The 144,179-nt window shown below is 45.1% G+C and overlaps 2 protein-coding genes across 3 annotated transcripts; both read right to left on the reverse strand.

Annotated features, from left to right (window-relative positions):
- Positions 1–6,719: 6,719 nt before the first annotated feature.
- Positions 6,720–38,676, reverse strand: LOC129380718 (uncharacterized). Of its 2 annotated transcripts, XM_072284947.1 has the most exons (8): positions 38,502–38,676; positions 27,600–27,736; positions 23,940–24,002; positions 21,917–22,053; positions 18,591–18,643; positions 15,542–15,653; positions 13,429–13,503; positions 6,720–6,901 (listed from the first exon to the last, which is right to left on the reverse strand). In XM_072284947.1, exons 1-8 carry the CDS (start codon positions 38,572–38,574, stop codon positions 6,793–6,795), a joined length of 759 nt encoding a protein of 252 aa, XP_072141048.1. In that variant the 5' UTR covers positions 38,575–38,676; the 3' UTR covers positions 6,720–6,792. The 2 variants fall into 2 exon arrangements, with proteins under 2 accessions (XP_072141048.1, XP_072141049.1); XM_072284948.1 differs by lacking the exon at positions 15,542–15,653 and having other exon boundaries at positions 6,889–6,901.
- Positions 38,677–61,141: 22,465 nt separating this feature from the next.
- LOC126527510 (uncharacterized) lies at positions 61,142–113,011 on the reverse strand. Its single transcript, XM_072284949.1, has 9 exons — positions 112,883–113,011; positions 100,699–100,746; positions 94,640–94,761; positions 93,609–93,671; positions 93,215–93,342; positions 74,819–74,895; positions 73,172–73,280; positions 72,045–72,110; positions 61,142–61,310 (listed from the first exon to the last, which is right to left on the reverse strand). Exons 1-9 carry the CDS (start codon positions 112,965–112,967, stop codon positions 61,265–61,267), a joined length of 744 nt encoding a protein of 247 aa, XP_072141050.1. The 5' UTR covers positions 112,968–113,011; the 3' UTR covers positions 61,142–61,264.
- Positions 113,012–144,179: the final 31,168 nt, after the last annotated feature.

The following is a 144,179-nucleotide window of genomic DNA, read 5'->3' on the forward strand; positions in this document are numbered from 1 at the left end:
GAATGGCGATCGAGTGTCTATATTTCTATGGAATGTACAGAAGTTTATGGCAAGGCGCTGGAGACACCGTAGAAATCAAATCAAGGCGCGAGAATGACTCCGCGAATTGAAATGGTGACACATCGTATTACAGAGTAATTAAATAATAAATTTATTGTACAGTCAGTGATGCTACGTTTCTTCATTCAAAATTTTGAATCACCCACTCGAATTACATGCACATGTTAGTTATGGTTGCAAACAATAAAAAGGGCAAAAAAAGTATCCCGTAATTACATACAAAACGCCCCACTTCAAACGTCTCTGCAAACATGGTAGTGCCTTCACCGAAGCGTTCCGCTGCAGTGATATATTTCTCAGAAGTGAAATAGGTGTACTTTAGGAAAGCAGAATGGTCAATTTACTCAAAGCTTAATGTTCGTTGTCTATTTCTTGCAACCGCGGCACAGAAATTTCAAAAATAGGTCGCGTCTATAATTGCGTACGCCTTGAGTAAAGGGGTTAACAAGATGTATTTTAGCCATCTGTCGCAGGTCATCTTCTAGGTTTGCAAAGGAATGTTTATTAGCTGTAATGTTACTCGGCCCAGAACCGCCATTCGACACCAACGCAGTCCTAGGTTTTCTGCAAGAAGTTCTGTTTTATGTTATTAGCCCCACACGTTCGTAGCGTCTCCTCCCTTCAGAGGATGCCGCTGTGAGAGCTCTTTCGTATAGGACATGCCTCTAGGCCCTTGTGTTTCAAGGGCTCTGGTGAGGCAGTAGTGACCCAGGTAATTTTACCATCTGATATATTTACTAGTTCGCGTCATTCTTTCACGATGGATTTTAATGCTCATAGAGCACGTCATTTGTCATCGACATAATCTTATTACAGGTAGATTTTACGCACTCTAGAGCGACTATTTTAAGGCCCATTTACAGCCACGCCACATCAACTTCAGTGAACTCATAACTACACTGCGAACTAATCACCACGGACCTGGCACTCCTTGGCCATACCTGCCCCTTGCGCCAATAAAAACCACACATTCATTCATTATAGCTGTCGTAATAAGCCGTAGACGTTGTATCCGTCTTATACTACAGCTCCTAGGCGCCCGTTCTGCGGCGAGCGTCGGCGTCGTACCTCGTAATCTAACGAACGAGCATATTGAAACAGGCAAGCGAACGCATGTCGCAGCGGGCTATGAAAGACGGCGAGAACGAGGACGATTGTGGGGGAGCGGGTTATGCGTATCCATGAGGCAGAAAGCAGAGGAAGCGTGTATGACGATAGCGTGGGAGGAGAAATGCGCAGTGCCGCTTAAGGCAGACTATGGCGACAATGGCGCTACAGTAGCACGTGTCGTTAGGGTGCCTCAATGCGTTCGGTCGGCGCCCCTCGGAACTCATGCGCACGCGCATCCAGGCACATTACGCGCCGTCTGTTCACCAAAGCGCTGAAGAAGCGGAGCTATCTCTGGCGTGGCTGCTCTAAATCTCGTCAGCGCGCCAGCCACGAGCCGTCTCTCGAGATCTACTGATTAGCGATGCGGTCATGCCACACTTCGCTCCGTTTGGAACATGTCGCACGAGAATAATTGTCTGCGACAGCGAAAGCATTGCGAGATCAAAAGGCGTATAGAGCTGGGCTGAAGTTTTGCGTTAGCGAGTAGCGTATTCATTGGTGAATCTTTAGCTGCTCTAAGACGACTGAAAAAAAAAAACGTCTTCTGCTGATTGGCAAATTTCATTTACAAGTGAAGTTGTCACATGAAGCGCGCATTTTACCAGATGAATTCGGCGGGTACTGTGCTGTGAAACAACCCCGTTCCTGCCATGCAGGAGTTTCGTGATGCGCATGTTCAGGAATGCAAAACCACGGAGTCATCATTGCCGACGATATGAATAGGCTTCATAACGATAGCCACAGTAAACGCTGATATGTCCTTTCCAGGAAATCAACTCCGTACCAATTTTCCAGCAGTTGGCTGGACCTGGCGAACTCAACACACCTTCTCCGAGCTCCTGAAAGAATGAAGCGCTGCGCCTCTAATGATAGCTAGGAACGAGCACCGAACCATAGTATAAAAATCAGAAGCACGAGGTGCTCACGCGTAAAAATACCTGCCTTGTCTGAATAGCGCAGTTTTAGTGATATTTGAGTACCCTTGCTAATACCTTGTCAATAAAACGACAGGCGAACAGCAATGACATTTTTGATAGGGAGGTATTGGTGAAAATAGCGTGGGAAGGATTGCTTAAGCCGAATTGAAAGAGCCTGGCCAGCTCCTTCTGCTTACTGTATTTGTGCAACAATAATGAACTTGAGGATGAAAGTATAGTAAAATATTGGTATTAGATTTAAGCAATTACTTGAGTGTATTCCCCGGCCAGTAACTGGCAAGTGAAATTAAAAACATATTCTATAATGTAATTGTTATTGTAAGTCGCAATGCTTCATAATTCAAATCCATGCAGATATCATAAGTATAACTGGGCTCAAACTGTGGTTAACTAATGTTGAAGTGACAGACAGGTCAGCCCACTTCAACCCTCCTAATACCGTGTTCATCACATGCGAGAGCGTTGCAGGTGCGTAGCACACTCCGTATGGAATGTCCTTGAACTCGTTCAGGCCGTCCGGCGTGATGAAGGTGGTTTTATCGCGAACCATCTCGTCGACTTCCATTTGCCAGTAGCCAGTCTTGGGTTCCATCGATCGGAAATACCCTTGCAGAGCCGGCCCGATGCGTCGTCTATCAGTGGGAACTTGTATACGTCCTTCCTAACCTTATTCCGCCGACGATAGAGCACGCATACACGCAACAAGACAAGAGAGGCCCTCGGTCACATCGATGGCAGGATGATTTCCTCCGTAGTATTTCACCGACTTCAGCATTTCACCCAAGTGGAAACTCGGTACGTGCTCTCATGGGGCGACCGAGCGTATTCTTCAGTTATAATGCGACGCTTAGCAACTGCTCTTTGTCGAATCATCGATGACTTCGAAAAGCAGTTTTTGTATCGTTTGAGAAAATTTTTGAGCTGTTGCCGCTCGCTCATGGGAAGACTCCGATTAATGTTGAAGGCTGGCTTGGCAACTACGGCCGTCTAGGTAGATGTGCAAGTGTCCGAGGAAAATGCATCGTTGTGTTTCACAATTTACTCGATGTATGCAATGTTTAGTCTTTAGACTATGCGATACCTTAGTTACAAGGTGCCTTGTTATGACTCCTTTGCATAAACTGTCATCTGGACGTGTATATCTTTCTCAAGCCGAATTGCATTAAACGTTGCGAATGCCCGGCCACTCGCTATTTATAAGACGCTTTTGGGGCAGGTCCGTTTAACGTGGATCTAACGTTTTCTTTCTGATAATTATTCGTATTTGCCATCCACCAACTGCGGATACATATCTTGCTCGAAAAAGCCAGCAATGCATAGTGCGTCTTTCACTTTCAGTTCTGTAACACGTTTAACGAAATTTCATATTTCTCGCTCCGTCGAAGCAATATTTTACGAGAACTTATGCGAGAATTTACACCAGTACTCGGTTCAAGCGCGCAATCGTGTTAGATAACGCTGTTTTAGTATTGGATATGTGACAACCTTCTGGATATGAGAGATACATGCACGCGCGTCTTGAGCTGACCGATACCTTTAGAACAGTGGTTAGATGCTAAAGAAAGGTCACCCAAGAGAAAAAAAAATGTTGTACAGTAGCTTGAAATATCAGCTGAAACTTAGTGCTTGTGGTAAAAATGGCCCTCAATACTACAAAATGGTGCCGACATATCAAATAGTCATATGGGGCAAACTTGATATGTTACAAAGTATTGAATATGTACCTAATGCTTGCCCCATGCAGCTGTTTGTATTCCTAATGGCGAACGAAAGACGAGCCTGATGCCAGCAATTCTCAGAATTCTCATCGGAAGAGCGCACAATGTTCTCGCCCACCTTTTGTGATATACCACAGCGCTTAGGTGATTCTTGCATAATCTAGGAGAATTGATTATATAGGCAGAAGTGCACGGTTGGGCACATGCATTTAAGTTCGTGAACTTGAATTGCGCCAAGAAAATGTGTGCAAGCTTTCACACTTGATTTATAACAAACCTACTACGTCAGCAATAGGCCTGCTTTTACCTGTACCAAATAAAACTACTAAACCACTACAATTATTAGTAACATCATTTTATAATTTGATTGTTCAGAGTGGTAACCTCTGGATATGGAGTAAGTTGAGACGTTGTGTAAATAATTAAGGAAGCTACGTTAATTACCTTTTCAGTAATAAATCTTATGTGACTGAAGCAAATGAGTATTTAGGAGCCCATCCTGGAGATTAGCTAGCTGAGCGAAGAAATTTTCATTGAACATCTTCTTTAAGAGCTATTCAAACAAATATTGGGCAATTGGGCGTTCTCTGCAAGCGTAACTGATGCAGAAAAAAGCACAGCTGTAAAGTGAACGTGACCGCGCTAAGCCTTTTGCAATATTGCCATCAATAGTGTGTCTCCGCAAGCATGTTCCCTCCTGCCAGTCCGCTTGCCATCTTTATGTATGTTGTTTTTTTTTGTAGGCAAGCTGTTTAAAGCCTAATGTCTATATACCATGGAACTTGTGCCCTCGAAAGCTTGCTTGGTCACAGAATTGGTAAATGACGCAATGATGGTGCAGATTCAACGCGTCTTGAAGGCATGCTCGAAGCGTACAAACGCCTATATGCCTCCTCTTCTTTCCTGCGGCCTCGAAAAACGTGCGCTTGCAAACAGACTGAATGACATTCGCTCTGCAACTATCGTTCAAACTCTAGCAGTGATAAATCACTCTACGGCTGAAATTTGGCGCTTCTTCAAGTCAGTATGCCCTCTGCTGAGCGGGTCCAGAACTATTTGCTCCTGTCGTGTGACATGACGGCCCATCCCTAAGCAAAACACTGCTTTAACGCACAAACAATGTTTTAATTAGGGGTCATAAGTGCATCTTGTTAGAAGAGACTACCCTGTCGCCGCTGGCAGTTGAAACTTCTTGATGCTCGGCTGATATATCTAAATAAAGTTTTCTGAAAGGTTGCCCGTTCAGTTACGCTGTGTATTCCCGTGAAATTCCACAGAATGGGGAAGGTGCAATCTTCCGAATCCCTGAGTATGTCCATGCAACAAGGCACGATTGTGTTTTTTTTAACGTAACGCAAAAACGTCCGCATACTCATTGTTATGTTGCCCAAGGAATATTATCTGATTATAAAAATGACAGCAAACGAGCAACACATTGGTACTTTTCAGGAAGTAAAAGTTATTTCAAGGGCGCCACTGAAAACCCGAAAGCAAGTTTTCAGTTTTGTATTGCTGCCATCTAGTGGGAGGAGGTTGAACTAAGCCCTATGTGGCTTTAAGTAAATATCGCCCAGCACGGTATTGAACCGCTGCCTGCATGACAAGGGGCGATAGGTGTGTGCTTTTAAACTACTCGGCCGTGGCTTTCAACGTTTGCGGAATGATACGCTTTGGTTCATCAAAGTACCATGTCAATACGCACGACTGTGTTTCAGAAATCGCTACAGTGTTACTCAATATGTAGGGAGTCCAGATAGGCATCAATGGAAAGCTGAGTCGCCGCGCTACACACGCTGTAGCGCCTATTACGATTGCAGTCGTTGTTTTGTCCCCATCGGCTTAACCACGCACCGACATCGTGCGTGTCGTCCACCTGAAGCCCTATTATGTCCCAGACTCCAATTAACCCTTTGTTGTAATGGACACTTTCCATGGCATCGCATTCCGACTGCACCGAGTTGGTTCTTTCACCACCACCGGGTAATATGATGAGCCACCTCTCCTGCGGATGAAGATGTTGCACAGCAGACGAGAAAGGAGACGAGCTGCGCCAAGGCCCGCCTACCTTGTTGTCCCACTCCCTGTCACTGTAAATAGTGTATGCAAAACCTTTTTGACATCTCCCCATGACAATATTGATGAATCCCACTGGGCAGCTTCTTCAGCATTGTTCGAGATGGAAATCTTGAACGTCACTATTGCTGAAAAAATTTTCTATGGTTTCTGACTTCGCGCGATCGTAGAGGCCAAGGAAAGGCACTATTTGCACATGGTGGCATGTTCGTCAACCATTCATCAGTTCCGTAAAATAGTTCACTTGAGCACAGACGGGTAGTATGAGCTAGCGATGGAGCTTGGCCGCTTCTACACCACCTGAAAGTATTACTTGCTGGTGGACAGAAATTGATTGGGAAGAGGTCTAAGTGAAACCTTAATGTGCCTTCCCAGGTTTGATAAAGCTGGCTTTGTAGCGTGGAAATGTTAGATGCTTTGGTCAGTGATATATCCGTGCAGTGTTTCTGCAAGGCCAGCCACCCTGTCTGTGGATAGTTGAGGGGCGCTGTCGTCTCAAAAATGGGTTGGATACCTCTTTTCCAAATGTGCCACTTTGCCTTACCGGGTTTGCTTTCACGGATGAGAGCACATGATGTGCTTGCAATCTGCATAATTGTAGTATATACTAAGCGTTCATGATATCTGCACTTTTTCTTTCTTTCATCACTCACATCTCTAGCGCTCTTAGCTGTTCAAGGTATTTTAATAAATAAATAAATTTATAGTTTTATAACTATTAGGTCAAATGAAAGTTTTCATTCTCAGCGGCTTCAAAGAATACGCAATGAGAAAAGAAATTGAAATTCCGTAATGCAATAAAGACTGCTAGTTTCCCAAGTGTTAATTAAAACTATTTATTTCCTTTTATTTTAAGAAAATTACATATTCAACGCATTCTTATCACTCTGCTGTTAGCATGACGCAACTGTAGCAGCTCCGTTTTCAGCTTCTGTGTATTCCTCCATGCCATGCTTATATCCATTTTCTTTGTTTTCTTCCGGATGAACTCTTAGGCAGCGTCTGCAACGACATCGAATGCGCAATACAAATCATAAAAAGAATATTTGAATTGTATTTCCATTTAGATGCACTTTGCTGCTGGGTTGCACAGAATTTAGAAGAGAGTTTTTCAATCAATTCGTGCGAGTCATCTTAGCAATTTTCGTTTTGCAGCCACAGCTTTGGCGCAAACTCATGGTGATTGTGTGTGACATTTCCAACGTGCTGAAGTGGGTTCATTACCGGGTTCACGTTTACGTTCTAGAGCTATGCTATAAAGCATAGCATGTTTTAAGGGTGATATCTGAAACGGAGCCTATAACTATGAAAGGCCAACAGAGGCAAATTGAGATCACATGTGAATGTTTTGTTCAACTGCTCTGCGACTTAGTCAAAATACAATTGTATGTTTTTTGTCTTTTTGTTGCGTAAAGTCAGGCTACTCTTATTCCTGGTCCGTAAGTTCCATTTTACCTCATTGAGCCCAAAGTATTCTGCCGTAGTTGAACATGAGATTGCTATTGTGCTCTAGTGATCTTGATAGCAGGAGTCTTATTGAATGCAGGTAAAAAAAATATCAAGGTTAGTTGGCCTAATGCAAAGCTCTGTTGTGCTTTATTTTTATGTAGAGTCATCTGGAGGCTTTGCACAAATATTTCCATATGTGTACATGCACTGGGAGCACCCACATTATCGGCAGCAGAATTATCCCATTAGAAATATTAGAAGGCGTTGCCGTGGCCATGGTCATTTACTCAAGGGACAAGGTGTATCGTACCGACAAATGCGACAAAAAGGTGCCGACAATGCTTCACTTTCAGGTTGTCATTGTTGTCGCCGCCATGGTAATGCAGGAGCTATAATAAATAAAAAAAGCGTGGTCCGTCCGCACTCTGTGAAGGCAATTGGACGATGGGAGTAGCTTTTGTCAGGCATTATGCGTCACATAGAATAGGAAGGAACCAGTTTTCAAGAAATTACAGGGCTCGTTCTCCACTGTATACAGAGTTTGTGTGTTTAAGCCCATGTAACCTTCGGATTCCGGAAATTGGCGAGAACGATGGTATTATTTCATTTCTCTACCTAATTGTTCGTGTTTAATGTTGCTGCTTTGTTTATTATCGTTTTTTTTACTTTGAAATCAAGCCGTAACATGACTTGTGGTTCTTGAAAAGCCTAAAAAGAAAGAAAAGAGCTTATAAGGGTAGCAGAAAGAAAATTTGCCTGCTTTCTTCTAGCAGTTAGTTCTGGTCACAGCTGTGTGCTCCTAAAACTACTTGGTATTGGTAAAACTCCCCGCCTCGACAGTACCGAGAAGAGGAGAATATCAATTCTTGTGTGAATCAAATTGATTAAATAGGGAGATTCGTTTCTGTGAAAGGAGAAAGAGAATTGAAGGTTTCTGTAGCTCTGTTGCACCGCAAGCTGTTCTGGGCATGTATATTTGTAAATAAACATGTAAATACGGAGAAGTAGTTGCGAGTCCTGTATGCAATTTGTAGGTCAGAAACGAGCGAGTCGCTATTGGTATTGTGGAAGCATGCAAGGCCCATCACACTCGCCTCATCCAAATTCATCAGCGCAATATCGCAGCTGCAACCTCCAAAGAAAAAGAAAGATTGACGATGTGCGCTCGGGATGTTCAGCTACTACCACGGGTGCAGCTAATCTTGCTCCAAAATGGTGCGTTCGTTAACTGACCTCCTGAACGGGAGTGCTTGAAGTAATAACGTGGAATGGGGACGCTGAAAGTACATTTGGCACATCAAAGAAAGCTCCAACCATGTTACCTCCATTAGTTCATTCAGACATCGGCAGAGAGATTATGCTAAAGACCGCGTCTCAGAAGAGGTATTGCAGAGTGTCTCACACAGATCGAAATTCGTCGCGATATGCTAGTTGTGTTCCTAAGCGAAAGCTCACAGGCCTGTGCGGCACACGCAGCAAAGTCACAGCGTCATCTCGAGGAAGGGCACCACAGGAGCTTCAGCTTCGGCACCACGCACTATAAGGTATTCTCGGCGAAGTCTCTTCGCGTCGTTTTTACGCTACCAATCTGAACTGTCCGCCTGGCGTTGAGGGCAAACTGCAGCTTGCGCTGCGGCTTGTCCTGCTCTCTGCACAGCGGTCTGCTGAGACCAGTGTTGCCTCGTTGCAGCCGCGCGCGCAGCTCTGCAATTCGCTTTTTCAGCAGTGGTTTGTACCTTGTGAGGAGTGGCAATCACGTTTACCAATGGTAAACATGGGCGCCGTGGCCAAATACTGGCGCATACCCTCTGCAGGGGATTGCCAAGAAGCAGGCGGCTTCAAGTATATCCAACCTACGTAGGCACATATCACATCCCTTGAACCGTTGAACGTTAAGTTGCTGCTGCTTCTATTTATGATAATGATGGTTTATTGGCATCCCTGTCAAAACGGGTTGGTGACAATTGAAAACCTAGCCTGCTTGAGTGAACCAGGTCCAGCTACATGCAACATGCAACTGCTGTATGCAACTGCTACATATCAGGACACCTGGTGGAATATAACGAAACTGCAATTTAATGTTTGTACGTATCGGCGCTACGCGGCGCATATGTCATATCACATATCAAATGGCACGATACGATGCTAATGAGGATGATGATTTAATGGCATTTCCTATGAAACGGGAAGGTTGCAAACAGTCACCTAGCATGATTCAGGAATGTCATAGAAGTTTTTTTATTACATCAATATTTATACATCTCTTCCCTGTACCGATATTCTTCTTTTCCTTTCTCAAAACTTCTCTACCTGTTACCACTAACTATGCAACTGCTACATGGCGTGCTACCTTGTGTAATAATGTGTAACTGCATTGCAAAGGTCACACCTATAGACGCTACGTGGCACGCATCCGACATCGCGAGGCAAGTGGCACGATGCGATGATAATGATGATTTATTCACATCCCCTTTGAAACGCAGGGGTGAAGTTGTCACCCAGATAGCTTATTTGACAAGTGGCACGATGTGATGCTAATGATGTTGTTGTTGTAGATGATGATAATTTCTTGGCATCCGCTTTCAAATGCGGCACTGATATAGTCACCTAGTCAGCCTGATTCACTCAGGAACACAATGTGTATTTTTATAGCATTCTTGGACACATCTCCCTTAACTTCTCTTTCTTCCTCAAACCTTCTATAGTTGCCTTGTACCACTACCTCTGCGTCTTCTAGATGGCGTTCTACTTGGTGCAATAATATGCATCAGCATTTGAAAATGTGCCCGTATCGATGCTATGTGGGACGCATGTCACATAGGGTGTTGAGTTACAGTATATGGCTCCCGCAGGGAACCAAAAGTGGCCTCTGTTTTCCACGTTCCATTCCGTTGCCGTTCCGTTGCCATTCGCCGATACCTAACAGTGGCAACATGACAGCGCCCATACAGCACCGACCACCCGCATGAATTCGAATTCGCCTTTGTTACTGGCTCTCTACCCTATCAGCATGAAACAAGCGGCAAAATTCGTCATCACTGTCTAATGTCAAGCTCAGTTCAATCCATCCGGTATATCGTAGTTATTGAGACCGGATGTTTCTTTTCACGCTGCTAGGACAACAGACAAAGCACCAAGCCGTAAAACTGCTTTCCTTTCTGGTTAGTAGATGGCGCCACAGCATTAGCATTCGTGATGCGTTGACGATGCGGAACGCTATAACGGCCTAATTGTTCACTGCATCAATAATTTACTAGCCCGTTCTATCATCGTGCATGATGACAGTAGAGAGCAAATGCCATGTAGACACTAATTAGACGCCGAGCGCACATGTGGCGCAAGTGACCGTTTGTACGGGCATTCGCCCGTACTACTTGCTCTGGAGGCCGCAAGGTAACTGCAGGGAAAGCCTATTAGTAAAGCGAAGCTCTGCTTCCGCATGCAACTAAACGTGCCTGATGGTATCGGCATCAAAACAATTTTTTCCGTCAATTTACCAACCATGCAGCATGTAAAATGATGGCAAGCAGACGCTATGTACAAGACGCGGCGCGGTTGAGCAAAACTCGAGGGGAATTCTACCTTCATGTTCCCTAGGAATACGTGTAGCTTCCACAGTGCTGCAACCAGCTCGTGAGATAGATGCCCTCTGTCATACTTTTGTCGTTTCGAAAGTATTCAATAAATGAATGAAGGAAAAATCAGACATCCACCCGTTCGTAGCAATTGCTACACATTACTTCTCTCCACCTTGCGGGTGTCCGCAGAACTACTACGTCATTCAATAAATGAAATAGCCCCTGCGCGAACGAGAGTAGGCTTCACTGCAAAAATGTTGGATTGTAAGATATGCGGACCTACGCCCAGCTCTGGTGTGAGCCATTTACAGTAACTAGTCGCGTTCTTCCTGGCTCGCTAGGACGTGTTTATAAGGCGCTTTTCCACTGCATCATAGCAAGCGTTTGCGTGTGTCCGTAGTAGAGTAGCTGACTCACTCTCAGGGGCCCCGGGTTCAATGCCAGCGACAAATGGGCATTTCTTTTTTGTTGTTCCTGGCAATAGCTGCTACTGACACAGGACACCCTCCCCGTCGGCGGCAGACACTATCGCCAACAGAAACGGCTATTGGAATGAGCCCATAGGAGCTTAAGCTGCAAAAATTACCGCACAGACAGTTGAATACTTCGCGACAAAGAGAGGAGCGTTAGCAAGTGAGTGAGCACTTGGGCGTCTGGGCTCTTGTACTTTTGGTGGCAGAATTGTGGAGACCAAGGATTCCCATCCCTCGGCGTTCCTACGTAACTGAAATCATATGGTAGCTGACGTGCAACTGTGTGACTTAATGTATCTGACATTAAGGCACTCGAAACAATTATTCGGATTATCTGATCAGAATGAATAGCGAGTAATACATTTACTGAGAGCGTAGTCAGTTGCCTACACGATCAAGCTTATGTGTGCTGAGAGTATAATGGCGCAACCATGCAACTGCTGCCTACCTTCGACGTTCAGGGTGGTGCGTCACTGAAGGTATGGTGACCCACTGGACAACAGAGATGACACTGCGGCTTTGTACAACCTGTACTGAGAACTGTTCATGTGCATTTTCTTTTTTTGTGTGTATACCACTTCTTTCGTTATCCCAGTTAGGAACGTTCTTTTCCTCTTTAATATTCTTGGATTTGGGATGCTGACAATACACCTGTATATTTCTCTTGACTATGTTAAACAGCCTGCATGTTTGCGCGTTATATATGCATTCCCCGCACATACATCAATACTTCTTGAACATTGGTGTCGCCGAATTTGGTGGGCTTGTGTTTACCTTCATGACCTTCTACTTTGATTTTTATTGATGTGCGCAAATATATGGACACCTTCTACAGGCGCTTCCATATGTGTGTAGGCCTATGGAGTAGCCACACTATCGGCTACCAAGACATATCGTTTAGGTGGAGTAGCGGGCGGCGCCAAGGCGATGGTAGTTCACCGCACGTGCAGGGTGTTTCGAATTGATTCACGCGATAAATGGGTGCCAACAAATGCGTCGCTTGCCTGTCGTCACTGTTGTCGCCCTCATGGTGCCAGAGGAGTGGACAATGGATAAGAAGGCCCGCGCCTGTAGCATTCTTCCTGAAGCTTATTAACAGGTGGTAGTCAGCCTTCTCAGGCGGTCATCGTCACATATAGTGGACAGCCACCTGTTTTCAAGCAACTGCACCAGCTGTTCTGCAGTGTGCAGTTCATTTTACTGCATTTACCCGGGTAAAGGGCGGACTTCTAAAATTAAGGCAAATGCACTTACTTCCTTTCATTCGTGTACCTTATTGTTGTGGTTTACCTTTTACTGGTTTGTTTGTATTGGTTCAATTTTCATTGCTTTGTTTGCTGTTTTGTTGCGTAGAGCTTCCCGGCCTTCCGGTGCCGAGGGGCGGAGAAGGCTAATATTGTGAACGAAATTGCTGAAAATGTGAGATTCGTTTTCTAAAAAAATATTACCAGAGAGACAATGCAGTCTGAGTATCCGGAGCTCTGTCACTCCGCAAGCTGATGTTGGCATGTATATTTGTAAATTCACCTATACATAAGGAGTAGTTGCTGAGAGCACTGTTTACAACGTGTAGCCTGACGACGAACGGAAAATTGATAACGAAGAGCCCAGGTCAATGGCGCTACCATAGGAATGAAAGGCCAAGCAACAGCCCTTCCCAGCATCTACTTAAACTCCTACTAATGCGCAGTTACGTGAAATTCTTGGCGAAAATGACTCCACTACTCTTAATATAGTATGATTACCAGCAACGCATTCAGAGCGCAGTCAAGTTAATACAAATACCACATGCGTTGAGGATTTTGAGTTCTCTTGCTTATATCACAATGCCGCCATTGGTCGAGCGCAATGGCCGTAGTCTCTAAAGCAGCGGATCCACGTTGGCGGAATCCGCAGAAAAAGAATATTAGGTGTAAAAGGGAAAATTAATTTTCCGGACATAGAAAATGCACTAGGAATGCGAAGAACAAGTAATTTCTTTATCTTTTCAGAATGTGCGCGAGATATTTAAAGTAGTTCGAATACTTACGACATTGTGTTTTTCACTTCGCTGAGGTTCCCTGGCTTAAGGGATACAAAAAAAGGAATCGGTTTGGCGCCAAGTCTGCAGGAGAAAATAGAGCTCGTGAACATGCTGCGCATTGCCGCACATATGAGGAATGTGTTTCCAGAGTTTATTGTAAGTGCAAAAATCAGCAAAACGCATCTAATGATGACTGGCGATTGTAATGGGTGTAGCAATGAATTAATGTAACCAAGCAGCGCATTGAGGCATTGACTTATGTATGAAGAGTACATTGCAGCGTGATTCCACATTCGTACGCCTCTACCGACACTCAGCGCCATCTTGCGCCGCCGCCGCGAAGCCTGTGAGTGCTCGCTAACAGGAAGGTTTTGTAGGTGCGTACGAACACTGAGAAACGCCTTATGCGCAAAGCAGACCCTTCTCTGGTGCTTTTTCCTGGACATGCTTTTTCCGTCCAGTGCCGTTGCCTTGAAGTTTCCAAATGGCCTCCGAGACAAGGCGGGTGGCATTATGATGCCAGCGATCACTGATAATTCTTCACTCGCATGTTGAACACTCAGTGACACATACTCAGGAGCCAAAGAAGGCGAGAGGTTCATTGAACAGTGGCACACGCCCAGTGCATTGATATAAGTTGTTTAACTAGTTTTAACATTAAACAGTGTAGCTCTCTAAAGCATCAACGTGAAAGACGTTCATTCAAGAGTGTATTTGTGGAGCTGCCTGTTAATGGGGCGAGTTGCTGTTATTAAGGAACCCTTGCGGCGCAGGTTTGGTTCCGCTGAGCAAGCGAGAAACTAAAGGGATATTTTCGTTATGGTAGAGTAGTTTATTCCTAGTGGCACTCACCTAGTTACACTAGTTTTTGTCAAAGATGGTGATTAAAGAGCGACAGACGCCTATTCGCGCCTACCCAGTCACTTGAGATGGCATGAAACAGGTTCATTGAACACTAGACCGCGGCCACACTCCATGAGCTCCAAGTGGGTGTCAAAGAGCTTTTTCGAACAGTGGTACCAAACGACTCCCACATCTACGGGATGACAGGACCAATGTCACCGTGAAAGAAGTTAGTTCACAAGCGGCACTTGTCAACAAATTTAAATATACACCCCGACACAAGTTGGCCCGACTTTGGTTTTCAACCCTGATCACTCATCTGAGCAGCCCGATAAGCTAGCCATTCAATGAAGGAATATTCAGTGGTAAAGGTAAGCGGCTAAACAGTTAGATACAAAGATCTATTGATAGACAGATCGATATACAGATACTTGGCTCCTGGAATGTTAAGTACCCTAAGAATGCTAAAGCATTGATATAAGTTGTTTAACTAGTGCACCAGTTAAGCATAATATTTTTCTCAGAAAATGATATTCAGGCATACTGTCCCCGAAACCTGACCTATACCATGGCCGCTCGATGTAAACATATACTTTAACCACAGGCCTCCATAAAATGTCTCCATGCAGTAGCTGCTAAATCTCACTGGTACATCCTACTCACTTTTCTGTGGTAATACGTGGTGCATTCATGCTTGGTTGCCTGCATTTGCAGTACTAAAGATATCTGCCTTACGCTCACTAGTTGCACAAGAAACCAAAGATAGGCTGCGTTGCACGCTAGTCATTGTAACGAAATAACATGAAATATGTAGGTTTCTTGCGAAACATTTTCATAATGTCGTATTCTATTTCTCAGTCTCAGTATATATTTTCAGCTTTCTATTGAGAAAACCTATCCGCTTTTCGGTCTGTGCCTGAGCACTGCTACGAGCTTTATCTATAAGGTTAGCGCTCCTAGAACGACTACCTCGCCACATGAACTCGCTTTCGACAAAGGAAAACAACGTTGGTCTGAACATACTGTCGGCTTATTTATTGAGGTAGACAGCTGAAGGCTTGCTTTGATGTTTTGTATGGCTTTGTCCTCAGAATTGTGGCACAGCCACGTTATGTTTTTTTCGCCAGCCATGGGAGGTAGGTTGTGCATATGGAGTGGTGACATGCCATTCTTCTTGTGACATCTTTTAATATTTCCAAAATACATATTGTCCAATGCATATCAAAATGACAGCATGTGCGGAGTAAAAAGTAAGCGAGCAAATTCATCTACTTACATATAAGCCGTTGCTATTGCTGCTCTCCAATAAAAATTTCTGTTCATAAACGAATGCCTCACTACAGCTGCATTTGATTCGTTGGTGCAAAACGTTCCATTGGTTGACATCACTGGCGAGAAACAGAGCGGAGGTTGCATTTTTGCCGCACATAAATATGTATTGCAAAGCGGTAATGACTGCTGGGCTACATTATGCAAAGCATGCATGTTTCAGACTATAACTTGTATGTGTGTGTCCCGTACACATATATTGTAAAATCAGGTTAGTCTCTTAACATCAATACCGGTTACGTCTCCGCAAGTTGGTTCATGATTACTAAGCGCACAGCCTTTATTATTCAGTAAGGGAAAAAAAGAGGCACTACGCAGACACACATGGCTAAACTTTCACCCATGGAAGACACTGAAGACTTAGCAAGTCCTTCGCAGCCTCTTGACGAAAAAACACATTTAATGCCACAACTGATACTTGAGAATCTTAATGACTTTGTTTACTTGACCTTGAGATGTGCCAATCAGACAGAACGATCGTGTAATATTTTGAGTGATGCATTCTTTTGCAGGCAGAGGGAAAGCTTCCTCCCTTATATTTAGGCTGTACACTACAAATATCATGAATCAGCTAGTTTATGAAAACCGCTGTTGAAGTACTTTTCAATTTCCTGCGGCGTTTGTCCTGTTCCCCTTCGTCTTGCTTAAAAAAAACATTATCTGCCCGGAAAGAGTAACGGCCAAATGCTGAGCTATATTACTATATAATTTGCCAGGAAACTGAAATCCGTTGGGATGATATTATAGGCTTGTTTGGCTCGTTTAGTCTGCGGTGGCATACTAGGAATAAGCTGCGGCATTTATTGCGGGAGGTGGTGTCGCCTTCCACTCGGGTAACCTGTTCGATTCCTGAGGTGCAGCCAAGATAAGCACTTTCCAGTCCAGCACCGGGCGTGTTCTGTACAGGGTGCAGGGCGTACTTTCTCGCCGTCGCCGCTGGAGCGGCCGCTGTACATGACTATGTACATGACATGCACGCTATTATCAAGCTTCTCAGGGGAGACCTCCTGCACCACGCTTGAATTCTAAAGGATTCCCTACAGATGACTTGCCAAACGCCTACTGACTTTTGGCAGTGCATGGTCAGAAATGGTAAGAAATGGGTTCTGTTGCATCTTTCTTCTGTCCTCCTGTCCACAGTTCTCACCAGATGAACTAACCCAGTCTAATGCTTTTTTTGCTTCGAAGACTAGCCAAATGACGAATAGCGCAAAAGCAAAGATCCTCCCAGCAATAGGAAACTGGCCATATATTTAGACAGAAGGTGGAGACGGTAGAAACTGAAGCTTTGTTGTTCTAGGTGTGGTCCTACTCAAAAGAAAAATATAATTGTTTAAGTTTTTGCTATGCGCTCGGCGAATGCAGCAATATTATTCACAATTTTAGCGCGCAGACGGAGGTATGCAATAGAAGAATTAAGCACCATGGATGAGCACGAAGCTGTAAATATAACCCGTACGGCTTTTTGAGTGACACATTTTTGGGGCAAAAGAAAAATTTGCTGTGGTGAATGGGCAATGCACTTCCGAACAAAGCTTAGCTACAGTAGACGCTCTGCTATTTCAGTTAACTATAAAGTTGCCTATTATACAATCAGGCCTCGTAGTCTGATGTCGAACCGTATTCACACTTGTACTTCTTTATCTTTTTCCGGGTGAACACCCTTCACCACCTAACAAATGTTTTCGCATAACGCAGGATGTGCCTCTATGTACGGAACGTTTCTCGAACGTTAGTGGTTGTTCTATCCGCTGCCTGTTCTCGCCGAACCTTCTTTAATCTTATTTCTAGTATGCGCGGAGCAAATGGTGTAGAACTTTCTGGAAGACACGCGGACACCGGTTACTCTGGAACCTTCATTGAGTGATCTACAAAAGCCGACGCACGTGAGCGGCTGAGCAGAGTTTTGACGATCACCGAATGTGTTCGCCGTTGTCGCCGTTCTTTGAGTGTAGCCTATTTTTAGGGACACGTTCACCCGATAATACGCTAGTTTCTTAATTCCCAGTTTTGCTGCTTTCTTCACCGTCACTACCACGTTACAGTATGGACACTGAATAGGTCAAGTAAGTTTTGGGCGCATCCGTAAAGTTGAGGAAGTTTTACGAAACAATAGAAATATCATGCAACCGGGAACACAATGACAAATGTTTTTCTCGGTGAGTTTTCTTTAGTTTACGCATTTGCTTTGTAAAATAGAGCAACCCTCGATATGACAGTTATTGCTTTTGTGAAGCTTACTCCACTTTGCGGATTTTTGAAGAATTTTTTGTCTGTACTGAGGTGTCCACTTCTTGAAGTGAAGCTTATTTTGAGCTCGTCCTCTAACACGCTAACCTTATGGTCGCCTATGGTATTGGAGCAGCAGCACCGTAAAAGTGTGGGTAATGCGTCCAAATCGCAGAGCTTGCAAACGTTTCATTCAAAAGCGACGCTTTCTTTCGGTGAAGCGCTCATCAGTTACGCTTTTCAGTTAACCCTGCAGTGAGGTCTCTAAAGCAAGCGTTAAAAAACCGTCAATTGACATTCACAAAAAGCAACCTTGAGGGCGTTTTAGTTTGCTGCAGGCTGCTCTGTCGTGGGTAATTATAAAGCGACGAAATGCTGTAGTCACCACGGACACCTTCTAGATTTGTATACCGTTTATGTTGTGCGATATGCAGTTCTTAGTACTAAAATATTCATCCGAATTACGTTATAATACGAGTAATCATGAAGTACATATTATTTCAATATACTTATAAGGTTTGTTGTGCTCCTGCTTTTCTCTTTGAGAGAACAAATCAGCCTTTTCCTTCAATCGGGTACAAAAGGTGAAAGACGTCCCAAAGGCTCCTTTGAAAAGTATAGACAAAAATGTAGTGGTGTTCAGTTGACCAAATACTGAAGTAGATCGTTTAAAAAACAAGTAGAGTCTTACGTTCGAACCACATCCATTTACATTTGACATGCATGTATCTGCTTTTACACAATAATTTGGGCATAGACACGCATACCTGTGGCAGCATCGCTGCTGTAGCGCTCAGAGGGGCTGTCAACCAATGGGTGCCTGCGAAAAATGTATGCAACGCACTCTTATTTCGTTGACACTTTTATAATTGTTTCTAGTCATGAACAAACGAATCTAGGAGGTGAACAATAATCATAAAAATGGGAATTGCCAAGGTAGTGAAAGTTTACTTGGATATCTTTTTATGTGATAATGGCTAATATGTAGCAGAAAACATTTCTACATAACACTCAACAATTATTGAAGCTAACATCTATTTCTAATGCGTTGTACGTACTTGTCGTGTTCTCTATCTTCACATGTATATTTCGGTAAGTTCCCCTCAGCCCTAGCTAGAACGCTTTGTGCTCTTGCCTAATTAATAAGCTTCTTATGTTTGAGCGTACAGTTTTGCAGTACAGTTCCGAATAGCGTCAAAACTAAATCAGTGTCGTCATCAAACTATGACAGCACAAAGGCAAAGTGAATATACTAAACGAGGAACCGAGCTCCTTCTTGCGCATATTTGTGTACAGAAGGCAAGAGCAACCCATTAGTTGCAAAGGTAGCACGGCGCTTTTTTAGCCGAAGTCGAGTTCAGAGCTGCTGCTGAATTGCAACAATACTTATAGATAAATCATAGCACCTTCAAGAGCAGTCACTGATGCTCGTGTGCATTTCACAACACAGAATATTGAACGCCCGCGCATAGTGTGGTTAGACAGGTGACTTTCACCATAAAGTGGTGATAGAGCCGACTAACTTTCAAACAGAGTGATACTTGATTCTGACACTGGTAAAACAGTGAGAAAGTAAAATAAAAAATAACACTCATTGGAGAAAAATTTAAAAATAATAGGACAAAGAAACGCATGATGTATGCGGTTCCTTGTCCCATTATTTCTTCAGTATTTGATGCTGTCAAAAATTTGAAGGAAAGTATTACGCAGATCGACGGAATGCGTAGGCGGACGTCCAGCGACACAATTTATCGAACTTATCGAATTACATTGTCGCCGGAAGCAGGGTGAACATTACCCATTCAGTTGGAGCCCAAACTACAGGCAGTTCTGGTTGGCACGTAACCAGCGACCAATTGGAGGGAAGGCCATGGCTGTTTCTGACAAGGCCTTCACCCATCCGAGGTCATCTGACTGCATGCAAGCTGACGTCATGGATCGCGATGTATAATTTTTGCTTCCACTCGTCGCATCTCAATACGTCTTCATGCTTCAACATGTTATAAATAAATGTTTGAACTTTTTACAGCGCTACGTCGTCATCTCTGCCAGGTAGCACAGTGCAGGGGTACTAATTGCACGTGTAGCTTGGACCACTACGATTTGGCTGACGCTGGTCGGTTAGTAACGAGGATTGAGAGTCCGGCGCCGCTACACTCGGCAACGTCGCGCGCGCACTGATTGTGGTCTGGGTATAGAATCAATTCTATGTGAAAATTAAAATCAATTAGAAGCTATTGTTCCTGTGCCTGTCATTTCGGACATTTCAGTGTTTTCCTTGAAAAATGGTGCACTAAAAACTGAGTTGCCTTAACTTCCTCGCTGGGGTGGTGTACTTGTTTATGCCTATCATAGTTCACAACACGCATAACGCAAGACGAGTAACCTAGTGGGTGAACCTAATTCGCAAGGAATCAGCCAATAGCATTTTCATTGTTAGTCAAGATACCAAATATGTCAGTGTCAAGACTCGAACTATGCAGGAAAAGAAATTGAAGGGACGGGGTACAATGGGTACATTTTATCACCCCATCGCGACCAGTGTTTCCAGCCTCACACGTTGCCTCAAAAACTTGGCGAACCCAACGATAGAGGAGCCGACTGCACTTACTCGTCCAGTGCCACTGTGGTCATCAGCCGTTCACCAAGCCGTTGTCCAGACATTCCACAACTCTCGTCTGTTTACAGCAACCTCGACAAGTTCAATTACCAGGTTAACACTTAATCAGAGACATCGCGAGTAGAGTTCCACTTCACGCCAATCATTGCCTTCTGGTGGCCAGCCTGGTTCATGTGGCCTTATGGCGGCCGCACTGGTTTCTGTTGGCACCGACGTAAATTCGACGAAGTTGACTGCATCTGCATCCGACCATGCTCATAGGTGAAAAACTAGCAGAACGGAGCCTGTAGGTAACAAAGGGCACCTGTCACGTAATCAGCCGTATCCTCTACGTTATAGAGTGCCTTGCCACTCGTCTTTCTGATTGGACACGTGGGCAGAAGCCCTGGTACTTCCAGCTTCCTTGCAGAATCATCACCTAAGGTAATCAACCTCTTTACTCCATTGCGTCAAACATCGGCTACAATTATTTTTGTAGGTTACAGGTAGTAGCAAATTATGCGCACTGGATACTGGTGGCGTCTGTTACTAAGATTGGTGCCATTATGCAATATTTAGTGCTTGAGCCCTCCTCACCGGTGTTTTGGTATCGCTAGTAGCGTATCCACAAAAAATGAACCGAAATACATGTGGGGTGCGTCTGGGAATACTTGTCGGAAATAGATATCTTGAATATACAAAACGCGGCTTCAATTCCTCCAAGCACCAGATAATTTTTGAGAAGTAATTTGTCTTTATCGGGTGCACTACCCTCTCGCACCCGGTCACTCCTGTGGATGATGAACACTTGCGTTTCTTGAGCGTGCAACCAAGACGTTTGCATTAGACATCAACGAAGAACGCAGCGTAGTTGAAGCTGGCAAGATGTTACAGTTGCATATTTCTGCTCTATGGTAGCTGTCCCAATACGTAACACACTTCATCATCTATACCAAACTGAGAAATGTCGCCATCTGTACCGACCTCAGCAACATTACCATCTCCCATTCCCAAGTGTGTCACCTGGACTTCCACGGCGACATACTCTCCCGGGAAGAGCGATGAGGGCGAACCATTTCACGACCAGCGTTTTTCAAAAGGAAGACGCTGGCGCTCAATTTTACCACAGCTTTAATCCTTCTTGCATGAAGGAAGCGCACAGAGCTCAAGTACACTTTTGTTAGAAGACACCTATAATTAAAAAAGTACTCGTTGTTAACGTATTTGCGTTCGTGTCCCAACAGTTCAATTACAGCTAAAAAAAAGGCAACCAGCATACAGAAGAAAACAACGTCCTTTGTAAGTTCGTGGGAGTAACTACTGAATATATTTAAATTGGCGATCAACATGAGCTCATGTAATGTATTACATTGTGTGATTTCCTGTTGGTTTCGAATGCCGAAAAATAGTTGCCCCTGGTTGTTCACAAATGCGAGCCATAATTGATTGCTTCAGTCAAAACACAATGCCAGACAGGAAACCAGTTTCACTCACGAAACGAAATAGTAATAGATTTCCATATTTTTGCCAGTTTTAGGTTGGCCGTAGTCTTTTACTTTTTCCAGTGTCTTTTGGCGATCTAGCAGCACCTTTCGTGTCGATGCCTTTAACCGTACCGACAGATTGTTATTCTGAAAAGCAAACCGAATATTATTCATTTAGACACAAAACTCTCTATATACTTCTAAAGCAAGTTTGCAATAGCTCGCGTGGCGTACACACCAAGTGAACTTTGCTATTACTGCAACGAAGAGAGCAGTTTTTTCCTGTTTAATTCGTGTTTTATTCATTTTACAAAGCGCATGGTGTGAATTATTTGGTGTCTAGGTATTCCATTGATTGCTAGTGAGCAAATATGAGCTCCTGCACCTATTTATATCGCATTCAATCGAAATAACTCGCAACACCTTGTTCACTGTTTCTTTTTTTATTCCTTTCTCTTCGTTTTTCATGCCATTTCCAAATGTCATGGCCCTTTTAGAGCGCAGCTCTTTGGCGTCCGTTCCTGGGTTTCGCGTCGTCGTCGGCGTTGTCGTCGGCCTCGTAACCAGCTCCGCCCCCTTTCATCCCCCCAGCGCTAGCAGCGACCGACTGATACCGCTGGATGCCGCTGACGCCGCTAGAGAGTCAAGATAACGAGACTGCATAGAACACCGTCGCCGCCATGCAGAAAGAGGAGGAAAGGGTCCCCCCCCCCCCCTGTTCTTGTGTGGCGGATAGGGTGCTCTTCAGTTGCCGACGCGCCGGTTATTTCACGTAGGTCCCGGCACGTCGACGAATACGTGACCACCTTCCCACGGCTAGACCTGGTTGTTAGCGCTGCGGAAGCGAGGGTATCATATTGTTTGTGTCGGCATTGGCGGCGTTGTCCCTGAAACCAACTCCGCAGCTGGGGTTGACTCACTATCGGCGTCAGCGGCATCAGTCAGTCGCTGCTATCTCTTCCCTCCTCCCTTTATCGTGTTGTCCGCTTGCTGCGCGCGCTTCTGCCCCCATCGTTTGCCGCTGGGTGTACACGCCGCCCCCCTCCCCCCTCTTCCTGCGAGTCTCCGGTTGTCAAAGCGCCGGCTCGAACTTAATTCCTTTCTTCGACTTCACATTCTACCACGGAAAAGCCAATCCGGACAGAAAGCTAGCCGATGAATTTCGTCGGTTGCAGTCCCACAAACTTGACACCATCACCGCCAAGTGCCTCGCCATGACTGAACAGCCGCACTACTTGTTGATCTCCGCTCTTAACGTACGCTCCCTTGCCGCACATGCCAAGGACGTACACCACGATCACATTCTGCGCCATTCCTCTGTACTTTGCTTTGCTGAAACCTGGATGGATCCCGAAGAGCCTCTCGAAATCATAGATTTCCTATACTGCTGTGGTGCTCGCAGAGACCACAACAGAGCGGCGGGAGTCGCTATCTACTTGCGCACAGGTCTCTCTGCAATACCAGTCGAAATGTTTGGCACGTCACATGAAGTTGGCGAACTGTGCGCCGCAAAGTTGCCCAACGGCTTGCTGGTAGTAGCTGCCTACTTCGCCCCTACCGCACTCACGAAAGACGTCGTGCACTTCCTGCAACTCGCATTAACCGTCCATCGATCCACACCGATGTTAGTAGTGGGGGACTTTAATGTTGACATAAAGACAAACAGCAATTTCCTAACACTTATGCGGGAGAACATCCCGTTCCTCTCGCTCGTAACGCGTCCCACGGCTGTGACAACCTCGCGAGGCACTTGTATAGATCTCGTCTTTGAGAATCAAGCATTGGTGTACCAAGTCGAACATATATCAGTCTATTTCTCCGACCACAAAGCTTCCTTCATGACTGTCAAGAACTGTTAGTGGAGTCTTTGTTAAAGGAATACGTGTGAAAAATAAAAAAAAAATTCTGTGATAGCGCATACATGTGTTGCTCGATTTCTTTGCCTCAATCTATCGAAAAGGTGAAACAGCTTATTTGCTGCGCTCAAATTTCGCATTAGGAAGTAACGTAATCGTCGGTAATTTTTTGCTTACCTGAAATACGCTTGCAATCGTGAGGCTTATATTTACTGAAAGATTAAGGAAAGCACCTTCCACCTGCAAGATAACAAAGATTACATTGCCAATGCGATACTTTTCATGCGGTCATGTATAGAAAGCAAAAAAAAACGTTTTATGTGAAATTTTGACAGAGGGTCAGCACGTGTAGCTTTGCGTGCTGCTCATAAAAGTAAAGAGACGCTATAAACATATGTACTTGTTGGGTTTGAACCTCTGCTATTTTTATGGATCAGGGAAAACGTATGCCGCCGACAATCCTCATCGTTCAAGCGTAGCCGATTGTATGATATATTGTTCAAAACACCATCAGTGTCCACGTTTGTTTCCACAACGAATCCTCTAGGGGTATGAAAGGTTTGAAAGATGAGCTGCGCATTTGGGGAGCTGGAAATTTCTGAAAAACGACATTACAAGTCTTCACACGCAATTTAGGAAGTGGACATCAAGAAATATTAGACAATAAAGTGTGTTTAGGCTAAGGCATCTTGAAAAAATTTTAATATTAGCGAATTCGTCCACCGAAAAAAAAACTAATAAAACATGGGCAGTAAATAAAATAAAACGGTTAGAGAAGCATGCTGTTTCAAAGATGAAAGCCTGCATAAAATGAACGTTGACAATTTTGCAAGAAACCTCTTAAAGAAACTGTACCACGCAGTTCTGTAAAGCGTCGCCAACTTCATGCGTGGAATAATGCAATGCCCGTGCTGAATGCACTAATCATTTGCATCCACGTTCGCGTGAACGTGACGAATCGTGAAATAAACTGGCTAGACAAAGTAGACGTATATTGCAGTGTTCGTTTTCCGTAACATTTCCGTTTAATTCAGGCTATTCATTGCTATGTTTGTTAAAAGATTGCTTTGTCTTTATTTGCCGCCACTTCTCTACCCTTTATATCATCTTTAAATTGGATGATGGGGAACCTGTCTATACGTCTAAGCGCTGCCAATATAGTGATGAACAAGGTGTTTGTTTGCTCTTTACAATCTTTATAAACAGGGAATAAGCGTAGAAGTGGGTACTTTCGCGAAGGAGATGCTAGGCGAGGAGTAAATATTTTGCGGCCAATCCTGTGCACCTCTGAAGACTAAATAGGAAAGTTCTGTTTATGAACTATTTATTAGCGCCTTGCGAGCTGTTATTTATATGGATAATTTGGAGGATTTCAATTTTATTACCCCAACATTTCGAAAAAATCGTTTACACTTACACCAGATTTGTGGTATCCATGATTCAATTTCAACACTCAATCCGGGTGAAACCCGAACTGGGCGTGCCCCGCTGCTACCTCAGACGGAACTTCCACCTGACAAAGTGTTTGACGAATTTGAATCATTGCAGGCGGCCGTAAATAAGGATACGTCACGTCGTGGCAGATGTTTTCTTGGTAAAACGTTTCTTATCAGCTACTCCCTCCCCGTGTCCTGGCTCCATTACCCAATTTTCTCACGCTTTATGTCGTCGGACGTTCTCTTGTGTGATGATAGAGGCCAAGCCGTTTTATGTGTTTCCTTTTTGATTGTTCTTGGTATTGCTTTGACTCAGCGTTGGAATTTGATGACGAATATTTTGAATTAGGTGTGATTTTGAACATTTTTTTCAATGCGAGGGTGAATGAAAATGTTATTACCTCGAAATCAGCCATACAAAGAACCACCCTTAATGTCACTGTCGGTGTCACTGGCGAGACCAGTGGGCTCCTCCGGTCACATGCTTAGAGGCAGCCTGAAGTGTTGCCAGCTTCGACAAGAAGTGCACATAGTGACCATCGACATCTATAGTCCGCTATCTATTGCTCTGTCCTTTCGAGGCGGCGTTCACTTTACTTTTGGTATGCTATTTGTCGGCAATGCAATGCACGGTGGAATCTTCCAATGGAAAACACTCGTTGAGACCCCAACTTTCACCCATTCCTCTCTGCTTTGCCGGTAGACTCTTCTGCACGTCGCAGTAGGTCGAACTTCCATCACGTAGTGCACCTTTCTTACTCAGAGCTCCAAGAACGCATGATGCGGTGGCAGCAGACTGCCTATGTCTATTCGTCACATGGGGAGGCGTGCGTTTCAACGGCGCCAGCTAAATCCGATCGTACGCCTATAAAGCTTCCTTTAACGTGCTCACCATGGCGTCTTTCAGTTGCGCCATCATGTCATCAGCTACTTGCCACCACAGTGAAACGACGACGTCATTTCGACTTGAACTATAAACTATAATAACCCTACCCGTTGAGATTTTGTATTTGTCTTCCAAGCACTGGCGCATATCCACTATGGGGGATCGGCCAAAAGGCAGGCGGCTTTCAGTATACTCAGATTTAAAACAGAACTGAATTTGAAAACTACAGCATGGGAGTAATATGATTTTGCAGCTTCTGGAACCTCGTCTTTCCCGTTCCCTTCTTGAATCTACAGATCCCTTGCAGCCCAATTACCGATGATGCTCATGATTGTGACATTTGCTTTCCACTTTCTCATCCAAAAATATACAGCAAACATTGAAATATCGCATGAAAATTTATGAAAATGCAAACTTGCAGAAAACAGAAATGTTTTATATTTCCTGTATGTGAAACACGGCATGTGGGTGTGAGATTATTGTGGGAATGCTATAATTTTACACTGTTTTCAAATAGTCCTCAACGTATATATATATATATATATATATATATATATATATATATATATATATATATATATATATATATTTAATATCACGTGCGTGTTGTTGAGAGGGCGGAACTTACGGGCCCTAATATTCACGAACACAGAGGGAGCTAACAAACAATGTGTTTCAGAAAAATGCCTCAAACTGTGGTCCTGGAAACGCCCAATATTAAGGGCAGAACGTCATCTTCATCCTCTCTAGTCGCATCTTCCGGTCTTTATCGGGCACTACCCCACCGGTGATCGAGCGACTACCGGTACCAAGCATGAAAAAGGGCCAAGTAGGCTGAGGTGCCATGCCAAATAATCCTTCGCTTGGTACTTCGATTGTTTGTAGAAACTGAGCTGGAGACATGGTTGGAGATTGGCAGCGTTTGCTCAAAACCTAAGCAGTAAGATACCGACGCACCCAACGGTACAGACCCGTCCAGAAACAAAAGCGAGGGACTGTGTGCCAGGCACGAATAATGTTAAATTACCAAGCGGTAAGCGCATTTTAGAGTTCGCATATATATATACAATGAGAACAAAGGCAGTCGTGCGATATTTCTTCGTCGGAATGTACCAAGACACAATCACACAAAGAAGGGCGCGCGGAAACTCATTTGTTGCTCTTAATTGAATTGCAGAAGTGATAAATAAATCGAAAGGAAAATGAATGAAGAAACAACTGGCGCAGGTGGGATACGAACCCACGTCGGTATAGTACACGTGGGATGCTCTTGCCTGTTGAGCTACTGCAGCACCATTTCCTCATTCACATTCTGTGATATTTCTGCATGTCTACTAGAACTAAATCCGGGAGTGTTCATGTATTCTAACACATGTATCAAAGCATTTTTCTGTGTAATGTGTCTGTGTACCGAAACGGAAAACAAATGTAGATTGTGTATTTTAAAGGGAGGAGACAAGAAATAACTCACACATCTTAAGTAGTATTAGCAAAAGGGCTTTAGCACATGCTTACCTTTTGAAATAAATCATGGAAGTAGGCTGATATGTTTTCTTCCTTTGTCATTTTATCTGTCACAAAGCTGTGTTGTCTGCCAAGATCAGAATCATACATGACGTGCACAACGAGCTGCATGGCGTTCCCAAAGTGTTCTGTAGGTTTTAGAGAATACAAAAATGTTCTGTTTGTTTGCCAGCCCAACCTATGTTAATATTGTTCCCAGTACCACACAAACACTTGTTAATTCGTGAATATTGGACTGCAGGGCATTGAAACACTGAAAGCCCTGGATATGAGTTGAATGAGGAAGCGGCGTTCTTATGGCTAAAAGTCCACTAAGTTACTCTGCAGAAAACTACTCTCCATTAATGAACTACCATTTACTTGCATTTGGGATTGCTAATAAATTCATGGTAAGCTGCATGCCTTACGTAACAACAAATATGCGGCTGAAGTAGGATTTGCAAGAAAACTTGTATGCCAACATTATTCCACCCTTTGTTGCACTGTTTTCTTGGCCATTAACTATCGCTTCCAAAAGAGCTGAACCGCCGCACTCAATATAAGGCTTCCAAGCGTAAGAAGGAACTGATACTATTTTTCAATTGCTAAGTGCTAATATTTATTAAAATGGTGAAAGCCGCTAATTTTGTCGTACTGGCGTTGCAATGGCGAGTGGAAAACCCACTGGTTCCGGCCACAAAATATTAAGCTTCATATTTTAAGACTTTTGTCTTATTTTAATATAGTTCCCTTCTGCTCGGAAGGAAGAATTCGCTCACGTGGTTTCCAGATTACCAGGGTTGTGTTAAAGCTGTATCCGCGGATGTTTGTAATACTGCACAAGCGAAATTATTGTTTCTTCTAAAAGTGCAGGTGTCTTGCGTCGGCTCGGAATTTCCAACAACGCCCCGCGAACGGACCCATGCGTGGCCATTTTGTCGGAATCTGCAAAACTCCGCCGTGAAACTGGCTGAAAAGCATCCATGGAGAAGGGAAGTGTGGCTCAAGATCATCGAGATAGGATTCCGGATTTCGCACGGTCGGAGGTATGTTTCCAAGCTATATAAAGAAAATAATGAATCAAGATAACGGTAGAACACATCAGCGATGACTTTCGGTGGTAATATGATTGGCATTTGAGTGATCTAGAGACATTGTATTTCTGAAGTCACGTTTAGGTGACACCTGCAGGGGTCATTTGGAGGCTTCCGTTGCTTCGGCTACATGCGACATACTTTAGTATCGTCCCATTTTGCTTTGACACTCGCTTGCCTAAGTCGCCCATGACGATGGTATAACGACGACAGCGTGACGTCGATGGCCTGAAGGCCGACGGATGACTTCGATAGTATTATGGCAATGGCGTGCGCACAAAGGCGTGATCCCGACGGCACTACGACAAAAGGATGACGGAACTGGAAAGGCAAATACTGTATTAGAAAGGATGCATAGGAACGGCTGTTGAAAACGGCGCTATGATGATAATGGCTGCACAAGTACGGCAAAATCACGATTGAATGATGACAGCCTGATTACGATAGAGTGAGTAACAAAGAATTACGTCTAGGAAAACGACATAGGCGGCAAGATAAGGACGAGTGACGACAGTGGAACAATGTTTCCAAAGTGATGATGACGGTATGACAATGACAGTGTGACGATGGTGGCATGACGACAATGTGACGACGACGGTATGAAAACGGATGCTTCTCGACGAGGCATTAACGACGATTGAATGACAACAGTAGTAGGACAATGGGATGACAACGACTGTGACGACAATCGCGTGGCGAGAGTTGGATGACAACGCTGCAGTGACGATAATGGCATCACAATGGTGGCACCACAATGATGGTGCGACAATGAATACATGACGACTGTATGACGGATGGTGCTAGAGTTTTCGGTAAGTTTTAATGCCAGAAAATGGACAAACAGCAAGCGAATCACTGTCATTGTTAAACCAGAGGACACAAAAGACAGCTCATTGAGTGACTTTTGCCTGTTACAAATTATTCAGTAGCTCTCGTAGTAACTCTGAGAAAAAGGCAAAACAAATTTATGGATTGCACCAGTGCAGTCCTTTTGAACGGTTAGTCTGTAAAAATGAAAAAAACATAAATGGAAGGAATACTTCAACCAAACTTTTTTTTAAGAAACCCGACATCAAGCAGCCCGACCGGCTCGTTCTTTAAGCGTGAGATGGCGTAACTGCAGCTTTTCCAGCCGGAGCGAAGCAGACAACGAAAACGAACCTCCGAGCTGACGTCATCGGAGTGCCGTTCTGAGCGCATTCGTCGGTCGCACACGAGGCCCGTCAAGTTTCCGCGCGCTACGCCAGTGCCTATTAAACTCTTGGCAAACAAATTTGAACGTCGATAAGCACCCGCCTCTCCAGTCGGAGCCACCGCGTACCCAGTTTGCGTTGGAAAGCGTAGAATTCCTGGTTGTGCTTTCACGATGGCGAGCGTGACCTTGTCATTGTGGAAGCTAAGTACAAAGTATTGTTCTTGTGTCGTTCAATGCCTACAACAGCCTCGAAAGCATCAAACACTGAGGCCACCACATGAAACAGCATGCTTTAGGGAAATTCGTCGAGAAGACAGGCACCTTTTTACATTAGGAGATTTAATGACAGCGCATGAGCTTAAGTACCGCTTAATATCGAAGTGTAAAATGGAAATTGGAAATCACATTTCAAGACTTTCGCGTATCTCATTATTGATAGGAATAGAAAGCCTGCTAAATATTTGACGCGACAGTTTGACATTTGGCATTTTTATTCGCACAGGACAATTACCATGAACAGATGTTATACAACACAGTATAAATAACACCTAATGCCAGCCATAGGCATGATATGGAAGCAACAGCAATGTTTTTTTTTTTATTATGGGGTTTTACGTGCCAAAACCACTTTCTGATTATGAGGCACGCCGTAGTGGAGGACTCCGGAAATTTCGACCACCTGGGGATCTTTAACGTGCACCTAAATCTAAGTACACGGGTGTTTTCGCATTTCGCCTCCATCGAAATGCGGCCGCCATGGCCGGGATTCGATCCCGCGACCTCGTGCTCGGCAGCCCAACACCATAGCCACTGAGCAACCACGGCGGGTAACAGCAATGTCGAAAAACATACAAAGACTGTTCTCACAATTTAAAACATATTTGCACTGTATTGCTCATTTTTAACATATTTTTTTTTATGCCGGGTATTTCTTCTTGCAGTGATTGTTTTGTATCATTATCTACTGATTGGAGTAACAAGAGTGTTTCATTTATTTTACTGATTACGATTACTAAAATTTCTTTTTGTACGACGTACTTATAGTAATTAGGAATTACTCTTGCTTACTTCATAACAATGGGAAGTAAACTGACCATTGCTCGTCAACTGAAAAAAAAAACTGAATTTTGTCTGTTACTTCCACGGGCAAGAAAAAGTGAATTAGGGTGCTCAGAATATGTTACAGCTTGGTGGCACGTGAGCTGCTGCAGGCTTAGTTTATTTATTGGTCGCAATGACATAGGTAGATCAGTGGGACCTACGTTTCAATTTAGAACGCGGTGATGATGATGATGATGATGTGTGGTGTCTTATGGCGCAAGGGCCAGGTTTGGCCAAAGAGCGCCATGACAAGTGGTAATGTTGACGATGTATTATGGATGGCGTGCACAATGAATTCCTTATGGTAGATGTCACATGGCTGTAAAAGGGCCTAAAATATGTAGCTGTAAATGGCGTAGAATATATAGTTGCTACAATAATGACGGTGACTAGGCAGTGATGTGGGCTATGGCAATGGGCTGTCGTTGAAACATTGTGCAATAAAACACTCACACCAGAGTTTTAAGAGAGCCCTTGAATACAGGGCTGTTAGTCACGTGCTAAAAATTACCTGGCCAAATGATTTTCAGGGTGTCGGTTTCGTCTAAAAAATCTAAGACTATTTGCAGTTTGAAAAACGGTTCGTCACTAAGAAAAAAAGCAGGATGGAGAGGTATATTTTCGCGATATGCAGAAGGGAAATACTTTTTCCTCTCCGTTTCTATTGCAGGGCCCTGGATAAAAACATGGATGACTGTCAGGCCATCGCCGCACCTACTACGAGTAGGAGGATCCCCGCCAGTCAAGAGGTAGGAGTGAGTACTGTAAGTGTGTCCTATTCTTAATCGGCAAAGAAGTTCTTCCTTGTACCGTGCTCTTTTGTCACTTATCCAATTCCGCAATCTTGGTTTTATAATATTTACCTTATTCAATGTTTGTGTATCCCACTCTGCTTGTCAATGTTTCCTCAATTTACGGCGCAGAAAGGGGTTTAGGTCTGTGGCAGGAATGGGGATATTTCCATCTGTGTCGGTAAAACTCACTGACGTAGCGTTTTCGTCAGCAGCTACGTTGCCTTTTATACCTTTATGGCCAGGTACACAGCATAGGATAATCGCTTGGTTGCCGATATATGCGGAGCACAACAAACTATACAGCTCATTCAAAACGGGATTCTTATGCTTTCGCAAGCTAATCATGGCTCTCACGACACTTAGTGAGTCTGTAAAGACAACAGCCTTAGCGACATTTCTGCGCCTTATGTGTTTAATAGCCGAAAGTATACCGTATGCTTCTGCCGCAAAGATACTGGTGTGTGGGTTTAGTGGCCCTGATGTTGAAAATGAGGGTCCGAGAGCTGCGTAAGCAACACCAGCAGGAGACTTCGAAGGATCTGTGTAATATTCGTCACAGGAATACTTCTCTTTAAGTTCAATAAAATGTGACTGTATGTGAGCCTCAGGTGCTTGTTTCGATAATTCTAAGAAAGAGATGTCACATTGGATAGTTTGCCACTCCCAAGGCGGTGGAAGCCGAGAGGGGGCCATAAAGACATTCTCTAATAGAGAGACCCCTGTTTTTTCTGAGAGTGCTTCCAACCGGAGGGACAGAGGAGGCCGGACACCTGGGCGGTTACGGAATAGCCTGGCCGTGGAGGAGTCGTGAATAATTGAATGACATGGATGATCCACAGCTGATTTTACCTTCAAGGCATACGAAAGACACAAATATGTGCTTTGGTAGTACAGGGACCATTCATTAGATTCGACGTAAAGGCTTTACACAGGACTAGTTCTAAAGGAGCCTGTTGCAAGGCGGATGCCTAAGCGGTGGACAGGATCCAGCACTTTTAGAGTACGAGGTCCAGCAGAAATATAGACTACGGCCCCATAGTCAAGGCGTGTTGATATTAGACTTTTGTAGAACTTTATTAGGCATCTCCTGTCGCTTCCCCAAGATGTGCGTGACAACAGCTTCAGTAGATTCATAGTCTTGAGGCACTTTGCCTTAAGATACTTCAGGTGTGGCACAAAAGTTAGCTTACTGTCTAGGATCCCTAAGAATTTGTGTTCATGGCTCACAGATAACCGTTCTCCATTGAGATTGATTACGGTTTCCGCCATTATCCCTCTTTTATTAGTAAACAGGACGCACGTACTTTTTCTCCGATTTAGCCTAAAACCATTTTTGTCCGCCCACTTAGACCATTTATTTATGCAAAGCTGTACATGTCGCTCACAGATACTTAGATTACATGATTTAAAACCTATCTGGATGTCATCTACGTATACAGAATAAAACATACCACATGGTATGGCAGTCTGGATCGAGTTCATTTTGACAATAAAAAGAGTGCAGCTGAGCACACCTCCTTGTGGAACACCAGCCTCCTGCGTAAATGGACGAGACAGCACGTTACCAACTCTAACACGGAACGTGCGATTGGAGAGGTAACTCTGAATGGTGTATAGCAAGTTGCCTCGAACTCCCATTTCAGACAGATCGCGGAGGATTCCAAAGCGCCAGGTAATGTCGTATGCCTTCTCCATATCTAAATATACGGAGAGGAAAAACTGTTTGTGGACAAAGGCATCGCGGATATTTGTCTCGATGCGGACAAGGTGATCTGTTGTGGATCTACCCTCTCTAAAACCGCCCTGTAAGGCATCGAGTATCTTGCTGCTTTCAAGAAAATGGATGAGGCGACGGTTAATCATTTTCTCAAATAATTTGCATGTACAACTTTTCAGAGCTATGGGCCTATAATTGTTGGGTGACGAAAGGTCCTTGCCCTCTTTGAGAATAGGGATTACGATTGCTTCTTTCCAAACAAGGAATGTAGCCTGCAGAGAACATGGAAGTAAAGAGTGACAGTGTTTTTTGGGTTTCGGGGTGTAAGTGTCTGATCATCTCACACATTATCCTGTCACTTCCTGGAGCGGACTTGTAGCAACAGTTCAGTGAAGCCTGGAACTCAGCCATTCCAAATGCACGATTGTATACTTCGTTGGATGTGCTTTTCCGATCCAAATTCATCTGTTCTGCTAGTCGCTGGTATTTTAGGAATGTATCTGTGTAATGAGATGTACTGGAAATGTGCTCGAAATGTGCTCCTAGACAATCTGCCTGATCCTCCAGGGTGTCTCCTTGTGTATTTAATAAAGGTAAGGGATGAGTTTCGCGGCCTTTTATTTTGTCAACCCTGTTCCAGGCTTTTCGTTCGTCTGTATATGAATTGATGCTGCTTATGTAGTTTTCCAACTTTCCAGTTTAGCGCGGCGGCGCGTTCTTCTCCCTTGCGACTTGATCGCCTTGAAATTAATTAGATTATCTGTGGTTGGTGAGTTACGGAGGAGATTCCAAGCCTTGTTTTGCTTTTTCCTGGCTTCCCTACACTCCTCATTCCACCATGGAATACGTCGTTTCGAGGGCGACCCTTTTCTTTGGGGGATACATACTGATGCATCATCAATAACGAACGCTGTTGTGTATGCTACTGTGTTGTCTAGGCTAAGTTCACAGATATCTTCCAGGGCAGCTGCGTTAGTTCGCGAAACTTCGTCCAGTCGGCTGAATCAACTTTCCATCGACGAACATGTGCAGGACACTCACTTTGTTTTTTAAGGTTTAGGACGATGGGGAAGGGATCACTGCTATAAGGGTTATTAATGACATCCCACTGGAGATATGGCACAATTGTACCAGACGCTATGCTTAGGTCTATCGAAGAAAATGTTTTATGTGTAGAGCTGTAAAATGTTGGCTTTTTGTTATTAAGCAAGCAGGAACTTGAAGTCAATAGGATGTTTTCTATAAGCCGTCCTTTCGCATCACAGCGTGAATCACCCCACAGTGTGCTATTCGCGTTTAGATTACCGACGACTATGTAAGGGTGACGCAGCTCATCAATAAAGCTTTGAAATGTTGCGCTAGAGAGTTGATAACTTGGGGGGATGTATATGCACGTGATAGCAACTAGTTTATTGAATAGTACTGCTTGGATAGCAACTGCCTCAAGGGGAGTTCGGAGTTGCAGCTGCCGACAAGCAACGCCTCTGTATTATTGTATTATTGCTACGCCGCCGGACGATGCAACAGCATCATCTCGATCCTTCCGGAAAATAGCGTATTGCCTAAGAAAGTTTGCTTCCGTAGATTTAAGATGTGTCTCCTGAACACACAGCACCTTTGGATTGTATTTGTGTAAGAGTTGTTTGATATCATCGAGGTTGTGGATCAGACCTCTCACGTTCCAGTGTTATATTTGTGTATCCATATTGTTTGTGTTTATGTGCTGTGCGTCAAGAGATATGAATTAGGTTGGCTCAAGGGACCTTTCCAGGCCCCTTGATGCGGGGTATTTCTTATTTCTTGGCGCGCTCCAGAGAGCAGCGCTGTTCCTTCGGCGTCTGAGACACCGGAGAAGTTTTTGTTGTATCCATCGCCTCGTCAGAGGCGGTGGATGACGCCCGCTCAGCAGGCACGCCCGGGGGTTTTTCGGGCCTGTCTGCACGAGCCGTGGCCCTGGGACCGGCAGGCTCACAGGTCTGCTGGCCGTTCGTTGTAGGGGGCGGAAGAGCCGTGGCTCCTCCCGCCAGGGGGGCTGATGGCGTAACCGCCGTCACACTCCGTGTGACTTGCGCGGCCGCCTGAAGATGTAGCGCTGCCCCCCGGCGCGCCACATCGGTGTAGGAAGGACTGGACTAATTTTGGAGTGAGAAACGCTTACGTCCCTCTGGAAATGATAGGTTGAGTTTTACTTTCAGTTCTATGATTTGTTTCTCCTCTTTCCACGAGGGGCACGATCGCGAGTAGGCGGGGTGCTCTCCTTCACAGTTGGCACAGTGGTTTGGTGAAGTGCAGATGTCAGAAGCGTGTTCAGAAGAACTACACTTAGCACAAGTAGCACGTCCTCTGCAGGTTTGCGACCCATGCCCAAAACGCTGACACTTAAAGCATCGGCGCGGATTTGGGATGTCCGGTCTAACACGAAGCTTGCAGTAGCCGGTTTCTATTGTTTCAGGCAGGTTGCTGGATCCGAAAGTAATGATTATGTGTTTGGTTGGTATTTGTTTGTCATCTCGCCTTAATGTTATTCTTTGCACTTTTACTACATTCTGGTCTTGCCATCCTTCTAGTAGTTCGCTTTCACTCAGTTCGACAAGGTCATCTTCTGAGACGACCCCGCGCACAGTGTTCATGGATCTGTGTGGGCCCACTGAGACTGGAATTTCCCAAATGCTACAAGTTTCGGGAGTTTGTCATATTGCGCTTTGTCGCGAAGTTCGAGAAGATCACCACTTCCCATCTTCGTTACTTTATAGCCTGGGCCAATTGCTTCAGTGAGAGATTTCGCTACAACAAATGGTGAGATCATTCTGACTGTTTTCTTATCGTGCTGACTATGTACAACGTGGTACTCTGGAAAAGATTGTTTTGGCTGCATGAAAAAAGTGAATGTTTCATCGGTGCGCCCCCTCTTCAGGGAGCGATCAGGTAGCGGAGGAAAGTTATTTGCCATATAGAGCAGGAAAATTCAGCGGCGATGGTGGCCACCCACCACCGAGCCCAACAAGGGGATGCTACAAGGTTGGAAGAATACCTGCAGACGCCAGCCATACATCGCCGCTATAACCTAATATATATATATACCCAAGGCAGGATATATAACACGCGGTTAACCCTTGCCGCCAGGAAATACGGAAGTAATAAGAAGTGAAGACAGGAAAGATGGAAAAGTGGGAGAGAAAGACGAAGATTGGAGAGGAGGACAGGAAAAGGCGACTGCCGATTTCCTCCAGGTGGGTCAGTCTGAAGGTGCCGTCTATGTGAAGCCGAGGCCGAACAGGTGTGTTGCCTCCGCCGGGATGCCTTAAAGGTCTAAACACCCAGCATCGGCTCAACCCCCATTATCCCCCTTTTCCCCAGACACGGCTAAGCCGCGCACGGCTACACGCGGGAGGGTCCAACCCTTGTGTGCTCGAGTACGTGGTGTCGCAACACACCAAACGCCTAGTGACGCAGACGCCCCTGCGGGAATTTAGAACGCGGTATCTATTATATTCAATAAGTTTCTTTGAACTAGTATGTCGGTCTTTACTGCGCGCAAACCTAGCAATGAGTAATGTTGCTTTTTTGACGTGCTGACTTTATTTAAATTTTGTTGTAAGTAGTTGAGCACTTTTTCCTATGGCTTCACTTATCCACGTAACATTTGTGTCTGCTTCCTACCCTCAGTACGCAGAAGAAGGTGACGTGTTGATGGTGACACACCAAGCGCATACATGGCGTCAGCCTCAGGTTTCTTGCGCCCTTGTCTTTCCTGTACTGCTGCCATTGAAACAAGCACTACGTTTGTGCTGCGGAAACTTTGGTTTGCTTTAGCTATAATTTTTTTGTGTGTACAGTCTTCTACTGCCATAGAAATGGTCACGCGCGTTGCTGTAACTTTAAATGGTTTGTACAATTTCTTTCACTTCCTTCAGAGACGCCAAGTGACAATACAATTGTGCTGATGAGGCCGACAGCCACCTGCTTTATTGCCTGCCATCGCGCCGCACATAGACGCAATGTGGCAGAGTTGACGCCTATCGATCAAACCACTTAGCACAATGTCAGCCGTCAATGCTGCCCATTCTATCAGGTGGCAAAGCCGATGCATTCAGGTAACTGAAATTCAACGCTTAGTGCATTCTACTTTCCAGGCTCTGAGAAAAGAGAACGTTCGATACTGTGTTAGCCTAAAACTGTGAAAAATGGGAAACCAATAAAAAAATTAATCGCTTTATTCGCTATGGCAATCGAGAAAACAAAAAAGTAAATCATACTGTTCAAAGTGATGTGTTTTTCCTATTAGAGCTTGACTTTTAATACTTGTGCACTTCGTTTTTTGTGTTCTTCACCACATCTAAATTGTGTACTTTCTGTAGCAATAATACAGCACGTTCCTTCGTGTATATTCCTTTACGCGTCGCCATGGCCGCACAAACAGGTAATAACTACCCCATCAAATCACACTATCATAATCACTATGATTACGGTATTCAACAGCGGGAGCTGCGTTATTAGCCGAAAAGCAGCAAGTGGCATTAAATTTGGCAAATCGCCATTGCAATTGTATCGGGTAACACGTACCATCCAGGTTATTCCGCAACCATAACTACCAGAGATAACATATAATTACCGCATCATATTTTGCAACTTGCAGAACCATGTACACTAAACGATATCAATTTTTATAGCGCAGTTAGCCAATATTGCCGCTCTGAGGCAATTAAATTTTCAAAAGCGAGAAGACGAGCTGAATACAAGAAAACAGAGTCATTTTACATGTAATTCCTATAATTGAACATGTACCCCGTATTTCACTTAAAATCAGTGCTTCCCTGTTTACATACACGGACGAGCTTCATGCTTTCTCGCTACATCTATAGGAATTGCTTCCAGGAACATACTGCCGAATAAGCACGTAATACGTGTATTTTAAAGAGAACAATGACCTCGTTCTTTATAATAATGCGCAGGCATGAACGGATCTAGTTTTTTTAGTAAGCACTAAAGTATTACAGAGACGCGCAGGCTTACCTTCCTCCTTTATGTCTCCTGCAGTTTTCTGCAGCATACCTAAGCAAAGAAGGAGCAAGACCACACGACGCATCGTGGAGTTGATACTGAAGTGGCCGAAGTGAACGAGCACAAAATTTTAATCATCTCAGGACGGCAATGTCAAGTGTCACCACGTTCTATTTCTTAAATGTCAGACACTAGGAGAAAAAGGGGGGAAAACTTAGTAAAAGGACAAGAAATACGTTATGTGAAGTTCTCAACACGTAAGGTCGTCGATATTTTACAAGTCAATGAACTCTTTTTGACACTAATGTCAAAGAAGAAAATAGGAATTAATTTTATGCTACGCAAAGTGACAAAAAAAGTTACAGTGACCTCTGTTTTAAGTAAGCGGGTTTACTCTCCATCTATGTCTTGTTTGCAGCTCCCAAGTTGAGAACATTATCTCGAATGTGAACTGCATCAGGCATGTTATTAATAGTTGTCGTCGCCCTAAACCTCTATGACGTTTAAGAAAAATTGTACACAACTAACTGTCTGGTGGCCCACACCACCGGAATGAACCGCAGTGTTCTCCACACCACCATTGCTACAGGAACACCTGTTTCACAATGAACAGAAACTGCAAGGTGACAAGTTTCAGCTCAAGCTGAAAGTGAAACGCAATTATCGTACTGCTTTTTAAAGTGCACACCATAGCATACATTAAAAAAGGACTCTTGATTCGGTCAAAAAAGTGCGGATAAGCTCTTACTTTCAAACACCCTTGCATGTTTCCTTGAATTCTAATACCTACTGTATGCAAAGTCGTATGTCACAAGTTTTAAACTAATTCGCGTCTGCGTAGCCTTTTTTATAGGAGGCTGAAAAGACGGAGGAAGACACCTACATTCTATATTAGTGAAAATATCTGAGCATGGAGATAATATAACCTCACTGGCTTTTCTGGCTTGTAGAACAGATAATTCCAGAAGTCTTGCAGCCGTATAAAAAAAGAAGAAAAAGGTGAGGGGAGGTTGCACGCACTATGCGCGCAAGGTCAGTTGGTGAGTTTGTGCTCCCAAAATGCTTGTCAACTGTCAACATACGAGCGATCTCTAGCATGTGCCACATTTCTCAAGATAGGTGTAGTTCATTGTAAAACCTCCTGCATAAGACCTTATATGATACATCAAATGAGGAGTCCTTGAGGTTTTTTTTTTGCAGGCCTTTAAGTTTGAGCTTGCCAATCATGTTTCTTTTAGGCGCTGTGGTCAGCGCGAAGCGCTTTCGCGGTCGCTATAATTTCCATTAAAGAATCTTCACCCATATGGAGCGTTTGCACCATTTGAACTATGTGCGAGTTCGCCTGCCTTTCAGCAGTGCGAACCAAATGAGGCTGCATAGAAACTGCAGAGCACAGCAAAATTGTCTTTGTTTAAAAGTTAGAACCATGTAACAAATACCTATGCTTTTTCAGTGTGACGTATTAAGCTTCTTCTTATTTCACATATAAGGAAAACACCTATCTGGGGTCATATGCATGCTAGTTAAAGTAAACACGTTGATCATTTTTAGGTGTTGCTGAATTTTTAGAATTCACTTGTTACAGATAACACAATTCTAGATAACAAATTATTCATAGAGGCGAACCATAAATCTAAACACATCGTCCTATAATTAAAAAGTTACAGTGATGCGTCATTTCGCGCACCAGGAAAGAGGAGTACGTCAGAATACGGCGCGCTTCCACGCACGCAAGATTGAGTTGCCGTCCTCGGTTCACCGTAACACGCTTTCACTCGCAAACAAAGCGTACGGCGTGCGAATACGATGTTATAGCAGTACGTATGAATTGGAAACAGTAAAGCCCGCAAACAAAACCTGCCAGGGGAGAACGACCAGGCGCTCCTCAGCCTAACTTCGACTTCCGCGAATGTTTGTATCGTTTTTCCTTCCCCCTTCGCTTAACGTTAGCTACACTTTCTCCTAGATGACGTTAGTTACTTTGTGGTAAATGCACGTGTTTTTGAGGGCTCCGTGGCGGCGACGAAACCGTAAGTTTTTTGTGCATGCTTTGAGCTTGTTTCAGTTTTGCTGATTAGCACATTTTATACCTTTGATAATAATTGGGTAGTTTTCTTTTTTCTCTCTCTTTCTTCGTGTGCGTGGGTGTGTTTCGTGTATATTTGGTTTTGCAGCATAGTAAGAGCGTCCTTTTGTCCCGAATGCTTCAACACGTCCAAGAAGGTGGGACGTCAAGCCTTTGCAGCCATTAAATAGTAGCTTGGAAGGGGCAAGACTAATAGCCATGCTGGTTTTTCTATGTGTTCTTTGGTATCGGCAATAATGCTTTAGTAGGAAAGTGAAAGCGTGGACGTTGTCGAACACGTACAAAAACGGGACATACATAAGTCTGTGAGGCATTGATTGCTTTTAAAAGTTTGGTGAGAATTACATGGCGGCAGTTTAAGGATTTCGATTCTGTGCGTATCGGCGAATGCTAGAAGGCACGTGTTCTGCAATATTATAGTATTGTAGTATTCGCATTAGAAAAATTTGTGCAATACCGGGCAAGAAAGCCGGGAAAGTGTGCCATGTGCGGGGAGTCCCTCAAGGCAGACAAGGGAACGGATGAGAATGGAGAGGGAGTCGAGTCAATCGGCTGACACTGTGATGTCAATGCTAAGTTGCAGAAAATGGATGCTTTTTAGAAATAGCTTGTCAACTAGGTCTGACAGCACAAAAACGAGCTAAATATGCAGCGTGATGCACGGAAGGTACTGGAAAAAAGTCTTCAAGCAGCCGTTGAAAAGCTGAACAGAGCCACCATTGGGAATGAGAATGTTCGTGAGAATGGAAAGCAGCTCCCCGACGGGTCATGAAAGGGAATGTCAGCAAAGTACGAGGAATGCGGAGAACGTGGGCAGGGGGTAGAGGTAAAGAGCAGCACTTACCTTGATGCTGCTACATAAGAAAAGCACGAGCGCAGGGGTCAATACCCCCGTTAAAGTCCGAATCACGCGGAAAAGGACAAAGGGAAGCAGGAAGTAGGAGAGAGTGAAATGGCGATTATCACCGGCGACTCAAACCTGGCTAGGTGTTTAGAAGCAATTGTGGAGAGGGTGAAAGGCGATAAAATAGTGGCGGTAGGGACATTTCCAGGGCAGACACGGGGTTCTGTCATGGAGGGAGCAAAAGCAAAGCTCGCGAAAAATGCCCACGAGCGCAACTTTGTCATAGTCGCAGGTGGGCTAAATGTCGTCCTAAACAGGAAAGGGACCGGACTAGCCCAGCGTTTGGCAAAGTGCGTAGACGACTTGCGTGAGCTCTCCCTTAAGGTGCAGGTCGTGGTGTGCATGGTGCCGGAGCTGCCTCTTTGTGACAATCACGTACAAAGAGCCGAAGGGGCCGAAAACGAGCCGAGAGAACGGTTTAGAGGTTGTCGAAGTGAACTGGGAAGTGAGGTGTGATGGTTTTGAACGAGACGGGATCCACTTCAATTGCAGGCTTGTAGGAGAAATGGGCTGGCGATTTGCTGGTCACGCAGATGCTTTTTAGGAAGCCCACGGGTGCTCAGGAGTTCACAGAAGATAGTATGAAGAAGGTGCCCTAAAGGAACCTCAGAATACCAATGCCGTCCATAACACAAAAGGAGGAAAACAAGAAAGTGAGCTCGCTATGCAATAAGCTATATCAATATGCAGGGTGGCGGAAGAAAGGAAAGGTGGGCAGGGATTGAGGAGCAGGTAAATAGAGAACAAATAGGGGTGTATGCGGTTAGAGAAACGCAAGTTAGAGACTATGTTAGAGTATATTAATTATGTTAGGAAAGAGCGCAACAGAACTAAGCCGGAAAGAACTGGAGGGGGAGTCGGACGGCTCATCCATCATGGAGCCAAACGGAATAGAGTAAGTTCAAAACTTCAAGAGCATCTCTGGTTATCAGGGACAATGAGTGAAAAAAGAAACGGCTGGTCGTTACGTATTTTTGAACCAGAAATAATTGCACAGAGAAGAATCAAGAGTGGAATGCGTAAGTGCTGAGTTTCGGGAATGTTGCCGAAATTATCCTATTATGGCCACCTACACGATCTAGATGACTATACCGACAGCAACGGGAAGTCAATGCTGGATCTTAGATAGCAACATAACCTCGTTGTGTGGAATACAGGGCCTAAATGTGAAGGGCAGATTACGCGAGAAGCGGGAAATCAGCAATCAACCATTGATTTCTCCCAGATGACAGAACGAATTGATGGTCATTGGCAAGGACAGAACGAAAGATGGTCATTGACAAGGAAGGGTGTAGCAGCATGGGGAGTCACCATAAAAGCATCATATTGATGATGGGATATGTACTTGGGAAAGAACAAGGAGTGCAAGGTGGTCAGTCCAAATTTGAACGCTGTAGGGGTTGGTGGCGATGCCACCGCTAGCGCCTGTTGTAGGAGTTGAGGACGGACTTCGCGATGAAAAACCTTGGGAGGTTTATTTTACATTATTTACAGTGAGACGTCAATGAACAGTAGTACAGTCATGACAGGCCGGCAGCAACTCGGACGCTGCGGCCCGCGGCAAGAAGTTCGAGAGAGGTGAATCCGGGAATGCTCTGGAATCCTCCGTCTGCGTCTTTTAAGCCCTTCGATCTCTGGAAGGCGCGTCATGTTCGGCGAATGGGAGAGCCCGCTCAGATGACGCCACCTTCGGCCAATGGTAGGCACCCGTGTCGGTGGTGTCACACCCGGCGGCTCCCCGCGGTCTTGCCTTGCTGTGGTGCAATGCTCTCTTCAAAGGCGGCCGGTGAGACGCTGCCAGGCCTTCCCGGTACATCACAGCCGTCTTGTTGTCACGGTGCATTACAGCCAGAAGGTTGCCACGGCGCATTACAGCCGTCTTGCTTCGGCACCCAATTTACTTGCAACAATGCCGGGCTATCCCTTCGCTTTTTAGCAGAGTCTAGCATTGAATAGCCCAACCGGCGGCGTACGAAGTGGGGGCCCTCAACTTGTTTGCCCATGCGCTCCTCTGCGCTTCTCAATTAGCTGTGGTGCGATTCGATGTGGTCTGGGGAACTCGAAGGGGGCTCAGGAAACAGCCCCATATCTAACAGCTCGTCCTCGCCCCGGAAGTTCTGAATGGCCGGTGAACTCAATTCGCTGGCCATGAAGAACGCTTAAAGAACCTGCAGGGTATTGGTGTCGAGCCTCATTTGACAAACTTCGGGATCCTGGGCCCTGGAGAACATACGTCAAACAAACAAAACAACACAGCGCTGCACCACGCGTAAGCGCAGGCTCTTCACTCCTGACTCGCCAGGCTATTACTGAGTCAAAATCAACACTGATATTTTATTTCCCCAATTTTGACAAAGCAGTTCCAACCGCCCTTCCAAACAGCTATCCATTTCTCATCGAATGCCGACAAGACCAGAGTACTATTGTTGTTGCAAAACAAAGGGTCTTTGACGTTGCAAACAACAAATGAAAACAGCCGAACATAACTTAAGTTGCCTAACTACACGAACAGCATGTTTCCAATCTATCGCAGTGGCGTACTTATCGCACGTATTGGTGCCACAGAACAATCTGGTCAACCTCACAAGTGCGTAATCACAAGCGCACTAGCCTTGTGGTCACTAAACAGAACGCGTACTTGCGTTGTAGGCAAACTTTTTATTACGCCTACTCAACGTATCTTTCGCTAGTCCATACAGGACACGTGACTTAAACGAACAAATGAACTTGCGGGCCTTACACACTCCGCAGAACCCTTAAAATAATGCGTCTTTTAATAACTCGTTCCACGCATACTTTTTAGAGAAGTCAGAATACGGCTGCCCTCAACACACGAGCAACCCAGTCATAAATCTGCTTCCTTCCGTCCACACAGGACACGCGCCAAAGGAACTAAGAACGCTTCTCGGTGCAAATCATGCACTCACTGAAAACCCACGCGGTTAACCTTAGAAAATAAAAAAACGCTTATAAAATAAAGAAGGTTAACTAAAACACACGCGCGTTATGATAGGCCTCTCACCGATAACCTTGACCCTCAGGTAACTCACACAGAAAAAAGAAAGCCTATTTACTCATTAACTAACACTCGCGAGACTGCATGTTTACACAAACCTCATCTTTCAAATCTCGGAGCTTCTCAAACGAAAACACAAACAAAGCTCAAACCTTACACGTTGAAAGAAATCCTAGTCTCAATTCGCGAAAACTTTCCGATGCTCAAAATAAAAAACACAACACTTCATTTCTACGGAAGCGCTCTTGGCCTTCCTTTCCAAACGCTTATGTCTGACTCATACTTTGAGCCGTACCCTAGGTGGTCGCGGTTTGAAAGCTACTCTGGCTGCCGAAGAACAACAAAAGGGCTGACTCACTATCAGCTCCCACAAGACGTTACGGTCTCCTGCCAATTTGCGTCCTGGCGCCCCGCTTTCCTCACAAACTCGATTGACCGCGTCGCTACTCCCCACCTAGTCTCGTCCTGCCACCTTGCGCTTCTTCGTACTGAACGCTGAGCTTTGAAAAGAACTACGGAACGACGAGGAGTTTAACAGCCCCGTGCCCTTTGTCCGCGTCCGTGCAGAACATGCTTCGCGTTCCCCCTTTGACCAGTGGCTCGAACGTTTTGGATGCGTCAACATCGTCCGTGACGACTGCACCTTTTTGCTCGCGCCCTGCCCTTTTGGGTTTCTCGCCATCTTTGGCGGCGCTACATTAGTTACCGTCTTCCGGTCTTTACCGCGCTTCTTTTTACGGCGCTTTCTCTTTGCACTCGCTTTCATGTCGCCTTCAGGCGCCTCGTGCTGGCCGCTACACATCTCATCGGCCCAGATCGGTCTCTTACCCGTACAGTCTGATTGATTCTCATTTAAATCAACTCTCTCTCTGCCTCGACTGGCGGACAGCTCAACCGACTCTGGCACAATGCAGCAGGCTTTACTCGAGTTATGCAGCTCGCACTCTTGCGAACTGCCCTCTACTGCATTGCCCAGCTCACGCAGTGCATCGACACACAGCCCGTCGGTCTTGATCGCTGTCTCACTCGCACAGTCCGAATGATTAATAACTGAATCATCCCTATCTAGGCTATCTAGACTGGCGGAGAGCCGCACCGATCCCTGAACAATGCAGTTGTTCTCTCGTGAACTACGGAGCTCGCCATCCCGAGAACTACTCTCAACTTCATCGTCCAGTTCGCACATCACTTCGGCACGCAGACCTGTCTCGACATGGGTGCTCATGTCTATCGGGTCAACAGTACCCTTTTCTTCGCTAGCAACCTCGCTAACATTATAAGCGACGCACACGCGCGGTAACTGTGCCAATTTGTTCGCAGCTGGCCTAGCTGTCTCTACAGTCATCTGTTGGCACAGCACCTCGTCGCTCTCCTTGCGGCCTTTAACGGCCTCTGTTGCCACTAAGGCATCGTTAGCCGCTAGCCTTTTCCCTTCACTTATGAATCTGCAGCCAATCTCACAGGCACTACTCTTCTCGTCGGCTTTTGGCGAAAATACGCTCGATGCTGCCTCATTCTTTCGCTCTGTACTACTTACAGAATTCTCAGACAGCCGTTGTCTCTGTGCCATTAACTGATCACAATACTGTATCTCTTTGATCAGTGCTGCCTTCTCTCTCTCATACTTTTGCTCACGCTCCCGCTTACGTTCCTGATACTCACGCTCGCGTTCATTCTCTTGTTCGTGACGCTCACACTTAAGAGTAAGTTCCTGAAGCTCACGCTTCCGTTTATTCTCGCGTTCTTCACGCTTACGCTCACTATTACGTTCACGACGCTCGCGCTCACGTTCACGACGCTCACGCTCCCGTGGTTCCTGTATCACCTCCCAAGCAAGCTCAATGCTTTTGTCATCATTGCCACTATCGTTAATCGCCTTTATGATAGCTGGCGTTCTCATCCGTTCGTCCGCCTCAACTCCCAAATCGTCGCACACCAACAGCAAGTCTAACCTCGTCAACCTTCTAAGATCCATGGCAGCTGCCCCGACTGGTGCTTAGAACTGTTTTCCTTAATTAATTTGTGCAAACACACAATGCATCAAATTCCCGATTCCCAAAACTATCAAAATGAACACACAACATTTGAGTCTGGCGAATCAAAAGGAAAAAAACCACGCGCTCACTTACGGTTGCAGCACACTGCCACCCGGTTCATTTGTCCGCTGTGCCCGGTTCCTCCGGACTCCCTGGGTCGAAGGCTCGCTCTTCTTCGCTACTCCCAGTTTCTTCGGACCTCTTTCGACGAAGGCTCTCTCGTCTTTGCTCTTCCCGGTTCGATAGGATCTCTCTCGACGAAGGTTGATCCGTAGCGCTGCCACCAGCTGTTGCATTCGGAGGCGATCTCACTGCTGCCAACCAGTTGTAGGGGTTGAGAACGCACTTCGGTATGAAAAACACTTGGGAGGTTTATTTTACATTATTTACAGTGAGACGTCAATGAACAGTCGTACAGTCATGACGGGCCGGCAGCAACTCGGACGCTGCGGCCCGCGGCAAGAAGTTCGAGAGAGGTGAATCCGGGAATGCTCTGGAATCCTCCGTCTGCGTCTTTTAAGCCCTTCGATCTCTGGAAGGCGCGTCATGTTCGGCCAATGGGAGAGCCCGCTCAGATGACGCCACCTTCGGCCAATGGTAGGCACCCGTGTCGGTGGGGTCACACCCGGCGGCTCCCCGCGGTCTTGCCTTGCTGTGGTGCAATGCTCTCTTCAAAGGCGGCCGGTGAGACGCTGCCAGGCCTTCCCGGTACATCACAGCCGTCTTGTTGTCACGGTGCATTACAGCCGTCTTGTTGTCACGGTGCATTACAGCCAGAAGGTTGTCACGGCGCATTACAGCCGTCTTGCTTCGAGACCCAATTTACTTGCAGCAATGCCGGGCTATCCCTTCGCTTTTTAGCAGAGTCAAGCATTGAATAGCCCAACCGGCGGCGTACGAAGTGGGAGCCCTCAACTTGTTTGCCCGTGCGCGCCTCGGCGCTTCTCAATTAGCTGTGGTGCGATTCGATGTGGCTTGGGGAACTCGAAGGGGGCTCAGGAAACAGCCCCATATCTAACAACGCTGAAAAAATAACAAATGTAGTCACAAGGGTCCTGGAAGAAATTGACAAATGGCCAAGTAAAATGTGGGAATATAGTGAGAATCTAAGTGTAATAATAAAAGAAATACGGGAACAGAAACAATATGTTTGTTGGAAACCAAAGAAGAAACCGAAAAGCTGGTGGAACAGGGAAATACGAGAAGTGATTGGCGAACTAGAGAATGCATACCCAGAGTACAGACAGGCAAAAAAATAACGCAGTTTCCGAAGGAGAAGTGACCAGTAGATGGGAATATATCGCGAGAGAAAGTCTATGGTTAAAATACTGGTGGAAGAAAATATCAAAGGTGAAAATGAACGTTGGTTGTCAAGAGTACGTGAGAAAACGAAAGCCGCACCTAGGATATTTTGGAACCGCATAAAATAATTACACGGAAAGTCAACAACAATGCAACAACATATCCTAGGCGAAGATGGAAACAAATGGAAGAGGAAGCGACATTAAGTCACGTCCAAAAAATACCAGCCGAGTCTTTCTAATGCAATGATGAAGCTGTTTGGAAGAAAGAGCATGAAAAAAAAAAGATGGAATAGGAGCTGGTGCTGACAAATTTCAACTGGGAGAAAGCCAGACCAGACAGTTGGCGACAAAGTAGCGTGAATCTAATTTATAAAGTTAAGGGGCAGAAAGATAGAATTCACTCCTATGGCCCGTTGACCATTATATCGGTAATATACAGGTTAGAAAATGCAGGCAATGCAATTAAAGCTGCAAGCATTGGTAGAAAATAACGGCATTTTTGGAGAATTTCAGAATGGCTTCAGAATAGGTAGGCGTTTGGATCATAACTTATTTGTATGACCACGTAGACCGCAATATTTGGTGGGATATATCGCAAAGGGAAGGCTTAGTGACAATTCATTATAAAAAAAATTCCTCATTTTAGAAGAATCACAGTTGGCGTGGGGGCGATCGCCTAACCACGTTCAGAGACCTCACCCAACACTGCAGACTTGAAAGACGCACACTCCGGCCACCACACGATAACTTAAACGGGAACGAGGCCGCAACTTTACGCTTGCTGCAGACACACACCTACCCTAGCCCCGCCGTCTTACATCACTGCTACTCGGGTTTATATCCAACAGATGCATGTAAAGCTTGCGGATGGAGTGCAACTCTGCGACACATGCTCTGGGAATTTGCTGGCAATAACGGTACTGAAACCACCTCCGTTCACGATCCGTCCATAATCGCGGCCGTTGCCAGAGTACAGGAGGCCTCGAGCTCGCTTCTTCCCCACGCCGCCCCAGCTACGGGAGCCGCCGGGCACCTTCTCCGGCGGCGTCGCCGCTGCTGGGAGGTGGCTCTCATAAGTTCATAGTTGGCAGAGCAGCTCTGGGCCGTCCGGCAAGCCGAGAATGCCGCCCGAGTCCAAGGACTTCGAGCCGCCACCTGAGGCCACCACAGCAAGAACTGCGGGCCCATTATCTAATAAACTCGCATCCACAATTTCTCTTCTAGAGTGAACATCAGCTTAAGTCTCAAGATAGGGTTGACCTGCAGATAAAGTGGATAATGGAAAGCAAACATCATGCGCACTCTTACAGGTTAACCAGTGGGGTGACTCATGCAGCCATGAAATTATGTGATGCAGACACATGATATATTGAAGCTTGTTTCATGAAGTGCTTCATGCTGCCAAGGTTTCTTCTCCAGTTGTAAAAGCGGCCCCACTACACATATAACCGTTAAGAAAAAAAGTAACTTCAACATGCTAACGATACGTTGGCCATTTGCAAGAAACCAGCAGTCTTTTTAGCTCCTAGCTTGCCTCGTGCAACTCTACTATGCCATAGTACTTGCTTTGCCCAGTACCAGCCACTTCAAAATGCAATGCGTTCAGAGCCCTTGTCCTTTGTTTTTCTGCTTTGGAAAAAGTTTACCATGTGTTCAGTTGGCGTCGAGAAAGGGGACGCAAAACACTCTGCACCATTGATTTCTAATAAGTTTTTTGGATGCCGCCCGCACCGTCGGATGCAGGTAAAGCCAATATAAGTGCAGTGTCGTGCAGTGGCTTCTCCTGGAAGCAGGACGCATGGTGCACTAACTAGTGTGTGTGACCACATAATATTGCTGCGGTGCAAGTTTTTCTTTGTGGCTTTCCGCATTTTAGATGTTGTCTCTACATGCCTGGTAAACGTTTTTATTACAATAACCCGTACGCGATAGTGTTTTCTTACCTAAAGTGTTTCCATATTTACCAGCATTTAGAGTGCACGCCCCTTATGTTAGCGATGCTGCAGGAACTGCAATGCAAAGTTCTGGACATCTTCTTAAAACGTTGCTCTGGCCTGCTTGGGTAGTTTACTGTACCACAGGCAGGTATCTTAGGGAAAGAAATGCCGCACACCCGTGCAGACGAAGTGCTGCTGAAAAGTCGTGAAGCGCCAACTTCCGGGACACGGTTGGCTTCAGTCTAAGCACTCGATGTGCTAGCAACCCCATGTAGTAGAGAGCACTGGTGTGGACCCTTTTATACTGGTTTTCCTGTCTCGTCGGAACCACGACAACATTTCGCTCCTTCCATTTTGAACCTGCAACATGTGGAAGAGCAAGTCACATTACTGGGGGTTGATTCTATGGCTTTATATTTCTGATTGAACCACCTACACATTCTACGAAGTCATAAAGAATACAGGTGGCACATTTTTATCTATGTATATGGACATCCTAGTTGCTACAAGTGTGAAACATATTAGCAGCCCTCTGAGAGAATGCAACAATAAAAGCATATACTCGAAAGCTACGCTACAATTTAAATTTACGTGACACTTCATGAACAAACAGTATGCTTACTGTATGCTCTGGCCCTGTGTCAAGCAAAAGCAAATAAATTGGTTGTGGCGTATTTCTACTTATTCTGAGTTACCAAACTGCAGAATCAATGTTCTAAGCTTCCACTTTGTTGGATTTTGATTGCCTATGTGATTCGTTTTTTGCTTTTACATGCACTAATCTTACTGAAATTAGAAAAAAAATGAGTTAGAAAAAGAAATGTCGTGATGATCTTCCACATTTGTTGCGGACAGGAGCAACGCCCAATAAGGCGTGGTTGAAGCTACATAAATATTCATTTTTCACAGAGTTTAATTGTTCCGCAAGTAATAAAGAGCTATGCATTGCACCTCTGCATGACCAATGCAATCTGTCTACTTGAGACTGCACGGAGGCTGCTGCTTGGTACTCTTCGGCCGTTCAGCTTTGGTTTCCTGCTATACAGGGTTGTTTTGGTACTAATGGCTTACTTTGCGATAAGATGGAATTTAGAGGACTGGTAATCTGCACGTAAATAATGTGACTGCACACAAAGAGAAAACTATGGCTCTCTTAGAAAAAGAACGTATACATTACGATTCCAATGTGATACGATGTCACAATTAAAGAGAAAGCAACGGATAGAAGTGCACGGCGCTTCCCTGCCACCAAAGTTATTGGACAGGCAGTACTTCAGAAGTGCCATTCAACACATTCAAACAAGGCAAAGCCGTGTTTTCTTTAGTGTGTTTGAACACAGCTCGACACACGGTAGCGATTCCAGTATACTGCCCAGTGCTTTAGCTCGTCGCAGTTTGCAGTGCCAGAAAACAGTAAAGAAAGAAAACTGCATGATATTTTTGTCGCAAACAAGAATATAACGGGAAGTGCGTTCAGAGGGCAGAAACCAACGAAAAAAATCTTGCATTTTGCTTTCGCTAATAAGTAAGCTGCATGACACGTTTCACTTGATAAATTTTCATCATGCAACAGTGTGTAGAAACTTATAGACAAATTCAAATAGGTTTAGTGCAAACACCACACTATAATGGTACGCAATAATGTGATCTGTCACAATATAAAAGGTGCTGCCTTAATGTTACAACAAAACTTGACATTATTCAATCCGATACCTGTAAATTTTAGCATGCAGGGGCACTACTTGCTTAAGCAATAGCGATGTTACATCGATGTACATAATTATTACCCGTGCATTTCTGCCATTGTTCAAAAGAAATCGATTTTGCCATCAAAGTCTGCCTCATAGAAGATTCGATCTAAAGCATAAACTTTATACAGTCGCTCTAACAGGAACACCTCATTTGAACTTCGCAGTAAATAAGACCTCTGCTGATGCCAGCATCCTAGAACGCTGAACCTTGCCGCATGATTTACATAGTAAATATAGTGGCACCACTTAACTAAGCTATATTGTACTGAAGCATTGGAGTACACATCCACAAATTTCCCACTTCATGTGTAGCAGCCAAATTGATTTGCTTGCATAACTTATCAAGTGCGAATTAAAATTACTTCTCCTTGTTAAGCATTTTTGCCTGCTAGACCACAACCGAATGACATCAATATATGAACCTATGAACTCAGAAAACCTAATTTGGGTTATATATTACCACCTTCGGATACTGCCACAGCTGCACTCTGTCAGATGTGCTGCAATAATGAAGGGGTGCTTGTCCACCAGCGCTCCAATGTCACTAACAGTGATCACCTACACTGCTAAGTAGATGGTCATGACTCAGGTAGAAAAAAATCTGATCGGAAAAAAAATCCACTCACTTTGAGAGTAGCAATACTGCGATCACTTGAGAGAGATGGACCCATTGCAGGCAGCGGACCTCTTCTCAGCTACAGCAGGACAACAGCAACTAATCTTGCAGTAAAAGAAAATGAATAATTAGTAACGATAAGTTACCTAGTTCAAGCTAAGTATCAATGCAATCTTATTTCCAGGCTTATCTTCTTTCTGCTTTAGCACTACAACTGAATCACTATTACAATAGAGCCTGTGATGATTACGTTCACTTATTTTGTATATCCACCTTTTTTGCAACTGATACAACATTTACAGCTTGCTTACTGACACAAATGCCTTGACTGCCTAGACATCATTCGAAGCAAAACGTCTTGCTGCACCGCAAGCAGTTGCACCAAGGAAACACGCAGCAGAGCAGCCAGAGCAAAGAAACTTTGTTTGGTGACTACAATAAAAAGGTGCACGCAAGCAAGAAAGTAACGATTGCATGTAGTGAGCCACTGCTGTTAGCTCGAACGTTCAGTTACGTATTCTGACAGAAGTTCTGGCAGTATGCTCTCAAGCCGTTACAAGCGTCATACAAGTGCGCAACTAAATGCAGTTTTACTCTACCCTTTCCACGCAATTCATGAAGAGGTTGGAAGTGTCACACCGAAAATGCTGATCGCGATCGAGCTGATCTCGCTATCATTAAAATCGATCTTTGAATATAGGTGATCCTTTTCCCCATTCGTGCGTCATTTTTGCCATACGACGCTGCTTACTGGCCTTATGAAACAATATTTCCGTTCCCGTCACCGGCTAACCACACATCATTTTAAAACCTACGTTATGCAAACCAAATAAAATTAAAATGGGCTTACCTCAAGAGCAGGTTACCAGCACGCGTAGACTGTTGAACATCCGCTGAGAGCAGGCTATTCAGGAGTCCAAGAGCATGCGTGCACCAGAACACAGGACTTCTTAGATGCCGCAGCGTACACAGTTTTGCAGACCAAGTGAAACACAATCAGCGCAAATATCCCCGCGCTATGACGGCACATGACGGGCACAGAAGCGTACACAACACAGCGACAAATTCGGAACTTTGCCAATTCGAACATGCCGAGATTCAAGCAGCGTTAGAATTCATCGCTTGTATTGTTGGCTCCCGGTGCGTCAATCTCTCTTCCTTGGGGCTTTGCTCCCGTCTTGAGTACAAATGAAGATATATTTACGCTAAACTTATCATTTTTACAACAGGACAGGATAAATGCCGGATAAAAGAAATAAATCTTGAGTCGTTACGCCAACTCGGCACTGTTCATTCTTTCTTTTCTTTTCGTGTTTTTAACAGTACACAAAGTACTAGCACAGTAGTAAATCCCTCCTCTTCAATCACCTTCTCGTAGTTTGCACACATGTCGGTGCGTGCATTTTCGCGATCATTATTCTCCCGTAGAAAAACGTGCGCGCTCACCGGTATTTTTTCGAGGTGATGAGCTAAATATTTCCAATTACATCTTACAGCAAAAATTGGCAACGCATGAACGGTGAAGAATATGCGTAATCGTTGTGTGTCAATGAATAGATAGTTATTGACAGATACGAGATATTTTTGAAGTAAGGGAAGGAGTTAAACCAACTACATTATAGTTTATCATACCACTTTCCCTCTTTGCTTAATTGCTTCCCGCATTCGAAAATTTCATCGGACTGTTGAACTTGGGTCTATTGGCCACCAGTTCCCTTCCAGACCATTTGTTGTTAAATGTAAACGCAGTTGTGGCCATTATACCACGCCCTTCTTTTCAGTACTGATTTATAGTGCTCAAAAGTTTTGGCGCGGAGCACCAGTATCATTGCAGTGCACCAGCTCTTGCCCACGGCTATTCCCACGGCTATTCGTTCACTTAAACATATATGATGTACTATTAACTGCAAAGCGCTCAATTTGAGAACATTGCGAACACACGCATATATTTGCGCATCGATCAGCGTTATACAAGGCCCGTATGCGCCACAAAGTGCGACCGGAATAGAGGATGCGTGTATATATTAACAGGATCTCTCATTCCAGCTTTTGGTGGAAAGCTAGCTCTCACATTTTGCGCGTAACTTCATGATGCGTTCAGTTTGCGTGTTCACTAAATTTTCTTAGATGAAACTTTGGAACTATAGGTGCTCCTTCAGGCATGCAGCGTGCATCGTTTTCCTCGCAAGAATACGGATGTTCGCTTAACAAAAATACGGAATTCGGTCGGTTTCGTGGAAAACAATGTAGCCACTGTATTATTACAGCGAAATGTCCATAAAGCTTAAAACAGGGAGCAACTTCCATATATTAACGGGAGATTTGCCGTATTTTTGAAATGCGACATACTTTCTGTATTTTTACCTGCAATTCCTCAGTATAATGACGCAATTTTTCGCTTTGCATAGTTTACAGCGTTTGAGAGAGATTCACATTAGAAAAACCGTTTTCGTATAATTAGAAGGGATGAGGAGCGAGGAGAGAGTTGATATGAACAAGGGACAGAGGCAGGGGAGCAATTTATCCCCACTGCTGTTTATTATGTACATCGTGATAACGGAGAGGGCGATAAAAGGAAGTAATTTCGTGTTTAATCTCTCATACATACAGGCGGGTAAGTAGTAGAGCAGCAGCTTGCAGGTTTATATTATGCGGACGCCATTGTGTTGCCAGCTAACAGGCAAAGTGATCTGCGCCGTCTCGCTAATATCTGTGGACAGGAAGGCTAGAATATAGGTTTGAAATTTAGTCTTAAAAATCAGGTTTTATGGTATTAAATTGAACACACCGTTGCAATACAGCACCAGGAAATACCTCAAGTAAAAGAACACAAATACCTTGGTATATAGATAAAAGAAGGCAATAGATATATCGAAACACTGGAAGAAAAGATAACAATAAAGGGGAAGAGAAATGCAGCCATGATGAGATAGGTAGGAGATATTCCCTGGTTTGAGGAAAGGTGTAATGGTTCCAGGACTTACTTTTGGAAATGCGGATGGTTGCCTAAAATTAGGTGTACAATCAGGACTCGCTGGCGACCAAAGGTCAGTGGGACGCCTCGCATTGGGCGCTTACGGGAAGACAACAAATGAAGCTGCGCAGGCTGTTATGGGCTGGACAATTTTGAAGTGAGGGAAGCTCCCAGTAAAATTGATTATGAAGAATGGCTGTGAATTATGGAAGAAAAAAATGGGCTGGGAGAGTATTACGCTATTTCTACAGAAAAAACATTGATTCACAGTGCAGGAAAAGAACTAGGAAGCTTACCAGCAAGAATGCGTCACGTAGGGTAAGGAACACGGCAACAAAGAACGTCAAGCGGAAAGTCAGAGTGGTTGAAATAATCTGATGCGTTGCGGAAATGGAAAAAAAAGACGCGCCATGAGTAACTACATGAGAGGAAGAAAACGAAACCAGGAAATAATTTTTTTTTATTGCTCAAAGGGAAGCTCATTGCTTTTCGAAGCGAGATCAGGATGCCTTCGAGAGAAACTGGGGAGAAATTCTCTTTCTACACCGTTCGATAGGCGCACGCAAGTTATTCCAGACCCCAGCCATACACAGCTTCGCTGTATAATTATCTGTCTTAAAAAATCTGAAAAAACTGTTTTCAAATGCTGCAGGCTCTGCGCTTTTGAGGCGACGTTTCATTTCAGAACTGCTGCTGACGTCGAGAAATTAGCAGCTACCTATTGTTTCAATTGTTTAAACCCGCTATCATTCATTTTTTACGCAATTTTTAACTGGCTTTCTGAATATACTTGTAATAAATGAAGTAGCAGTGTAATCGAAACCTAAATGGACAACGCATCTTTTTTATATACATTTTTTATCACAGATGCACTTGGCCAACGTGTCTGTAAACCAAGTTTTATGGAGTGCAGATACCTTTTGTAGCACTTAACTACACTGAAAACATCGTGACCGCTTCGCCATATTTGACTAAAGCTTATACATGTTTTCCATTTAAAAGAAAATGTAGACATCGCTCGTTTAAACTGGCTGCACAGAAAAACTTGAGTTGTTCGTGAGTATTTCGTTTTTGTTGCACATTTTATGCTTCAATACCGTTATGGGAAACACGAAGCACATATTTCAAAGCGGCAGGGCACACCTTAACAGAAGAGCAGCGAATATACTAGCCGAAGCGTTTATGGTCAGCGAATATAATTATCTTCTTTTTAATAGTTTGCAGATCTAACAGAACTTCCGTCTTCTCATTTCCGCAGGGCGCTACCGTGATTTTTGCTCTAGTTTCACTTTTCAATTCATGAATACAAGCTTTAGCTAACAGTGGGAAAGCCGAATGGCAAACTATTTTGCGTGCTTTTAATTCACCTATTGTTCGATCGAAATCATCCTTGCCTTCTCATGGTCGTAATAGTAAATGATGTCAGCCGTTTCTGAGTAGGAATTGGCAATTTGTGAAGTGTATTTTGTTTAAATACAAGAGGGATATTTCCAGCAGTTAGCACAATTATGCATCACGAAATACGATTCCATGAACCTCCTGTCATATGTAAACAATAGATGATGGAATCCTTAGACAGCAGGGAAATTTACCTTCCAGAAATATTTGAAATTTTTGAAGGATGACAAATTCGACGAGTTAAAGCTTAACCATGCATCACAAAAACCATGCACAGAAATACAAAATTCAAAATGCCGCTCATAATTTGTTTATTTATTTCCAATTGATGGAGTCATTGAAGCTTGCGTAAGTTATATACTTGCATAAGTATTCTCTGGTATAGAAGAAAGTCAGACAGAAGCTGGTGAAAAATTATACGTGGTACAACGAGCAGCTGCTAACAAACCAGTTTTGTACTATGAATGTTATGTTGAAATGTTATCCAGATAAAATTCAATTTCTGTTGGTTTGCATCGCTACGAATCGGGAGCGCTCTGGCAAAAATGTGAAAGCATTTCATTTCATGGTGCCAGAGCCCCCAGGTACATGTAATAAAATGATTGCATGGAGGATGCATCAAATATACAATATGAATAATCGACTAAAGCTCAGAAATAATTTTATATTAGACTGTAGTACAAAAGAAAGAGCTCTACTTTTAAGTACAAATGATATCGAGAACTATGTAGCAACTTCAAGGAAAACATTCCTATGAGGACAAATTCCTAAATGCTAGGTGTGTTTCATTTTTATATCCAAATGTTTAGGGAACGTAGTTTTTTTAGTAAAGATCTCCGGCAATTACGATACTCCCCATTGCGAAATTTGAGTGCAGCCGAATATGAGTTTTCATTTCGCAATATATTGAGGAAAAGTATTTGGGCCGAAAATCACCGCACCAACTGGTACTGGGCACGTGCCATCAGCCCCTTCGTAGATGGAGGTTCATGAGACAAAGTTTCTGACTACATTACCTAGAGCGAAATATGGCGCTTCTGCGCTTTGGTAGGCATGGGAATGCCGGTATATTGTGACTTCCGATTGGCATTGTTTTCTTATAGCGAGGCAAGCCCAGTTCCGTCTGTCACAATGATCCATTTTCTACTAAAACAGCACGGAAAAAGCTGTTTTAGCTTCAATATTACGCAAAAACATGATTTCTTTAACTATGAAAGCTTGTTATTACATGCACAATTATATGATACATGAAAGGTATCAGCGCGCCACTAGAGTTGGAGGACAGACGACAAGATTCGCGTTCGCTTCGAAACAGTTCACCATCTGTTCTTGGTTTTCTTCGCTTGGTCATGCATTTGGGCGGCTAAAGATGTAATATGCATGAATGGAAACATTTTTTGAAGATTTTACTTTAAGAACGCGTTATTTGTGTAGCCATATCCACGTTTTAGACGAAGCCTCTTACAACACCAGCCAACACAAGCATCGCAGACACATATACCGTCATTCCCATGACGGCACGGCGCCACTTAAGAAACACCCATAGACGGTGGCGCCAGATTTCCCTCTAGGTGTTATAGTGAGAAACTCTATGGCAGGAGGGGAACACTGGCATGAGTAGCAGCAACGGAGCCAGCTGTGGAAGATGACGGCGTTGGCGCGAGCAGTGGCACGAGCGCGAGGGTTAGTATGGGAACGCTGGCATGGTGAGAATCCTCGGAGCAAGATGTGGAAGAAGACGACGACAAACGCGCGAGCAGTGGCCCGAATGCGCTGTCGTGGTTACGCCGAGGTATACCCACGCTCAACCCAGGAACGGGCGATTTTAAGAGCTGTGCCCTATAAACCATCTACATGATGTAGAATCTGTCATCTATGTTATTTTACAGAAAACTGCAGGCGCCAGAATTTGTTCTGCTTAGGTACGCCTAGCAACCGCATTGATACTTCTTGCATTCTCATTTAGTACTTTTGCTCGCGATGACCACTAGCCGCGTTTAGGAGAATGCAACAAGTGGCGCACCGTATCCATGTAAACAGGGCTAATGCTCTGGGAAAGCACGTCCGTATAATACAGCAGACAGTGGTGGATTGACACGACTTTCCCATTGCATGTAGACACAATCGCATTGCATTAGGAATTCTTGGAAATTGAATTTGCTTGGGATCTGATCCTCTCTTCGAGCTGCGGCGTGCCATGGCGCCGAAATCGTCTGGATATGTTTCTTTGCCTGTGATGTGCAGAACCTTGTACCGCCACCATCGCTCAAGGGGTGATGCGCTACATGTAAGCGCTGGCGCACTGCATTACTCGTGATGTGCTAGAAAATCTGATGCGCGTGGTACCGTCGCATTTTGTGACATTTCTGTAAACATAGCTACAAGGCGCCTTTACATGAATACAACAGTAGTGCATTCATGTTAGTGACGAAAGTAAAGTGCGTCAAGTAACATCGTACCGCCTAATATGTTTAACTGGCGGGGTTTACAATGTTATGATGAAAATATTAGCTGGTACATTACGACCACCAATTAGCAAAATAGTAGGCCCGCGCCAAACATTTACAATTAAAGGTAGAAGCGCTATGTCAAACGTTCGTAAAGCACCGAGCGTGTTGGAATGTTTTAATGTAATGCACAGTCAGATCACAATGTTACAGAAACAGTATTTGACAAGGTTGCGCACGATGTGTTGATTTCGGTTTTAGAACCTGTCAGCGCTGGATCAAATATACTCGAAGGGGTATGCATAGCGTACAGGCAGTGCACTACACTAATCTTTATCATTACGTAGGTCGGATAAACCATTCAAGTCAAGCGGTCCGTCTGCCAGAGATGTAACCTATAGCCGCTGTTGTTTGCAGTATACGTACTTTGAGTGCTTATGCCTCAGTACACTAAAAAGCTAGACCATAACAGGTTTTATACTCAACTCATATCAAGTATGTGTCTTAGCTTATGCGCGTGATATTGCTGTCCTTTATAGTAATCACTGACATCTATTCAAGAGTGTGAAAAAAAGTCGCAGTTTTGCAAATTCAGTCTGCGGTTCGGTTAATTTGCAAATAAAAGAAGGGAAGGGATCCGTATTTTTCGTGTTCACTGAATCTCTGGTTCTACGGAGCTTAGGTAGCCCAGTATATTGATGCATTATAAGTATTTGTAATGCAGAAACAGCCTTGTGGAGTCCTAAAACTCCACAGAACCAGTCATTCAGTTCCCTTGTGGACACGAAAAAGACGGATAGCTTCCATTCCTTGATTTAAGAGGTAACCGAACCGGAGAGTCTAGACGTCACTACAACGAACAAGGTAACGAACACGTACACGTCACTACATACACTGTAATGCTAACCGTCCAGCATGTCAGTGGCAGCGGGAGCGCCCGCCGTGCGAGGGAGGCAGAAAAAAAGAACCCGCAAGCTCTTCTTCGTGCATAACGTTTCCACAAGAGTTTCGCGGTAATGATTACAGATGAGCTGCAGTTCCCTGGAAACAGCAACTGAAGCATACGAAGCCTGGAGTGGCGTAACTACACTTTCACATGTAAACGAAGAAACCTAGAAATCTAGCACTGATTTGATGTGTTCTGATAGCACTATGGAAAGGCCTCGCATAGTTAGGACTCCCTAAGAACAGCGTGAACACGAGAAGTGGCGAGAGGAACAGCAACGTCAGTATCCACAACGGTGTCGTGCTCAGGTTAGGTAGAACCCAATCTCAGGCTACGTCACATTGGTCTATCGGATCAGGTGATAACCCAGCTTCGCTGCCCAACGACCTTCACAGTGGGAATAGGAGCCCATATTATTGCCCTTAAGGTCCACGTACTACACAGTATACTTGTCCTGGACGCTGCTTTGCACAAGAAGCAGCGCGAAAATGCACATAACACAAGCAAACATACTTGAAAACAACATCGTGACAGGCCATGGCTGCGTATTTTGAATTATAGGTAACGGGATGCGGAGTTTACAGGAACGTTCTCCGACGCGCGCCGCTCAAATGGGAAGAGGACATTGAATAATTGTTCACCGCCACTAGGGAGCAGTACCTGTCGTGATGGCCCACCGCTTAAATTGTTTGTCGAGATCCCCAGCAAGAACGGCGGAGCTACATGCCACCTACACATGTGCTGCCGCTTCCGACGTGGGAGGGGGGGAAAGAGGGGGTTATGACCTAATAGAACGCTGCGCCCGCGCAAGTTGGAGCACCTGTCCTTCATACGCCCTGACCATATCCGCGTCTATTTCATTCTTTCTCTCATTATCGCGTGTTCTGATTATCTTGCGACAAGTGATGTTCTTTTTTTTTTCGGCGAGGAAAATCGGTCTCCGCTAGCTAGCTGCTTGGGTGACTTTTTTTTCTGTCACACGAGGTCGTACAACGTAAATTTTGCGGTCGCCAATGTTGTGAATGGGTCATAAGGGTTAGGTGCTCTGGCTGAAACGAAATGCGCTAACAGCAATTTGATGGCGTTTATAAATACATAAAAACAAGCACTGAAGGTAGAGGAATAGTCCAAGAAAGATATACTTTAAAAACTCTTTCACTGAGAAAAATGATGAGGAAGAATATCAGTGTTCTGGATCTGCCGTAACTACGTGCTTAAGATAGGTTCACTTAATACAACCATTTGTACCAATTTTATTTCCACATACCAGATTATTCGTTAGCATTGCATCTTGTTTTTATCAGATTTTAGAGAGAAAAATAAAACGATGTGTCGCTGCCTGGCTGTCAGCCCGTTGTCGTCAACATGCCAGCATATCTCCATGTTCTTCCCTGTGGGGGCATCTCCTGCAATGTAAAGCGTCAAAGAACTGTAATGCTTCATTTTTTGCGAGAGGTACATTAGGGTCATAGCGGCGACATAACGCCTTGCAAAGGTAGCTATCTGGAGCTTATCCTCAACGAATTCAGAATAAATATAATGAGCCCTGCAAGTTTACCTTCTAGAATGCAGTCAAAATGCATTGCTCATTGTGGCCAAGCATGCATTGTTGATAACATGCAAGTTGAATGCATTGACTATAATCGTGATATAGGTATCTTTCTTCGTCCTTATGTTTGTACGTGCTCTTAAGCAAAAATATTACTGGTGGGATATTTCCCCGCAGAGTCGCTGGCCCTGCATTTTAAAGGCTATTATGCTGAAAGCGTACAAGTGCTTCACAATTATTACATTTGAACACGTTCGATCTATGTTTATTACCAAGCTGAACCGTCAAGCGCCTCAGGTGCATAAATGTATGCAACTTGGGCTTCACTCTTATAGCATGGCTATTATGATAATAGATGTTGTAGTCAGAATCTTTTTGCTGAGGATGTTGTCACACTAGAACTGCTGAGTGAGCAATGGGTGAACTAGCAGAAACTGTTCCACTTGTGGCACACAAACGTTTACAAAGCGGAAAGCAAATATGGGGGTCAACTTTTGAAATAAATTTTAGTTGAATAAAAGACGCCGCATTTTACCGATCTGCAACGATCTTGTACACCTGAGTATTATTTATTTATTTATTGGTACCTGGCCAAAAGTATTGTATTCTTTCCAAACTGCCTTCCATTTGAGTGAAATAAATACTTATATATTAGCATTGTGGAAATCGCAGTTCGCAGCTCAGTAAAATATCACGGATTGTGCCCCCTGCTACAGTGGAATTTCGAAGTGACCAGAACGTAAAGTGCTCGTAAACCGTGCTAAGGCTACGCATCCAAGAACTTCTGGTGAAGAATTTGTTTGCCCTCTAATACAACATCCCTGGCGTCTCCTGTTTTGATTTAGACACCAAAAGCTTAATGTTCGTTTCAAACAAAAAAATTCAAAAGCATTATTCAATTTACTCGTGCAAAATAAGCATGGTAATCGCGACAAGTATCGTTTCTAGGCTTCTCAGCTAATCAGTAGCCTTGTCAAGGTGCCACATTTAATAACTGGTCATTTCATTCTATCAGATATAGTTGCTTTCTTCATCAGAAATAATTAGATCAAGTATTACGTTCTAATTTATATATTAGAAATGCTCACTGACACCTAAGAAGTATTTCGCGTCAAAAGTAGGCAGATATGTTTTCGTCTGTAGTCTCAGATGTTCATCCTGGTGGGAGATACACTATACCATCACCTAACTTACCTCCCCAGAGCAAAGGATATCTTACATATAGGTTGTAAACTAGCTCAGAAGTCGCCATGGTAGCGAACTGTATGTGGCCTATATTTTCCCCTATTGCAGTTCAGAACATCTGAATTTAAATGAGATTTGGTGCTGATGAGGCTTGTTTTTAATGACCGAACCTATGCATCATGATTCAGGAATATGTTTCAAGCCCTACTACAGCGTAACACATTTGGTTTAAGACATTCAGTAATTGTAATTAAAGGAGTTGTGTTTTACCACTAGCAAACTAAAGCGCAGCCTAAATCACGCCAATAAAGCGGAGTATCCAAACGCGTACAGACGTTGCGTCATGTTGGTAATTATTTACAAACTAGTCAACAAACGCTCCATGAAACGGGAGTTCCCACACACTAAGTTGCTGATTGGGCAGAAGATTACAGCTGCTTGACTATTTACTCCTTACATTTACGTATGTCGAGTGTGAGGCTTCCTTCAAGAGGAGGAAAGCTCAGAAAATTAAAATTGCCAGGTTCCTATTGCTTCACGTTAATTACTTCGTCTTTACAAGCTTCGTTTCTTGTAATACATCACTGAAGTTTTGTAGCGATCTGCTATTTCTTGGGAAGACTACCCTTGTAAAGCTTCAGATTTTACTCACTAGGATTCATATTTACATGTATTGTAGCGCTTGTTTGCCTGACACAAAGATGTTCCAGCAATTTTTGTAATAATCGAACGGTAACAGGGACAGCAAACGCACTTTCTAAGACATTGCGCAGGTGTACGTCTAATTAACCCATACACCTAGGACAACAAGGAGTACTTACAAATTATATATGGTCAGAAATAGTATGCGTGGTTTTAAATGGGCTTTTATACCTTCCCGTTTTTTCATTGTCAATTTAAACACACTCTATCGACACTCTACCGCCGTCCAAAATCTAATCTTCTGTGCAGTGACGTTATTTTTTGCCATTTCGTACACCTTAGCGTTTCAGCAATCAGTTGTCATTCTTACACTAGGCTCATTTGGGCTGATTATTTCTAAGTTTTCCGAAATCTTTATATATCCCCTTTTGCCAATAACATAATTCTAGTCATTGCACTCGATTACTCAAAGAGGGGTGTATTATTGACACCACAAATCGAAACACATATGCAAGTAATAACCAAGAATTCACTAAATATCTTCTAGTTATTTATTTTACACCACATATTCCAATTTACGAATTGTAGTTGGCGAGTTTGCAAGGCCTGTTCATTCGGAATTATTTACGCCAAAAACCTCACCATAAAAATGCACTGTAGGTCCATTTAGCTTTTTAGCAAAATGCTCTTTTATGCAGTGAAGTACAAAATTAACGGGAATGCTGATGTATTTTGTCCTACATTTTCGAAAATTAAATGTCAAATTTCGTGTCATCCTGGTGAATAACGTCAGGTGGACGCCTTTTGCAACCTCACCGACTACAATTCATAAATTGCAATATATGCGATAAAGTAATTATTTAGCAGATATTTATTGAATTTTGGTAAATCAATTGCATAATTATTTTCATTTCTCATGCTACTGCATTCCGCATCTTAGTATAACCCCACTCAAGATTACAAAAAAAGAAAATATGCAATCTGCCGCAGCTGGCCAACGAAAGCCTGGTCCTCATGTTCCGGGTCGAACACTTGCACCAGTATCTGAAGGGCTTGAAATTCGAGGTGGTCACCGACAACAAGCTGTTGTTGGGGCTGCTGGGGCCTGTCAAGGCAGTTCCCGTACAGGTCGACCTCGAGTGGTACGCTGGGCCTCGAGGCTCGTAGCTTCCTGTTACCAGCTAGTTTACTGTCTGGGAAAGGATCTGGGACGTGCTGATGCCCTGAGCCACCTGCCCATGCCATAGGTGCCAGATGCGGTTCCAGAACCTGCTGAAGTATTCGTGCTGGAGCACGCGTACCCGTAGGTACTTTCCAGGCCTGCGGTATTGCAAGCGAGAGGCCAGGACTCAGTCCTGTCTCAGGTGGGCAAGGTGGTGTGCCGTGGGGCGGAATTCGTTCAGCAGGCATATAGCCACAAGGACGCCGAGATGAGCTTGTAGCAGGGCTGCCTACTGTGGGGTACCAGAGTGGTGATCCCACAAAGTCTTCAGTGCAGGCTCCTGCACTTGCTGCACGCGGGTCATCCTGGCGTAGAAAAGACCGAAATAGTGGCCCTGTCCCGCGTTTGGTGGCATTGCCTGGACCAAGACATCGCTTACATGGTGCACAGCTTCCGGGTCTGCCAGGAGTATAATCGGGCCTCACGTCATGTGGAAATCGCCCCCTGGTCGTTCTCACAGAGCACCTGGTCCCGCCTGCAGGTGGATTTGCGGTGGCCTTCAAGGGCCATTACTTCATGGTGGTGGTGGACGTCTTTTCGATGTGGGTGGAGGTTCTACCTGTCACCACTCCATCGGCAGGCGCGAGCATTGCGGCGTTGCGACAGGTTTTCGCTGCCCAGCGGTTGCTGGACGTCATCGTGTCCGACAATGGTCCTGCTTTCGCCAGCACAGAGTAGCTGGCCTGGCTGAAGAACAACGGAATCCGCCGGATGATGGATACGTCGTACCACCGATTCAACCGATGCAGCCGAGCGGGTGGTGCAGACGATCAAGGACAAGCGCAACAAAATCCAGTCTGGGGATTTCCGGACGCAAATTGCCCGGGTACGGTTCCAGCACCAGACTACGTCCCACGATGTCACTTGCCCAGCCCCCTGTGAGCTCCTGCTGGGTCAGATGGTCAAGACACCTTTGGACGTCTTGCAGCTGGACCTCCGATTCCCAGCGCTCCTAAAGCAGCTGAAGCAGAAGCTGGCTGCTGACCGAGGGTGCCGTCCCGGGCCTTTGGCGGAGTCGGGAACTCCATTCTTCGCCAGGAACTTCCGTCCTGGCACACCCTGATCCGCCGGACAGGTGGTGCCGCCTTGCCTGATGCTGAGGGAATATATTGAAGAACTGCGGCTGAAGATGAGAAATACTAGGGGCCAAGGTACATGCTGACAAAAAATATTCCGTCTGGGGTCATGATGGATCTGGGAAGACGCATAAACAGTTATAGCAACGCTTCACATGGCATCAATGAAGCCGTCTTCGAATATGTTCATGCTTGTCCCCACTGTCAAATAATTATAGGCAAATTTAAGCCATAGGGAAATTACATCGTTATTGAAGTATATTCAAGGTTTTCGTTTGAAGTCATCCATCTCGACTTCGCAGAGATCATAAGGAAATGGGAAGGCGTAAAAAAACGCAGGTTTCTCTTTTCACCGATGAGTACGCTAGGAGGGCAACAGTAAAATTCAGAAAAGATGCAAACTGCGTTATCGCACTCATGGAAGGGGGAATGTGCAAGACCACTATAGTCGCATCATTTGACAGCGGTCCTCCTTTGTACACTCAACAGCTGAGAAAATGGGCGTAGTGCCGAAGAATAACGCTGCCGTATCACGATGCCGTATCACTCAGAAGGCAATGATCTTGTAGAAAGGATGAAACGCGATGTAAAAAATACTTGCGCTTCTATCGAAGTCATCCAGGTGTTGGAAAACGCGCCTTGCAGTCCGCTGTGACACATCACGACTCATACATAGAAGTACTTAGGTGCAGTCTCTATATTTTAGCGCATGGACAGAGCCCTCGGACAGAGCGTATGGAGAGAGCCCCAACATGGACGCGTTGCTCTTCATGGAACACCGAAAAAACAGCAATAACGAAGGGAGTATAAATAGGCAATGAAAACGAAGTTCGACAGCAGACACAATAACAAGGTACCTGGGATTAAGCGCAGAAGCTTAGTGCTCGCTAGCCGTATGTGGCTCCAAGCGCCGATTCAGAGGTGACATGGTGACGCAGACAGCAAATTCGCAAGGTGTACTAAAGAAAATCTAATTTGATATGTTAGGAAGAATGACCGAGGGAAGCTATATTGGAAACCTTATACGATAATACCCCCGGAGGGATGAAGATAGGAGCGCCTGATGATGTAATGAATCAACAAGACGACGGGCGAAGCCGGAAGGCCAGAACAACGAACCGGAAGTTGGGGAATAAATTGGACTATCTTACAGGAGACACTCTGATTTTGAATATTCACAACGCCCTGCATATGGGAGCTCACACTCTTCGAGTAGTACTGAGCAGGTAGTCTTGTCATTGTAGTTTAAAACTTCTGTTTTTCAGAGGTTCACACTTTGCATCAAGGATTTCGTTCAACCTCTATTCTGGCGCATTTAACGATACTTCGTTGTTTCTTATTTGTTTACGTTCCTCGGTTGCTTTGTGTGGGTAATCAATACCCTAATTCAGGTTTCTTTGCTCGCCTCATAACTCCCTTATTTTGTTTCGAAGCTCACGTACGATCATGTCTTTCAATGCTATTCGATCAGGTAAGCCCACAATTTCTCCTTGAACTGCAGCCTACACTTTGTGATGATTCAAACAAGAGATGCGAGTGAACTTCAGTGGTGACAACACCAGGAAAACTGGTTGCAGCGCAGGCAGCATGCAACAATTTGCAAACTAAATAGGTCTACATATCAACATGCAGCAAAATGGTAGCACCACTTCTGTAAAATCCATGCTGAGTCGTTGCTAGTATCAAGCAACGCGAGCGGCATGCGTTGTCTTTCCTTGTGGCTATCAGGTACGCCGTGATGCCGCAGAATCCATGACGTTCCTCATAAGCAACACTCCTTGGTGTCCTTCGGTCACGGCTGATCAGCAACTCAAGAACGTGCGGTGATTTCCTCTGATAACGGTAGGAAGTGCAGCGGCACAGTTGCTGTAATCTGCAGCTAAATAGTAGCAGCGTTGAGCCGATCTACATGTAGCGTCCCCGTTACTACCATGATGATTTCAAGCGCATTTGAAAATGTGCGCCTTTTTGCAAAATTCCTTGAGTTGCTGCGCAGCGCTGAAGGGGCGAATGTCGATATCAAGCACGGTAATGCTCTTCCACGTGTTTAGGGCTTGGATAGTGTGAGGTACGATCGCAGCTCAAGGAAGAAAGCGTTCTGGTTTCCTGTTCAGCAGTATCGACTATCAAAATTAGGTGTGCGGTGGACTTGCGGAATCAACTCGTCCTCTTTCTCATAAAGCAGCTGTGTCGGTGTGCGACACGGATTGTCCATCAGAGACAGTTTCCGATACTCAGAAATGTTTATCTTGTAGACAAGATTTGTTTTGTTACTTGTGATAGCAATCTAGCATTATCGGAAAGATCGGCCGATGCAGCAGCCTGGGAGGAGTCTCCACAGAACTTGGAATGAAGAGCCGCCGCAGATGCAGTCTACTATGTTTCGAACTTTTGGGTGATTTACGCTGATTGACGCCCACAGAGATTGTAAGAGGCTGGACGTTATTTAGTAACATGAGCTGCTTAGCGTCTTGCACTGCATGGAGAGTCTCCATGTGTAGAGCGACTACACGACAACGTAGGCTATTTTCAAATAATTGTTGGAAGCAGGAAATTACACTGTTCTTTTACACTGTGACAGTGATACTGTTGAGGGATGCAGAACACCAGAGGCCTTATTGCGTTCACGTTAATGCTTTGATGACTGACACTGACTACAACAATATGTTTACACCTTCTTGCACACCCGTCTGTTATTTCTCTCTGCGAAAAATATCATTAGAATATTTTAGCCACATCGAACAATTTAACTAGTCTCGTTAACTATTAAAATTGTAACTATTAAAATTGTATCTAGTGCTGGGCGGACATAAACTCAGGTAGCGCGGGTCATTAAAGCGCAAAAGGCTGATTTATTAGCACTGTGGCACGGATGCGGATGTCCACGGGAAGGCAGGAAATAATTCACAGTATTAGCACGCATCGACACACTGCGCTTTTCGGTGGCCACGCATAATAACCTGCACTCTGCGTGGATTTCGCAGGCGCGTCACTAGAGGGTGGGCCCAGATTGTCTACTAAGAAGAATGAAAAAGGAGCTCAGCTATAGTACACTGTTCACACATGACTGGTCTCTAGGCTGGAAGTAAGGTGTGTTGCTATGCGATCGCTGTTGCAATCGCAATCATGTATACATTTTTTTTAGTGGCCGGCAATAAAATGTACGGGCACGAGTCCACTGCTGAAGCCATGCGAGTATCAGTTAAGATACATGGCGCAGAAGTGCACCTTAGGGTCCGAGCAATCCAGAAAATACACCCTTATGTATCTACCAATGCCGCCTTCCCCAATTTTGCAGATAGACCTAGAACATCGCCGTTACACACGACGTTACACACGACGCACACACGGCCGCGTTTTTTTCACTCTCATGACGAAGTAAACGTTAAAATACATATGTTCGAGATTGATCATGTCTTGTACAACTGCTATGTACAACTGCTGGTTATTGTGCCTTTAGAGGCCGACAAATTTACCCACTAGATGGGTCCTCGGGAATTAGTTTGGTGATATAACTTTTGTTTTGCTAACGTGTAAGCTGCATGAGTTATGAACAAAATATTCGGAAGAGTAAATTTTTCCACAGAAACATGCCGCAGGGACCCCTTTTGTGTCTTATCATGGTGATATATGACTTCTTCGTACCTAGGCCCGTAGGGCCTATATATTTGCAGTGAATTGCTTGAGCTATTAGAAACTCTTTTTGTTGCACAATTCCTTCTGATTTTCTGTCAAACTGAACAAAAATGTGCCATTTATTGTAGTTCACAATAACCGTCACTGTGCAAGTTACATAAATTTCCTTCCTGCAATTTTTTTTTTTTTGCTGTGTCTAGCCTCCGCGACACTCTTAAATTGGGCCAATAAATATCCAAGATTCGTCGCATTCAGTAGGGGACAACGTAACTGTTAGTCGAATAATTATTCTGTCGGCAACATGACGACTGCACATCGGTATAAAGCGTTTCTTGTTGCAGAAGAAAATGTAGCAGGAACGTTTTTTTTTTTTTTACGTGCGGAATATATTTTTCCGTCTGCCTTGCTGGCCTTGGAGTCGAAACCGTCTGAGCTCATCATTGACTGGATGACAGAAGAGTCAGATGGGCGTGGTTAATTGTTTTTCGCCTGCCTGTTTAATTGAAAGTATATTTTTAGCGAGTGAAATTTGAATTAATTTACGGAAGACTAATTATGATTCGTTGAAAACATCGTGTAGAACGGCTCGGCTATCAGGAAAAATACTTCTCTTTCAGCAATTTGAGAAGCCGATGATCGAGCATTCTGCTAGGTGATTTGGACCTGAGGTACCCTGGAGCGTAATTTGAACTAAGAACAAAGAGAATTGACATCTGCAGGTACTGTCTTCAAACCGACCCCTTAAGGCCTTTTTGTGAGCTTGGCGTGTAAGCCTATAAGACAATCTTTTTTCACCGCAAAAGGCAATTCGACTGTGAATGAATAGTTGACCGCCGGCTTTAGAGCACCAGGTTTCTTGGTTTGAACCAATGTATATTTTCAATTCTTCCTGGCCGTTTATATTAAAAGCCTTAGTTTGGGATATTATAAGCACATGATATTAAAGAAGCTGTGACCCTAAATGTCCCGATACAGAGCTCTCAACTTCCTAACGCAGTTTAGTAGAGTAGTTTGCTGGGCCAGTTGGTGCATGGTGATCGTATAATGGTTTCCAGCAAGGACGCACGCGAGCACAAGAAGTAGAAACAGACAGGACAACGCTGGACTTACAACTGAAGTTGTGGAATGTATTCACAATAAACTTCATTTGTAAGTCCAGCGTTGTCCTGTCTGTTTCTACTTCTTGTGCTCGCGTCCGTACTTGCTGGAAACCATTATACGTCCTCCTAACGCAGCAAAAGTTCTGGATGGTACATTAGCTTTTACTAAATAAGAGAGGGCAAGATCAATTCTCCTATCTCTCTCTCAGGAACACTGATATTCTCAGGAATTCTCAGGAACACTGATATAGCGCAGGAGAGCGAACCAGCTGTCGCAAGGTTTTACACGTATGCAAAAGAGGCTCAGTATGCGCTGACGTTCAACTGCGTTACTGTATGTACGGTATTCTACTGCGACGGCGCCGACTGAATTGGTTTGGTACACTAACTGAACGACCATGACAAACGCGCAGTCAAAGGCGCATAAGTAGCATGGATACTCCACGCCGGTTATAAAAGTGCACTCAAACTGTATCTCTTCTGGCGACAGAGACAGCTGTCGGTGAGTAAGCAATGCAGCAGCTTCGTATGCGATGCCGGCTACGCCGCGTCTTCCTGCTCATTGCATTCTCATTTTGCATGACTTCCTCAAGCACATATTATTTTGTTGATATTCTCCCAACATAGGGCATAATGGCTCCTAAAATGAAGAGCTTGCCCTGGTGGCCGCGCCGTTCTAATATCATTATTGTTTGTTAAAATCGTCCAGTTTGTTTCAGCGAAATTTTTATAAAATGAGTGCTTTGTTTTACTAGAATCTTTTACTTCGCGTCAGCTTTATTCATCCTGATAAGCGCAGGATGATGCACGAACATATTTTAAGTGATAAGAGTGGTCGGACAGTCAATCTATAAGGAATCTTTTCGCAAGAAAAAAAAATGCATTTCTTAAGGCAGCAACTTCATTCCTTTGCAGTATTTATGTACATGTTGCTTACTGTTCCCCATCGTCAGTGATAAATGTGTATTACATGAAGGATGCAACAAGTGTTTTGATGTCAATAAACAAAGTTTTTGATAACTTTTGGACAATTTGATGCAAGTTAAACCACACAAGCTGCCTTGTAGCGCAAAATAAATGATTTCTTTATTTCTAGCTGTATTGAACTTCCTCATTATTACCATTTTCTCACCAATAATATTTGAGCAGTTATTCTGTTTATTCGTGCAAATCGAGAAACATGCTAATTTTCCCTCAAGGTGCGTAGTCGCATGCGTCTTAATGAATGACGTCGATGCTGCAACATTTTCCTTGATATACCCTGTGTGATTTTTTTCTTGCTGCAAACTGGCATTTAGCCACGTTGTCTAGCCAAAACACCGTACAAAGATAACTATAGCTGATATATTTTAAACAAAGTACATAAGAAAAAGCACCTGTGCACTCGACAATTTCGCTCATTTCGTTTTTTTTTTTTTGGTAAAGAATATTCTTTGTGGAACTTTGAAATGACATAGTAACATTATTTTACTGTACTTACTGCAATAGAAAATATAGAAGCATAAATAACATTCCCACTAGAAGCTTTCAAAATAGCCTACGTTGCATAGGAAACTCAGTTATAGGGGTGACGACATTGTTTCTGTTTTGTTATATCGCAAAAGAGGCGCCAAAATGTTTCTGAAACGTTTCTGAAATTTTTTCTTCCTCAGAGAGCCGTTACAGCAAGAGTAGATTATACTTGTCTCTTTAGATATTTCTTTCATAGAAAAGAATGAAGATTTTCTTACGAGAAGGTCTCATTCATGTTCTCCCAGTCCGTATCAGTGAAATTCAGGAAATGTTTCGATCCGAAGCTGTGGAGAAAATTAAGAAATGAGATGTCACACATCTTCGCAAGTGAATGTTTCACGTGAGATTTGGAGCATTTGACGTGCGTGCGATAAACAATATATGTTGCAGGTAGAATTTCATCTCGTCAAAAACTAGTCTCATGAAAAAAAAATCGCAGTTTCACCGGAAAGGCGAAGTATCGATTGCGATAGCAAATTAGTACCCGCCATGGTTGCTCAGCGGCTATGTGTTAGGTTGCTGAGCACGAGGTCGCTGGATCGAATCCCGGCCACGGCGGCCACATTTCGATGGGGGCAAAATGCGAAAACACCCGTGTACTTAGACTTAGTTGCACGGTAAAGAACCCCAGGTGGTCGAAATTTCCGGAGTCCTGCACTACGGCGTGCCTCATAATCAGAAAGTGGTTCTGGCACGTAAAACAACATAAAAAAAGCAAATTAGTGGACAGCTATACGAAGTAATGATAGAAGTTTTATCGACCGTATAAACATGTAAAATAAAACTACTAAGTTAACGATCATGGCGTCATGTGGGCACAAGCAAACATCAACATATCTTACTAGCTAAAACCGGAAACTCGCTGTCGAAACGATGGAGTGAGGCAGCGCGGCAGCAGCAGCGAGCGAACAGACAGTCATACTGCGTCCCACATCAACACAAACTAAGCTGCGAAAATACATGTGGCGCATTGTTTCCCCGTCGCAGATTGCTTTCAAGGTACCGCGGCCTGGGCGCGGTAACGCCCCCCCCCCTCTCCCTATCCACGGCGGAGCCTGTCTTCGTCGGGCACGACTTTCAAGCTAGACCGGTGAAAAACGCGACATCGACGGTAGCAATACGCATAGAATGTCCGCATAAGTGCTATCGCAATAAAAATCGGCATGAGAAGCTGCCTTGCCACTTGACGGATATGGGCACCTTGGTAACCCGGAATATGTTTTTTTCCCTACTGATTCACATCAGCCGAAGCAAAAATGATTTGACCGCATAAGTTGTCAATTAGATAATTATTTGGTTCGTTCACTTTAGATAAAGTACGACAATATGAAATAATATTACTCACGTTCTGGATATGGCTTTCACTGTGCTCCAAATATTTTCACTTCCGGGCTTATGTCTTACGACAGCAGCACTCGTGTTTTTCGTGCAGAAGGTGTTTATCGTGGAAACCTCTGTAAAGAAAATCGTTATCAAATAATTTCATTCTTTTTAACTATTTGTGAGCTCCCTGGGGGCACACTAGAAAAAATATTTCGAAGAGAAAATAATGATGTGGAAAGGAGTGCCGTGTATTCTTCCTTTCTTTTTCTGTAAGAATGCTTCTTTTTTTGCTTGGAGTGTTTTGCTGGAAACGTTCTTGCAATAATAATCGAGTGGTGTCACATCCCTAATTCTTCCTCGTAACTATTCAAGAAAAAATACCTATTTAGAAAGAAACCAATGTTTTAGTAAATTGCAAATAGGAGCGCTTTATAGGGTACACTTGGGTAACTCTCTGCAGCGGCGGCTACTCTTATGAAAGAAGTGTAAGCCTCATCACTTTTGTTATTAGCATATTTTCTCTACAATGCCATCAGAAAACCTCTACTAGTAGGATTCGCACTTTTCCATACAGACAGACGTCTTATAACATATTGATGCACCTGCGATCTCCATGCAAATGTTCCGCCTGACCAAGACCCACTTCCTCATTCGTCTTACCCAGTGGTGCCAGATCTTGGTAATAAATCTCCATTCCCGCTTTGTTCTAACACCAGACGTGCTTGAGTGCTGGTGTCGGTACCAGCCACTCTGGGGAAGGCGCCTTCTCTCCCCTCCTGTAACAACCTTCTATCGCAGAACCTGGTCTTTAAACCGCCTACGCTTAAGAAGCCTCAGCAGAGTCACACAGATACAAGGACTGTATCCTTGTGATACGACAGAGCGCAGCCCATTCATTTCGGGACTGCCCGTGTCACGCTCAGCCGGAGCACCGACACCAGAAGGCGGCGAGAATGCCGTTCTACGAGGCACCGATTGGGCAGTTCAAAAGAACTGTGGACTCGGAAGGTAATTCTGGACTTATTTCTGGCTTTCGCCAAAAGGTGCCGTTGCTAGGACGCCGCCGGACACGCTTGCCTGCTTCCTTATCAATCTCACAGGCCTTGAAGTCAGCATGTATTTAGCTATTCTTATTGCTATCTTCGTCATATGCCCACAAATTTGCTAACCTCCTCAGAAATGTCATCATCGGCCACATTTCACTGCATTTTCTGCTCCTTGGTAGGCTTTCTGTGTAGCACATGTACCCCCTTCCCTGTACTATACGCATTACACGACCTACCTAGTTGTCCTCAATTTTTACTACATGGCTAGCTAGCCCGTGTTACTTTGTAAACCACAATAACTTTGCCATAGAAACCTACCTAATATTGGGGCAGAACATGAAATATTTATGCTGAATGAGATGAAACTCCAACTTTTTCTTATGTTACAATGCTGACCCTTCCATATAAAAATTCTGTCACTAAATGCATCGCGGTGATCACTATTTTATCGAAAATAAAGATTCAGCATTTTTGATTTACACATGAAGCACCCCATTTGATGCAACCGAAAATCACAATAATAGGGGCTATTCTATGGAATAATTTTGCGCAGTGCTTAGAGAACAAAAAAGTCTTTGTTGCTCTGCTTCAGGAGTTACAATGGTGATAATTGACGAGCTTACCCGATACAGCCGGGCGATGTGGGCCAGATAAATTGATGTAATCTATTAGCACAGCTTCTTGCTCAACTTCGCTTGTCCTATTCAGAAGAAAAAAATATATTTCACAATAAACCCTAGTGGTACCCAGAATGCACACACGTGCAAACGAGGTCTTCAGTGTGCGACCAATCACATACCAAAAATGCACTGTATAAGGAAGTGCTGCTGAATCAGAGCCAACGTTCTCGAGGGCAAAAATAACAACTCTACAAAACTTCACATATGAAGCTCTGTAGATGCAATCTCTGCCCTATCATGAGTCTGTATAAATTCATTCTGCAGGTATTGCTCCATTTGTTTTGCGGACATTAGCACTCTCCTAATAATTATCACTAAGAAAAGACACGTGATAACACCAGTGCAGCTTAAAAATATACTTTTACGAGCACTTTCACGATATGCATTGAGCTAAGCGATTTATGCAGATTAAAGACGTTACTAATTCAGCGACACTGGAAACATTATCTTTAGATATAAGAACAAGAGAGGAAAAAGCAGTCACGGCCAGACCTGCGGCCACATCACACCTAGTCGTTTGACTACTATGTTTTAGCCCAACAAAAGCCTCATATCATAGGAATATTTTAAATGAAAATTTGGAGGACGCATAAACATCGATATTAAGAGTGGTACAGCATAACATTCAGGGATACCCGACTGCTACTCACGCTTTCCAGCAATTGCAGCGTATGTACGTGTAATGTTTTCCTGGAAACGCCGGCGGCGAACGCTGTGCCGGAAGGCGAACTTTCTGGTTCTTTTTTTTAGCCCCCCACCTCCGCACCGTTGGTGCCGCCGCTGCCGCGGTTGTGTGGCGGCGAGTGTCATCGGGTTGGTGTACATTTCAAGAAACAGAGCGGGTGCGCCCCTCCTCCAAAGACAGACCAGAAACGATAGCTAGAAAAGGGGTCTGTGTTTGAGCTTCAGCATATCAGCGTTATGTTTTCTCATATGTTCAAGTTGCATTCTGACGTTATCATGTCTGTAGGTTGGGTATATGGCTTACTTTACGGATTTTCTGGTGGACTTTGAAAAATTTAATTACAATAGTAACGCATTTGAGCTATGCGGAGGGCCCGTGTGGTTCCAGATGCGCGGTTCGGTATTATCTTTCCCTAACGGAGAACACCGCCGACGCAGACACCGGATTTCCTACGACGCGTGGCCCCTAATACTAGCACATCCGCCAGCGAAAAAAGTTGTTCAGTGTCCGGTTATGCGTGACTAAGGGCGAAGACAGTTGGATATTTTCTTGCGCAATTGACCACATAAGCGGATTAACTGAATAAACGTGAAGTCGCAATCATCCGCGTAAATTTAACTACGGGTACAGTTCACTTTTGCTGGCTAGAAGCATCTAAACCAGAAAGTTGTGTGCCTACTTTTCTAACACACGCCATTATTCCTGTATTTAATTGCCATTGCCTTTATTTTTGTGTGACTCACCGGTCAAGTCTTGCCCACTAGCCAGCTATCCACTGCAATAACGGGCACAGTTCGCTTACTCCCAAATTCTAAGAACATTCTATCCCTCATCCACTTCTGCAAAAACGCGATTTCTTCTCTGTTGTTTATTTCTCAAGGCCTTGGTGCGTTGCATGGTCCTATGTAATACAACTGCTTCCTCCACCGTTCTGCATAACTTAGCCTACTGAGATATTCGAACTATTTGTTAGGACCTAATATTGTCACGTTTATTGCATAGGCTACTCCTACTAGAGGTTGTTCTAGTACGAGTCGTTGAAGGGGCAGCGCAGCACCGACAAAAGACAAAGGCGTGAGCTAGTGAGCCAGCCCGTCCTCTTCTTCTGCGAGCAAGTGGCCCAAGCACGTGGCGCAAGCGTGAGGCATTACTCCTCCTCCCAGAAGAACATCAACTCGATGCTAAACAAATCATTGACGGGCAGAAAGACTTGTCCCAGGACAAACACAATGCTTGGAGCGTCATGACTAATATGGTGTGTGATATGGTTTAAACGACGTGCACAATCTCGGGCCGCGGCGGTTGTCGGCGGCGTGCTGGCTTGGCGCCATCCGGAACAACTTCATAGTTGAAGTAACTCACTCGCCGAAGCGCTTTGTAAGGGCCGAAGTACCGACTAAGAAGTTTTTCGGAATGGCCTTTACGACAGGCGGGAGTCCATACTAGCACTTGGTCACCCGGTTGGTAGTCAACTTGTCGGCGGCGTATGTTGTAGTGTCGCGCGTTAATACACCGCTGCTTCCTGACGTTCACATGAGCCAGTTGGCGTGCTTCCTCGGCACGCTGCACAAAAGTCTCGGTGTTTTCATCATGACTGTCACAAGTGTCACATGGTAGCATGGCTTCTAGCATCGTCTGAACTTCACGAGCGTAACGAAGAGAAAACGGCGTGAAGCGTCTGGTCTCTTGCGTAGTGGTATTGTAGGCAAACGGGACGTACAATAGTACCTCGACTCACGTCGTATGCTGCACGTCTACGTGCATCGACAGCATGTCGGTCATCGTTTTTTCAAGCCTTTTCCGTCAAGCCATTTTCTTGCGGATGACAGGCAGTCGTCTTTCGGTGCCTGGTCTAACTCTGTTGAAAAACTTCTTTAAGCAGTCTTGCCGTAAACGCTGCCACTAGATCTGTGATGACACACGTTGGAGCGCCATGAAGTAGTACGACGTTCCGTACGAAAAAGCTGTGCGACCTCCAAAGCTGTACCATTAGGAAGAGCCTTGCTTTCAGCTCAGCGAGTTAAAAAGTGCGTGGCGATGATGATCCACTCGATTCCGGAAGTAGACCACGGAAACGAGTCCAGGAGGTCCATGCTGACTTGCTCGAAGGGAAAGGTCCTAGAGGTGGCTTGATATGATTCCGCAACCCACAGGTTTCACATTGAGTTACTTTCAATGCTGGCATTCATGGCAGGATTGGACGTATCTCGTAACACAATTGGCAAGTTTCGGCCAGTATTACAATCTCCGTACCGTAGAAAGGGCTCGAGTGAAAGCCAAGTGGCCAGACGTATGCTCGTCATGGCATGCGAAAAAGATTTCGTCACGGAGCTCTGCTGGTACGACCAAAACATAGGTTTTCTCGCTGGCAGAAGAATTCTTGTATAAGATGCCCTGTCACAAACAAAACGATGACAATCCACGAGCAATTTTTCGGGGCACACGTACGTTGCGGCCTTCTAGATGTGCACTGATAAGTCGCAATTCACAATCTTCTCGCTTCCGCGTAGATACGTCGGCCTCGCTTATGGCGCCGATAAAAGCGTTGTCATCTTTGGTGTGTTGATCGGCAACTTCAACACGCGTGCGCGACAATGTGTCGAATCTTCGTATGTGCAGCCTGACTTGTACAGGATGGTCATGTATTCCTGCAGGCGCAAGCTCCCCCGTGCCAGTCGTCCAGGAGGGTCTCTTAGGTTTGCGAGCCATAGAGATAAGCCAAAGATTTCTGAGGCTGTAATGTGAGGTTGGCCGATCAGATCCCCTCCAGCACTTGCCACAGTGACTTAAGATGTCCAGAGAAGTTGTCTCAAAATACGACCACGTCATCCACATAGAAGAGACAGGTTTGCCATTTTAGGTCGGCTAGCACAGTGTCCATCACTCGTTGGAAGGTTGCCGGAGCCGAGTACCACCCGAACGGAAGTACTCGAAACTCGTAAACTGCATCGAGGGTGACAAAGGCTGTTCTCTCCCGGTCGCGCTCCTTTACCTCAATCGGCCGGTACCCACTTTTCAAGTCAAAGGAGGAAAAATTGGCTCGTCGTAGCCGGTCGAGACAGTCATCTATGTGCGGCAACGGAAGGCCTCTTTCCTTGTAACGTTGTTCAGTTTTCTGTAATCAACCCAGAAATGGAGAGTGGCGCCATTTTTCTTTACCAGGACAACCGGTGACGATCACGGACTGTTCGAAGGTTAGATGACACCATGATCAGTCATCTCTTTGACTCGTTGTTGAATTGCTTCGCGTCTTTCTGCGAAACGTGATGTGGCTGCTGGTGAATAGGAAGTGCATCGGTGTAAGTAATTATCCTGTGCTGCGTGATCTGCGTCTGACTATAGACGATTGAGTGAAGCAGTCCTTAAATTCACACAACAGTCCTAGCAGTGGCTCGTTGTTGATGCCGAAATTCGCAACGCTTTCTTCATCGCTGCCGCTTTCTTAACCAGCGAAACACACAATGACGTCCTTCAGGGCTTCAGCGTAAGCGACGGCAGCGTCACGGAAGAGGTGTTGGTGTTCATTTGTGAAGTCGGTGATCAATACGTCAGCTTGGTCATCCCTATCGTTAATGATTCCCCGAGCCACGTTCATTCCGAGGGCAAGTAGAAGGTACAAGTTGCCCTCTACGAGTACTTCGCCTTAGCATGTGCATTGGGTTGTTATCGGAATCATTACACTAGCACGAGGTGGTAGCGTTGCGTTGTCGTCGGAAACTCGAAGACCGGCTCAGTGGCGGCAGGTGTATCGTGTCGTAGCTTTCTTTGTAGAGAACGAACTATAGCGTCGGGCAAGGTCGACGATGGCGCCATACTCTCGAAGTATATTCCAAGTATCAATTCACGGTTGCGTTCTCTGTGAACAAGGGAACTGATCGGAGATGCAGAATTCTAAACTTGTACGCGAGAAGTGCACACGCCAAGTAGTTTAACCGCATGTCCGCCAGCTGTCCCGACGTTCGCCCCTCACCAAGGCGTAACACATTAAATTCTAAACTCCTTGCCAGTTTTCCATTGATAATCGAGTAGTCACCACCAGTGTCTATTAAAGCAGTAACATTTCGACTACCGATCAGCACAGGTATGTTCACAGGTATGCAAATACACATAGAGGACGACAATCAAGCGTAATTGAGAACCACGTATCACAGCAAGCAATTTTTCACTTTTAAGTAAACATACAGCGTAGGTGTGAGGGATGGCTGCTGGAGGTATTAACGTTTATCGCAAGAGGCATAGCGCAATGTTTTTCACTACCGATTGCCTGATAGAAGCATCTGAATGTTGGAAAGGTCTTAACGCCATTTGTTTACAGACAGCACAGACAGTTGGCGTCGTATGTTCCCAGGCAAGAAGTTATTGCCATTGGGAACAAACGATGAATTGGTAGCAGGCTGGTAAAGGATCATATAGCCCTACAATTGTGAAGTGGCTAATAACGTGACGAAATAGGACAGGCGCGACCAGTGCCCACAGATGCCTGGAAAGTCGCCACACATTCCTGCACATCGTGACGGTGACCGCAACGTAGATAACAATACGCCAATTACCATCAAAATGGCGATGTCCTTGAAAATTTTTAATTCATATTTTTGTATTTACAATTAATTATTCAGGTGGGAGATCCGATGCTGACAGGCACCATAAGATAGAAGTGTCATAGACACACGCCTAATCTTTTCTCTTTCGTATAATTTAAAAAAATTAAATTATGGGGTTTTACGTGCCAAAACCACTTTCTGATTAAGAGGCACGCCGTAGTGGAGGACTCCGGAAATTTCGACTATCTGGGGTTCTTTAACGTGCTCCTAAATCTAAGTACACGGGTGTTTTCGCATTTCGCCCCCATCGAAATGCGGCCGCCGTGGCCGGGATTCGATCCCGCGGCCTTATGCTCAGCAGCCTAACACCATAGCCACTGAGCAACCACGGCGGGTTCGTATAATTTTGGTTCTGCGCAAGAAATTTTCATAGTGGGGCTATAAAAAATTTTGAGAAAACAATTCAGAAGACGGACCCAATATGGACTTCGTGGTTGCGGAGCCCATTATTCGTAATATCGTAAAACTACTCCTAATGTTCTTGAAAAACAGCTTGTGATGTCATTTATTATTGGTTCTGATTGGCTTGCACGACGTGAACCCATATTCGAAGAGGCCTTCCCAGATGGCAGTTCGGACAGAAGTGCCCTATGTATTTACACGGCACCCCACATGACGAACAAAAAGCGAGCTAGGTTTCGCACATCAAATTTGTCGTATAGCTGTTGACGTAACTTTTCTCACAACCTGGTTTGAAGGTTCCAGAATAAAGTTGTGGACGAGACAATGGTACCTTATTAAACCACTATTTCAAAGTAGAATATAGATTCGGGCTTGTGGTTTCCTATACAAGTGAGCGGCACTGAGCGAGCGAGGGTGTGTAAAGATAGGGCACATATTGTTACGTGAAGCTGACGCCGAATACTAGTTACAATTTATTTACAGGGAAGCTCACGGAGGCCAAAATGGCGACGCTATATCAAACGGGCACACACGTCTTCTTCGTCATCCTCAGTGCAGCCACACTGTGGCGGCTGTTCCGTTGCAACATGAATGGGGCCAGGGAATATTTGATTACCAAAGCCTCGTGAGGCACATATGGTGTGCCCAAATTGTCGCAAAGCTTTCGTAAAAGCCATGACCGTAATGATTGATTCTAGCTAGCTAGCAACATCATCATCATCATCATCATCATCAGCCTAGTTACGCCCACTGCAGGGCAAAGGCCTCTCCCATACTTCTCCAACTACCCCGGTCATGTACTAATTGTGGCCATGTTGTCCCTGCAAACGTCTTAATGTCATCTGCCCACCTAACTTTCTGCCGCCCCCTGCTACGCTTCCCTTCCCTTGGAATCCAGTCCGTAGCTCTTAGTGACCATCGGTTATCTTCCCTCCTCATTACATGTCCGGCGCATACCGATTTTTTTTTCTTCATTTCAACTAAGATGTCGTTTACCCGCGTTTGTTGCCTCACCCAATCTGCTCTTTTCTTATCCCTTAACGTTACACCCATCATTCTTCTTTCCATAGCTCATTGCGTCGTCCTCAATTTCAGCAGAACCCTTTTCGTAGGCCTCCAAGTTTCTGCCCCATATGTGAGTACTGGTAACACACAGCTGTTGTACACTTTCCTTTTGAGGGATAGTGGCAACCTACTGTTCATGATTTGAGAATGCCTGCCAAACGCACCCCAACCCATTCTTATTCTTCTGGCTATTTCAGTCTCATGATCCGGATCCGTGGTCACTACCTGCCCTAAGTAGATGTATTCCCTTACCACTTCCAGTGTTTCGCTACCTATCGTAAACTGCTGTTCTCTTCCGAGACTGTTAAACAGTACTTTAGTTTTCTGCAGATTAATTTTCAGACCCACCCTTCTGCTTTGCCTCTCCAGGTCAGTGAGCATGCATTGCAATTGGTCTCCTGAGTTACTAAGCAAGGCAATATCATCAGCGAATCGCAAGTTGCTAAGGTATTCTCCATCAACTTTTATCCCCAATTCTTCCCACTCCAGGACTCTGAATACCTCCTGTAAACATGCTGTGAATAGCATTGGAGATATCGTATCTCCCTGTCTGACGCCTTTCTTTATAGGGATTTTGTTGCTTTCTTTGTGGAGGACTACGGTGGCTGTAGAGCCGCTATAGATATCTTCCAGTATTTTTACATATGGCTCATCTACACCCTGATTCCGTAATGCCTCCATGACTGCTGAGGTTTCGACTGAATCAAACGCTTTCTCGTAATCAATGAAAGCTATATATAAGGGTTGGTTATATTCGGCACATTTCTCTATCACTTGATTGATAGTGCGAATATGGTCTATTGTTGAGTAGCCTTTACGGAATCCTGCCTGGTCCTTTGGTTGACAGAAGTCTAAGGTGTTCCTGATTCTATTTGCGATTACCTTAGTAAATACTTTGTAGGCAACGGACAGTAAGCTGATCGGTCTATAATTTTTCAAGTCTTTGGCGTCCCCTTTCTTATGGATTAGGATTATATTAGCGTTCTTCCAAGATTCCGGTACGCTCGAGGTTATGAGGCATTGCGTATACAGGGTGGCCAGTTTCTCTAGAACAATCTGACCACCATCCTTCAACAAATCTGCGGTTACCTGATCCTCCCCAGCTGCCTTCCCCCTTTGCATAGCTCCTAAGGCTTTCTTTACTTCTTCTGGCGTTACCTGTGGGATTTCGAATTCCTCTAGGCTATTCTCTCTTCCACTATCGTCGTGGGTGCCACTGGTACTGTATAAATCTCTATAGAACTCCTCAGCCACTTGAACTATCTCATCCATATTAGTAACGATATTGCCGGCTTTGTCTCTTAACGCACACATCTCATTCTTGCCTATTCCTAGTTTCTTCTTCACTGTTTTTAGCCTTCCTCCGTTCCTGAGAGCCTGTTCAATTCTATCCATATTATAGTTCCTGATGTCCGCTGTCTTACGCTTGTTGATTAACTTAGAAAGTTCTGCCAGTTCTCTTCTAGCTGTAGGATTAGAGGCTTTCATACATTGGCGTTTCTTGATCAGATCTTTCGTCTCCTGCGATAGCTTACTGGTTTCCTGTCTAACGGCGTTACCACCGACTTCTATTGCACACTCCTTAATGATGCCCATGAGATTGTCGTTCATTGCTTCAACACTAAGGTCCTCTTCCTGAGTTAAAGCCGAATACCTGTTCTGTAGTTTGATCCGGAATTCCTCTAGTTTCCCTCTTACCGCTAACTCATTGATTGGCTTCTTGTGTACCAGTTTCTTTCGTTCCCTCCTCAAGTCTAGGCTAATTCGAGTTCTTACCATCCTGTGGTCACTGCAGCGTACCTTGCCGAGCACGTCTACATCTTGAATGATGCCAGGGTTCGCGCAGAGTATGAAGTCGATTTCATTTCTAGTCTCACCATTCGGGCTCCTCCACGTCCACTTTCGGCTAACCCGCTTGCGGAAAAAGGTATTCATTATCCGCATATTATTCTGTTCTGCAAACTCTACTAATAATTCTCCTCTGCCATTCCTAGAGCCTATGCCATATTCCCCCACTGACTTGTCTCCAGCCTGCTTCTTGCCTACCCTGGCATTGAAGTCGCCCATCAGTATAGTGTATTTTGTTTTGACTTTACCCATCGCCGATTCTACGTCTTCATAAAAGCTTTCGACTTCCTGGTCATCATGACTAGATGTAGGAGCGTAGACCTGTACAACCTTCATTTTGTACCTCTTATTAAGTTTCACAACAAGACATGCCACCCTCTCGTTAATGCTATAGAATTCCTGTATGTTACCAGCTATTTCCTTATTAATCAGGAATCCGACTCCTAGTTCTCGTCTCTCCGCTAAGCCCCGGTAACACAGTACATGCCCGCTTTTTAGCACTGTATATGCTTCTTTTGTCCTCCTAACCTCACTGAGCCCTATTATATCCCATTTACTACCCTCTAATTCCTCCAATAACACTGCTAGACTCGCCTCACTAGATAGCGTTCTAACGTTAAACGTTGCCAGGTTCAGATTCCAATGGCGGCCTGTCCGGAGCCAGGTATTCTTAGCACCCTCTGCAGCGTCACAGATCTGACCGCCGCCGTGGTCAGTTGCTTCGCGGCTGCTGGGGACTGAGGGCCGGGGTTCGATTGTTGTATTCATATAGGAGGTTGTGGCCAAGTACTGCACCAGGGTGGCCAATCCTGCTCTGGTGAGAGAGTGCGTTACCGGTTCTGGTCACCGGGATCAGGCCGCACTCCAGGCCTGTTTGTGCAATTTTCTCAACACACGGTTTTTTTTTGTATTTTCCGGTGGAGAATAGCGCGGCACCGGGATTTGAATCACGGTCCTCTTGCACTGGAGACGGATACTCTACCGTCCCCGTAGGAGTTAAATTAAAAATTACTTTATGGGGTTTCACGTGACAAAACCACTTTCTGATTATGCACGCCGTAGTGGAGGACTCCGAAAATTTCGACCACCTGGGGTTCTTTAACGTGCACCTAATTCTAAGTACACGGTTGTTTTCGCATTTCGGCCCCATCGAAATGCGGCCGCCGGGGTCGGGGTCCGATCCCGCGACCACGTGCTCAGCAGTCTAACACCATAACCACTGAGCAACCACGGCGGGTCCCGCAGGAGTTGTACGCCTCATTTAACCTACAGTGGTGCCCTATTTGGTCAGTCAAGGTGGACCAATCTTAGCTCGGTTATACCGCATGGATGGCACTCGGCTAGAGAACCTGGTATTTATGACCTGCACATGTGAGTGTGAGGCCATACATATTTGAAGATATACATCTTTCTTTCTTTCTTTTTTTTTAGGAGGGTTCCCGTACAGTGATAAAATAAAGGAAAAGACATTAAAAGAAAGAAAAAAAAGAAAGAAAAAGGGGCGAAAAAAAAAGGAACATAACAGGTGATTTGAACTCGTGACCCTACGATGTTGCCCGGAAAGATAGCTCAGTCGGTTGGTTCGTTAGGCCCCAGGCTACTTTCAAGCGCCACAGCTCCTGCTCCGAGCCTCACACTTACGTGGAAAGAGACTCATGTTGTCCGCGACTTTCTAGGAAAAATGGCCGCTCGAGGAGAAGAGCGAACTCGAGCGGCTTTAGAGGCAAGGAAAACTGCCTTAAAATATTTAGACTTGAGGGAAAGCTTCGTTAACAAACTATAACACGGCAATCAGCACTCGAATACGACGAGAGAAATTACTGAGACGTGGAAAATTCCCTTGAAAAAAATCTGGTTTGCGAGACAAATGCTTGTATGTATTGAACCTCTTAAAAGATGAGGGGGGAAATATGCGCTCACCGAGAGGGCATCGTCAGCACGAGACATCCACAAGGCACCTTACAGAGATGTGGAGAGCTTCGCGGCCGGAACTAAGCCCCCCTTCTCCGCCGGCCAAGAGGGGGAAACGCGCTTTCCGATCGCTCAAGGTTGCGCGGACAAAGCATAACTCTAGCGTCTAGGAAAAGCTTAACCAGGTGCGATGGCGGCACGCATAGCGTGGGAAGCTAGCCGCCAGAATAACTATACCAAGGACTGCTGCTGATGAGGGCGAAATACCTTCGTGTAATTATAATAACCCTAATAGGACTACTTTCGAAAAAAAAATGGAAACGGCCCAGAGGGCTATACTACGAGAGCTATGACTGATAGTTTTCTATATATATATATATATATATATATATATATATATATATATATATAAATATATATATATATATATATATATATATATATATATATATATATATATATATTCATCTCATCTGTCGGATCGCATGCGCGCGCTGTTGCTTTGTCTCTGCTTGTAGTATAGTTAAGAGAGCCAGTTTAAGGGCGGAGAAGAAGAAAGAAAAGAAAAGAAAAAACTGCAGCGCCATGGTTTTAAAGCGCACCCGTGGTAGAGAAACGGAATGCGATATAAGCGTGCGTGGCCATGATACGCACACGACAAACTGCCTTAAAATATTTAGACTTGAGGGAAAGCTTCGGTAACAAACGATAGCACAGCAATCAGCACTCGAATATAATTATAACCCTAATACTAATTGTAAATATTCATCTCATCTATGGGATCTAATGCGCGCGCTGTTGCTTTGTCTCTGCGTGTAATAGTTGAGAGAGCCAGTTTAAGGGCGGAGAAGTGGGAAGGAAAGGAAAGTCTCTGAAGCAAACTTGCAGTGTCGTGGTTTTAAAGCGCATCCCGTGGTAGAGAAACGGAAGGCGATATAAGCGTGCGTGGCCATGATACGCACACGACAAACTGCCTTAAAATATTTAGACTTGAGGGAAAGCTTCGTTAGCAAACGATAGCAAGGCAATCAGCACTCGAATATAATTATAACCCTAATAATAATTGTAAATATTCATCTCATCTATGGGATCTAATGCGCGCGCTGTTGCTTTGTCTCTGCGTGTAGTAGTTGAGAGAGCCAGTTTAAGGGCGGAGAAGCGGGAAGGATAGGAAAGTCTCTGAAGCAAACTTGCAGCGTCGTGGTTTTAAAGCGCAACCGTGGTAGAGAAACGGAAGGCGATATAAGCGTGCGTGGCCATGATACGCACACGACAAACTGCCTTAAAATATTTAGACTTGAGGGGAAAGCTTCGTTAACAAACTATAACACGGCAATCAGCACTCGAATACGACGAGAGAAATTACTGAGACGTGGAAAATTCTCTTGAAAAAAATCTGGTTTGCGAGACAAATGCTTGTATGTATTGAACCTCTTAAAAGATGAGGGGGGAAATATGCGCTCACCGAGAGGGCATCGTCAGCACGAGACATCCACAAGGCACCTTACAGAGATGTGGAGAGCTTCGCGGCCGGAACGAAGCCCCCCCTTCTCCGCCGGCCAAGAGGGGGAAACGCGCTATCCGATCGCTCAAGGTTGCGCGGACAAAGCATAACTTTAGCGTCTAGGAAAAGCTTAACCAGGTGCGATGGCGACACGCATAGCGTGGGAAGCTAGCCGCCAGAATAACTATACCAAGGACTGCTGCTGATGAGGGCGAAATACCTTCGTGTAATTATAATAACCCTAATAGGACTACTTTCGAAAAAAAATGGAAACGGCCCAGAGGGCTGTACTACGAGAGCTATGACTGATAGTTTTATATATATATATATATATATATGTATATATATATATATATATATATATATATATATATATATATATATATATATATATATATATATATATAATATATATATATATATATGTATATATATATATATATATATATAATATATATATATATATATATATATATATATATTCATCTCATCTGTGGGATCGCAAGCGCGCGCTGTTGCTTTGTCTCTGCGTGTAGTATAGTTCAGAGAGCCAGTTTAAGGGCGGAGAAGAAGAAAGAAAAGAAAAGCAAAAACTGCAGCGCCGTGGTTTTAAAGCGCACCCGTGGTAGAGAAACGGAATGCGATATAAGCGTGCGTAGCCATGATACGCACACAGCAAACTGCCTTACAATATTTAGACTTGAGGGAAAGCTTCGGTAACAAACGATAGCACAGCAATCAGCACTCGAATATAATTATAACCCTAATACTAATTGTAAATATTCATCTCATCTATGGGATCTAATGCGCGCGCTGTTGCTTTGTCTCTGCGTGTAATAGTTGAGAGAGCCAGTTTAAGGGCGGAGAAGTGGGAAGGAAAGGAAAGTCTCTGAAGCAAACTTGCAGCGTCGTGGTTTTAAAGCGCATCCCGTGGTAGAGAAACGGAAGGCGATATAAGCGTGCGTGGCCATGATACGCACACGACAAACTGCCTTAAAATATTTAGACTTGAGGGAAAGCTTCGTTAGCAAACGATAGCACGGCAATCAGCAGTCGAATATAATTATAACCCTAATAATAATTGTAAATACTCGTCTCATCTATGGGACATAACGCGTACTAAATACCAAGTAAGAAGCAGGACCAGTTGCGAAGAAGTATGCTCGTTGTGTCAACTGTAATATGCTAATATTTGTCCTATCTGAAGGACAGTCTATGTGGTACAGACAGAATGCGGCTTTGTTGAGAGGACACGAGAACGCCACTCATGCGGTAAAAATTATGCTTGTGGACATCTGACCTGTACAATGGTAAAAGCTTTGCGTCCTGCTGCCACATATTTTTTTTAATAGATGGCAGATTTGAGAGGCATTCCTTGAATGGGCATTCCTTGCAGTAGAAGTCTCGGACAAATTCGTACTGCCCCATAAGCTTGTCGCCCAAGGAACAAGTTGTTGGGGGATTTAAGATTCGCAATGCCACCAAAGCGAGCTGTGACTTCGCTGAATCCAGCATTGCATGCCACTTGTTCTAGAATCTAACGAGCTTATGAGAGGTGAGCCACTCGGAGGTCACATGAAGTAACTTTGCACAGTGCTCACGAAAGACTTTATTTATATCAAGCTTTGAGCTCCGCTAACACCTTCTCGAGTTTGTGACTCAATTTTGTTCGCTGTTATGATTACTATATTAATTTTCAATACTCTTGTTTGAGTTTTGTCTGTCTTATGCAGTCGTGACTGCATTGAACATGTCTCTTTCATCCTTGATATTATCACGTGGTAGTGAGAGGTGAAGAAAGAAGCAAAACTGTGAATCGCGAAACTAGCGTTATATTGGGTGAACAGGTGCCCTTAAAGCAAAGTACACCCAAAGCACAACGATAACGGTGAACACAGTCGGCTATTGTCGAAAATTTTATCAGCGGATCAAGCGCGTCGGCTTTCATACACGAGTCATCGATGGTATCCGCGCGTCTTTCAGAAAGTTCTACACGATTCTCGTGGTGTAAACATGAAATCAGATTTCACAAGGTTCAGTGCCAAATGACAGCGGATAAAACCAGCGATAATATGCGAAAAACTTCCAAATCGTGCAGGCTCGTCCTTCGCTGTGCGATAACATTTGTTTGGCGTTCAAGCGTGATCACCCGATAACGATAAACACGTTCACGTGATGATTTGCCGTACAGACTTATGTTATTGCGATTAGCATTATTTATGAGCTTCACCCTCATTGCTCTATGTCTGACCCTACCCAATCGTCTTCACACCAACTTGGGACACTTGCTGATTCGTAATCTAATGGGTAGGACATCTGACTGCGGTCATAGATAAAGAAATTCAACAAGAGCGGAGCCTTATCAAAAACACACTACATGAAACACGTCAGGCCTAATGTTTACATCATTCTTTGCTAACGTCAGCATCGTAAAAAAGAATGTGAAATGAAGTTAACAGACAATGATTGATTTTTGCTGCTCAAACTAAAATATTTTGCAAATAAATGTAATTATACCATGTGACGTCTTTTTCTTTCGGTACCTATCCACAAGACAGTCAAACGCCAGACGTGACGGGTGCGTGCTGCACGTGGCATGCAAGCCATCGAAGCGAGCGAGGCTGTCTAAGCACGTGAGGATTCGCATGTTCAGTGTCCTGTTTGTCCTTTATTTATGTACCTGTAGTCTCTTGGGCTCTCGGCGTATGTTTTGTGTTCGTGCTGTACTTTGACACGGCAATCATGTGCTATTGGACCCCGGCAGCAAGGTTACAAACTTTTTTGAGTGCCTGCACCGCATTTCAAGCAATTTGGGCTTAAGGCACGGCACCCGCCGTTGTGATGCAGTTGGCAAAAAATTGCTCGGCCATTGTGGCGAGTTAGATTAAATTGTACAAATTTTACTGGCACATGTTTTCAGCGCTTTCTATGGACCCTAAGATTATTATAAGTTTTTCGGTACTTTTCGGGTACTTTTCGCGCATGCTGACAGCGCTGCGCGTTAAGACGCAGTTAGAAAAAGAAAGCTCGTCCTTTGTTGAGTAGTTGATTTGGCGTTTACTGAATCTTATGGGACATGTTTGTGGCACTTTTAGTGGGCCACAATATTTTTGTAACTCATTTCGGTCTTTTAGAGCACGCTTGCCCACACGACTCTGTGATGGCTGTTGTGGCGCAGTTAGTTTATAATGTACTGAATCTTACTGGGACATCTATGCGGCGCTTTCTGTGGGCCCCAACAAGATGCAACCTTTTTTCGGTACTTCCTGGGCACACTGGCAGCACAGGGCGCTTTGTCGTAGCTAGGGAAAGTCAGGTCAGAGAGGAAAACAGAAGAGCCGCTGTGGTGTATTTGGCTTAACGTTGGTTATTTCCCGTTGACTGAATCTTAACAGGGCCAAGCTTGTGACGCTTTTCATTACTCCCCCACCTCCACCAACCAAACAACATATACGTCTTTTCTGCGCTCCAGCTTGCGGAAAACGAGACGAGCGATCGCCGAAAGTGATATCAGGATAGTATGTTGCTTGCGCTTCCAGAACGGCCAAAATTTAATGCCAAGGAGAACAGCAAATCCACTAACGTGCAAATAAAAAATTTCCATTTTCTCAACGATTGAAAACAGGCTTTCAACCCACGTATTTTGAACCCACTCATAGCGTGGCCGAGAACCTGTACGAGTATTGTGGCCACCTATGTCTACATGGCGTACTACCGCGTCGGCTCAGGGCAAGTTGTGTCAAAAACGCGGTGCCACCCGTGCATTTTCGTTCTTACACAGAAAAAATAGGGCTCGGAAATTAGGAATTCTTTAAAATCTGATGCCTTCGTTATATGTTGTGTGGTATCGTTTCGGTTGCCTTCAGGCGTATTCGATGCCATGTTTGTAAAAGCGAATTGTCTTCGTTCGCAATTTCTAGCATTTACCTCATTCACGTGTTTCACCTCTACAGGGAGTTTTTCCATAAGGCTTTATTACCAAAGTCCTCATATGCTTCTTTTTACTTTCTTCAGCTGATGCCGTCCAGAGGACCTTCATACCGGAACAACTGCTTCCTACTTGGTGCCACAGAGATTTTAAAGCAAACTCTTTAAAACTGCAAAATAAGCTTTTCCTGATTTCATAAGGCGTTTTGCATCAACTTTATAAAATTGCACGTTGTACAGAGGGCAACATGGTTGAAGGCTTGTAAAGTTCCCTTCCAAGAGGATTTATATGAATAAATAAAGAAATACCGCAAATTCGCCCGAAATCTGAAGCATTGAGTGCGATAGCAAATAAGTGGACAGCTATACGAAGTAAAGATGGTAGTCTTATAGGCCGTGTAAAGTCCTCAACATAGGCATAATAAATGAATTACCAACAATTGTGCAACGTGTGCACAAGCAAGCATGAACACACCTCACTCGATGACTTCGAAAACTCGCCGCCTCTCGCATCAACGCGAGCTAAGGAGCAAAAACGCAGGGGACGGGGAACTGCGTACCCGTCGCAGATGGCATTCAAGATACAGCGGCGCCGGGGGGCGCTCGCGGTCGTCCGGGGCCGCCGTATGAAGGAAACCGGCGCAACGAGGCCGCAGCGAAGCCGCAACACAGGGGGAAGCGGCGCGCTTCCGAGCCGCGATCGCGCACTTACCCTCGCACGCTTTCACTCGCACATACAGCATACGGCACATGACGATTTTATCGCCCTTGGACTGTAATTCAACTTCACGGCGAACCCGATGGCGATGGCGATAGCAGAAATACGCACCCAATGTCCATATAATTGCTATTGCAACCGTTCAACCCTAAAGGCAGGTGTCATCTGCGTATATCGAGAGGTAGACTGCTTATGCTGAAACTTCAGCTGGCCCAATGTGCGTTACATTGAGCAGCACGGTATTTCGTACTCCTTTTTGAGGCGCGCCGTAATACCTGTTATGCTCAGCTGTGGGGCCATCTTTTCTCTGCCTAAAAACAAACGGCAAGTTATGTAATCGGGTAACTAATGTAGCATGCGGCCGCATATTCCAATGGCCTCCATTGAGTTTATAATGGCGTAATGCGCAAAGTTGTCATAGTAGCATTTACCATGGAGAAAAAGGGGGACTGCATATGCTTACGGCTTTTCTCTTGTTGAATAAATGTTGCGAGGTCAATGACGCTATGACTCGAGGAGTGGCCCGGCGGAATCCTGCCATAGAAGCAGAGTGCACATTGTAACTCTAGATGTGCTAATTTATATGTGGAAGGATTATCCTTTCCGTCAACTTTCCGGTGCCACTGGTCAGAGCAATATGGCGATATGCCTTACTGCAACGGGGATTTTTGCGGTTTTAGCGCAGGTACCTGTCGACATGGCTTCCACTGTTGGCAACACTACCACTATAGCATGAGTTTTTGTAACTGCTCTAGCGCTCCTCTTGCCTTTTGTCCATGTTGCCCCAGGATAACATAGCTAATGCTGCCAGGGCCAGGAGTGGATGACCGTTTAGTGATTGCCACGTAAGCTTCGACTTCGTCATATTAATAGGCTCGAAATATTGACGACGGCTGCTAGATAAGTGTTTTACCTTGAAATCTTAACTACTTACGGTTGCCAAGCTTCTTCACCAGCAGTCTTGGAGTAAGTGGCAATTTCCCAGGAAAATACCTTAAATCGATTGGCACGAATCGTGTCTGCTGACAGAAGTTCGACCGACGAGTTCCTGAAGGCTGCTAATCATTGATATCTATTTTCTTTGCGGGGACTAACTTACGCTTAACTCAATATGTTTCTCCGCCAGTTGGATCATTCATACATACAATAATAGGCGCGAACTTGAGACGGTACAACGAGACAGACAAGGGACCTACACACTTGGTCATTAGCGCCTGTCAGTTTTCAGTTAGCCTCCACGCTTTGTCTGTCTTACTGGCGCTCCTAAATTTAGTGCCTATTATTCCATGCATCACTGGCATTGCCGAAAAATACACTTGGCGTTATTCAGTTATGTTATGTTAGCTACAATCGTGTGTAACTTTGCGCGCAGAGTGCAAGAGGCCGAAGTAGTGTTTCAAAATAATATGCGTGTATGGTTGAAACTTGACTTACACAAAGATAACATTTGCAATCACAGCTTGAAATTGTGGATTCACACAGTCGCACGCGGTGACTGAGAAATAAAGGCAGTCGTCATAACCAGCCTTCACTGAGCATATCCCCAGTGATCGGGTGTCAGTGTTCGACTGGGGGCCACTATATGTAAAAAAAAAAATATGAGAAGTGCACTACTGAATAGTTGTGGCTAAAATAGTTTGGAATATAGAAAACACACATCCATACAACTTTGACTCACCAATAAAATAGAAAAAAGTAGGAGTTATTGGGCTTGTGCATAGACTCTCCGTATTTTGTGAGATTTTCCAATGTGCGACGGCCGTCTACCGATTTTTTAGGATCAAAATAAACAGTCAGATTATGTGTCTGCAATGGAAATATAAAATGAAAAATGCTTAGGTAATGCTACTCTATAGGCTTGTTGACCGCTGGATTCAAGATTATTTTGCCGAGCATGAGCAAGCGGGACACAACAGACGACATTCACACTATAAATGCTGTACAACTCTCATTGAATCTGAAATGTCGAGATGGAGCATTTGGCGTTGCATTAACCTTTTCAAGGAAATTGTCCTTTAGCGTTATGCGCAAATGTCCCAACAGCACGCATTGTAGAAACAGTCCAAACTTACCGTAATAGTTTGTTTAACGGTAATATTTATCATTATTGAGCGGTTGTGAAGATACAATTCAACCTGAAGAAGAAAAAGAAACGAGTTCAAATTAACGTACAGCTGTGATGCCGTTAATAGAGGCATTGTGTTATGACGTATGCATGTAAAAGGCACAAAGACACGCGTAGGTTTACATGTGTCACCTGTTCTTGCATTTCCGCGCAAGGTTCCCGTTGACGTCACATGGAGAATAAGGCTGCTGCGTGGTTCTCTTTATGTTCTGTTCTGTTCTGTTTATGCTTACCTATGCCAACTCTTCCTTGTCATTGTGCAGCTGTCCTTGACGAGCCGAAATACCTTGGAGAGAACCAAGACTGACGAGAGCGACCGCCTAAACAAGCTTGCTCTGGTTCACTGATGAGCTGCGTGCGCTCCTCAGTAATGGCGTACCAATATCTCAGAATGCCTGCCCGTGAAGTAAGTGGAATCCAGCTATACGGACGCATGGGAGATGTTATGTATGATGCTTTGGGAAGATTCGGGGGTCTGGGGCCTCAGAAAACAGTGATGGAAGCGGGACAAGAAATTTTTTTAGAGAAGGGTCCTGGTGGCACATAAAAATAACAAGACCTAATCAGAACCTCTTACGACAAGGAGGAACGGTAACTACGATGTCCATATTATCGTGATGTAGTTCGCTGTTGTGACTGTCCTTTCATGTTCTATAGGACTACGCTATTACGAAATCATAGGGGCGAGTTGTGATGTATGGGATTTTTTAATAAAATAGTCAACGCCAGAAAACTGTTTCATTTTTTTTATCATGCCGCCAGTGGTGCCTTATGCGGTTCGCGAAAGTGTGCTAGAAATTGGGGTAAACGCAATATTTACTGCAGATTCTGCATAATACAAAATGCGTGAGATGCCGGAGAAAAATGGGTCCATGCCATCCTGTATTGCAGTCAATATATAAACTCACCTGTCGGCATTTTTCTATCTGAAAAACTTTAAAGCGTGTGTTTGAGTGGAAAAAAAAAAACAGACATTACCTTTTTAAATAATTCCTCGATGTACTGCTCGTTACCTGAACTTGATATATTAAATGACTGATCGTACACGGGGTATACATCCATGGTAACATTTTCTCCGATCATTGGCAATTCGTTCCTACCTGAAAGAAGATTATAACGACCCCACAAGAGTGACTTTAATTATGGTTTAGTAGTAAGAAGCGTGTTCCCAGGTCCCATGCAATTAAACGTTCCAACCGCCACAGAAACAAAGTCCGTCAGCTGGTAGTCGACCAAAGCGCGTATGATGACTTAACCCATCAGGAACTGGTTTCTTTTTTTTCTTGCTATCTTGAAATAACTCTTATATAATAACTTATCCTTGTACTAATAATTCACATACAGAAAATTATTACTCTTGCCTAATTAGATTTTGAAATCTAGCCCGTGACCATATGGTCACACTGGGCCCTTACGCTACAGTAAAATACGCGAAGTGAAAAACATTTATTTCAAGCCACGAAACATCACAAAAAACCTATATAGGGAATAGTCGAGCAATTATTTAGTGTGAAATGGTTTGAATCATGGAATACACATGCCGTCGTCATACTTTGTGCATTGTGTGTGCACTGCACTGTTGCAATTATCTCATGCACACCTCTTGCCATTAGGTATGGGTGCCACAGAGTGGGCCACTTGGTCATACCGTGTACCAGTCAGGACATAACCAGTCTTTGGGATTCTGTGTTGACCAGGTTCTCTATGCTTATTGTCCCATCGCATCAGGTAGTTTTGTGCAATTTGCCTGCGGAATTCCACCTGCGTGACGTTGAACCCTGTGCTACGAATTAGCGTCCAAGCGTTGCTGATAGATACCTCACAAAGTCAAGTGAAAATCGGCCACCACCACTTTTTGCCGCGGATTACAATCCTGTGGATGCATACATTTGCATCCGTCTGGTCCGTACTTCTCATAAAACTTGTACAGAGCAACAGTGTTTCTTGCAGGCCACCTCGATTAGCTTCTTCTGAACACGAGAGTGCCTGTCTGCAGATGACATTGGCTCTACGCCGTGAATGGTGCTTATAATCGTTACTACAGAATTGTCCGTACAGCGGACAACAATTATCCCATTGTCGCTCAGCACGGGTTCTTCGTGCCCGCGAGGTTGGCGCTTGACGAATTGGGGTCGAGCGATAGAGCACCCTTTGGGAACACGACTCTGCTTCACTGTGCCCGTGCCTTCATAGCCCTGTGCCTTGAGATGCCTGAGTAGCGGCATGCCTGTGGATAAATTATCAAAATAGAAAAAGAAAGGAAGGTCGTGCGTCTCTGCTGCGAGTTCATCCACCATTTGAAGAAGTGGCGCCGCTGCTTTTCCGAAGTCCTTTTCATATTTTTCTGATGTTCCGGGATCCCCTGCTTGCCTTGATACACTTTGAAGTTTACAAGGTATCCGTTCTTGGCATTTAGGCAGCATACCTTATACCCGAAGCGGATAGGCGTTCCGCGTATAAACTGTTTACAGCCATGACGACCATAATACTCAATCTTACTTTCGTCATAGCTCAGGTGACGCACAGGTTGAAAGTGCTCCAGAAACCTTGCTTTCGATAGCGCCATCAATGGACGCAACTTTGCCAACTTGTCACTAAGCGTTAGGCTTGCATTTTGTACAATGCAGGAATCGCATAATCTGTACGAAGCGCTTTCTCCGCATAGCATTGTAGGCCATCGTGTGGCGCATATCCAAGCCGCTGTCCCAATAGCACTTTTTGCCTGGCAATCGGTTATAGCCGCACAAAAGGAGCAAAACCTAATTCTTCTTTGGTAACCTCCGGATCGGGCTTATTGAAAAATAACGCATACTTTCTTGTTTGTTCGACTAGCAGCTCCACGACGGCTTCGTCAAAAAAGATTTCGAACAACTCAACAGGGGAAAAGCCCCTGTAAGCACCAAAGTTTGGGTAGGGAAATATGCCAAGGCTTTTCTGGAGATCACCGTTCGTCCACTTAGATGCAGTGGATAATTTCGCAGGAATGGCAGCATCAACTACGGCAGAAGGAACCTCTCATGTTCCGTCACCTTGCCCGCCTGGGGTCGTCATCGTCCGAGTCGGATCCACCAATGCGGCGTCCATCAGAGAAAACAGTTTCAACGTCGGCTCATAGCTGCCACCAGATTAGATTGTCAATGACCCCGCCTGAGTCTTCATCGGCCGACTCTTCATCCGAATAGGTGCTAGCCTCTCGCGGGTCGATATAAATCACTGACACGTCGTCATCGTCTTCTTCGAGCATCTTCGCAATTTATTCCAACATCAACCTATTAAGGCAATAAAATAAGAAATAACCACTGCGGGAATGCGCCAGCAGCCGTTGAAGACATGAGAATGCAGTTTAAAAAAGTTAGGTAGCCTAAAGGTATCCATATGACCATATGGCAACGCGCAAGATAACACGCTCCTTGATGGATAAATCAAACATAAATTTTTCACAAATGGTCATCGAAGGTCACATATTCGATGAGCAATATGGAGGCAAGGATATTGGGCTATTGTTTAAACAAGTAGTGAAAAAAAAAACATATTACCCCTTGGAGCGATGCATGGCGACGCTACTCCCACAGCAACACTGACACCTGCTGCCACTTGATATCCATAAAGGGAACTCTCATCTGTCTAAGGACATGTCAAAGGCGATTTTGGTGCCGTTTTGTTAATCGTAATAAAATAAAATCCACTGGGCAGAATAACGTGACCATATGGTCACGCTGGTCCTTAATGGGTTAAGGAGGCCGCTTTCTAATAGTGAAAAGTATTGTTTTTTGTTCTTTCATTAGCGGCACCTAATTATATGGCACCACTTTTCTTAAACTTGTTATTTGCTTTTGTCAGAACAGTTATACTTCTCGCTTGTATTGTAGATATCAATATGAAAGTCGCTTGAATTGCACTGTTTGATAGATGATAGCTATAGTAATTACGTCCCACATTCAACTGCTACATTTACTGATCTAACTTGCATATGTAGTGCTAGAACCGGAAACGCATTTCAATTACGACTGAGAACATGAATATATAATATGAACTGTTTGAGAAGCTGAAACATTTTGTATGTTTCACAGTACTTAAGCGTGAACGGAATCTATGCCGAAAAAAATAACTGTAGTTTGAGAAGGCAGCATAATATACGGATGATTCCATAAAACGAAAATGTTTTTATTACGAATTCATGTAATTAGAATTGCTTTGCGAGTGATCTGTGGCTAATTGTGTACGCGTATTTATCCTAAAAAGCGAAAGGAGAGAAAATAATTTATCCTTGTTTATGCGTCATATTTGGAGTGCTGGAAAGGACGTTTTGTGAACACGATGTAAGGCGGTTGAGCGCATGAACATGTAGCCACTGGAACACTTAGTCTGTTCATCTTGTTTCTGGCTAAAGGAAACTAATATCGCTGGATTTTTGTCTCTTTTAGATCTGCGTAAAAAGTGATCGATCAAAGCTGAATAACGCGCGCAGATGAAGTATGCCGATTCGACGCACATATTGAAATGTATGCGAACGAAATCGTTCATAACGCGAATAAATAAATGCTTTTAAAATAAATTTTAGTTGAACAACGGCCTATATTTCAATTCAATGTAACGTGCAACCACGTGTAATGTGTATGTTTATGACCGAGACGAGTCTTAATTTATCGTGGCTCCATGTTTATACTCGTGCAGTAAACCGTACTCAAAGTGGAAGCACAGGTAGACCAAATAAAGCTTTTGAAAATCGTTCCATTGCCTAGACAAGTGGCCTATCTGAAGTGCTGGCAGTTTTCAGGGAGTTCAACAGACGTTTCCTACATACGCGACTTTCTGAGGCATAGTTTCCTCATAAATATCTTTAAACCTTGTAGGATCATTGCAGGGAATTTGAATAAATGTGATCTATCCAAATATTTTCACAACACCTTTCCATCTTTCTACTCTTTCATGATCTTGTATAATCAAGTAACAAAATCAAAATACATTGGCAGTGGTACCAAATTTTCTCATTTGGTAATTTAATTCTTACCTCTTAGTACAAAAATTACTAGAAAACGAGTAACATGTTTGCTATTGAGGAAAGCAACGCTCTTAGTTTTTGACTTCCCTTCCTAAAAAGTTGCTCATGGAGATTATTCATAACTTCAGAGCTGATAATACAATTAGGATTCCTGCGGAAGTTTTTTACATATTTGTTTTTATGTTTGTCCTCGGCTAACCTTATTCACGCCTTCTTAGGTAATTGGGTAGTCCATGATCTAATGCGCCGAGCAGAGGGCTGCTCTGCTGTGGAAACCTGCTTCAGAATCAACCGTTGGACCAACTTGTGTCAATAAGTATGCGCCCCTCTTTGATGAACCTCCGTTACGCCAATTTTGGTCACCGGATCTCTTTCCCTTGGTATGTGCCGCTCTTCAGTGAAAAATAGGAATATTGAAGAGTTCTGTGCTATGGCGAGGAAATTCAACTCGTGTCATATTTACTGAGACAGTTTAACTTCAATATATGAGAACACACGCTACACGCACGCACATTACATCGGTGCCAGTACTGGCGCAGTTGTCCGTTGAGAAGAGCCCGACTGCATTAAGTTTTATACACGCTGCGATTCGGCGTGTATTCGGCGATTTGTCAATACGATATGTGTCGATATATTGCCCCAGTGCTAATCACATTGCCGTCGGCATGCATCATGCGAGGGGTTCTGCCAAAACTTTTTTTTCTTTTGTTTGTCACGGAGAGATTTCAGAACGCAACCCAACATACACAAATACCTAAAGTAAACAAGGCACCTATGCATGTAAATTAAACTTAAGGATTGCTCTACAAAGATAGCACTGAGACCATTCCAATGCACTCGTATATGAGATCCTGCGCTTAAATTAGGAATGAGTTCAGTCTTTCGCGTGAGTTTGTGGTCCCGGTAATATCGTTTGCGGGTGTACACACACGCTGTCTGAGTTAAAATGGACAAAGCTTTAAAAAATAGAATGTGGGTTACGAGGACGGGAATAACTGCGTTGTGCCAGTAGAAATCCACTGCGAATTTGCGATTTTTTAAAACATATTTCGTTAGGGCAATTGACCAAAGTATTACTTATTGGCCTAACGGAGCATTCAAGTAAACAAAATCGTTCTCGATATACGAAAATACACTCTTGGTCACTATATTTATCCCGCTAAATTTTTCTTAATGAATTTTTCGCCGTTCGAAGTTGTAAGACGCAATAGAAGATAAAGAAGGCAAGTCAGCATGTGCCCACGCGCCCCGGCAATAGCTGAGTAGGCAAGCACGTGAAAGGGACTGCGCATAGATGGAATCGATGGCAGATGCTGAAGGCCACAGCAGCGTAAGGATACTAGCTAGAGGAGTGTCCAGCTATCGTTAAGGTTACGCCTACACTTAGCAGCAGCTAACAGTTACACTGACGTCCCGTTCCTTTCATTCTATCGCCGAATCGAGCATTCAGACAAGTCGGCTACTTGAAGCTTATGTTTACAGGCTTTGTCCCAGGCATGGTAGCGTGATCACGCATTCACTTCGCGTGTATTTTTCCTTGGCACTGAACATTTGTCAAAGACAAAAAAAATATGAAAAAGAAAAGCTGTACTGCGTCGCAAAGCATTATTTGCAATGTTTTCCGAAACAATAATGAATTTGGCATTATAATAACCGCCATAAGGCTAATAATTATTATTGGGCGAAATAATTACTTGCAGTTTGTGAACTACAACAAAGAATAACCCAGCTTTATAACGGTGACTGCAAACATTATAGTGTCAGTTTTGTCATCGTATATCGTAGCTATCTGTTATACCTTGCTCGGCATTACCCTGAACACAAGGCACATATTTGTAATACGTTTCATGTAATTCCGTACCATTAGCAGGCGTGCGGACCTTCTAAAAACCTTATTATATTTCGGGCCCCACTGAATGGGCTCTTCTCTGTAATTTGGGTCCATGAAAATTCACCCTCATTTGTTACTTTAAAACCGGGACTCTATTATTATACTTGGGGAAAACCACAAAAGAATAGCCTTTGTTACACTTACTCTTTAGGAAATCCCACCAGTTATTCGAAGGGTTCTTCACTGAAACTTCTGTAAACAAGAAATTAACGAGAAAGTTTTGTAAGCAGTGTGGTTTCAGGACAGGGAAATTCAATGCGGTAAAATGGGACGTGACGTGATCAAACGAATTCTCTCCGAAATGGCTCCAAAAGAACTACTTTGTGAAGCTTTGCTTTCAAATAGAAGTGCTAGATCTTTTATTCTTCGTTTTACTATGGCGCGTAACTCTACCAGGAATGCAATATTCTGTACATCGTAGAAGATTCTAGTAGTCTGGAAAGCGCCTTTTCCAACTAGTGACTGTTATCGCAACGAAGAACTCGTGTCTTATTATTATGCAGGAACAATTCACAGGCAGGTAGAACAGCAATGGTACAGAAGCTTAAGGACACGCGAAGAAGAGAGGTTGAGGCTTAGAAAATAGAATTGGAGCTGCTGGGCAATACTGCATGCCTGGGATTTCGCTAAAACACGTTGGCGGGCTAGTTGGTTAGAATCCATTGTAGAGTGTATAAGCGCGACCGTACGAGGACGTAGGGAGAAACAGATACAGACACAGCGCTTTACTTTCAACTATATATTTTCTTTTCTCACGCATCGATAAATATATACCGTACGAGCGGAAACAAACGTAACAGCAAAAAAGAACATTCAGTGGTGAATTTCGATAAACCGTACACGTGTGCAAGGCATGGCGAAAATATGTACTGCAGTGGTCACAAAGATAAACCGATGAATCGTATCTCCTTTTCAGATAGCGATACCGAAGGCTTGCTTAAGCACTTTTCCTCTAATTTTGCAGTCTCATAGGCCTCCACAGTCTCCGTCGTCATCCTGCTATGAGCCCTATACAGAGTGCAAGTACTTTTAAACATGAGCTTGCAGGAACAGTCTCGGCAGTGAATAGCTAAATCAAGTTGAAAGTTCAAATGAAGTTCAAGTTGAAAAATAAAGTTGAAGTTGAAAGTGAAACGCTGTGCCAGTGTATCTTTTTCTTCCTACGTCATCGTACAGTCGCGCTTATACACTCTAGGATTTCGCATAACTTCACTAATGAAGCCGGTCGATATAAGGTGTCGCTCGCACATGTTCTAGATAGAAAAAATAAATGGTTGTGGCAAGAACCATGCCACACGTTTCCGTGATGGCTCCGTAGGTGTGCTGTATTGCATACTTGCTCTGTCATCAGACGAGTTCTACATAGGAGAAAGTTGCGGATGCGTAAATGAGCGGACACAGGAATGTGCGGTGCACACGCACGTTCAAGACGGTGCACACTTGTCCGTGCATTGGGACCTCTGCAGAGATGTGCCACGTGTCTCATACATAAGGGTATGTGGGGAAACTAGGGACGCAATTGTGGCAGAAAATATAGAAGTCTATCACATTATTCAAAATAGAGATAGCTCAATAAGTGACTCGTATTTTGATTGGTACCTGTCAGAAGGCGCCTTGTTACAACTTGTGATATGGAACTGGGAAAGCACACCCTCTTTTATTGCTGCTTCCATTTATGATGTTGTGGTTTCTTCATGTCTTCGAATATATTGCGAAGTATGTACACAAATTTTTGAAGGGTTCAAAATAAAATTGGTAGCACTGGAGTTCGTCATGTGTACATCTTTTGCAGTTTGAGTGTTTTTATCTCGTCATCTAATATTGATACAGGCGATAATAGTGGGCTATCAGAACATTGCAGCACAGCCATATTTTGCTAGGTTATTGTACTTGAACAAATGTAAACTGACTACAGTAGAAACCAAAATAAAATGCATCCATACTGCCTGACAATTTGGCTACTGCAAGTGCGATCGTAATTTTTTACATTTAGCACACCAGCACAAAAAGTATGTTGCTCACTATTTTGTAAATGATAAAGATCATTCTTTTAGAGAGGACCCGTAAACAACTCAAGGACACCGAGAAGATAGAAAGACGCACAAGCATTGATCGAAGGAATAAATGCCAATGAATCCTGGAGGTTGGACGACTCAAACACTGAGTCTGATGGCCAATGGCGAGGCACACTTTAATGCTTCGTGAATACAGCACTAGAATTTGGCTCCATGATATGCTGCACACTCACAAATCATAGCCAACTGTACCCGGCTTTGCCTTTCTGATTACAATTGGCAACATGATATTAAGTGAAGAAATACCAACAAAAACGTCTGGTTGCCAAAAGGCAAGTTTATAACAGTAGAACATACTGTAGTGACATTTGCTGATTTTGAAGGGAACGAAATACCCAAAAAAATTTGCAGGCACTGTCAGACCGCCCACCCTCGAGCACGCCTGCACGAAGCGCGTGCCGTTCTACGGCAGCTGCATTTAATGACGAACACAAAGGCCCCTTTGTCTCGAAGCTCACTTCATCGCTCATAGGATACTGCAGATGGCGCTTCTCTCGCAGACGTTTTCGTACAATCTTTCATGTCACAAAGGCAAGCTTGTCCCGGCAGAAGTTGGCACACCCATAGAAGTGGCGTAACTGCGTGGTAATGCACAAGAACTTGAGTTTGGGTGACACTGGGGGCTGTCTGTGACAGCTGATTGATCTGCCATAGTCGTGTGGATGACATCAAAGGAGCCACTATTCTTGCGAAGCAGGCCCCGCTTTGAGTGGTTTTTGATTACATCTTAAAGCTGCCAGTGAGATTCTCCATGAGCTTTACAAATTAATGTAATGCTATCTTATCCCTAAGCTTACCACGTGCCCGTGAACAGATTGTCTACGGCAACAACTCCATGCATACCGAAGACTGAGGTATCTAATATAACATTGACCTGGTGTACCTGCCGTGTCACTACGGTGTAACGAACAATGTGCGTAAGCACTGCAATGCTGCTTCAGCGCACAGCTGCACAAAGTTGTTCCCAATACCTTTTTTTTGCGAGTGACGGATGAGCTCTAGTCTCTTGTTGTGCAGGGCTCGTCCAGCGTTCTTTGTGCGCTGGCTCAGAACAGCAGTACAAACGTATTTGTACTTATGAAGCTATGTGCTCGTTTGGAATGCCGCGTTGCCTTAACAGGCAACATCTAACTGTCGCTAATAATAAATACTTCCTCTCGAAAATAAAACAGATAAGCCCCCTCAGTGCACTTGGTCCTGCTTAAGGGAAGAACTAGCTCACTTAAAATGCACTTGCAGGGAATTCAAACAAGAAAGAACAACACATGTATCCAGACTGAGCGTTCATAATAAAACATGACATTACATGATCTGTGACACTCTCTTGACTTATGGACTAACACTGCCAATGCATGTCCCTAAACGAAGTCTTTTTTAAGCTTCCTCGAAGATGCTGCTTTCCGTTTGGCGCCTTATTTTATCGTGTGTTGTGCAATAGTGCCACATCGTATCACTCCTTTTTTATTCATGCCAATCTGAAGTAGAATCTTAGGCGTGCATGCAGACATGCAATACTAAGATTTAACAAAGAGCGGGTGGTCGACGTTCTTGGGTATCTTATTGCGCGGTCAGCACAATGGCGGCCCGTTGAGGCGCAGCTGGCTGCCGTCCTCGTCCCTTTAAATGTACTACTGGCATTTCTTTTTTCACGCATGCATATGGAGCTACGGCGGAGGAGTTTTCGGCGTAATGGCGATCGGCAGATGGACGGACGAATGGGCTATCCATATCATTTATGTTGTGTTTAGTGCAATGGACTCTCGTCGCTACGTCATGACTGCACAAAATGAGCTGGTCTGTGGGCAGTATATTCGTGAACATACGCGTAGTGGATTAGCAGCAAGAACTTTATTGCATACAAGAAATCACGATCGAAAACATTTCACCAAAGCGACTCTAATGCTTTCGCATCGCGACACACAAGCAGTCTTCAGTGTCTCCTAGGAATTTTTTTTAGTCCTGTGCAGCATGTAACTGCATGCAGTGCTCATGTTCAAGCAGCACATTCCTCACACATTGACCGTCTCATGTGTAACACATCATATGTCCTACCTCTTTTTTTACAACACACTATATTTTTAAGCACTAGAAACATAGGACCTTTGATAGCTTAGGCTGAAGTGACTTTTGTGAGTTATGCATAGTTCGTCAAACTAATGACTAGTTAAAATTGTCATAACATTTATTTCTAACCCGAAGGAAAATAGGCTGTTTTTGTGGAAATTCACTCTGACAGCGTGAAATTAACATGCACTAGTTATTCCTATTTTCCTAGTGTTAAATTGCCATTAGGCATAAAAGAATAAATTTCACGCAATGTTTATATTCATGCAGTATTGGCCGATGATTATTTAACACAGCGAGCATATTTGCGTCATGAATTCTGCGCTGCCCAGGTTAAATGATCTTACCATAAAATTTGAGTAGCTCGAGACATACTTGGATCTTGCATGAAGTGTAGTTGAGCCCGGCTGCCCTAAACCGCCGCAGCGCATTTAGAATGCGTGCCAGATGGCTGCACATCATCTCTTAAACCACCAAAATTTCCTCGAGGAATGCCACAGCAAACTTGCAGTTGGTGTCATCCAGAACATACTGCATCAGAGTTTTCAAGTTTGCTGGACCACTTGCCACACCAAATGGCACGCTACTGAACTACGAAGTGTCCTAGCAGCTAATAAATATGGTCATGGGAATATTCAGTTCACACGCTATAGTAAGAAAAAACCCTGCGAAAGGTCAAAATTGGGGAACAATTTGTCCTACCCAGCTGTGCCAACAGCCGCTCTATCGTGGGCAGAGGGTGCACTGGTCCAGTGGCTAGTGCTGAGCTTCTTCGAGGAGGCGTTGGATGCAGCGTTTGATAATGGCTCGGAAGGGCTATGGTTCGGATAATGGCTCAGCGTGGAGTTCGCAACGTAAAGAATGTCTACTCGGTGTTGTGCCAAAGTCGTGTAGTCAGGACTAGTAGAAATAACGAGACAGAGGACCTTCAACACCTGCGGCACCCGTAGGTTCTAGTTTACCTCAGTATTACACTAAATACGGTCATTCAAGATGGCAGCACCGGAATCGATAGGAGACCCCCGATTGCTCGGAATGAAATGATTTGCAGGCTGTGTGGCACCTTGCTGTTTCACTATTTTACTCTGCGGCTCTCCCTTGAGGAAGGGTACGATGTACATTTGTTCAGTCCCTCTTTTCTGACCTACAAGCGTTGCGGTTGTAGCTTAGCAGAAAGTTTGGGAGCGCTGCAATGAGGCGTGCAAGCGGGTATGTCACGTGGAATTTTTTTTTTCATTACGCGGGATGCCCGCGAAATGCTGAGTAAGCTGCACAGTATGCACAGTAAGCTGAAAAAACAGTAATACTCAATAGATAGGAAACCGGAAACTTTTTATTGGGACGTTTTGCAAACCGCTGTCCAACTTCCCAATTAGAGTTTTTTCCCTAAATTTGTTTCCTCGAAAGTTGGTTAATTAATGTTGAGTAATTATCTAATTAGGCAAAATACAGAAAATACCTTTACACCGTACACAAAAAAGTGAACAATATTTGAAGCGTTGGCTTAGAGAGCATAGGCATATTTTTAAACGACGGCTAAAGTTCGCTAAAACACCCGGTATATATATATATATTTGTGCATATCTGTATCTAGCAGTTTTGCCGCTTACTTGGGTTGCTCGCTACTCTGGTGCATCAGTCTGCTGACGCTGAGAGAGTAGAGCTCGAAACCCACCATCAAAACAATTTGCGTCACTGCCTATGTGGCAATGTGTACATACGTGCCACTGTTAAGCGAACCTCCTCCAAGCCGACATGGATCACTGTGTAAGCGGTACTGCGCAAGTATCGCAGTTCCCTTTAAAGTACGTGCCTTGTTTTGCGGTGTTTCATGAACTGTGTTTTTGTACCATGAGTCCGGGCTAGCCACCACAATAAAACTTGTTGAGGCCAGGTTGCAGCATTGGGTATGTGCCACTCAGTCATTGGTGATCTTCAATGAACTTCTTTGATGCCAACTTGGGTAACTAGGTATATACCACTAGGAATGTGCCGCTCTGCTGTTGCGAAGAACAATCCTTGAACTCATCCGATGCGGGGCGCAATCGAAACCACGTCACAAGGGTTCCTTAAAGACAGCAACATTACGCTTTATCAGGCTGCACCACAAATGCACTGCGCATGTACTGTTTTTCAATGAACGTCTTTCACGACAAAGATTTAGTGAGCTGTGCAATGAATGCACTAGGTATTTACCACTTTTCAGTGCACCTTTCGCCAACTTGAGTTGCTGAATATGGACCGGAGGGTGCGCGGCAAGGGATGGAACTAAACGGCATATCTAAGATGACAGAAATTACCTTAGGCCTCTTTCATTGTTTCCTTGCATAGCTTTGCGAACTTTATCTAGTCTGTCCAGCACATCGAGTAGATTTCCCATAAGTTTTTTTTTTTTTTGCACAGATGTCGCTTGATATTCATTGTGAATCTTGCATTGGAGTATTGTTGTTGTGTAAAACATCAAGCAAGTATGACCCCTAAAATTCTTTTAACTTATTTTGCTTGCGTTCAGAATTACTGTTTCAAAAATTATACTTCACTTTCTACGCTGTGGTTGTTTTGTTGTCCTTGTCTGATAGAGACAACAAATCGCATGGCGGTCGCTTATGTATTCATATACCCAGTAGCCAGATCAGGAGATGCGTGCTGCGTGCGCATGTGATGGGACATATGAAAGCTGTCTTATTTCGAAGGAGGCTAAAGAGCAACAAAAGCGACAACATGAGGATTTAATGTGGCCAAGATATGGGAAGGTGTGGCAGACATGTTTATGAATCTAGATAATATAGGTCTGCGACCAATAGAATATTTCAGCATTAAACTTCTTAATGTGCATTACGATTGCACATAACTCTGCAACAATATGTAAGGAAATACATGGGAGTTGCTAGCAGCCATCTACGACCAGAGCGGCCTGTTGCGGTCAACACATGATCTACTTGTTATGTGATCATGTCAGTTCAGGTGTTACCGTCAAAATAGATAGCCCCTAGCGGCCTATCAATAGTGGTGGGAGTGACATTGTTACGTTTATACTGTAATTAGCAAATACCTTGTTATACAAAAAATATCACCAATAGGAAGTTCGACTGTATCAATATCTGCCGGCAGCCATGTTTTTGTCCTCATGACGAACATCAGTGGAGCAGGTGTGAAGGAGAGTTGCTAGTTGTTCTTGCTTGGGAATAGAGCTACAGTAGTTTGCTTACATTCCAGAATGGGAGTGAGGCGAATGTAGATAATTTGATGTATTTTCTCAATGCTGCTCTTACTTGAGCACAAAAACGCAGGCTTTAGCACAAGTTTAATCGTATTTGTATTGAACACTTGCAAGTATTTAGGTGCACGTTAAAGAAACCCAGGTAGTCGAAATTTACGGAGTCTTCCACTACGGCGTGCCTAATAATCAGAAAGTCGTTTTGGCACGTCCCGCCAGGTCCCGCTACGATGATGCAATTGTGGTCTTATGATATTCTGGCGCAAGTTTTCCGAACTTACTGACTGCGCTAAAGTGCGTACACGGCGTAGCACTCGTGGTACATCCTGGAAATATGCAATTACGAAGACAATATATGTAATTCTGGTGCTTTGAAAACTGAGTATCTGGCACTCCATCTGTGCTGCTCTTCACTGAATTTCTTCGATACTGAGTTGCGTCACTGGTGTCTCAGCATCAGACACCTACTAGCCAGTAGGTTTCGGATATTCATCAATAAGCTGCTTTGACTCAAACTTGTGTTATTAGACATGGGGCACCCTAAAACTACAACATGTTCACTAAAACTCCTAAGATCACCGGGGAATAGAACCGGTGCCACGCGTGGTTCTTACGGTGGCGTTCGCAGATAATGCAGCGTGGGCAGAAAGAAGCAGGACCGGAACCCGGCTGCATATCCATTGTTCTCCGAACTGGTAATATGGAGCGTCATAACAATCCTTGAAAGATACCTGCATTACCGTCGACATTCATGGGGAGATGGATCCTGCAGGAAACTTTTTCTCTCACTTGGCAAAATATCCGCCGATGAACTATACTAAGCGGTCCCACCTTGTCAGTGAATAAATAGCAGTAATGAATGTTTTGTAAGTACCCTTATAATGCCATTATTTATCGCATTATTGCGATAGCAATTATATGGAAATTTCAGGCGCATTTATGCCGTCGCGATGATGTCCCGTATAAAGTCCAAGAGCGAAACACACTCATCGCGCGTCGCATGCTGTAGAGTGAAAGCACGCGAGGGATGCCGATGATCGTGGCCCAATCTCGATCGTGGCTCAAGAGAGCGGACAGCAAATGCACCGTCTTCTGTCGCACGAAATGCCGAGGAGGGAGGGAGGGGTGGCGGCGGCGTTTTCCTCCAGCAGCAACTGCGCATTTCGTGACTGGGCACAAGGCGACGTGACGATCACGGCTCAATCTGCCGCACCATATAAAGAGGAAAGCGGGGCGGCAGCGCAGGAGGGAGAGGGTGGGGGGGCTTCGACTCTGCCAATAAGTGCGTACTTTGCACAGCCGCGCGCGATCGCATGACTCGTATATTCAAAGGGACCTGCAGACGGCTCATATAAGCTCATACTTTTCTGAGCGCGCGGCGCTTTCGTCGAAGCGATAGACGACATGAAGGCTCAGTTTTTCGCTTATAGTACCTCAATATTCATATATACCTTTCTCATGAAGAGCAGTGCCTTCAAATGAAAAAAAAAATAGTAGAAGTTGTAGCCTAAATCAGAACCGTTTTTCAATGAACTTCTTGTCGAAATTTTAACTACGCTGAACTGGTGACAATACAGAAATATTTTTGTTCGCCTGCAGGAAGTGAAGCTTTTTCACTAGTTTTACAAAAGATACAATGAAAATAACCGTCACGTAAATGTTGATGTTTCGTGCTAACAGTAGCAATGTGTCTGTAACTTACTCTATTTGGTCACTGTTTAGCATGCGATCTTATTTGGTTGTTTTTGGGCGTACTGCTTGAAAAAATCAGATCAGGGCTCAGCCTCGCGCGCGAGACTGAGCCCTGATCATGGGTTGCCGTGACGTTGCATGCAACGCGTCATTTCACTAGCACATGCAGCATACGGTAAGAGGCGACGGTGTTATGACCCTTGGACTTTACACGCAACATTACGGCGACGGCGAAAATGCGCCTGGAGTGTCCATATAATTGCTAGCGCAATAAAATGAAGGAAGCGAGGAAGAACGGCACAACCCTGATGTTTGCAAACCGACGTAGGAAGAAATTGGCTTTCTCTAATGAAAGAAGGAGCGGGAAGGTATGGGCTCTTTGGTACAGCATGAAAACATTCCACCGCCGAACACGTTCGCGTTCTAATGAATACATTTACGAGGCTTTGCGTCCCCTTCATATTGTTTAGACTGTTGTGCCAAGCAGTAGGTATTGCGCCAGCAATATGCAGTTTCTAATTCATAAATATGTACACCGAAATTTGGAATGTATTTAATAAGTTAGCCCTAGCACTGTCAAAGTGGGGAAAAATGTATGCATCTTAAGCATGAGAAGCCGGTCCCTTGGTATAGGTAGAGAGGGGAAAGCTTAGAAGAGAGTGCATTTATTCATTTGCAAAGTAAAATAGTTTTGCTACAGCATGAAACGATGAAGTCGTAGGCAAGATACACAGGTCTAGTCTCCTCCTTTTGCGCTGCAGCAAAATTTTCTGGCAGTATTAACCAGCCCAACTTTAGGTGCTATTTGTATACATACATATATATATATATATATATATATATATATATATATATATATATATATATATATATATATATATATATTATGTATCACTGAAACCTACAAACAGCTGCTGTTTTTCCATAACGGCGACCGATTCACAGAAAAGCATTCCGTACACCTGCGTTTGTGCTTTGATAATGTGGCTAAAGCCCCACGACTAATACAGGTAGCTTCTACAATCTCCAGAGGTAGTAACAGTATTTGCGTGCACGTTCTTTGTGTATGGCAATGAACTTGAGATTCTACTGGTCGCACTACGTTTTAGTATTACTGTATCCTATGCGCCGCAGTTAGGGTGCGGATGACAGTCCTGCACAGTCAATTTTAAGAAGTGCGCAACTGACTGCTTCAAACCTATATCCTGCATTTAACACCTAAACTGTGACGTAATCGTCATACAACCATTATATAATGTTCTTTGCAATTATTCCGCATAGCATTCGTGGGGCACGCGAAATTACACAACCTGGTATAGTTCCTCAGACTGCCCATAAACTTAAGCGTGCCAACTCTTCAAAGAGCATCATTGCTCGAGCTCAATCATTGACGTAAGAATAGGGAGCTCACTCAGCTTCAACCTCAAACTTCAGGCCTAATGCTGTGTTATTTTCTATTCCGATGCAATTATACGAGCAAATCTGGAATAGTTGAACTGCTATGCACCTGATAGAAGACTAAAAACAAATAAAACATATTTCAGATAGAAAATAGTTTCAACATGTTTAGAGCTTCGTGCGGCCCAAACAGCTGAAACACGTGTGCCTCCATCCGGGCACCAATTCTTTCTGCTCATTCAAAATTTAGTTTCTCCATGTTATCTGCACGTTCCGAACGATGGAAAGGGAACAATATTTTCAATTCTTCATGGATTATTTTCAAACACACACATTGATGCTGTGTGCGCTCTTTTAACGCGAGAGCATTAAGGAGCTCGTCTCGCAGAAAAGCAGGTGTCGTCGGCGTCGGTGTCGGCGTGAGCGGCGTTGGCCGTGAGCGATAAATCTCAGAAGGCAGTTCATAAATAAAAAAACATCTTGCAAGATGGGCTGGTGGGAATCGAACCAGGGTCTCCGGAGTGTGAAACGGAGACGCTACCACTCAGCCACGAGTTTTTTTTTTTTTTTCTTTATTGCCGACTTCGACGTTCTAAATCATGGTTTACAAAGAATAAAACGTGTGAGCCACACTTTGGTCAACATGGTACTAAAATCTTTTCAACATCGCTAATTCATCAAATACAGAGATCCATTGCGGTGGATCAGGCTGCGTTTTGAAACCATCTCTCACACACACGACACTCTCAATGAAATTTTCCACGAGTTCGTTCCTTCAAAACGGGACAAAATCGCCTCTAGTGAATGCGGTGTTGCCTTAGAAACGTGCCGTAGAAAGCTATACTGCGGTGTATATCGGTAATTATGACCATGTAACTTACAGAAGTCGCAGTTTCACGAGTAGCGAAGTACGTTTCCGCTACATTTATTCCGCGCACACGCAGAGCCATCTTGCGGCAAACACAGAAAACCCCCTCCTCGCAATGTACGGCGCTGCCCCCACACGTGGCGCGCCACCCGCCCCATGATTGCGTCCGCCTTAATGGTGCGTCGGGGCCCGGCTATCTGTGCCGATCGCGACATTTGGCTGGCGTAGCGCATTTGAGTAGGCGGTGCGAACGGGGTGCCATAACGCTATCGCGTTCTACTCTTGAAGGCGAAGCCTAAGCATCCTCCAATTTTTTCCAGAAGCGTAATAAATCAGAACATTAACTGTTTTTTGTGGCTGAAATATATAGAAGGCATCTATGCAGGTACTTGAGATACATGTGCTAAGTCAAAAATTGTGAAACACAATGATAGAAGTGAACTTCATACAACGCGACCTACCGACAAAGGGAGGAAGCGCCCAGCTGTTATCCTTTTAGCGTCTTTCAGTGAAACGCTGCAGAACTATTTTGCCAACTAGCAGTAGCTGTGGAATCGGAGATTTGTATAGTTTTCAAATATCTCTGAAGGGCCTATCACCTCTTGAGCGCATAAGCCGTCACCTCTCTTTAAGCATCTGTTCTACATTCTTATCGCACCTCATTCAGGCGAATCGACGACAGACAGAGACGGCTTGCACTCCTCGCGCAGTATTCAGCATAGATTGCAGTTGACCTGGTGGCACATGACACGTTTGGTATCGATTCTCTGTCGCAATGAATTGAAATGAAATCACAGCAAGAAAACTGCTGCGGTTCTATGTGTAAACAAGCAACAGTACGGATGCATTATTTGTACAACTATTAAGTTAGGCACTACCTAGCGACCCTCTGTATTTTGTTGGTGTGCTAAAAATATCGTTTTATTCATCGTATAGTGCTTACCGCATTGCTAATGCACTATATTTCCAGGTCCAATCTTTATATCATTAATGAAAAAATGCAGTGTTACTTACCCTCGTCATCCATAGCTCCTGAACTAGTGCTTTGAGCTAGCACCAGGATGCAAAGACACGCAAGAACTTCTCTTGAAAACATCATCGTGGGAACTTAGTATTGCTGGATGAATACTGTCAAGATTCACCATGGTATGTTAGTTATATATATTCCAGCACGACCCTTCTTCGTGGAGCCTAGAAATGTCAGCTATTGTTATTTAGTAAAGTTCAATCACATTTCCCGTTCAGAATGAAAAGATTAAATAAAAAGCCCAAAAGAAGAAATGCGCACACAGCAGTGCACAAAGACAAAGAAGAAAAGGCAGTTTCGCCGAAAGGGTGAAGCTCTGACCGTACAGCAAGGTCCTGGCGTTCGGATTGAATTTCTTGGACTGTGTTCAAAATATACGCGGGTGCAACTAGCTACGACACAAAATGCGCGAGTGCGACAAAATTTCTGGCACACTGAGACGTGTAGCTTCTGTATTGTTCTGTATTCTATATTCAGTATAGCTCTGTATTTACGCCATGTAGGTTCTGCACTGACTTCGCACAAGTACTGCTAACCAGCCCGTAAAGTGCCACGACATTATAATTACATTGCTTTCTGGTATGAACACTGATATTACTTGTTCCTTTTGATATTCAATAGTCTGAGAAAACCTAATGTCGAAAGCATATGAGCTGTGTTTGTGGGCTATCACAAAATTCGACAAAATTCAGAGGATATTTAGCTAGGAACGTAAAACTTCGTATGACAGCACCAGTGATTTTCTGGTCTAGCAAATAACCCTTTATCAGAATGGAATAACATATAACTGCAGTACACCTAAATATAGGGAGAGCTCCACCACCCCGATTGCGACGGCGAAAATTGGCGTGGAGCGTCAATAAAAAAGAGACATTCATGACCAATAGGCCACGTTGTAAGGAATATGATTTCATACTTATTAAGTTTTGTTCTCAGGAAAGCATTAGCGTGGCTTGGAGTACATTGTTTGCTTTGGAAATATTCACATTTGACTCTTGGGGAAAGTAATCTCTCTGACAAAGCTATGTGCTTTTGTTTAGCTGGCAAAGCTGGTTGAGCTGTTTGTAGCATGTAGCTTCAAATGCATTCTGCTTGTTTATTTTGGGGTAATGTGTTTCTCACGACGCTGGCTCAGCTTCCTACGAAATATTTCTATCACTGTTACCTGCAAGTACCAAGCCGCAGATGTTTTACCAGAAATACTCATGCTGTGAGCAGCAGCTACGAGCTAAGCTACAAACTGCGTCTGCTGTGTTCATTCGTTTATTCTTCACATTTTGAAGCATAGCTGGGCACAACGTAATAAAATATTATCTCGAGATATCTACTAACTTTCACCTAATACTAATTTCTTTTAAACTAATGTTCGAAGTTCTTCGCTACTACCATTTTTCCGAATCGAAAGACAAAAGCTATATTGCGAATGTTCTTGCTCAGGCAGGAAAATCTGAACAATAACCAAATTATAGCCGTCATCACGAGCATTTTGTGCATATTAGCGTAAATATGGGAGCGTGTATGAGATGCTGTGATGACTTCAGCTCTTATTTAGAAGTACACACGCATAAACATAGATGTGTTGCCACACGGTAAAAACGGCGAGCTCTCATAGTTAATGTGGTGAAGCAACAAAAAGATGCTGACAGAGGCATAAATATGCACCGAGCGCTAAACTGTTAACTAGTGGTCCACGGGAAGAAACTAGAGATCTGTCATTGTCGCCCTAGTTGAGGCCTTTAAACGTTGCTTCATACCGAAACAAATTTTCATTATCTTCGCGTAAACTCATCCACAGGGTCGCGAGGTCATTTCGCTGATGTGCAGCTTCATAAGCATAATGCTAAGTGGTGCAGCGCGAGGCAGGGTAGAGGGACATAGAAAAGATGAAGATGCCACCACATAACTTTACATATTATAACCTAGCCCAAACCGCCACCCTTCATAAGCTTGGTGGTTCAGACAGGACTAATCTGTCGCAAGCAAGTTACATGCTATTTTAGACTGCATGATGTTGTTGCGGCGGTGGTGATAAGCTTGCATTTACGGTGAGCGTAAACGTAGCCTAAACAATTCCTGTCTGTCAAAGCTTGCGACGGTCACGTAGGCCATGTAAGCATTTTTACACTCACCGAGGACTCTGGCCTCAGTAACTACTGTTTGCAAACAGAATCACGTGGACGCTGAAGCATGGTACGTCGTGTCTTTTTTTTTTTCATTTCACTCCTATGAGATTTTCTCACTTGTTAAAAGAAATCCTTAAAATAAATTTCGTTGTTTTCTGTGAACATGAGAATTAGTATGTGTATAGTGGTGCACTGGGGTAGTTTTTCGCGCGAAAATACCGATTGCAGTGGGGCTCAATAGTGTAAAATATGCAGGAGCCGTTCTCTTTATATTGCGCATTTGTTTTTGTGGTCAATGCCCACAATTTTCCGCAAGGGTGCCATGGTTATTCCCAACCAGATGACCTCGCGTCAAACCGACGATTTATTATCTCAGTAGCTCACGCTAAAAGAAGGTTGGATGGTAAAATGCCGAAAAGAGCTTCCAATGCTGCATCACGAGCTGTACCCAGGTAAATCAGAAAATCAACCTTATACGATATATACTAGGGACAGAATAAATTACGTAATAGAGCCCGCATTCGCGTAAATTGGGTTGTGCTAGAACGTTTCGCAAGAACGAACGTCGGCAAATTGTGACGTCGGTCATGTACATAATAACGATAGCAGCCGGCAAGCGGCAAAAAGCACTTACCTATGAAATATTTTTTTGTGCATTCAACCGCAAGATGACATCATTGTGGAAACCAGCTCATTCTTGTGGATTTGTAACTTGTGAAGTGTTGACAGGTTTTAGGTGTTTTTAGCCAGCGGAAATTTATCATAACCCGATCTAGAAAAGGCAGTTTTCCATAAAGGAGAAAAACGGCTTTCTTGGTGTGCAGCTTTCTGAATATGCACGTGGTAAGCCAGCTAATAATTTTCAATCTACTCAAAACAAGCAATAGGACAACACATCTTTATCAAACACAGCGATAACGTAAATTTTTATTATGAATTATTTGCCACAGGAGAAATTGGCCATTTGAAACCCTTTCCACTTTGACTTCACAAGATGTCGGCTAAGTCGAGAGCACTGAATATGGTGCAAGTTTTACAAATTCAGAGCTGGAGACAGGCATGCCAGATATAGGAATTGGGGGCAAAGTTTTACATTTAAAATGAACTAAAGAAAAGCCATTCTTAAGTGCTGAAAGGGCATAAGTGTCTTCCATGTGCAGCTCTGCATCGTGCGTTATCACAATATGTCGGCTATGTCGAGAGCACTGAATATGGTGCAGGTTTTACAAATTCAGAGCTGGAGACAGGCATCCCAGATATAGGAATTGGGGGAGAGTTTTACTTTTAAAATGAACTAAAGAAAAGCCATTCTTAAGCGCTGAAAGGGCATAAGTGTCTTCCATGTGCAGCTCTGCATAGAGCGTTATCGAATGGTACTATCAAAGAGGAACTTACCTGCCAAGAACCACACAGACTTGTTACGCTAAAACTGGTGAAACAGGATGAATGGAATACGGTGGTTTTCTTTATTTTCCTGTTTTACGATGTTTTTAACTTAAAGCAAGAACTGTGTACGGTTTAAAAACGTCCGTAAGCACTTCTTGCCTCTCACACGTAATGGGTTTGTTCTTATCGCTGTAATATCTTTAACTATCATGCAAATTTAAGGTAATAAATATGAGCCGGACAGGAGACAGAAAATAACTGACGACTTCATGGGTCGATCACTACTTCAATGTAACCCTATGCTCGCAAAGGTGTTAACTGTTTCTTTAAGGCGAGCCAGCCTTGGATACATTGCATTCAAAGGGGCATCCATGTGCCGGTACTGGTAATTTTATCGCGTTAGAGTAACTCAGATGCACCAGGTGGACTTAGCTTCTCTGTGTGTTTCTTTTTGGTTTGTGTCACCAAACAGACACAGGGGAGACGTCCCACACAACTGCTTCGCAAAGATGGAAAGCACGGACGACAGCAGTGACGTTTGCGCCGATGGTTTTGGAGACTACGCTTCAACGTGCTGACGCAAATGCGACAAAGGTCATTGCGACCGGCTGAGCTCAGTGTGACCGAACGAACATTTGCCTAACTGTTAGTTAGGCAGGCAGGTGGTTATCATGGCCCTGCAAAAGGCGCAGCCGCGGTAAATGTCAATCACTACGTTTTGAATTTTTTTGGTACGCAGATTCATACTGCATTAGTCACCTTTCTGCATGTCGCGGAGGGCGCGATACCGGATGTATATCACCTTGTGTGTAAATTCGAAGTACCAAAGCATTCCGAAAGCAAAAACACGGCTTAAAGTGGTGACATCGTGGGAGAACTGGGTCCGTTGTGGGCTAACGGAAATGAGACGCCTAACTAACTACGGGATTATGATCTCACATTTCCACTTTTCAGTAATAGTTATCGACCTCCCCTAGAGTGATTGAAGCTTCCTCTCCTTGAGTTGTTACGAATTACGCTTGATGGCCAATAAACGCGGCGATGTTGCATAATATTTTGGAAAGTTTCTGCACAATATACCTCAAGAAAATAAATGTTGTAGGTTGGTCCCTAGCGCAGTTTTTTCGTCAGTGCTCATATTCACAGAGCAATTCAAATTTGATTAAGATCGCAGTTGGTCTTGTCGCGTTTTCTTTTCTGAAAAATAACTGTTACACCACATGCAACATAATTGCTAGCTTCAGACATTAACAGCGTTACGAGTGCATCTAGAGTCGGCGCATTCAGTCTTCCGATGATAGAGAGCCTTATCAAGCAATCAGGCTACTCTAAGGTACTTACATGGTGGTTAAAGACCCTTTCCCTTTTTTCCATGTTTTATCGACCTCTATCTCTGCTGCCAAAACCACAGGGTGGCGATGGTCACTGCGCTCTATAGACATTGATCCTGCGTCTGCATGTTTGGTTCTCTTCTCTGACGCATGTGTTTGCGGCGCAATCTATGCCTTTGCATCATAGTTGTTATTCAGAAAATGTATATTCGCTGTTGTCGTTTCGCGTGTGGGCTGTCTATAGTAAGAGAATGCGATACTGTACCCTTGTGTGTTTCTGATTGATAGACATAATTATATAATGATGCCGACTCAGCAACTAAGCACATCCTAATACCATAGTCTGGCAGTTTGCCTCATTACTCTCACTTCATTGTGAAACTACAAGAACATAAGCTTTGCTATGGTAAGAGCTTGCATGTTGTATCACGCATCCACCTTCGAATTCATTATTATACGGTAGCGCTGTTATAAACTGCAATACGAATTTAAATATAAAGAACGTAATATTAAGAGACGTGTGCATTTGCAGCAACCTAAATGCGGAACACTGCTGCTTTCAAGAGCAGTTCTGTTTATTCTAAGGTGTCTGAGATCTCAGCGCGTAACGTTATAGTTACACGCCGAGGTGAAAGTATCACAGAACAAGGTAGTAGTAATTTTTAACGTCCGGGTCGAGCTCCTCGGATGGTGTCCCACATGTACATGGTTGCGACAATATGTCGTGTGTCAGCATACGATGGAGCTGTGGCCGCGCCGGACAAACAATGGCAAACCACGTTTGCAGTGCTGGCGTGATATGGATCGGCGCCAGTGACTTTGCGGTATTCGCGCCTCAGTCATCCAGGAGACGAGACCGACGAGGATCGTCGTCGTTTCGTTCACTAGGCATTCCAAATCGTTTCATGTCCAGGGGAACTATTGTGCGACAATCACTTTCGGCGCTACTATCTCCTCGGCCATCGGACATGCGCTGATTGGCTGATTGAGCGAAACTGGACGGGCTGATTGGGCACTACGTCACGTGAAGGCGATAGTATCGCTGAAAGTTCTTGTCCAAGAATGCGTCCCCAGAAAATGTGTTCACGCCAGTGCTCGGCAGAAAGGCTAGTATATGTGTGTGCGCGTGCACAACGCTAATACCAGTGAGAGGGAGGCAGAACGCTCCCCTGGCTTCGCGGCCAAGGTGACTGAGCGGATCGTAGTGGTCCGTCTTTTTGCGATCAAACCAACGGCACGCTGCTTGCCTTGATGGACACCCAATAGCGTGTGCATATCAGGCAAGGCCCCAGCTGTCTAGATCTAATTTCTTGTACTCGGAATCGTCCTCGCAAACGGAGCGGAGCACGTGACCTGATGCCCTCTGCGGGCGTAGTTGCCACGGCACCACGGTGGCGGCAGCAAGGGCGACGGCGTGAACAAGCCTCCAGTGTTCATATAATTTAATAATGGGAAAGCATTATACGTCCCATTGTGCGAAAATCCGGTGTTCTTGTGAGCACCGGCGCCGAAAGATTGTACCAAAAATGGCCGACTGCGCGAGGAGTAAAAACGCTGGAACTGACGTTAAGTTTGTCCGGCACGTTTCTGTAAACAACGTAAATTACTGCCTTCGGAAAGAAAATTTGGTGTGGGTGGGATTCGAACCCGGATCTCCGGGGTGCGAGACGAGCAGGCATCCCCTGCGCCACGGTGGCGCCATGGTTATGGTTGCCTAATGTTGTGCCTAGTTTGCGCGTCATTTCACAGGTCACGTCTCTGCCTTGGTCACTGCCTCGCATGTGCTGCTTGCTCTTCCGATTGCTTCGGTGCTATATCTGCTGCGATGCGCTCTCGGCGCCTAATCACTATTGTAGAAAATTAGGATTGCCTAGTGCGTGCATCTTTGCACACGTCGCGTCGCTGCCTTCCGTGTGTCACTTGCTCGTTGTATTTTATTGGTGCTGTGTCTACTGCGATCCACTCCGAAGCGTCTACCTTAGCTGCAACTGTGAAACGTGGTCCCCATTGGAAGCACGCCTCAGAAGACGAAGCAACGGAACACACAAAAAAGGACGATATAGGCACGACTTAGCTACTATTAGGCATAAAGTAAAGTTGATTGTTCTGCAGCAAGAAGGTCCGAATGTTTCCAGCCTGTAGCCAACGTATGCGGGAACTTGCACACCTAATTAGCAAAAGGAACTTTAATGCATGTTGTAAACAACAATCAAAAACTTTTCACCTACGCGATTATAATGCTCTCGCATTTCCACACGTAAGCAGCCTTAGATCTCTCTGCTGTATTCTACTGTTCATTCATTCATTTCTTCGCAGTACCCTTTGAGGCCAACAATGAATAATATTATGTAAGGTATGGTGAAGGAAGGCATCGTAAGCATATAATAATCGCAATGTAGTATCCACAAGAAGTGTATGGCGAAACACTGAAGAGTAGAGCTCATCTGTTAAATGGACGCTAAAGAGATCAATTATTTTTGTTCTCTATTCGCAAATTACCCTTCTACCATATTAGAAACTGCACTCTTGCCGCCATAAAACGCTTGGTACGCCATCAAGTGAGCAATAACAAAAACATGGATGCCGATGCCTCCTTGAAATTTCTACACGAGTTCGCTGAGACGTCAGGGATTCTGACAGCGCTTTCTAGCGCCTATTTATTAATTTAGCACTTAAGATAAACAACACTGCGCTCTAAAAGAGCCGCGGTTGAACATGGTGAGTTTTCGGAATTTTTCTGCGCCAACGCCACCTCAATACGAAACACAACTGAGTGCCCTTCCGCCATGTAAAGAAGGATGACTAGGGAAGCTTGGTATGTGGGCTCCGTAATGGCGTACTGCACCTCTGCCGCCGGCTGGCCCGACACTGCACTATCTTCGGGACCGGCGCACGTATCTTATTTGATTTATTTACACATACTGCTGCCTCGGTGAGGCTATTGCAGGAGTGGGCAGCGAGGGAGAAGAGAAAAAAGAAAGGGAGAAAACAAAATACAGGCACAAAAATATGAATATCAAGCAAATGCAATGGTCTTCAAAAATTCTTGCATAGGTAAAGAGTGGATGTTTCCAGGTAGTGAATTCCAGAGTTAAATGGCCAGTGGAAAGAAGCTGTGCTTGAACATCTCCGTTCGGCAAACAAAAGGGATGAGGTTGAGATTATGAGAACTCCTAGTGATAAAAGGTGGGCTAAAGTTCAAATAATTATTTCCTCTAAGAAGGCGCTCAGAATGAACCAGCTTGTGCAAAAATTCCATCCATTCTAAGCGGCGACGAGATGAAAGAACTGTAAGTCCTGTAGCTGTATAATGGGAAGAAGGGAAAAAAGCTCGGCTATAGATGCGAAAAATGCAGTGCACTGATTTCTGTTGGACTTATTCTGATTTTTAATATCAGATTTCTTATGAGGAATCCATATGATGCAGCCATAATGAAGCATGTGGCGGATAAGTGTTTTATACGTTAGCAGTGTGGTATTCATTGGAGCCTTACGCCATAAACGATAGAGGTACCCAAGACGCTTAAAAGCTTTGTTACATATGATATCAATATATTTTGACCATGATATTGTCACCTGGTGTTTTGAGCCAGCGAACAGTCAGCATTGCGTGCCCAACAAGACGGCGAAAAAGACGACGAAGTCAGAGATCCCGCGGCAGCTTAAGAACCGTCGCTTAGTGTCGGACCATTTTCGTGTCTGGCTGCTCGTACTGTAACTTATTCTTGCTTTAGCGCGTCACAAACTGGTGGAGGTGCGGGGTAATCTAATCTATGCACCAAACCCCTCCAAGCAGCAGGAGCTCCAGCCCCGTACCGGTTGTTACGCCTGTGCACCACGTCAGCATAAGGATCCGTGGACAAGCCCCTGAGTTGGGACTGCTCCCAGAGAAAATGGCGGCTCCAACCACCCCAACTGGTATGGAAGGCATAACGCTGATTCATTGTACGCTACTCAATCCGCGAACGCCGAATCCCTTCTACGGAGCCATAAATGAGCATGATGAAGATTGGCTGGTGCACTATGAACGCGTTGCCGCGTTCAACAAATGGGATGGCGCAGACAAACTGAAAAACGTATATTTCAGCCTTAACGATGGCGCACGTGTTTGGTATGAGAACCGTGCAGATGCCCTAACTTCATGGGAAGAATTCAAACGCCGGATTCTTGAGACGTATGCGATCCCTGATCGCCGACAGCGAGCTGAGCATGATGTACAGTCCCGTATAAAAATGCCGAGCGAAGGTGTCGTAATGCATGTCGACGACATGATTCATCTCTTTCGACGAGCCGACCCCAGCATGTCGGAGGAAGGTGCGGTACCTGATGCGCGGAGTGAAAGAGCAGCTATTCGACGGTCTCGTGCGCAGTCCTCCCAAGACTGTGTTAGAATTTATTTCCGAGGCCGTCACCATGGAACAGACGCTTAGGTAGCGGGCACCATCATACGAACGCCAAGTGAACGCTACCTCACCTACGGACTTCTTCGAAGCTCTCGGGGGCCACGTAGATTTCTTTCGAGAGCTCATTCGTTCCGTAATCGGCGAGTAACTCCAGAAACTGTCGGTACCGCACTCAATTCCTTGTCCAGCGTTCTCCGTGACGAAGTCCAGCAAGCGCTAAGAGAACCACCCTTCAACGCAGAAGCTCGACCGCTAAGAACTGACAGCTTCCGTATGTCGTATTCACGAGCTTCGAGGCAATATGCCCCACTGCCCTCCCAGCTTCGCACCGCGTGCCCGGCCATGCTACAGCCCGTCCAAACGGCATCGTATTGCCAGGACTACCGGCAGGCCCCAAGGAAATCAAGCGTGCGGCGGGCACCTGATCGCCGTCCCCTTTGCTTTCACTGTGGTGAAGCTGGGCACGTCTACGGGCAGTAGACGTGCCTGTAGACGTGCCCAGCTTCGCCGCGTAGTCCGAGCACTCCGATCGAGAGCTCTGACTACGCGGATTTTCAGCAAACTCGATGCGAGCTAGGTTCAGCCAGCGTCCTGCTGAAATGGAAGAATACGTTGCCCAGCAGTGCGGTTCCCCATCAGCTCGACACCAGTCACGTTACCCTTCGCCGCGGCGGTTTTCTCCGCCTCGCCGTACGTATTCGAGCGTGGTGCGGGGTGGGTCACCCAGCCCCCGCCGGGAAAGCTAACCACAGCGGCCTTCGGGGGCGAGGCCGCTCAGTCTGGACGTGCTCAAGGGCCCCTACTGACGCGTACGCGGACCGACGATACATCGACGACGACAGTACCTGCTTATTATAGAAGAAGAGTTTCCTTGGACATTCCTGTACTGCTGGACGGTCGTGAATAGACTGCTTTAGTGGACACTGGAGCGCATTATTCTATATTCAGCGAAAGACTGGCCACCTTTCTGAAGAAAGGGACGAGGCCTTGGAATCAAACGCCAGTTCGTACAGCTGGTGGGCACATCATCACAGCACTCGGCATGTGCACGGCACGAATACAGATTCACGGCTCTACGTTTGTTACCAGCTTGAGCATTCTCCCTCAGTGTTCTCGAGACCTAATCATCGGCATGGACTTCCTCAGGGAGCATGGAGCTAACATCGACATTCGACAACGCCTTGTCATTTTCTCTATAAAGAGCGCCGCAGCGACGACCAACATCATCCACCCTCCAGCATCTCTTCGTGTCATCAACGACGCTGTCACGTTACCACCACGAGTAAGTGTCGTGGTTCAGGTGGCATGTGACAGATTCTTATACGTTGAAGCGATCGCAAAAAGCAATCGCTCCTTCCTGTTTTCTCAAGGTGTTTGCGTAGCCAAAAGCCTTATTGATCACCATGATGGCCACTGTGAGGTTCTTGTCACGAACTTCAGCTACGAACACCGGCACCTTTTCCCCGGAAGTGCCATCGCCTACGACGACCCGATCGCCGATGTCACTGAGTGTTTTGTTTCCGAGGCAATCGAAATCGACACTGCTGAAGTACCTATACGCAACGTTGACATTAGTCCAACGCTTCATGAAGAGAACAAACAACCCCTACGCGAGCTGTTGCTCGAGTTCCAGTCTTGCTTTGCATGATCGTTGAAGACACGTCAAACGTAAACGTATTACGAAACACAGTATCATCACCTATGACGACATGGCCTCCATACGGCAACAGCTTTGTCGTGTATCCCCGACCGAACGACATGCGATCCAAACGCAAATGAAGGAAATGCTTCAAGACTGCGTAATACAGCCTTCATGCAGTCCCTGGTCATCGCCCGTCGTTCTTGTTAAAAAGAAAGATGGCACGCTTCGGTTTTGTGTTGACTACCGGAAGCTAAACAACGTCAGGAAGAAAGACGTGTACCCGTTGCCTCGTGTCGACGATTCTCTGGATAGGCTGAGGTGAGCAAAGTATTTCTCTTCTATCGATCTGAAAAGTCGCGACTGGCAAATTGAAGTAGATGCGCGGGATGGCGAGAAAACTGCTTTTGTGACTCCTGTCGGCCTTTACGAATTTAGAGTAGGCCCTTTCGGCCTCTGTTCCGTGCCAGTCACATTCCAGCGAATGATGGATACAGTTCTCGCTGACCTAAAATGGAAAAGCTGCCTCGTCTATCTCAATGATGTCGTTATCTTTTCGGAAACTTTTGTCGAGTACCTTCGACGCCTTCGGAATGTACTCGAAGCCATTCGATCGGCTGGCCTTACACTCAAGCCAGAGAAATGCCATTTCGGTTACGAGGAACTGAAGTTCCTTGGTCACGTCGTGAGCGCGGCAGGTGTTCAGCCCGATCCCGAGAAGACTGCTGCCATAGCTCCTTTTCCCACTCCAACCGACAAGAAAAGTGTCCGACGGTTTTTGGGCTTGTGTGAATATTATCAACACTTCATTGAAAATTTTTCCAAGATTGCAGAGCCGCTATTTCGCCTTACACGTGACAACGTGCCATTCTTCTGGACTGATGAAGAACAGACTGCCTTTGCCGAGCTACAACATCGATTGTCTTCTCCTCCCGCACTCGGTCATTTGGATGAGTATGCTGACACAGAAGTACGCACTGACGCCAGCAATATTGGTCTCGGAGCTATCCTGGTGCAACGGCAAGACGGGACTGAACGAGTTATCGCCTATGCGAGCCGCACTCTGTTACGTGCAGAGTCCAATTATTCCACCACAGAGGAATGCCTCGCGGTTATTTGGGCAACTACAAAGTTTAGGCCGTATCTCTACGGGTGGCCATTTAAAGTTGTGACCGATCATCATGCTTTGTTCTGGTTGACCAACCTCCAAGACCCTTCTGGACGATTGGCACGTTGGAGTCTGCAACTTCAGGAATTTAACATCACCATCGTAAACAAGTCAGGCAGGAAACATGAAGATTCTGACACGCTATCGAGAGCACCTGTTGAATATCAGAATCCTGACGAGGATGATGACAGCGCCTTCCTGGGAGCCCTCAGCACGCCGGATCTGCTCGCTAAACAACCATCGGACGCTGAGTTAAGGTCCATCATCGATCATATAGAAGGCGGCATGGCGTCCATTCCTCGCTCACTTTCGCGACGGTTGTCGTCATTTTGCCTACGAGAGGGCATCTTATACAAAAGAAACACAGGTGCCGGCGACAAACCACATCTTTTAGTAGTGCCTCAAGCCCTTCACGACGACATCCTATTAGCCTGCCACGACGAGCCGACATCTGGTCACTTGGGCTACTCAAGAACTCTGGACAGGGTACGGCAAATGTACTACTGGCCTAGACTGACTGCTTGCCTTAAACGCTACGTGAAAGGATGCCGCGAATGGCAGCGCCGAAAGTGACCACCCATCAAGCCTGCAGGCTTCTACAACCCACGGTCCCTCCGCGTACACCATTTGATTAAGTTGGAATTAACCTTCTTGGACCATTTCCCTTGTCTTCCTCCGGCAATAAGTGGATAATTATCGCAACTGTTTACGGGTTACGCTGAGACGATGTTGCCCATGTTGCCCAGTTTTTTATGCATCACATCGTGCTTCGGCATGGCGCACCATCATTTATCGTCACTGACCGAGGGACGGCATTTATGGCGAAGCTTCTGGACGACATCTTCAAGCTGAGTTACACACGTCACCAAAAGGCCACTGCCTACCACCCTCAGACTAACGGCTTGACAGAAAGACTAAACAAAACACTGGCAGGCATGTTCTCTATGCACGTGGGTGTGCAACACAAAACGTGGGACGGAATCCTGCCATACGCAACGTTTGCGTACAACACTGCCACACAGGAAACTACACGATTCACGCCGTTTCGCCTCGTTTATGGTCTAGATTTCAAACTATGCTATACGTCATGATTCCGTATGAAGACATCGATCAGCTCGACCAGTTAGCTCCTGACGTCCAGGAGTACATTCAGCGTGCCGAGGGAGCACGTCAACTGGCCCGTGTGCACATAAGACAGCAGCAGTGTACAGATGCAATAAGGTACAGTCTTCACCATAGACAAGTTACCTATGAGCCTGGTGACCAAGTTTTGGTTTGGAACCCCATTAGACGGCGAGGCCTCAGTGAGAAATTCCTGAGCAAGTACTTAGGACCATACACAGTAATAAGGCGTGTAAGCGACGTGAACTATGAAGTTATTCCAGACAGAGACGTACCATCGCCCAAGCGCCGTTTACCACGCGCAGAGACTGTACATGTCGTCCGCCTCAAGCCGTATTTTACACGGTGATGTTAAGTGTACTGGTGAAAAAAACTTTTGTTTTTTACTGTCGTCACGTCGTCTTCCAAAGAACGGCGAAGCGTTTTTTTTTTTGTTCCCGATGACAGAACCTATCTTTTGCCTCGTGTGCATGTCCGTATGTGTGCTGGCGCGTTTCCCTTCTTTGTCTTCCCTAATTTGCGTACTTTCCGTGTACGTCTTGTGTTTGAGCATCGAGTCGGTGCTTCAGTGGAAGCGGGAATAATGCCACCTGGTGTTTTGAGCCAGCGAACAGTCAGCATTGCGTGCCCAGCAAAACGGCGAAGAAGACGACGAAGTCAAAGATCCCGCGCCAGCTGGAGAACCGTCGCTTAGTGTTTGGCATTTTTCGTGTCTGGCTGCTCTTACTGTTACTTACTCTTGCCTGAGCGCGTGACAATATGTCATGAGAGAAATGAAGACCAAGATATTTAAATTCGCTGACTGTTTTTAAATCCTGACTATGAAACGTATACGTGGAAAGTAATGCAGATGCGCGTCTGCAAAAGAACATGAAAACAGTTTTAGAAGAATTGATGTTCATTTGCCATTCCATACCACTAAAAAAATTTGCGATGGATTCATTAAGTAAATCATGATCGATTGATGTGTTAATAATATTACAGAGGACGCAATCATCAGCGTAAACACGAATATTAGCGGACGCGCAAAGCGGCAAGTCATTAATATATAATGATAAAAGAAGCGGGCCTAAAACAGAACCTTCTGGGACGCCGGATGAAACGCTGACAGGAGAGGAAATAGAGTTGTTAAAGTGCACAGACTGAAAACGCTGGGTTAGGAAACTGTGTATCCAACCAAACAGAGAAGGCTTATTTAGAATGGAGTTAAGCTTGTAGAGGAGTTTTGGGTGTAGGACCGTGTAGAAAGCTTTGGATAAGTCAACAAAAACGCCGTCAATTTATCCGCCTAAATCTAACAACTGACAGATATCATGCCTGAATTCAATTAGCTTGGTAGTAGTGCTATATCGATGGCAGAAACCGTGCTGGTTTTTGGATACGATATTGTGGCCATCGAGAAATTCTATGATGTGTTTAAAAATTATATGTTGGAGTAACTTGCAAGAATTGGCAGGTAAGGAAATGAATCTAGTTCTGCAGGATTCTGCAGAAGTTCAGCGTTACCGGATTTGTATATCGGTATTACCTTAGCAAGCTTCTAGGATTGGGGAACAATGGCGGTAGATAATGGTTTACGGAAGATAGCGGAGAGGTATCTGCTTGTCCAAAGTGAGTAGCGAACAAGGAAGGAATTGGGTATGTCATCTGGGCAGCTCCTCTTTGAGCATCTAAATGAAGGATCATGTTCAGAACAACTGAACTAGACACGACAATGTCTTCACTAGGCGGGTATGAGTCACAGCTAAAGCGTGGAAGTGAAGAGTTATCTTGTGCAAACACGGAATGAAAATAGGTGTTAAAAGCGGAAGCAATCGTGAGTGTATCTGATACTGCAACGTCGTTACCAATTATTTTGTTAGCTTGACATATGGAGACTACTTAACGACCGTTTCAACTCCGCCGCGGGTTGGCCCGGTATTGAACTATCTTCGGGACCGGCGCACGTATGGGGAGTGCCTAACTACCGCTTCACCTCCGCCTCGGGTCAACCAGGTATTGCATCATCTTCGTGATCGGCCTACATATGAGGAGTGCTTAACGCCAGCTTCTCCTCTATCGCGGGCCGGCCCGGCATTACACTATATTCGGGATCGGCCCACGCATGTAAAGCTTTGTGTCTACGCAGGGACGCAATCTTTGGGCAACTATCCCTTAACAGCTTCGCTGTAAAATACCTTGAAATCTGTGTCATCATAGTAACATACAGGCGTTGGGTTCAGAGCAAAATTCAAACACTGAAGCGTCGAGCTACATTTTCTCTTATAGTCAACCTATTATTTTAAATTATTGACAACAGAGTTTTGAAGCAGCGTTTTATTCGTGTAAACTGATCTAGCCTCTAGCTTTAGTGTCTCTTTAAGAAATATTATGTGCAAGAACTTGACCATGCACAGAACACAGTTATTCAGTGTAATATACAACCTCACAGAGTATGCGGTACTTATTAAAGTATTTGATAGCAACTCACAACAAAGAACCAGATACACAAACAGAAACTGATGAAAGCGGTAACTATTTAGGTGTGTAGCATCGGGGGGGGGGGGGGGGGGGAGAAGAAGACCGTGCTGAACGCATTGCTCATTTACTTCGGCTCCCACTTAACTCAGCGTTTATACGACGCTTTCCGGTAATTTCAACCTTTATTTCTATACAACGGTGTCGTAAAGACACAAGGACTCTGTGGACACATTTTTGGATGCAGTAAGTGTTACACGTTTTTCAACGACTACCGTCGTCGTTCGACTAACCTCTCGCTAGCCCCACCGATTGCAAACCGCGACGTGGCACTCGCTAGCGCGGCACCGCAGCTGGCACGGTTGTCTCTTCCACGCCGTCGCCGCCACTTTGGCTGTATTCTCTCGCTAAACAATGGAATATCAAGTGTCGCGGGAAGACATTCTGGCGGAGGATGTCACACCAGATGAACTCTGGCAAACCGGAATGTCTCGCATAGCAATATCTCAAAATGTACGCGCTAACCATGCTACGACATATGGTGCGCTCAAAGGCGAATAGAATAAGGCCCACGTTGGAGGAAATGTTAAAAACATCATCCCAGCGAGCAGAATGCCGCAACCGCCCAAAGACCATATCCGCATCATTATCACACCAAGAGGGGGATTAATATTAGCAGGGTTGGCCGAATGGTCGTGGCCGACGCCATTACCACCCCTGCCGGTATCAGCCATAGGGAACAACACTGGGACACGCCTTGCCATAACAACAAACACACCATCGTAGTGGCGAGCATAACGAAAAGAGGAGACGCTACTCTCTACGTATGGGTAAAACCAATATGAATCGGTCAGAATATCTTCGAGGTTAGTGCCTATACAAAGTGGCACCGAAAACTACGTGTAAAGGAGTCACCCGCGGGAACTCCGTAGAATACGGTTCGGTGGACATTGGTGCGAAGACCATCAACGACCGAAATGCACTAGCTCTGGCCTGCAAGCGAATCGGCAATACTACCACAGTAGTTGTGGCCTTCGGTGGACATCATGTGCCCAATTTCGTACATTATGGGTTCATGCTGGTGCAATATACGGTGTACCGCAAGCAGATATGTGCTACGCCTGCGGTCGGCTCAGCCATCCCATGGACGTTTGCCACAACTGTGGGGACGTTATCTGCCAAGCCTGCAGTGCTCCGAACCCCAATAGGAAGCATCAGTCTACTTCCAAGTGTAAGCCGTGTGGCGGAGTGCACCTCACTGCCGACTAAGGCATGTAAAAAACGCTACTACATTTGTTACGTGGTGCGACGACGACGATGGGATCAAGCAAGTTCGACGCGAGACGACGACGATCGTGCTACAATGCCCAAGTCCAAGTTCGGTGCCGACGATGCTAAACTCACGGAACTTCTGCTGCCAGACATCTTGGGTACTAGGCGCGAAAACATACACGGCACAAGGAAGGAAAGTCCCGGCTCCTTTCTTGTGTCGTGTGTGTTTTCACGCCTAGTACCCAAGATTGTGACCAATTCGGCGAACAAGGCCTCCCTTTAGGTAGTCAGACAATACCGGTCCAGGTCTAGGGGCCTTTCTGGGAGCGGTTCCAACCACGCATCGAGATCCTGGAGCTGTACTTGGACCCGTCCCCGCAGTGCACCACGTGGCGCCATCCCAGGTACCATTCGAGCTCCTGCCGTGGGTCCCGCTCCGGCTCCCAACGATAGCTGAGCCCTTAGGCACCACCACCTGCACACAACGCCGATATGCATAAGCAAGCCACCCTCATTTGGCTGGACATCGTCCGAGCTACGGGAAACTCTAGATCATATGCAGAGCCGGGCACACTCCCAGAAGACGACACATGCACCACATCTAAGATAGCATTCCTAAAATGCGAAAACGCGATAACGAAAGAAATGATACACAAACTCATGGCAGCCATCGCTGAACTAAACTAGCAGGACCGTGCGTGTCGCTACACCCGCCACCGCCAATGCTGCCAATACAGTGGCCCCGTCGATGCCACAACCTGTAGGCGCTGGTAACGACGATGGCGAGAGCGCACCTAAGAAAGGCGCGGTTACCCAAGACTAGCGCGATATCAAGCCCTAATTAGACTATAGTAGGAGCAGGCTCTCGCGACTAAGGATAGCCTCCGCTTACTCGATGAAACCGTGGCCCGCGTGCAGTCCACGACTGCACGCGGGCTTGCCTGGACCAAGTAAAACTCTGTCTCTAACACGTCATTGCTGCCGCTATGGACCAAGTTAAGCCAGTCTAACAACGTCTTTGAAGAGGGCCGCGTGACCGGGTGTATTGGGCATGGGTGTGAGCTGCAGCACCCAGTCCACCCCTCACGCAGCCCTCCTCCACCCGCAGGTTGCCAGGGCCGGCCGCCACATGATTCAATGTGACCAGGCCAAAGACGCATTTCGCATCTGGTAGTGAACTGCAGGAGATTCGCCTTGAAGAAAGCCTCTTTGCAGCAATACCTCCTCAGCCACAAAGCCAAACCTCCCATCATCCTGTTACAAGAAACCTGAATACCCACTGGCACGATCACCGGATACCAGTGGTTATCCGGACCATCCGAAGGACGCGGTACCAAAATCTCCAACATCTACAAGATCTCCTGATACAAGATCTCTTGCCTAGCGCACGACCTCGACAGGCGCGAAATCGAATACGTCATGGTAGAAAGTTTCCCTGGCCACGCGTCTCGATAAAGCGTGTACAACCCCAACATGTACAGTAACCCACGCAACCACACACAACGGTTGAAACGCCTGTTCCAGAAAGCCATCCGTCTCGCCGGCTCCAACCCACTAGTGATCGTAGGCGACTTTAAAGCAGTGAATCGCACATAGAACTACGCATATGACACCCCCAAGGATAACGAGCTCTGGCAGAACGCAAACGACGTGGACCTTATCCTTCATACGAACATGGCTCTTCCGCCCGCAACGGCACGTCCAGATAAAGATACAGTCCACTCCGGAACTCTGTCTCGCCAAGAACATCGCTGACATCCGCTGGTCCAGCCTTGCGGTAGATCGCGGTAGCGACCACTTCCTACTGGTTGTAGAGTCCCCAACCGTGGGCAGGAAGACCAATTTTTACACATTAATTGATTCTGACATCTTCCGTAAGACTAGCGCAGAACGACTCCCACACCATGAAGCCCCGAACCTCGAGACGTGTACGGCTCAGTTGAAAGCCCACATTCCTAAGGCCACCAAAACCATCGGTACGGACCTGTCTACTGAAAAGACGGACAGTTGCCTCGCCCTCCTTCTCAAGTTCAAACAGTGTCTCCTGGCCGTCTGGAATGGCCGGCGCCTCAATCGCATGCTCCGCAAAAGCATATGCGAGTTAAACAAGAGCATAGCGGATCACTGCGACACCCTTTTCAAAGAGCAGTGCGACGAGATCTCTTATTAGGTCGACGGGCAGGTCCGTAACAGTAAGACCTGGAACCTGCTTAAGCACCTGCTCGACGGCACCAACACCCGTACCAACCAGCGCCATTCGCTCGCGAAGCTACTCACTCCATCAACCTAACGAACCACGCCGCCGGAAGACGTAACAAAGTCCATCATACAGATATATAGCCCGCTTCCCCTGGGTCCGCTGTCTCCCCATCCCAAATACACCTGTCCCGACAACACCATCCTCGAGGCTGAGTTTCCGCCAAAGAGGTACGCCGGCCTCACCACAAACTCAACGGCCGCTCCGCCCCCGGTCCCGACGGCATCACCAACAAGCTCCTTGTGCAAAATGGATGACCCTTGCATTATTTGCCTCACCGACACCATCAACGAAGCGTGGAAGAAAAGCAAGCTACCCGACGTCTGGAAACTCGGCCACACCATTTTCATCCCCAAACCGAGCAAGGCGCCTAGCCTAGACGTCCTTGAGCCCCATCTCGCGCACGTCGTGCGTGAATAAGGTGGCAAAACACGTCGTCCTCAAAAGGATCGGTCGATATATCAAGGAACACAAATGCCTCTCACACCACATGATTGGCTGCCGACCTGTTCTCTGCACAAGACGCCATGTTACTCCTAAAGCATCAGATTCTTTTATTTATTTATTTATTTATTTATTTATTTATTTATTTATTTATTCAGTTTCATCACAGGCGTCGAACTGGAGGGGGACCTGAGGGGATTAGAATAATGTTTGACAATGAAAACGAGCAAGGAAACTTGCACATAAATTCACTATTATCGAACGGCAACCTATATCATAGCAAAACAGCTTGTATCCAGTTTGTGCAATCCAGGCTGGAGTAATAAATTTGGAAATGCAAGACATTTGTTAATGTGCAGGTGATTCTATTTACAACACGTTCACATGGCATATTGGCATGCTAATTAAAATTCAACATTTCAATGAGCACTGAACTCCTGCCTCAAAGTCGCGGGGTCAACAATATTACGTACTGTGTGAGGAAGATCATTCGCATATTTAACAGCCTGTGGCATGGCGGATGAATTAAACGTGGTTGTTTTGCCAAAGAGACGTTGAAAGCTATATTCATTTTGTAGACGTCTCGAAGAACGGTATGAGCGAGTTAAGTTTAAGGAAAACCAATGCTAACTGCGAATTATTTGTGACAATAAACCAAGTAGCGAAATAGATCGATGTTTTTCTAAAAGCGGTAGGGTTAGTACTATCTTGACGTTTGTTACGCTAGCGTGTATGTTATAATCTCTGACGACGAATCGATTGGCTCGATTCTGAATAGCTAAAAGGCCGTTGATTAGATAAGTTTGGTAAGGTGACCAAAAGGGCGTATCATACTCAAGTTGAGGGCGAACAAATGTTTGATATGATGCATTGCAAAAATTTCCGTCATTACACGGAGGATTTCCTTCAATTTATGGAGGAATTGCAGGTAAAAATACGTAAAGTATGTCGCATTTCAAAAATACCGCAAAATCTTCCATTATAATACGGAAAGTGCTCCCTGTTTTATCTTTTAGAGACAACTACTGTAGTACTAACATGGCTGCACTCTTTTGCATGAAACAGACCAAATTCCGTACTTTTGTTATGCGAGCAATTGTACATTTGCGAGGAAAGCTATACACGCTGTCTGAATCTGTGCGTGTACTCACACAGTTTCATCTAACAATATTGTATTGTACACGCTAACTGTACGAATTATGAAGATACGGATAAATTATGAGAGCTAGCCTTCTACCAAAAGCTGCAGGAACATATCGTATAAATACATATACGCATCCCATATTCCAGTCGCAGTTTGCCACGCATACGGGCCTTGCATAACGCTGATCTATGCGCAAATATATGCGTGTGTTTGGAATGCTCTCAAATAAGCTCTTTGCAAGTAATAATACAGCGTATAGGTTTGTGTGAACGAAGAGTCGTGGGCATACGTGTCAATATAAACAGGCTTCCGGCATTCTGGTGCTGCTGCACAGGGAGTGACGTATGTGCTCTACGCCAAAAATTGTGCGCACTCTACATCAGTACTGAAACGCAGGGAGTGGTACAATGACCATAACTGCATTTCCATTGAGCAACAAATGGTTTCGAAAGGAAGTGGCGGCCTATTGATCAAAGTACAATGGTCGGATGAAATTTTCGAATGCGGGAAGCAATTCACTCAAAAGTCAAAGGGCTTTGCTGAACTATAAGTTTGATGGTTTAACTCATTCCCATAATATTTCCGAAATATCTCTCATATGTCAATGCCTGTCTATTCGCTAGCCGTATGTTCAAAGGGGCTAGTTCCTTTATCTTTAGACTATAGAATAGAAACAGCGCGATGAAGAACGTGCAGGGAAAGAGCACAGGACCGAGCGTTGACTAGAAGTCAAATGCTTTATTTGCAGAAGCAGAAAATTTATGATTTTTATATGGCCTTCAATGATGTAGTTATTTGCTGCTTCTGCAAATAAAGCGTTTAGTTGCTAGTCAGTGCTCTGTCCTGTGCTCTTTACTCGCTCGTCTTGTGTCACGCTGTTTCTGTTTTTATTATAAACCGTCTATTCATTGATGCGAAACACTGACGCATAATCTTCACTGTTCATGCATTGTCAATTCTTGCGGTAAGATGTAATCGCAAACATTTGGCTCTGCATCTTGCAACAAGAGCGGTGAGCGCGCATGTTTTGCAAAATTTGAACTTGAAAAATTATTGACTGATCAGCTTACTGTCCCTTGCCTACAAAGTATTTATTGAGGTAACGGCAAATAGAATCAGGAATACCTTAGACTTCTGTCAAGCAAAGGACAAGGCAGGATTCCGTAAAGGCTGCTCAACAATAGACCATATTCACACTATCAATCAGGTGATAGAGTAATGTGCGGAATATAACCAACCCTTATATATAGCCTTCATTGATTACGAAAAAGCGTTTGATTCCCTCGAAACCTCAGCAGTCATGAAGGCATTACGGAATCAGCGTGTACATGAGCCATATGTAAAGATACTGGAAGATATGTATAGCGGCTCCACAGCCACCGTAGTCCTCCACAAAGAAAGCAACAAAATCCCAATAAACGAAGGCGTCAGACAAGGAGATACGATCTCTCTAATGCTATTCACAGCATGTTCACAGGAGGTATTCAGAGACTTGGAGTGGGAAGAATTGGGGATAAAAGTTGATGGAGAATACCTTAGCAACTTGCGATTCGCTGTTGATATTGCCTTGCTTAGTAACGCAGGAGACCAACTGCAATGCACGCTCACTGACCTGGAGAGGCAAAGCAGAAGGGTGGGTCTGAAAATTAATCTGCAGAAAACTAAAGTAATGTTTACCAGTCTCGGAAGAGAACAGCAGTTTACGATAGGTAGCGAGGCACTCGAAGTGGTAAGGGAATACATCGACTTAGCCCATGGCAACATCGTGGAGGACCCGACACCCATCGATCCAAATTATAAAGCGATCTTGCAACACTACAGGGAATTCAGAAGGCTCCACCCAGCCCCGCATAGGAACCTTTCAGCCGTGGACTCAGCGACGTTACCCAGGCTCCAAACGGACACATACATAAACCTACATAACTTGCACATATACTACCCAACAGCATACAAGGACATATGCCCGTGGTGTGGGAGCACACCAACGCTCTACCACATCACATGGGAGTGCACAGCTCACACAGAAGAACAAGAAGATAATAACACGAGAGCGAGGTGGGAGGCATTGCTATCCAGCTCCGCCCTCGGGGATCAGCTCAGACTCGTCCGGTGGGCAGAAAGGATGGCGAGGGCCAGCGGTGCCTTGGAATAGGGGCCCGACCACACGGCATTACCCCGTTTTAGGGGCAACGAAGTTCTTTCTACTAATAAAGTTTTGTTCTTCTTCTAGGGCAGGTAGTGACCACCGATCCGGATCATGAGACTGAAATAACGAGAAGAATAAGAATGAGCTGGGGTGCATTTGGCAGGCATTCTTAAATCATGAGCAGCAGGTTGCCACTATCCCTCAAGAGAAAAGTGTATAACAGCTGTGTGTTACCAGTACTCACGTATGGGGCAGAAACCTGGAGGCTTACGAAAAGGGTTCTGCTGAAACTGAGGACGACGCAACGAGCTATGGAAAGAAGAATGATTGGTGTAACGTTAAGGGATAAGAAAAGAGCAGATTGGGTGAGAGAACAAACGTGGGTAAATGACATCTTAGTTGAAATCAAGAAAAAGAAATGGGCATGGGCCGGACATGTAATGAGGAGGGAAGATAACCGATGGTCATTAAGGGTTACGGACTGGATCCCAAGGGAAGGGAAGCGTGGCAGGGGGTGGCAGAAAGTTAGGTGGGCGGATGACATTAAGACGTTTGCAGGGACAACATGGCCACAATTAGTACATGACTGGGGTAGTTGGAGAAGTATGGGAGAGGCCTTTGCCCTGCAGTGGACGTAACCAGGCTGATGATGATGGTGATGATGATGATGATGATGATGATGCTTTTCCTGCTCAGCTGCGCAAGAGTACATCAATCAATATTTTTTTTTCAAACACGCATTGTATTGATCGAGGTCTTCAAATGCTGTGAATTGAAATATGATGAAGTGACGCGACAGCCAAAATAACAAACTTTTATAATATTTGGATAGTTCGAATTCCCTTGGCACCAGCAAAAGTGAGTGACATTTTTTTCGTAACGAAAAATTCAGACGAGAGAAATTAAATACGGAATGGTAGCCCAGGTGACATAGTATAGCAGAAAAATATTTGAAGCTCTGAAGGTTCAGCTGATCGCCTGTAAAGAAGCTGTAAAATTATAACCTTTTGCAAGAAGCTTTATGTTCAAGGTAAGAACAGCTTTGGTAGTTGGCCAAAATACATGTGATACATTATTAGATAGCTCTACATGTCTGCTATGCATGTGCGAAGTTAAAAAAGAAGGCATTATTTTTAAATGCGAGAAAATCTTTTTTGAATTTTCGTCAGCACTGACATTTCTCGAATGTGTGCACAAGCTTGCCTGCCGGGAATGCGGACGACAAAGCTGGCTTCGGCTGCAACACATGACAGAGAAGCGGTGTTGAGGTCTGCATTTTATTGACGAGATACGCACGCTCTAACGCAACGAGTCTCGTGGTTGGTATGGGCCGAGTAAACACTACAGCTATTGCACATAAAATATTGAAGCGTGTACTTATCTTTATCGGGCGACCACGTTTCGCCGCCTAACAAATGTAATCGCACAGCGCTGGATGCGCCTGCATGTATCCGAATTTTCTGGAAAGTTATCGATGCTTCCATCCGGCTGTCTGTTGTCGCCGAACCTTGTGCTATCTGATTTCATCGCGTGACGCGAATGTTGTAGAACTTTGTGGAAGGCACGCGGGTCCGAAGGATTAGTCTGGAAAATTCGATGACTGCTGTATAAAAGCCGATGCGCTTGAACCGCTGATCAGATTTTCGACGATCGCCGACTGTGTTCGCCGCTCTCGTTGTGCTTTAAGTGTAGCCTGTTTTGTGGGCACAGGTTCGCCCAATAAAAGCTAGTTTACCCTTTCACTGTATTGCTACTGTGTTCTTTGCCGTCACGACCACGTGACATCTGGTGGAGGTGCTTTTGGTCCATGTACCGGATGCCCCCGACAAGTCGTGATCCAAGCCCGGACCGTAAAGAGAGCAGCAACGTAGTCACGGACCATCGAGTAAGCCGTCGTCTACAACAGCTGCCCCCGGAACACGGACTTCTACCTGAGAAGACCAAGAAGATCGTGGCCAAGACAACCCCAATGGCTGCCCCAGCGTCCCCCGTTGTCCTGCAACAACCTCGGGACCCACCGACCTTCCATGGAGCAGCGACTGAAGACCCGGAATCATGGCTGGAGACCTACGAACGCATCGCGACGTTCAACAACTGGGACTCCGACGACAAGCTGCGGCATGTCTACTTCGCCTTAGAAGACGCCGCCAGAACTTGGTTTGAGAACAGGGAATCGATCTTGACAACGTGGGACCTGTTCCGTAGCAGCTTCTTGCGCACCTTTACGAGCGTCGTGCGCAAGGAAAGGGCCGAAGCCATGCTGGACGCCCGAGTGCAGCTACCTAACGAGAACGTCGCCATATTCACGGAAGAAATGAACCGCCTGTTCCGCCACGCCGACCCGGATATGCCCGAAGAGAAGAAAGTCCGCCTTCTCATGCGTGGCGTGAAGGAAGAACTTTTCGGCGCAATGATACGAAGTCCACCCAAGACCGTAGAAGAGTTTTTTCGCGAGGCCACCAGCATCGAGAAAACACTCGAAATGCGGAACCGGCAATTCAACCGCCGCACGAACTCTACCAATTACATAGGAATTCAGTCACTGGCCAGCGACGACCTGCGCGAGACTATCCGAGCGGTCGTGCGGGAGGAACTACAAAAGCTGTTCCCGTCATCACAGCCTCAAGTGGCTTCGATTGCCGACGCCGTACGTGAGGAGCTCCAACAACAACTCGGAGTAGCCCCTGAATCGCCGCAGCCTCAGCCGCAAGCGATGACATACGCCGCTGTAGCCCGCCGTCACGTTCCCCCTCCGCGCCCACGGCAGGGCCCAGTGACGGCACAGTTCCGTCGTCCACCACCAACCCCGCCGCCAGCACGCCAACCCGTCACCCCACGCGGCATTCCAAGGAAGACTGACGTTTGGCACGCCCCTGACCATCGCCCGCTTTGCTATCACTGCGGAGAAGCCGGGCACATCTACCCCCGATGCCCATACCGGGAGATGGGACTCCGAGGGTTCGCCGTGAACGCGCCGCGACCACAGATTGGCGAACGACCTCGCGATATCGCCGACTACCTCGCCGGCACTCAGTGGAGCCCTCGACGACCGTCCCGTTCGCCGTCACCAGGCCGTTACCTGTCGCCGCAGCGCCGACCATACACTGGCCCAGCCCGGGGCCGGTCTGCGAGCCCATATCTGGAAAACTAAAAGCAGCAACCAATGGAGGTGCGGTTGCTGTTCGTCGAACTGACGAAGATCCTCCGCCGCCGACGAAAATGACGAAGGGACCACCTCGACGACATAATAAGGACCCGCCACCGTCCCGACGAAGTCAGGAAGCCAAGACTATACCGACGAAAGACGACTTGACGACGCGACGTTCCAGCTTCAGTTCAACACGACGCAGCCGTGATCCGACGTCAAGGCCTAACTGCAACGCCAGACAAAGAACCACCGACCTCGACGTGCTTCTCGACGGCCACGCAGTTACCGCCTTAGTGGAAACAGGCGCTGATTACTCCATCATGAGTGGACACATCGCCGCCCAGTTGAAGAAGGTTAAGACTGCATGGGAAGGCCCTCAAATTCGGACCGCTGGAGGACACCTCATCACGCCGACTGGAATATGCACGGCAAGAATAACCATTCATGACCGGACTTACCCTGCCACCTTCGTTATCCTCCAACAGTGTTCACGAGACGTCATTCTCGGTATGGACTTCCTGAACCAACACGGCGCAATCATCGACCTGCAGTCGAAGTCTATAACGCTGTCGGAATATAAAGCGACACCGCCGGAGAGCTCTCGTAGTCACCATGCCTTAAGTGTGCTCGAAGATCAAGTGAGCATCCCGCCTCGCTCCAGCATTGTTATTTCGGTCGGCACAGAAACACCCGCTGACGTAGAAGGCGTCATCGAAGGCGACCAACGTCTACTGCTAGACCGTGAAATTTGCGTCGCAAGAGGGATCGCTCGACTGCATGGAGGGAAAACTGAAGTGTTGCTGACAAACTTCAGCCAGGAGTTCAAGCACATCAACAAGGACATGACGATCGGGTACATTGAGGAAATTCTGGAAACCAGTAATGCGTTTGTCCTCTCGGATTCCGCCGCATCTGCCACGACGACCATGGTTCCCGAACCAAACTACGACATTAATCCAAGTCTCCCCATGGGCAAGCAGCAACAGCTCAGAAGTCTGCTCCGACAATACAATGCCTGCTTTTCGACATCATCGAGGATTCGACAAACACCAGTCGCCAAGCATCGCATAATCACCGAGGAGTGCACTCGACCACTCCGCCAGAGCCCTTACCGAGTTTCGCCGCGAGAACGTGAAGCTATAAGAGAACAAGTCGACGAAATGCTGCGCGAGGACATCATCCAGCCGTCGAAAAGCCCGTGGGCGTCCCCTGTTGTCCTGGGGAAGAAAAAGGACGGAACCCTACGTTTCTGCGTCGATTATCGTCGTCTGAACAAGATCACGAAGAAGGACGTATACCCCCTCCCACGGATAGACGACGCATTGGATCGGCTCTGCAACGCTAAATACTTCTCGTCGATGGACCTCAAGTCTGGCTATTGGCAAATAGAAGTCGACGAAAGAGATCGCGAAAAGACCGCCTTCATCATCCCGGACGGCCTCTACGAGTTCAAGGTTATGCCATTTGGACTGTGCTCGGCGCCCGCAACGTTCCAACGGGTGATGGACACGGTTTTAGCAGGATTGAAGTGGCAGACGTGTCTTGTTTACTTGGATGACGTCGTTGTCTTCGCCGCAAATTTCGACGATCACCTTAGGCGGCTTGCGACAGTGTTAGAAGCCATCAAGTCATCAGGGCTCACTCTGAAGCCGGAAAAGTGCCGCTTCGCTTACGATGAGCTTTTGTTCCTAGGCCACGTGATCAGCAAATCAGGAGCACGCCCCGACCCACAGAAGACAGCTGCCATCGCAAAGTTCCCGCAGCCAACCGACAAGAAGGCAGTGCGCAGATTCCTTGGCATGTGTGCCTACTATAGGCGCTTTGTCAAGGACTTTTCACGCATCGCGGAGCCGCTAATACATCTAACCAAATGTGATGTCGCGTTGAAGTGGGAAACGCCGCAGGCCAAGGCATTTCAAGAACTCAAACGACGCATGCAGTCGCCGCCGGTACTTGCACACTTCGACGAGGACGCCGATACCGAAATCCACACTGACGCCAGTAGCCTAGGCCTCGGTGCCGTCCTAGTCCAGAGGAAAAACGGAGTCGAACAGGTGATAGCTTATGCTAGCCGGTCACTGTCAAAAGCGGAAAACAATTATTCTACGACTGAAAAGGAATGCCTCGCCATCATTTGGGCTACAGCTAAATTCCGCCCTTACCTCTATGGCAGGCCATTCAAAGTCGTGAGCGACCACCACGCGTTGTGTTGGCTAGCTAACTTAAAGGACCCTTCCGGACGGCTGGCGCGGTAGAGCCTCAGACTACAAGAATATGACGTTACGGTAGTATACAAGTCCGGAAGAAAACACTGCGACGCCGACTGCTTATCACGCGCCCCAATCGATCCCCCGCCGCAAGACGACGAGGACAACGACGCCTTCCTTGGGATAATAAGCGCGGAAGACTTCACTAAACAGCAACGAGCAGACCCGGAGCTAAAAGGCCTCGTCGAATATTTGCAAGGGAACACCGACGTTGTCCCTAGGGCATGTAAGTGCGGGTTGTCTTCGTTCACACTACAAAAGGACCTGCTCGTGAAGAACTTCTCACCAGCCCGCGCCAGCTACCTTCTTCTTGTGCCATCAGCGCTGCGTCCAGAAATACTGCACGCCCTACACGACGATCCAACCGCTGGGCACCTCGGATTCTCCCGGAAGCTATCGAGAATACAGGAAAGGTATTACTGGCCGCGTCTGACCGCCGACGTCGCCCGTTACGTCAAGACATGCCGAGACTGTCAACGACGCAAGACACCACCGACAAGGCCAGCAGGATTACTACAGCCGATCGAACCTCCTCGTCGACCATTCCAGCAGATTGGGATGGATTTGTTGGGGCCGTTTCCGACGTCAACATCCGGGAATAAGTGGATCGTCGTCGCGACGGACTATCTCACCCGCTTTGCTGAAACCAAAGCTCTACCGAAAGGCAGCGCAGCCGAAGTGGCGAAATTTTTCGTCGAGAACATCCTGCTGCGACATGGTGCCCCAGATGTCCTCATCACCGACAGAGGAACGGCTTTTACAGCAGAGCTCACCCAAGCCATTCTGCAGTACAGCCAGACAAGCCACAGGAGGACAACTGCCTACCATCCGCAGACGAATGGTCTCGCGGAGCGCCTGAACAAGACCCTCGCCGACATGCTAACAATGTACGTCGACGTCGAGCACAAGACGTGGGACGCGGTCCTGCCGTGTGTAACCTTCGCTTACAACACGGCGGTGCAAGAAACAACACAGATCACGCCGCTTAAGCTGGTTTACGGCAGGAACCCGACGACGACGCTCGACGCCATGCTGCCGCACGTCACGGACGAAGAGAATCTTGACGTCGCGACCTTTCTCCAGCGCGCCGAAGAAGCTCGACAACTCGCCCGCCTGCGGATCAAGAACCAGCAGCGTACCGACAGCCGACATTACAACCTCCGACGACGCTTCGTCGAGTACCAGCCCGGTGACCGTGTTTGGGTTTGGACCCCTATACGCCGACGAGGACTGAGCGAGAAGCTTTTGCGTCGCTATTTCGGACCGTACAAGATCATCCGACGTGTTGGGGCACTGGACTATGAGGTCGTGCCAGACGGCATTTCGCTATCACAGCGGCGCCGCTCACGACCTGAAATAGTCCACGTTGTGCGACTCAAGCCGTACTACCAGCGATAATGAACTTTGGGACTTCGCGTAACTGACCTTTGGACTTACTTCCTTTTCGTTGTTTTGTTACTTATGTTTAATAAGTGTCCTTTTGTGTTTTGCTCTCTTATATTTGTAGCATCGGGACGATGCTTTTTAAGAGAGGGGTATTGACGCGTGTACTTATCTTTATCGGGCGACCACGTTTCGCCGCCTAACAAATGTAATCGCACAGCGCTGGATGCGCCTGCATGTATCCGAATTTTCTGGAAAGTTATCGATGCTTCCATCCGGCTGTCTGTTGTCGCCGAACCTTGTGCTATCTGATTTCATCGCGTGACGCGAATGTTGTAGAACTTTGTGGAAGGCACGCGGGTCCGAAGGATTAGTCTGGAAAATTCGATGACTGCTGTATAAAAGCCGATGCGCTTGAACCGCTGATCAGATTTTCGACGATCGCCGACTGTGTTCGCCGCTCTCGTTGTGCTTTAAGTGGAGCCTGCTTTGTGGGCACAGGTTCGCCCAATAAAAGCTAGTTTACCCTTTCACAGTATTGCTACTGTGTTCTTTGCCGTCACGACCACGTGACAATATCAATACGTGTTAAATGCTTGAGGGAGTCCTGCAGTGCTGAAACGTACGTTTCATGCAATTTACAAAATGAAATGTCTGCTATTACGTAGACACTGAATCGAGAAAGAGCGCTGATATTATTCATGTAAAGCATTTTAAAGGACATGTCGTATTGCAATGCGACATACAGGGAGCAGGACACTTTGTGACCTGCTCCCGGGAACCCAATGACGATGCATGTAGAAAAGACCTTGAGAGCCGCAACATGCTCATCTATAAATGTCATAGGTGCCGAGTTCAGTCTGATGTGGTCAGATGTCGTTGGCAACCACTTACCATGTTGACGCTAAAAAAATACGAGTCGAGACTGCAGCGCTTGACGACAGCTGTCTTCGTAATAATAAAAAAGACAGCCACACTTTGTTGACTAGTTTTTCTGGCTAATTATATTAACAATCTTTCTCCGATAGATGACAAGGCTTCATATATTTATGCTATATATGTGATCCAGAAATCAGCATTATAAAAAGCAATTTATCGCACTTAAAGAATAATACCTTTTTGTAACTTGTCACATGCACAACAGACATGTAGGCCGAAGTCATGATGGGCCACACATACTTTTGCGTCAGCTACCAAGGCTCATTTGTTCACCTTCATGAACAAGAAACTTTTGCGAAGCATTTGAACTTTACAGTTCTTTTAGGTAATCAACTGAACCTCGAAGGCTTCAAATATTTTGCAGCTATCCCAAGTTAACCAAGCTGCGATTCTATATTTATTTTGTACCTGCTGTATTTGTCTGCGCTCGGAGAAAAAAATTCAGACCTTGCAATTTTGGCAGTCGCACCATTTCAGTCTCTTCACTTGAACACCATCTGAATAACTGGATCATGCAATTTCCCTTTGAAAAGAAACGTGGATCAGTGTCTTCTAGCTTAGCTGTGCGTTCTAGCTTAGCCAAACTTGAATGCATTGCATTCAAAGGCGCATCCAGGTGCCAGTACTGGCAATTTTATGGCGTTAGAATAACTCA

Source organism: Dermacentor andersoni, chromosome 10 (assembly GCF_023375885.2).
Source record: "Dermacentor andersoni chromosome 10, qqDerAnde1_hic_scaffold, whole genome shotgun sequence".
NCBI lineage: Eukaryota > Metazoa > Arthropoda > Arachnida > Ixodida > Ixodidae > Dermacentor > Dermacentor andersoni.

Coding starts and splice junctions, on each gene's coding strand:
- LOC129380718 (XM_072284947.1), bottom strand. CDS start 38,574: ATGCGTCGTGTGGTCTTGCTCCTTCTTTGCTTAGGTATGCTGCAGAAA. Junction 24,003..27,599: donor TCCATGATTTATTTCAAAAG/GTAAGCATGTGC, acceptor GTTATCTTGCAG/GTGGAAGGTGCTTTCCTTAA. Junction 6,902..13,428: donor GAAGTGAAAAACACAATGTC/GTAAGTATTCGA, acceptor ATGTCGTTGCAG/ACGCTGCCTAAGAGTTCATC.
- LOC126527510 (XM_072284949.1), bottom strand. CDS start 112,967: ATGATGTTTTCAAGAGAAGTTCTTGCGTGTCTTTGCATCCTGGTGCTA. Junction 100,747..112,882: donor AGGAGCTATGGATGACGAGG/GTAAGTAACACT, acceptor TCTTGTTTACAG/AAGTTTCAGTGAAGAACCCT. Junction 94,762..100,698: donor CTGGTGGGATTTCCTAAAGA/GTAAGTGTAACA, acceptor ATCTTCTTTCAG/GTAGGAACGAATTGCCAATG.